We start from the raw sequence: 144,179 nt of genomic DNA, 5'->3' as shown, positions 1-144,179 counted from the left end.
TCTGGCTAGCATCCGTGAGGACACAGGTTCAATCCCTAGCCTTACTCAGCGGGGTTAAATGATCCAGCATTGCCATGAGCTGTGGTGTAGGTCACAGACATGGCTCAGATCCCGCATTGCTGCAGCTGCATTGCAGGCCAGCAGCTACAGTTTCAATTAGACCCCTAGCCTGGGAACCTCCATGTGCTGTGGGTGCAGCCCTAAAAATACAAAAAACAAACAAACAAACAAACAAAAAAAAATCAGTGTATTTTAGATAGTTCCCAGAGTAGTCGTATAGAGGATGAGTTTGCAGGCTACAAAGCCTGAAACAATGACTTATTATGAGTCTGTAATGATAATAAATGTTATTATTGCTTTAAGCCATTAAGCTCTGGGATAATTCACTGTGAAACAATAGGTAAGAAATATTGAATAATATTAACTAGCCAGATTATTGATGAGAAATAGTCTTTAACAGATCTGAGCTAATAGTGCAAAATAAATCATAGAAGTGAGAAACATCACCATTTTGTAGCCACCAAGAAAATAATGGTGACTTAAACTATGTAGTAAAAAGCTGATAGAAAACTACACAATGGTTGAACTGACTGAACCAGTGGGTCAATCATAATTTTTTTTTCATTTTTTTTATTACTCAAATGAATTTATCACATCTGTAGTTAGATAAAGATCATAACAATCTGATTTCACAGGATTTCCATCCCACAGCCCAGGCACATCCCCCCACCCCCCAAACAGTCTCCTCCAGAGACCATTAAGTTTTTCAATATCTGTGAGTCAGCATCTGTTCTGCAAAGAAGTTCAGTCTGTCCTTTTTTCAGATTCCACAGGTCAGTGAAAGCATTTGATGTTGGTGTCTCATTGTATGGCTGACTTCACTTAGCATGATAGTTTCTAGGTCCATCCATGTTGCAAAAGATGCTGGTATTTCGTTCTTTTTAATGGCTGAGTAATATTCCATTGTGTATATGTACCACCTCTTCTGGATCCACTCCTCTGTCGATGGACATTTAGGTTGTTTCCATGTCTTGGCTATTGCAAATAGTGCTGCAATGAACATCGGAGTACATGTGCCTTTTCGAGTCATGGTTTTCTCTGGATAGATGCCCAGGAACGGGATTGCTGGATCAAATGGTAGTTCTATGTTTAGTTTTCTGAGGAATCTATCTGTATACTGCTTTCCACAGTGGTTGCACCAATCTACAATCCCACCAACAGTGTACTAGAGTTCCTTTTCCTGCACACCCTCTCCAGCACTTATTGTTTGTAGACTTTTGGATGATGGCCATTCTGGCTGGTGTCAAGTGGTACCTCATAGTGGTTTTGATGTGCACCTCTCTAATAATGAATGACATTGAACGTCTTTCATGTGTTTCTTGGCCATCTGTATGTCTTCTTTGGAGAAACTGTCTGTTTAGATCTTCTGCCCATTTTGGATGGGGTTGTTTGTTTTTTTGGTATGGAGCTGCAGAAGGTGTTTATCAGTTTTGGAGATGAATCCCTTGTCAGTAGATTCATTTGCAAAGATTTTCGCCCATTCTGTGGGTTGTCTTTTTGTGCTGTTTAGGGTTTCCTTTGCTGTGCAGAAACTCTGAAGTTTGATTAGGTCCCCTTTGTTTATTTTTCTTTTATTGTCAATACTCTGATAGGTGGATCTGAGAAGATGTTGCTGTCGTTTCCGTCAGAGAATGTTTGGCCTATGTTTTCCTCTAGGAGTTTGATAGTGTCTGGTCTTATATCTAGGTCTTTAATCCATTTGGAGTTTATTTTTGTGTATGGTGTTAGGGAGTGTTCTCATTTCATTCTTTTCCATGTGGCTGTCCAGTTTTCTCAGCACCACTCATTGAACAAGCTGTCCTTTCTCCATTGTGTATTCTTGCCTCCTTTGTCATAGATGAGTTGGCTGTAGGTGTGTGGGTTTAATTCTGGGCTTTCTATCCTGTTTCACTGATCTATATTCCTGTCTCTGTGCCGGTACCATATGATTTTGACGACTGTAGCTTTGTCGTATAGTCTGAAGTCCGGGAGCCTGATTCCTCCAGCTCCATTTTTCTTTTCCAGGATGGCTTTGGCTCTTCTGGGTCTTTTGTGCTTCCAAACAAACTTTAAAATATTTTGTTCGAGTTCTGTGAAAAATGTCCTTGGTGATTTGATAGGGATTTCATTGACTCTGTAGATTGCCTTAGGTAGAATAGTCATTTTGATAATATTAACTCTTCCAGTCCACGAGCATGGTATATCTTTCCATCTATTTGTGTCATCTCTGATTTCTTTCATCAGTGTCTTATAGTTTTCAGAGTACAGGTCTTTTGTCTCTTTAGGTAGGTTTCCTCCTAGGTATTTTATTCTTTTGGATGAGATGGTAAACAGGATTGCTTCCCTAATTTCCTTTTCTGCTTTTTCATTGGTAGTATATAGAAATGCTGTAGATTTCTGTGGATGAGCTCTAACAGTTTTCTGGTAGAGTCTTTAGGATTCTCTAGGTATAGTATCATGTCATCTGCAAATAGCGATAGTTTTACTTCTTCCTTTCCAATCTGGATTCCTTTTATGCTTTTACTTCTCTGATTGCTGTGGCTAGGACTTCCAGAACTATGTTGAAGAGTAGTGGTGAGTGTGGACATCCTTGTCTTGTTCCTGATCTCAGTGGGAATTCTTCCAGCTTTTCACTATCGAGAATGATGTTCGCTGTGGGTTTGTCGTATATGGCCTTTATGATGTTGAAGTAGGTTCCCTCTCTGCCCACTTTCTGAAGGGTTTTTATCAGAAATGGCTGTTGGATTTTGTCAGAGGCTTTTTCTGTGTCTATTGAGAGGATCATATGGTTTTTATTCTTCAGTTTGTTAATGTGGTGTATCACGCTGATGGATTTATGGATATTGAAGAACGCTTGCATCCCTGGGATAAATCCCACTTGATCATGATGTACAACCCTTTTAATGGATTGTTGGATGCAGTTTGCTAGTATTTTGTTGAGGATTTTTGCATCGATGTTCATCAGTGAAATTGGCCTGCAGTTGTCTTTTTTTGTGGTATCTTTGTCTGGTTTTGGTACCAGGGTAATGATGGCCTCATAGAATGAGTTTGGGAGTATGCCTTCCTCTGCAATTTTTTGAAATAGTTTCCGAAGGAGAGGTGTTAGCTCTTCTCTAAATGTTTGATAGAATTCGCCTGTGAAGCCATCTGGTCTTGGACTTTTGTTTGTTGGAAGTTTTTTAATCCCAGTTTCAATTTCAGTTCTTGTGATGGGTCCATTCATCTTTTCTCTTTCATCTTGGTTTAGTCTTGGAAGATTGTACTTTTCTAAGAATTTGTCCATTTCTTCTAGGTTTTCCATTTTATTGGCATATAGTTGCATATAGTAGTTCTATAGGCAGAAAAGAACAAGAGAAGAAGGATAGGAAAAAGAGCAACAAAAAACAAATCCAAAGTAATTAATAAAAATTAATAAGAACAGTCATAACATAATTTAAGGCAGAACAAACATTATGTGCCTCTACTGTGATGAACCACACAGTCCCACCTAAAAGCAACTTGAACATGAATCTATAGGCTCTATCTACAAGTTTATGAGAAATGTAGGCAATAAGGAGAACAAGTTAAATGACATTATAAGGATAATAACAGCCAAATCCAGAATGGAAATTTCTACTGAACAAATGACATAAAAATAGCATGTGTGGAAAGAAATGCAGAGGGAGAATTTTTATCTTGGTCACAAGCTAAGACATACACTACCCAGGTGCATTTTTGGAACTTATTTGGATCCTGATAAACTGTCCAAATAAGATTTTTTATTTATTTATTTATTTTTTGGTGCCCACACTCATGGCATGTGGAAGCCCCCAGGCCAGAGGTTGAATCCGAGCCATTGCTGGACCCTTTAACCCACTGTGCTGGGCTGGGGATGGAACCTTTGCAACCCAAACCACCTCAGTCAGACCCTTAAGCACAGACGACTGCCAGTACTTTTGTTAGTATGTGAAGAGCAATTGCATTTCATCCTTTTACCCTCTGTGAGGGATCATCAAAGACTTTGGTGAGTGATCTTCCCAGCAAGGGATCCAAGGCCATTAGGAAATGTCAGCAGGTAGAGTGATGGCAGCCACCCTTCCTTGTCAGTATGTTGAGCCCTGACATGACCGCATTCTAGTGTACATTTGTTTTAGCACTTGGTTGTATATTTTTCAAAGGCCTGAGTCTTGAGCATATCATTTAATACCCAGTAAATTTGGGCAGTTGAAATATCATATCACACCTAAATCTCCCTAACTACTTCTTCACATGGAAATAAATTATAAAGGGAAGCAGAAGAGTCATGAGGAAGCCCTGCAACACAACAAGTGGTCTAAACAGAAAGAGATTCAGGTGTGTTTCTCTTAGTTTACCTTTTTTTTTTTTTTTCTTTTTAGGGCTGTCCCAGCAGCATATGGAAGTTCCCAGGCTAGGGGTTGAATCAGAGCTACAGCTTCTGCCTATGCCACAGCCACAACAACGCAGGATCCAAGCCGTATCTGCAACCTACACCACAGCTCATGGCAGTGCCAGATCCTTAACCCACTGAGCAAGGCTAGGGATCGAATCCACAACCTCATGGCTCCTAGTCAGATTCGTTTCCACTGCACCATGACGGGAACTCCCTCTCTTTGTCTTTAATAGCAGCAAAATACGTTGTATGTGCAGAAGTGGAGTCCTTCAGGCCATGTGACCATCTATCGCTAAGATGTGTTTATTCCATTATTCCTATGACTTTATTATCACACCACATAGATTTCATTGTAAGTACTGTATCTGTGATTTTCCCTATGCATTAAAAACTCACAAATCAGATTCCCGTCATGGCGAATCCGACTAGGAACCATGAGGTTGCGGATTTGGTCCCTGCCCTTGCTCAGTGGGTTAACGATCCTGCGTTGCCGTGAGCTGTGGTGTAGGTGGCAGACGCGGCTCGGATCCCGCGTTGCTGTGGCTCTGGCGTAGGCCGGTGGCTACAGCCCCAATTCGACCCCTAGCCTGGGAACCTCCATATGCCGCGGGAGCAGCCCAAGAAATAGCAAAAAGACAAAAAAAAACCTCACAAATCTGTAACCATAAATTTCTTACACATCCAGCTAAAGGTCAGTTTTCTCCAATAACTTTTTCTTTCTGCACTCATCTCTTAACAAGGATTCTAAAACTTTGCCCTCATTAACCTCAATATGTATAAAAGACTCTCTTATCCAAAGCAGCCAGAATCGATATGATAGGTAAACTGAACAGACTCTCTCTTATCCAAAGCAACCAGAATCGATAATGATAAGTAAACTGGACAAGTAAGATAAAAAGGGGTTATGTTTTTCCAAGTCCCTGTTTCTCAACTACACACTGAAGGTTAATAATTGCATTTATCTCATAGAATTAACAGAATGAAATGAGTTACTACATTCAAAATGGTGCCTGGCACTAAGTTCAGGCCCAAATAAACTTTGAAGATACTTTACACACACAGACACACACACACACACACACACACACGTTATACAAATACATTGTTATAAATAAATTGTCATAAAGCCCTTAGAAGCAATACTATGTATTCTGTTTTGTATCCACCCTGGTAACAAAGTAGAGCAGGGTACCATACTTATTCTGTGGTGAATAGTGAGTAATTTGTAAGCAAGTAAATGATGTTTAAGTGACATTGAAGCAAAGAATATTAAACCTTCTATCATCTCATTTCCAATTAATTTTTTTATATTTTTTGTCTTTTCTAGAGCCACACTTGCAGCATATGGAGGTTCCCAGGCTAGGGGTCTAATTGGAGCTGTAGCCACGAGGCTACGCCAGAGCCACAGCAACTCAGTATCTGAGCCGAGTCTGAGACCTACACCACAGTTCACGGCAATGCCAGATCCTTAACCCACTGAGCGAGGCCAGGGATCAAATCCGAAACCTCATGGTTCCTAGTCAGGTTAATTAACCACTGAGCCACGACGGGAACTCCCCAATTAATTTTTATGTCAATGTTCATCCTAAACTTTGGGAGGTCTTAGAATTACCTACTTATAAGAAAATTAAATTCTGTGTGTTGAATATATATTATAAGGAGAAAAATTAATCCATCAATGTTTCTAAGCTATAAAATCAACAATTAAAAACCAATTTATCTACAATTTAGAAATTTAAATCAGTTTCCTTCTAAATTCACAGATGTAAAATAATTAACTAGATTAGTAATAGACTCCAGTATTCAACTCTTGAATGCTAAGATGACAAGCTGTTACTCATACGCCTAAAAGAACTAACATTTTCTTTTGTATTATCATCTCTCCATGCTTAGAGTGGAGGAGGGAAGGACTTGTATCTGGGATTAGCAGATACAAACTGTTATATATACAATGGCTAAACAACAAGGTTCTACTGTATAGCATAGGGAACTATATGCAATATCTTGTGATAAACCATAATGGAAAATAATATGAAAAAGAATATTTATGTATAACTGAATTACTTTGCTGTACAGCAGAAATTAACACAAGTATACTTCAATTTTTTTAAAAAAATGACATATACAAATAGCTGGGAAAAATCAATTGGGGATAGCTAATATTTTTGTATTAGACTTGAGAAAAAAAAGTTCTATGTATAATATCAATGATTCCTCAGTATTTTTTTTAATATTCTTATCTATTATATAGCGGATGCTTTAGCCCTTTGTGTTCCACTTAATTCACAAATCAGTCTTATATTTAAGTTCATCAGGTTAAAAAGCAATGACACTAGGTACTTAAAAGCAGAAAAAAAGACCTTTTACCACCTGCTCTCACCCACACCTCAGTATAGCTAAAGGTAGATTTTTCACTCTCGTGGCATGCAGAAGTCCCTGGGCCAGGAATCAAACCCATGCCACAGCAGCAACCAGAGCTGCTTCAGTTACACCATGGAATCCTTAAACCGCAGCACCACAAAGGAACTCCTGAAAGTGGATTTTTGTATTTTCCCATTAAACTATATTCTCCTCTGAATGTCCCTCTTCTCATAAAGGACTGTATTCTTTTAGTCATTTAATCTTGAAACCCCAAGGATTTCCATGAGATTGAAAGACACAGAGTGGTAGTTGCAAATGACTCTCGCATTCCCAGCCATGTCATTTGCCTACTGCTCTATTCCTGCAGCCCTTCCTCCTAAAATGAGGATGAGAATGTACCTCCTGAGACGGCTGGAGTGAGTTCAAAGGTGTCAACTGCTTCGCCCTGTGCCTGGCACTGGGGAGCCCCAGTGGATGTTTGCTGTCTCCATACCAACTCTTACCAAAGGCCCCTTACGCCCATCCTCAGGGCCATTTCCCTGTCCAGGCCTCTTTGTATCCAACCCTTCCCCTAAAGCAGTCATGACTCATTCATTTACTTACTGATTTCTTCCCTGATGTTCAGGGAAACATTCCAGTGTGCCAGGGACAGCTTTTGCCCCTGGGTCTGTGGCAGAGAGTGAAGAGCCCTGCTCTCTGCTCCCATGGGCCTAATAATCCCATGCGTGGGCAGCACACTACTGCCCATGAGCCACATCTGGTCCACAGCCTATTTTTGTAAATAAAATCAGAACATAGCCCCATCTGTTCATTTGTGGGTTGTCCACAGCTGCTTTCCACAGAGAGCTGAGTTATCCTGACACAGCAAACAGTACAGTGCCAAAGCTTACCAACTGTTGTTATGGTGGCAAATATACATAAGAGACCACCAAGGGTAAATTTACATTCCCAAAGAGTCTATTGTTCCACATGGGATGTCATGTGCCTACCAAATTAATATTCTTTTTTTTTTTTTTTGCTTTTTGCTTTTTAGGGCCACACTTGTGGCATATGGAGATTTTCAAACCTGGGGTCCAGTTGGAGCTACATCTGTCAGCCACAGCAACTCAGGATCCTTAACCCACTGAGTGAGGCCAGGGATCGAACCTGCAACCTCGTGGTTCCTAGTCAGATTCATTTCTGCCGCACCACGACAGGAACTCTCAGATTAATATTTTTAACATATGTCTAATTCATGTCAATCCCCACATGTCTGTCACTTACAAGTTGAACTCTCAGCCCACTAATTCAAAGCTTTTGAACTGTCCCCTTTTCTATCCTAACCTTCTCCTCCACACCCCGCCCCTGCCCCATGCACTCATTCATGTCTCAAATCCCCTTCAGAAGTCTTCTTGAACTCACTGAAATTGCTTAGGTGTCCTTCCAAGGGGCTTCCATAGTATTTATTATTGGCACTTATTACACTGTATTAAATCATGTGATTACTAAACTGCTTCCCCCCCCAAAACAGCAAGTCCCTGAGGCCAACCCATGGGTTCTTATGTGTTTGTTGCTAAGCACAGCATCAGACGCTTAACATGTAAATATAAATAATTTTTTTTTTTTGGCTTTTTAGGGCCGCACCTGCAGCATATGGAAGTTCCAGGCTAGAGGTGGAACTAGAGCTGCAAAACTGCACCTCAGCCACAGAAGCTCTAGATCCGAGTCACATCTGCAAACTATACCACAGCTTGTGGCAATCCTAGAACCTTAACCCACTAAGTGAGGCCAGGGATCAAACCTGCATCCTCATGGATACTATTCCAGTTCTTAACCTACTGAGCTGCAACCAGAAATCCATAAATATTATTTAAACGAGTGAATATCTACCCCTGTTTGGTTTTTTTCTGCTTTTCCCACTATGTGGACACTCTGTCTCATACACATACCTCTCCAAAACTTATTCTTCCTCAGGAAGGGTAGTACGCACGTGGTAAAGGGAAGAAATATTAATGAATTAATTTGAAGGGTTAGAGAAAAAAAAAATTTTTTCTTTTTTTCCCATTATTTCAAAGAAGCATTAAGGATTTATGCCGTAACTTTATTTACAAACATATCCATTATGTTGAGTTCAAGAATTTGATCCTTTTTCAGAGATTGCACCTCTTAAAATGCTCCTCTTCACATCTGTCTCATGGATTATTTTTTAAGCAGTTGGTGTCTTACTATAAAGAAAGGTACAGCAAACCCAGATCCAAAGTTCAAAGTCATCATAGCTAGTAACTGCCACTTATTTTCCAATGAAAATGGCAAATTCTTCCCTGGACCCTCCTCATAGTGGTTCCTACGGACCGCAGAGGTTGTGAACCTCTGAATACTCTGTCCCAACATAGCACTGTTGCAAGCTCTGCGAAAGGTGCAGAGACTGAAGGCGAAAGAAACAGCAATGCAGACCGAGGCCTCCGTTCCTCACGACTTTCAAAAAAGATTATTTTCAAATAAGTTTATAGCATCTGTATTATATGTGATTTAAGATCTATGTAATAGTAAAATAAATATTTTACCATTGCCATGACCATCTATGAGGAAGCAAGACTAAATTGGTTCTTAGCTTTTTTTCAAGTAAATAAAAATGAACCACTAGATGGTGTAATCATCATTTTTAAAAGTAGCGAGATTTATAAAATTGGTTACAGTTTATTTTTGTATAATAGATCTTTACGTATTTTATGCTCTTTGTGATCTGCAAACAATAATCAAAGTCATTATGTAATTTTATGGAGTTCCCGTCGTGGCACACCGGAAATGAATCCTCACTAGGAACCGTGAGGTTTCGGGTTTGATCCCTGGCCTTGCTCAGTGGGTTAAGAATCTGGCATTGCTACGGCTGTGGTGTAGGCTGGCGGCTACAGCTCTGATTCAACCCCTCGCCTGGGAACCTCCATATGCCATGGGTGTGGCCCTAAAAAAAAAAATCATTATGTAATTTTATAGCAGGTTAATTCTGTATTCTGTTTTTCTCCATTTTGGAGACCCTTATACAACTTTTCAACCTTTTTTTTGCACAACCATTAATTTAGATGCAATAAGCCTATATATTTTCTTTCATCTTGACCCATCTAAACACCCTTTTTAATGAAATGGCAGTATCTCTCAGAGACACCTGTTTTTTTATGTGCCTTGTACCTCCACCAGTCAGTTCCAAATTGTTGGGAATTTTCATTTTTGATTCCTCTTAAGTCTAACACTGCATGGGTATACATATGGTGGTGATGTTAATTAAGTTCTAATCCCTCAAGCTCTTTCCCATGATGGTCTCAGGGTTCAGCAGCGTTTCTCTGTGCTCCTCACTTGGTCCCTCAGAGGATGCAGCCCAAGTACACCTGTCTCACCCGGGGCCAGGGCCCTCGCCTTACATACCTGTCCATCCTGTATGACCTCAAATGTTGCTCTGAGCATAGTATATACTAAATAAATGTGTGTGTGTGTGTGTGTGTGTGTGTGTGTGTGTGTGTGTGGAGAGAGTGAGAGAAAGAAAGAAATTTTGGTGAAATATAACTTGGATTACACTGCCAAATAATAAAGGAAAGTATAAGAATTTGAAATGAATATGCTCTTGATAGAATGTATGTGGGCAGACAGTAAAACCTTTTTATTTTAATAAAATTATATAATTATTATTGGGTCAAAAAAAAAGAAGCCTTAAAAATGTCCAATCTTTTCAATTATATACAAATCTATTATTTCAGGGGCTTCCTCTTAAACTGAAGATAGTAATGTAAATTGGTACAGTTATTACGGAGGGCAGGTTGGAATATGTATCCAAAGCCTAGAAGTCATGATAATATTTGAATTTTCTTGAGAAAGTGATCATGGATATGCAGAAAGATTCAGTTATGACAGTTTTATCACAGTATTATTTGTATAAAGTGAAAAATAAAAACATATATCAGCTTACAAGTGACTGTGAAAATAAAGTATGTCATTAATTCAATGAAATAATATTAAACTATCAATGAAGTTGAAGGAGTTAATGAATATAGAAACATCTTTCTAAATATCCCAAGTTTTATTTCCTTTTTTTTTTTTTGGAGCACCCCCTTCTGTGCACAATTCCAAGTGCTTTATTTTTTTTTATTACCAAGTTTTATTTCTTCTAAAAAATATTTATTGATAAGGAGTTCTGTTTGTGAAAGTGTGAGAGATTATATATACCAAATGATATTTCCAAATGAAAATATTCAAATCAGAACAAAATATAAAATGTATACTTTCAGGAGTTCCCTTGTGGCTCAGTGGGTTAAGGATGCAGCATTGTCACTGCTGTGGCTCTGATTACAGCTGTGGCATGGGTTTAGTCCCTGGCCAGTGAATTTCCACATGCCTCGGCCAAAATAAATAAATAAATAAAATGTATACCTTCAGAATATTGTTACCTGAAGTGGAAACTATATAAATGCAGCTCGGATCTGGTGTTGCTGTGGCTCTGGCATAGGCTGAACTTCTGTATGACGCAGGTGTGGCCATAAAACACAAACATAAAAAAACAAGGGGAGGTCCACTGAATTTTCTCTTTCAGCTTGATTAATAGACTGGAATTTGGAAATATACTCTCAACCACTAATTCAAAGGGTCCACTTCAAAATACTAACAACACTTCCCTCTTCAGTGCTATTGCCCTAACCCCAGCCAGGGCTTGTCACATGAATGGAAGGTCTCAGGAGGTGTGATCTGCTGCTGCTGCCTTTCCTGGTCCAGAGGTTTCTGATTCTGCACCCACCCCACATTCTAGAATGTTCTCCTTGACTCACATTGTTTACCTGATAGCTTAGTGTTCTCTGGGCCTGGCAGGGATTTAAAGCTAACCCTCTCCCGTGTGTCCTTATTGTAGGATTGCCAACTTTACTGGAAAAAAAAAAAGAACACCCGGATAAATTTGAATTCCAGATAAACAACAAATATTGTTTTAGTATATCTCAAATATTTCTTATCTCAAATTCAAATATTGAATGGAACATAGTTATATTAAAAAATTATTTATTGTTTATCTGGCATTTAAATTTAAGTAGGCCCCCCACTTTTTTTTTTTTTTTTTTGGCCATACTCATGCCTGAGGCATGTGGAAGTTCCGAGACACAGATCAACCTGTGCCACAGCAATGACATGAGCCACAGCAGTGACAACACAGAAGGCTTAACTCACTGAGCCACCAGGGAACTCCCAGGTGCCCTGCATTTTATAGGTCCACCAGAGACCCTGCTGGGCTCCTCCCAATATCAGTCTCTAATCCAAGACAAGGTCTCTCTTCAAACTGGGTATTGCCCTTGACGCCTCAGATTCTGCTCCAGCCATAAATTGACTGCCTCTTGCTGCTAAGGTCTCTCCAGATACCAGGATACCCTCTGGGCAAGATCCGTTTTGTATGTCCCCAAGCCAATCCCAACTCAGAGTGCCACACCCCCTCCTGGACTCACTACCATCAGAGTGCCTCACCCCTCCAACGGGTTTGCAGCTCCTTCTGCACCCCAGGGAGCCGGGCTTGTGTGTCTCCCAGTGTCAGGAACACATGGAAGCTGAACTTCTTTTCTCTAGGCTTAGGGTAGGAGGCAGCAACGAAGTTCACAGCCTTCCCCCCTCGGTGGTGGGGTGGGGTGGGGACAGGGTTTTCCAAAGCTGTTTTGTCCAAAGAAATAATTCTCATAAGATGTTCTTTCAATTTCCACCCACTGAACTTTTTAAAATCCTTGGCGTGGAGGCTACAAATGCTGTGTAAAGCTCTTTGCTTTGACAGCGTGAATCTTGGCAGTTTGGTTCACAATTCGTTTTCGTATCCGAGAGCTTTCCTCTCTCGGCATCTCAGTCACACGTACCAAGTTAACATCAGGGTGATATACAAGTGCATATCCATCTCTGCTCAGGTGCTCAAAGCATGCTGCCTTCTTTCTCATCCTACAGCTGTAACTGTCCTAGGGGCTGGAAAGGAGCCTTCTGCACAGAAACAGTTTCCACCTGTGACCCTGAGCATGACCCTCCGCCCCACTGCAGCAAAGGGGCAACTTGTGTCTCGTTGCCTCGTGGATATGCCTGCCACTGTCCTCTGGGAACTACTGGAGTCTACTGTGAACAAGGTAAGGCTCAACAAATTTGTCCGCAAACTATACAGAGTTCGTTTCTATTTGGGGAAGTAAAAGGAAATACATGTAATAACAAAAGAGTCCACTCCCCTCTCTCCTGGGTGTGTGTGGGTGTGGGTGTGGGTGTGGGTGTGTGTGTGTATTTTTTTTTGTTGTTTGTTTTTTTTGTCATTTCTAGGGCTGCTTCCCGTGGTATATGGAGACTCCCAGGCTAGGGGTCTAATTGGAGAATTGGAGCCGTAGCCACCGGCCTAAGCCAGAGCCACAGCAACATGGCATCCGGGCCGCGTCTGCAACCTACACCACAGTTCACAGCAACGCTGGATCCTCAACCCACTGAGCAAGGCCAGGGATCGAACCCGCAACCTCATGGTTCCTAGTCGGATTCGTTAACCACTGCGCCACGAGAACTCCTCTCCTGAGTATATTTGACATTATATTTCACAGATAGGATAGGACTAAAATTCAGTACTACAAAAGTACTGCTTTATTTTAGAATTGCTTTGATATACTAATTCTAATCCCAACTAGACATTGGGCCTAGATGGTCTAGGTGTTTTGTGCTGCATGCAATCCAAACAAGTGAGTTTTAGTTCATAACCCAGTTCAAGAACAAGTCTCAATCTTGCAGCTTCTCCCTCCATACCTTCCACTTGACAAAAACCTTCAAGAGGATCATAAGAGTTCTCGATGTGGCTCAGTGGGTTAAGAATCTGCCTGCAGGAATTCTGTTTGTGCCTCAGCAGTTAACAAATACAAATAGGATCCATGAAGATGCAGGTTTGATCCCTGGCCTTTCTCGGTGGGTTAAGGATCCAGCATTGCTGCAGCTCTGGTGCAGGTCACAACTGTAGCCCAGGTTTGATCCTTGGCCCAGGAACTTCCACATGCTATGGGTGTGGCCAAAAACAAACAAACAAACAAAAGAGTATCACAGAGCAGACACATCAGCTGCAGTGGAAAAGAAGAGAAATGTGGGTGGTGAGATGGTCCCAAGTCCAATGGAACAATAAAGAATTTGGTGATTTATTTAATTTTTTTTTTTCACACTCATGGCATGCAGAAATTCCTGGGCCAGGGATCAAACCTGGGCCACAGCAGTGACCTGAGCCACTGCAGTGACAACACTGGGTCCTTAATCCACTGTGCCAAAAGGGAACTCCAATAAGGAGTTTTCGATTTTCTAGGTCTCATCAGCTTACATTCTTCTGTGACTGGCACAGTTGTACTGCTGTGAGGCCAATGGGATGGCCTGGGTGAATGTGCCTAGCCCGGTGATGAGGCGCCAGCCCCATGATCCACACTGTCCTCCTCTGGCTTCTGTTTACAGTCCCCAGGCAGCTAGTGTATCCTCCCCCGCTTCAACATCAACAGGGAAGGCACTGGGTCACAGGGCTGGTAGGGACTCCCAGGAGGGAGTGGCAGGGAATTCAGGAAACTTGTGGTTAAGGAATCTGGGAAATCTGAGCCAGAAAAATACAGGGGTATTTTTCTCCTGGCTTTCTGAGACTGGATAATCTACTGTTTCTCCATCCCACCTCACCCTCCATCCAGAAGATAAAGCCCTAGGCTCTCCTCCCCTTGGTCAGCAACACAGGCTGTGGTAGAAGAAGTACAGGAGCCAATGACCAATTGTGTTACAGACATGGTGGCATAATTGGGGGTTTCACTGTGATATCACATTCAGACATGTTGAAGTTTAATCTTCCTTGGATCACTTTATCCAGTACTTAAATGCACATGTTTTTAATCCTGTGTTCTCTGAGATTCTGTCTGCGTTTAACTCTCCTCCCAAAGTCAAAAGCATTGATAAACGGAAGACATTGGAGGGTTAGAATACTAGCGATTTAGTGAAAGAAATGTTTAATTGGGTCATAAGGTATGGCTAGGAGATGATGAAATGGAGTTTTGTGCCTGGCTTATGAGAATCAGTCTCTTTCATAACAACTTTAGATCCAAATCGTGCTCTTGAAAAATGGCCCTTCTTGGTTCTTGAAATAGGCTATGTTCTTTCCTGGAGTAGGGATTTTACACATACTCTTTCCTCTACCTGAAATGCTCTCATCTTCCCCTTAACATCCAGCTAACATTTCTTTGTCCTCCAGATTTCAAATGAGACTGTACTTCTTTCCCTGCCCCCTCACAGAACTGACGGCAGTACCCATGCCTGTTTTTGTCTGCTGTTGAGGGGTCTCTAGCACTCTTGATATAGTGCAGAGCAAAAGTGTCTGCTATACATTTTACTTAACAATTTTAAAATAATAAAAACACAACAACAACAACAAAAAAAAGACAAAAAAAAAAGGAGTTCCCGTCGTGGCGCAGTGGTTAACGAATCCGACTAGGAACCATGAGGTTGTGGGTTCGGTCCCTGCCCTTGCTCAGTGGGTTAACGATCCGGCGTTGCCGTGAGCTGTGGTGTAGGTTGCAGACGTGGCCCGGATCCCAAGTTGCTGTGGCTCTGGCGTAGGCCGGTGGCTACAGCTCCGATTCGACCCCTAGCCTGGGAACCTCCATATGCCGCAGGAGCGACCCAAGAAATAGCAACAACAACAACAACAGAAAAGACAAAAAAAAAACTGTGATTGTTTTCAAGAAATGATTCTTGACTTTAGTGAATAGTGAAATACTCAACACTTTGTCAAGATGGTGCACTTCTATTACTCCCAAGGGAATAGCTATCGGACCCTGAAAGAAATAATAGGACAAGTTAACATAAGGGCTAGTGATTGTAACAAGAAGGCAAGCCAGATTATTGCAGCTTAAAAGCTCAAATGATGAAAGCCTCGGTGATTAACCTAAAGTTTGTTTGGGTGTGTATATGTATGTAAATATATATTAGTATCTATATAAATAGATTTTATAGAGAGATGGCAGAGATGGAGAGAGAGAGGCAGTAATGAAATTATTTCACAGAAAGAGAATCTAGAAAGTTCAATAAAATGGGCCAGCAAAAATGCATAAGCCTTATAGAATTCTGAACAAAAATTGGCCAAAGATATACCCTGTTATGCTATAAAATAAGAGCTTTTCACTTTTTCAAAAGTTGTAGAAAATTATATCATAAATGCAGTTTTTTGATGGAAAAAAGTATTATGTGGCAGGTGGGACTATAGAGTTTTAGATTCTCAGTGGAACCTTATTTTTCTATAGTAATTTTTATGGAAGCTTGATTTTAAGAACTATAAACTATATTTGTGGTAAAGTCAAAATAATGAAGAAAGTGTTTGGTCAGAGATGACAGAACTAAACTTTATATCTAAAAGGCCTTGTTTTCTTTATCTCCATTAACCCCTTGGCTTTGCCATTTTCCATCACAGTAACTACAGTACTAAAATTCAACTTAAAAAACAAAAACAGTACAGATAGCAACCAGGCCACTGAAACCAGGCAGCAGTATGCTCCTGGGTCTTGTCAATAGCTGCATTTTTCTTATTCCCAGAGAGCTTGTTCTCAATTGCAACATAACTGTAGCTGTCTGTGACATGCAGTCATAATTTCCACTCAGCTAGTCAAGTCATGGGCACCTATAATGATAAAAAAAGACCTGGGCTTCAGTTCACCTTTATTGTAGTTATAAACTGGTATATAAATTTCCAAGAAATCCAATACCAATATCCTTAAACTTACAAATCCCTAATTTACATGTCATCTTTTCCCATTCTGCCTCTTCTATTTCCCCATTCCAAGAAACTTAAAGGTCTAAGAAAGGAAATGAGTTTGACAGTATAAGAACCCAACTTAACAGCTCTCATATCTACCTAGTTTTAGAATCGTCTTTATTGTAAATAAGGCCCACCCCCAAGAACAATGACAAGAAACCAAAATGCAATTGATTGTCAAATTTGATGAGGTTGTCAGGGGCAGGGATGGTGAAAGAGTGCCTGCCTCAAAATACTGCTTCGAATCAGCATTCTTTGTTCTTTTCTCCTCCCTTGGCAAAATGCTTGGCAGTATGAATTATTCACTAATTCATTAAGATTGTTCACCAGTTCCAGATGAAGTGTTGGGAAGACTGCCTGAGCAAGACAGGCAAGTGCCCTGCCTCCATGGAAGGTATATTCTGGAAGAAGGAGGCCAGTCAATGAGGAAAAGCACAGGTTGAGTTAATGCCGCAAAAGAAGTCAACAGAGAAGATGCAAAGTCCCTAGAAGAATACATTTGAATTGGGACAATCAGGAAAGGCCTCTGTGAGTAATGACATCTGAGCTGTCACATAGTGAGACTCCCCCGCAGGTGACAGCAAGGGGGTGAGCCCTCGGGCAGAGGCTAAACCTGGAAATCAGAAGATGATGCTCCGTGTTTGAGGGAGAGAAATGCAACCAGTATTCCCAGAGGAGGACTTGGTCTTATAAGATGAATATGGAAAGGCAAGCAGAAGCCAGATCATGCAGAGCCTTGGAAAATATAATAAAGAATTTTAATTTCATGCTGAGAAAATAGGAAGCCTGTGAAGAAGATTATAAGCATGAATCCAATAACTTGAATTTCTGTCCCGATGCTACAAGTAACTAGCAATTCAGTTTCTGCTGCCTCATTTGTCTCTGAGCCTCAATTTCACTACATGTAAAATGGCAACATTAAGTAACTGTTTTCCATTCGCCCACACTTCCCCATCCTACCCTGCTCCCACCCCCACTCTAGCACCTTCCCCAGTGGACTTCAGGTGAGCTTGCCCAATAGAAGTTACCAGTGGGTAATGAGAAGACAGGAGGAGAGTAAGATAGGGTATTTATTCTCCTGGTTTCCTCACCACTAGGTCAAAACAAAATTTACTGTCACCCAAGGAACCAGCTTCTGCCAGGAAGCTGTTGACAAAAATTCAAATAACTATCAAGTTAAGAAGAAAAAGGGGCATCTTATTTGAACCAAGCTGAGGATTTTAAACCTGGGAAGCAAGTTCTCTGAAAGCTCTGAGAACTGTTCCTCCTGTTAGAAGTGGAAGGTACAGTCATAGATGTTTTCAGGACAAAGGATCATCCATTAAAATGACGTACTCATACTTTATATAAGGTTCACCAAGGACACACAGCCCAGGTAACCAAGTACAGAGCAGGCAGGGAGTTACCATGACTCCCTACAGAGCTGGAAAAGAACGCTGTCCTTTCAAGAAGTCACACAGCTGGCCTCAGAAGAAAGGAAAAAATTGACCTTGGCAGTAGGACAAGACCTCCTTTCTTTGAGGAGCTTTGGTTAACACTGCATGTTAGGGAGGGAGGAAGTCCAGACAAACACCGAGAAGTTTATGTTTAATTTTTTCTTGTCCTGCTGGAAAATCTAAATTTTATTCCATCAAAGCCCTCACTTTCTTCACCTTCAGGACTAGGTGTGGAAATTGCTCCCCATTGAGACTAAGTCTATTTCCTGTAGTTTCCATAAACCCTGCCCACACCTTTGTAAATACTTCTTTATTCCATTCTTTTCAAATTACCTGATAGGTGTGTGCTATTTACTGGCAGAACTCTCACTAATATAATGTGTGGTTTTGCCTACCTGAGAGAATTCGTATGATGTAAGGTATGCAAAACTCTTTATTAGGTCAAGTGCTATAAAATATCATGTGTTATTGTATCTCTTTGCTCTCAAAATTCAGAACTCAGACCAACATTCTTAATAAAATAAAATAAATCAATTATATTATGAATTAAATATACATGTTGGTATAAAGAATTCCAAGTTATAGAATCATAGGACATTACCAATCATCTTGAGGTCCAACAGTATCAATTTATAAATCTGGAAACAAATCCTCAGGGAAATTAAATGAGGTGTCAGAATCTCAGAATCAAGTCTCCTGTCTCTCAATTCAATCATTGGTAGGTCCTTACTAGTTACTTAACAAAAATAAGCAGAGTAGATTGTCAAATTCAAAGCCCCTCATAACAGCCATTCCTTAAGTAAAGGAACCTGTGTACAGGTAACATAGTTATCCATAACTCTCATACTCCAGGTGTCTAAGAAAGCCTAATAAGAAGTTCCCACTATGGCTCAGCAGAAATGAATCCAACTAGTAACCATCAGGTTGTGGGTTTGATCCCTGCCTCACTCAGTGGGTTAAGGATCTGGCATTGCCATGAGCTGTGGTGTAGGTCACAGACACAGCTCTGATCCCGTGTTGCTATGGCTGTGGTATAGGCCAGCAGCTGTAGCTCCAATTAGACCCCTAGCCTGAGAACCTCCATATGGCGTGGGTATGGCCCTAAAAAGCAAAAAAAAAAAAAACCAATAAAGGGGCAATATAATCATTAAAAAGCCTGAAAACAAAAATTGGTATTCAAATAACTCATGAAAGGTGAAGGTCAAAAAGAGCCTTAAAACTTACTTAATCCCAGCTCTTTTACCTTGAAAGGGGTAAAAGTCGAAATTATGAAAGAGCAGGCAGAGAATTTGTCTTCACACTGTCAATCCAGTGTGTTTCCATGACATGGTATTGCCTTTATCTCATACTCAATGTGTAAAAACTAACAGTCACATGAAATAAGTGAAAACTTGTGTGGTCTAGGATATGCAAAATTGGTTAATAAAATGTGCTTGTTCCAGTATTTCAAATAGCCTTAAGTATTTTAAAGGATTTGTCTACATCTCCAAAGAGGCTAGCTGGGAGAAATTTTCTATACCAGCATTATAATTGAAGTAGTAGGATCTGACTTCATCTTTCCCTTATTCTTAGATGTCTGGCTAATGGGGGTAAAGTTATCTTTCAAATCTCTTAAAATGTTCACCTGTAGCTGACAGAAAGAAAAATCCATTTAAAGACAAGAGGAGGAAAATTCCTGGTTGGCATCCTTTCTTTTCACTAAGGCCCCATCCCAAAATTCATGGGAATTCCAGCGAGGTATTGCCCCTCAGTAAGTAAAGTATCAACAAACCACTCCAGTGAATCCAATGGCTTTAAGTGTCACAGCCACCAAAAGTGATTCAAAATATCTGAGCCTAGCTCCACAAGTGTAGAAATTCACATTGGAATGAGCTCAGATGTGTGGTTTTTTTAAACATCCAAGGGCCCTAAACCAGCTTTAAAAATTAAACTGAAGGGTGTTCCCAACGTGGCTCAGTAGTTAATGAACCTGACTAGCATCCATGAGGACGTGGGTTTGATCCCCGGCCTTGCTCAGTGGGTTAAGGACAGCGTTGCCACGTACTGTGGTGTAGGTCAAAGATGCGGCTTGGACCTTGTGTTGCTGGCAGCTACAGCTCAGATTCAACCCCTAGCCTGGGAACTTCATATGCTGTGGGTGTGACCTAAAAAAAAAAAAAAAATTAAACTGAAGATGAAGGAGGGTTGTCAGCAAACAATAGCATCTGGGTTGGATATTTCTCAAGGATTATTGGTCTTAATTTAAAAAGAAATCATAATGGGTTAGATTGAGGTAGAGTATGTTTGCAATCCAGAATAGTCCTTGTTCTACTCCAGCAGAATACTGGCTTTACAAAATATTTTGTGAGACAGAGAATATGTCCAATTTCTTTTCTCATACTCTCTGACCTTAACCATGTGCTCTTTTTTTTCCTGTTAGAATTTATGATTTACAAATATACATTTAACCTCACATATGGGTAAATTACTTTTTTCTTGAAATAGTTTTATATTAACTAAATTCTAGCTGTCGTGTATTGTCATTTGGCCAAGTGAGATTCCATAATATGTGTGTTTTTAACTTTCAGCCTAGGAAATATTGAAAATGCTTCCATTTTTTCCTATGTTCTTTCCATCCATAGTGCAGTTTTCCTTCCACTCATTTCTCTCATTCTCAAAGGTAAAGAAACCACTCTCTTGCTGGCATTTGAGTGACATGGGCAGATGTTCAAGCTAAGCTACCCGGTCTCTTAACACCCTACTTTATAGTCCACGTGTCCCTAGTTTCATTGAAATTAATTCAAGCTAATGAAGAAGTTCAATTCTCCACGCCTTCCCAACATGAGAGATGCTTTCCTGCCAAGTCTTGGTTTTCCTAATAATAGAGGAACGTGTCCATAGCACTGAAGAGGGCAACTTCAGGGATCATTACTGTCTGCCTTTTCCAGATGCTCATTTTCAGGTGCATTTAACCATGCAAAATAGAGCAGATGATGTGCAAGCTTTCTTCATAGAAAAAAAAAATGAACTTGTCTTTATTTATGTCCCCACTTTCAATCCCATCGTAATAATTAATAGGGATGTGGTTACATGTGTAATAGATAATCTACCTCTGCAATTTTATAATACTTATAAGAAGTAAAAAAAAAAATAGGCACTAGCTATTATGATTCCCAGGAACACACATTTTAATTATTTTTTCTTCTTCTTGTGCTCTTCAATACAACCTGCTAAATAATTGAAACTCAGTAAGTGTGTTATATATAAAATTCTAAGGTTTATATGAACATTAAGCTTTTTGAGTATCTAAAGGAGTAGACTCTACTAGAGACCTAGTAGAAAGAAACAGACCCAATTGCCATTTCCTAACCTTGGATTTTGAGGAAGGAACTTAACTTTCTTGAAAGTCAGGCTTCTTATGTGAAAAGGCTGTATTTTATTTTATGTTATTTTATTTTTATATGGCTGCACTGGAGGCATGTGGAGATTCCTGGGCCAGGGATTAAATCCAAGCCACAGCTGAGACCTGCACTGGATCATTATAACCCCCTGTGCCAGGTGGAGGATTGAACCCACACCTCTGCAGTGGCCTGAGCTGTTGTAAGTTTGTGCCATATTGGGAACTCTGAAAAGAGTGTATTTTAAAATCTCTTAGGGGGGAGTTCCTGTCGTGGCTCAGTGGTTAGCGAATCTGATTAGGAATCATGAGGGTGCAGGTTCGATCCCTGGCCTTGCTCAGTGGGTTAAGGATCTGGCATTGCCATGAGCTGTGGTATAAGTCAAAGACGTGGCTAGGATCCTGCGTTGCTGTGGCTGTGGTGTAGGCCAGTGGCTATAGCTCCAATTAGATCCCTAGCCTGGGAACCTCCATTTGCCGTGGGTGAGGCCCTAGAAAAGACCAAAAAAAAATAAAATAAAATAAAATAAAATAAAATCTCTTAGGGGAAGTTTTGGCTGAAGTCTGGGGAGAGTCCATTCTCTTTGTCAAGTCCTAAATTAATAATTACTACTTTTTTTTGCTTTTTTAGTGCCACACCTGTGGCATATGGTAGTCCTCAAGTTAGAGGTCAAATTGGAGCTGTAGCCTCTAGCCTACACCACAGCTACAGCAAGGCGGGATCCGAGCCTTGTCTGCAACCCACACCACAGCACACAGCAACACCAGATCCTTAACCCACTGAGCGAGGCACAGGATCGAACTCAAACTTGCATCCTCATAGATACTAGTCAGGTTCATTACCACTGAGCCACAATGGGAATTCCAATAATTACTACTTTTTATAAGATAGTGAGTGAAAAAAACTGTTAGCGTTTAAAACTCTAACACTAGTTAGTATTAAAAATTCTAAGAGACATGATGATGTTTGTACAACTATATAAATAATAAAATTCATTGAGTTAAAAAAAACTCAAACAGATTGAGAGGTTTTCCTTCAAAAAAGTCCTTTTTATTTTTTTATTCAAAATAACATTAGGTAATTTTTTCTCTCTACGGCTAAGGTTTTCCCCTTGAAATGTTTTATGTATTGAGCCGCATCCACCATCTCAGGAATGCAGACCAAAAAAAAAAAAATTGTTTGTAATCAGTTTCCACAGACAAGATTTGGTTGCCTTTTCCCCTGAGGCAGGTCTGCCCACCTTCTTTGAATCTGAGATGACTGACAGTGATGAAATCCAACCACAAACTTTACTTTCTTTTTTTTTTAATTTTTATAATTATAATTGATTCACAATGTGGTGCCAATTTCTGCTGTACAGCAAAGGGACTCAGTTATACATACGTTACATTCTTTTTGATATTCTTTTCCAATACAGTCAATCCCAAGAGACTGGATAGAGTTCCCTGTGCTATAGAGCATGGCCTTGTTGTGTCACAAACTTTACTCTCTAATTTGAAGAACTGAGAGATTCTCTCTTTCATTACTTCATCCCTTCCTTTGCTAACATCTATATAATTTATCTTCAGAAAAAGAGAAAAGCAGACCTTCCTATACCATGCTCTTCTAGTGACCAAGGAATAGAAAAGGCAAATGGTCAAGAAAGCCCCCTGTGGTCTGAGCAGCAAGAATTGCCTAAGAGTCCAAGCCACTGCCATAAAGATTACAATGAGGGGTCAGTGACACCAGAGGCAGCACCCTACCTGGTGCATAATAAGCATGCCATAACATGAGCCCCTTGTACAGAGGAGGGAAAAGAATGTGAGGTCACACTTGTGCTAACTGCAGGCCATGTTCACATAGCTATCTCCATCATTTTCTTTTCTTTTCTTTGTGGCTGCACCCACAGCATGCAGAAGTTCTGGGGCTAGGGGTCAAACTCATGCCACAGCAGTGGCAATGCCGGATCCTTAACCTGATGAACCACCAGGGAACTGCTTGTCATTCTCCATCTATAAATATGGATTAGTTTTCAATCAGTTCTTAAACTAAAATATCTTAAACCTCTTATTTTAAAAATACAAGTTTTTATTATATAAAAGATGTAAAAAAATTCAAACTATTATTATCAGTGTAGAATAGACATAAACTTTTCAAAATGACCAAATATTTGTTTTTTAAAAAATAATACTCATGGGAACTAATTAAACTTAAAAGCTTTATACAGCAAAGGAAACCCATTTTGAAAAAATGAAAAGACAACCCACAGAATGGAAGAAAATCTTTGCAAAGTGACTGACATCAGATTGATATCCAAGACAAATAAACATCTCATATGGCTTTATAAAAAAGAAAAACCTAATCAAAAAATGATCAGAAGATCTAGAGTTCCTGCTGTGTGCAGCAACGAGGATCGGTGGCATGTTGGGAGTGCTGGGACACAGGTTCGATCCCTGGCCCAGCACAGTGGGTTAAGGATCCAGTGTTGCCATACCTGCAGCTTAGGTCATGACTATGGATCGGACCTGACCCCTAGCCCGAGAACTTCCATGTGCCACAGGGCAGCCAAAAATGAAAAAAAAAAAAAAAAAAAGTTCTTTTAAGCAGTGAGATCCTACTCTGTAACACAGGGAACTATATCTAATCACTGGTGACGTAACATGATGGAGGGTAATGTGAGAATAAGAATGCATATAGATGTATAACTGGGTCACTGTGCTAAACAGCAGAAGTTGACAGAACATTGTAAATCAACTACAATAAAATTTTTTTTAAGGATCAGAAGATCTAAACATATTTCTTCAAAGAAGACATACGGATGGCCAAAAAACACATGAAAATGTGCTCATCATCACTAATTATTAGAGAAATGCTAATCAAAACTGCAGTGAGATTATCACCTCACACCAGTCAGAATGGCCATCTTCAGAAAGTCCATAAATTGGGAGTTCCCTTGTGGCACAGTGGGTTAAGGATCTGGCAGTGGCTGTGGTTGCCGCTGTGGTGCAGGTTCAATCCCTGGCACAGACACTTCAACATGCTGTGGGTGCAGCCCAAAAGGAAAGTCTAAAAACAGTAAATGCTGGAGAAGGTGTGGAGAAAAGGGAACCCTCCCACACAGAGGATTGGATAAAGAAGATGTGGTACATACATACAATGGAATGTTACTTGGCCATAAAAAGAGTGAAATAATGCCATTTGCAGCAACATGGATAGACCTAGAAATTATCATACTAAATGAAATGTCAGACAAAGACAAATATCATGAAATCACTAAATGCGGAATCTAATAAAACGTGATACAAAAGAACATATTGACAAAACAAAAAATAGTACGACTTATTACCTATATAAGTTAGCAGACTATTAAGGTTTTTTTTAAAGAGTGTTTATTTTAGAAACAAGTCAGTGGGACTTATTCCATTAAAGTGATTAAAGAGGTGTGCTAAAATAAGCAGGGTAGGGAGATGACACAATTTTTAATGCTGAAGGGGACTCTTGTAGAATTTTAGGTTTTAAGAAAATTTGTGCTTTAAAAGCAGAGTTGTGGGTCAGCAAGATGGCAACTAGGAAGCTACAAGCTCTCCTTCCTCTATGGGGACACTAAGTTAACAACATATGCAGTTGTTAAATCTAGGGGATAGTTTTGGTGAATAGTAGATACACACAGTCTTAAAGTATCTCCCTGCAAACTGAATATGAGTTGCAAAGAAGGAGAAAAAAAGCCATAATTATACAATGAAATATCATACAATGGAAAAAAATCAGTCAGCACCTTGACCAAGGTGATCAAAATTCCTTTCACCATCAAGGGACAAATGGATACAAATGTGTGATGCCTGAGAAGAACACATCATTGTCTGTGAAGCCTCTCACCAAGAATGCATAACCTGACTCTGCTGAAGAGGAAATATCAGTCAAACCCAAAATGGTGAAAATTCTTCTCAAAAACAGAGGAAGGAAAAGATCTTTCAAAAGTGTCAGTGTTCTGAAAGATAATGAAGACTGTGGAAATGTTCCAGGTTGAATGACATTAAAGAAATGTGACAACTTGGAGTTCCCATTGTGGCTCATTGGTTAACGAACCTGACTAGCATCTATGAGGATGCAGGTTCCATCCCTGGCCTTGCTCAGTGGGTTAAGGATCCGGCATTGCTATGAGCTGTGGTGTAGGTGGCTGTGGTGTAGGTTGCAGACTCGGCTCAGATCCTGCGTTGCTGTGAGCTGTGGTGTAGGCTGGCAGCTACAGCTCTGATTCAATCCCAAGCCTTGGAAACTCCAAATGCTATGGGTGTGGCCCTAAAAAATCAAAAAAAAAAAAGTAGATTCTACCTCTGATCAATAGATTAGAACTACCACTCTAGAAAGACACTCTTAGAGATAAATTTTGTAAACGTAAATTTGTAAGCATAACTTTGCCTGAACATGAACAATTTTCATTAAAAACAAAATGACTACATGTATTAGATGAAACGTAAGACTATTTTTTTCTGCTGATCTTTGTAAACTCCTGTATCAATGATGTTAGGCTAGGTTATGCAGCAATAGCAAACAATCCCATCGTCTCAGTGACTTAACAAACAAAAGTTTATTTCTTGCTCATGGACTATGTCAGCAAGGTGGCTTTCTCAGATGAGTTACTCAAGGACTCAGGTGGACAGAAGCTCTTTCTTAACTGATAATGTTTTTACCATAATCACTGACTCTAAGAAAATGTAATATAGCTAATCATGCCCTGGTTCCGACAGAAGTGAAACACGTCACTTCTGCTCACATTTCATTGGCCAGAGCAAATCACAAGGTCACTTCTAACTTTAAAAGAGGCAGGAAATCAGAGTTCCTGCTGTGGCACGGTGGGTTAAGAATCTTGCTACAGTGGCTCGGGTCACTGTGGAAGTGTGGGTTTGATTCCTGGCCTGGCACAGTGGCCCACCACGGTTGCAGGGCCTGCAATCAAGGCTCAGATTCAATCCCTGACCCAGGAACTTCCATATGCTGTGGGTGCAGCCATAAAATTGAAAAAAAAAAAAAAAAGCCCCCCCCCCCTCCCGCACAAAGATGGAGTTCCTGTTGTGGCTCAGAGGAAATGAATCTGATTAGCATCTATGAGAACGCAGGTTTGATCCCTGGTCTCTATCAGTGGGTTAAGGATCCGGCATTGCCGAGAGCTGTGGTGTAGGTTGCAGACTCAGCTTGTATGTGGTGTCGTGGCTGTAGTGTAGCTCCGATTAGACCCCCAGCCTGGGTACCTCCATATGCCGAAGGTGTGGCCCTAAAAACCAAAAAAATTTTAAATAAAATAAAAGGTAGGAAACCTTAATCTTGTCATTTGCTGGAAAAGAGAGGAAAATTGAAATGTTAAATAAGCAGCCTTAATGATTACCATGCTACCGTATCCCAATAATAAAGACCAGAAGATTATCAGACAAGACTATCTTGCAAAGGAAATAAGTAAAAGATTAAATAAATAAATAAAAGCCAAGACTACATATCCTGAAATGTTTTATGATCTCTTCAGAGAAATCATCCTTTGAATTTCCCGAGTTTCAATTATGGAGTCCTTTACATAAGCCTTGGTGGATCATGGCCATAACAGAGAATCACTTAGAGATGATCTGGTGCTGAACCACACAGAGAAGAACCTAAAGAGACACTGGAAACAAAGTCAGTTGGAACAGAAGGACAGGCCCCCCGAGGGCCACATGCAGACACCAGGGTTAACAAGTGAATTATGTCTTGTATTAGATTTCCATTCCAATTTTGAGATTTCAGTAACATAAATTTTAAAAAGATCAAAGTGACCACATTCTGCAAACTTAAAGTTAACTGAAAGTACTCTTAGATGTAGCTTCCTCTTGGATTTGTACAAAAATCACAGAATTGGGATATCACTATCCCAACTCTGAATAAAGACAAAACATCTTCTCAGGAGAGAAATCTCCACAACTTTCCTTGCAAACATTTCCTTTCAGGGGATGGATGGTTAGATTTAGAACACAAGCAGAACGGCTGCGTGGTGTCCCTGGCTCTTGCCCCTGAAGCTGTATCACTCCACATTGCTCTTAGGCAAACTCCCAAGCAGGATACATCATCCACAAAACCTCCTGCTGTGTCCCACTGAGCCTATTTTCAGCCCTCAAATCATCCCTTCTGGTGGGCATGAAAGGATGTCAGTATGTGGGCACAAGGGAGGAGCTCAGACCCCAACAGGCAGGGCTGAGGTGCCCATGTAGGTCAGAGGGCCAGGGCAGCAGGACATCCCATTGGGTGGCTGGGAAGCAAGGGAAAAAGTGGGGTCATGGGAAGTGACAATAAACTACACTTTTCAAAGCGGTATGTGATTCCAATCCTCAGAACACAGAGGTAAAATCTACTAACCCTCTGTTTTACAAGTAAGGAAATGGAGGATGGGACAGTCAAGGAACTCGTTCTAAAGCCAGCAGAGCAGGCAGGGGCCCAAGGGTGGCCTGAGGCAAGGCAGAGCGAAACAGGAGGCATGGGGCAATGCACCAGGTGAAAGGCTCACACTTGAGCTGTGCCTTGAAGGAAGGCAGAACTTTAGCAAGGTAAAGAAAATCTTTATAAAGAAGAGCAAATCCACACAGGTACAGTGTTGGGACGAGATAATTTATATATGAGTCTGTTTGGCACACAGGTGGTTATGTGCATAAGAAGCTGACAGTTGAAAACTGGAAAAGTCAATTCAGTTAGGGTTCAAGTTTGGAAATAGAATTGGGTTAGGGATTTAACTTGGTAACTACTACCACTGCCTATCCTGCTGTTTCCATGCTCACACTTGGAGGAAAATTATTACATCAAACTGACCACTTTGTAAATCTGGGAAAATTTTACTAATTGGTTGGTTTTTTTTCTTTTGACCCTATCAGATACTTATCCAGTTATTTTTAGTGGCAGCATGCTTTCCAATCTTCCCTGTGCTATTGAAAGAAATTCTGATTCCTTGCTAATTCCCAGTTCCCAATACCATCTGTGTATCTGCTGCATTCCTGTGGGCACAGTGCTATACCTTCTGATCCATAAATATGTCTCTGTTTACATAGGGATTTTGTTTGTTTGTTTGTTTGCTTTTTGAACCACTCCTGAGGCATGTGAAGATTCTCAAACTAGGGGTCGAATCAGAGCTACAGCTGCCAGCCTACACCACAGCCACAGCAATGCCAGATCCAAGCTGTGTCTGTAATCTACACCACAGCTCATGGCAACTCCAGATCCTTAACTTGCTGAGCAAGGCCAGGGATCAAATCCACAACCTCATGGTTCCTAGTCAGGTTGTTTCCACTGCTCCACAGTGGGAACTCCTACATAAGTTTTTAATTTTACTCAGTTTTACTGTTTTTTCCCAAAAATCATACATAAATTTTGTAAGATTTATACATGTTTAATTACATCTTCTTGCTGATCTATGGAATGATAATTAACTTTTTCATATTGAGTTTTATAAAGTAATCTAGGATTTTTTTGGCTACACCTTTGGAAGTTCCCAGGCCAGGGATTGAACCCTCACCATAGCAGTAATCCTTGCCACAGCAGTGACAATCCTGTCTCCTTAACAACTAGGCCACCAGGGAACTCCAATATAATCTAGTTTTATCTTATTAGTTTTGAATTTTTTTTTTGTATTTTTGCCATTTCTAGGGCTGCTCCTGCAGCATATGGAGGTTCCCAGGCCAGGGGTCGAATTGGAGTTGTTGCCGCCGGCCTATGCCAGAGCCACAGCAACGCGGGATCTGAGCCTCATCTGCAACCTACACCACAGCTCATGGCAACGCCAGATCCTTAACCCACTGAGCAAGGCCAGGGATGCAACCCGAAACCTCATGGTTCCTTGTCGGATTCGTTAACCACTGAGCCACAACGGGAACTCCTAGTTTTGATATATTATCAGAAGACTTTTTTTCTATAAAAAGTGATAAATGTCGGCACACATCTTCATCTTAAAGAGAATGCTTTTAATACCTCAGTATTAACTATGATAACTCTTTGCTGTAAGTATTTAGGAAACAAAATTTTAGTCCAAATTTAAACTTTTCATCATTAATTGGATGTTGAATTTAATCAAATACTCCTGGATCAACCTAGATAAAGATTTTTCTCCTTAATATGGTCCATTACGGAGTTTCCATTGTGGTGCAGTGGTTAATGAATCTGACTAGGAACCATGAGATTGTGGGTTAGATCCCTGGCCTTGCTCAGTGGGTTAAGGATCCGGCGTTGCCATGAGCTGTGGTGTATGTAGGTTGCAGACGTGGCTCAGATCCCGTGTTGCTGTGGCTCTGGCATAGGCTGTCAGCTACAGCTCCGATTCGACCCCTAGCCTGGGAACCTCCATATGCCGCGGGATGGGCTCAAGAAATGGCAAAAAGACAAAAAAAAAAAAAAAAAAGGAAAGAGGAGTTCCCGTCGTGGCGCAGTGGTTAACGAATCCGACTAGGAACCATGAGGTTGAGGGTTCGGTCCCTGCCCTTGCTCAGTGGGTTAAGGATCCGGCGTTGCTGTGAGCTGTGGTGTAGGTTGCAGACGCGGCTCAGATCCCGCGTTGCTGTGGCTCTGGCGTAGGCCGGTGGCTACAGCTCCGATTCAACCCCTAGCCTGGGAACCTCCATATGCCGCGGGAGCGGCCCAAGAAATAGCAACAACAACAACAACAACAACAAAAGACAGAAAAAAAAAGAAAAGACAAAAAGTATATATATATGTAGTCCATTATGTTGGTTGATTTCCTAATGATAAATTAAATTTGCAACTCTGAGATAAACTCAAGTTGGTTATGACCTATTGTTTTTAAAAATTTTATTAGAATATAGTTGACTTACAAAGTTGGGTTAATTTTAGATGTACAGCAAAGTAAATCAGGTATACATACCCATTCCTTTTCAGATTCTTTTCACATATAGGCGATTACACAATAATGAGTAGACTTCCCTGTGCTTTAGGTCCTTGTTACCTATATATGTTATATATAATAGTGTCTATAATGACATATCTTTTTTACACATGGAGTCGGATTGTTTGATATTATTCTGTTTAGAATTTTAATACCTATGTGTACAAGAGAGATTGTTCCATAATTTTCTTTTCTCATACTGTCTTTCACAGGGTTTTATATCAAACTTAGGATATTGTCAAAATATGAATCATGGAGTATTATCTCCTTATATACATGTGTGTGTGTGTGTGTGTGTGTGTGTATGGAAGAGTTTGTGTAAGATGATAATTATTTTTCTTTAAATAATTGGTAGAATTTGCTAAGTTAATCGTATTGGCCTGGAGGAAAAATTTTGATGATTCAATTGCTTTAATTCTTATAAGCATTTCCATGGGTTTTTAAAAATTTCTTCTTAAATCAGTTTTTATAATCTATATTTAAGAATTCACCAATGTTTCTTAAATCTTCAAATTTATTGCTATAAAGTTGTCCATTAGAATCTTTGGTTATCTTTTTGATAACTGTAGCTTCTAGTTTATGATATAATTTATTTTTTCCTTGAACAGTTGAACCCTAAAGCTGGGTTTATCAGGTTTGGCAAAACCTTTCAAGGCAAAGTCTGCCTTTATCTTCATATTGATTTATCTAGCTATATTTCCCTTTTTTTGTTTGTTTTGTTTTTGTTTGTTTTGCCTCTGAGTGTTCTTTCTTTCCAGTTCATCAATTTATTTAAAAAGACGTTTTAAAATAATTTCTCCAACATTTCTAGTTATTTTCATGATGGGAATAGGGTTAACCATGTTATCATCTAGTCTACTACCATACCGTAGGAAACTGAATGAAGTCAGCTAATAGATTCTTTAAAATAAAGAAACCCTCTGACTGGTATGAACATAGAGCATTACAAACTAGAGAAGAGTTAGGAGTGCTGTGATAGGGAACTGCCAGTGGGAACAGTAGTCCCAGTGCTCAGCCTGTAACTCACCCACCCACTCTCACGCCCATTAGAACAGCAAGACCAAGGAAGAAATGTGGTCCTGTTTTCCTTTTAACACTGAACGTGATATAAAAAATGAGGATGTACAACCAGGTGGTAACTCAAAGATAGCTCAACAGATGAATTAAAGTGCACTTGAACCTAAGCAAAGATACAGAGTATGGATATAAGAAAACTATATATAATGAAAAAGAAGAAAGAAGCTACTGAAACATATTTGTAATCCAGGTATTTTCATATTTCCTGCTTTGGTGCATGCACTTTACCGCTTTCAAAACCTAAAATGAGAAAATGATGCTGTGTTGACAGAGGTTGCTGCCTCCTAACACTATAGGCTGTTCATGCCACTCCTCCCCCACCAGTGCTGCCTCAGACTGCAGCCAGCAGCTTCCACCGGCTCCAGATAGCCCTCCTATGGGAACCTCCCCATCGCCGCTAGATGGGGCTCAACGTGGGCTTTTCTGCAGAAGTGTGATCTCATCCTTTTTATTCTATGCTTGGTTTCAAAAGCATTCAATCCCTACTTCTTCAAACCACAATATCTTCCAGTATCTTTAGTAAAAGTGTCTCTTCTAGTCTTTTTAATTGCAGCCTACTCCACTTCCATGCTAAAGTTGGGTATATATAACTTGGGACACAAAAAGGCATAGAACTAGCAGACCAATTCAAATAGCAAATATCACTAAGCCCACAAAATCTGTCGTGCTCTTCCATCTGCCAACTTGGAGGTTCAGTTATCAGGTAAATTTCTTTGCCTCTTTCTTTGAGATAAGTAATCCAGGAAACTTCTCAGTCTCTTATTTTTCCTGTTGTCTAAGAGTTTCAGCTGAGGCCTCAAAACTGAAAACAATAGGTGTCATGTATACCCACAACTCTGAAAAGAGTTTATGGACAATAAAATGTCCCTAGGGAGTTTCTTGGTAGCCTAGCAGTTAAGGATTCGGTGTTGTCACTGCTATGGCTGGGTTCTATCCCTGGCCTGGGAACTCCTGCATGCTGTGGGTGTGGCCAAAAAAAAAATGTCATTATAAACCTATCAGAGAAACTAAAGGTTAAAAAAAAAAAAAAAAAACTAGTGGAAATACCAAATGTTAGTGAGAATGTGGAGAAAGGAGGTCTCTCGTGCATGAGGGTAAGAATGTAAAATGATAGACACTCTAGGAGATAGTTTTGCAATTTCATATAAACCTAAAATACTGCTTCTATTTCCACCTCACTAACCAGCTACTCTGTTTTCTTTTTCACCAGAATACACTGGCCTTGTGCCAGTCAATGCCTCAGTTGTTAAAAAGTGGTAAATATAAATATTAGTGATTTCTTTAGGGATCTTAATTACAATAAATAAGGACATAACAGCGATGGTCAAGAGTGAAACGTGTAATTTGGAAATCGCCTGAATTTTTAGCTACTATTTATTTCAGGAAACTCTGCCTTCTGAAACTGCCCCTCACAATGATCATCCCTGAGGCTGTTGGCCAGAACCTCAGTTCTTTATCAGTTATCCAAGGAGAGAGCTGTTTGGTGTATTCCTCTTAATTAACCTGCACTGATTAGTAAAATCTCCAAAAATGATTCATTGTCAGAACATCTTTATGTCACTGGAAAAACTTAGACTTTTCCTAAAATCTGCCTTGAAGTGAACAAGAGAGGAAATGTTTATGACTAATTTAGTGCTGAGAGATATTCCTTTTCTGAATCAGAGTTCTTCTGAGTGCTATTTATGGCTTCTACCTGTCTCCACAGGCAGGCCCACTCACATCTAAAAGGCATCAGAACTCCTAGTTCTCGACTTGAGCTATGAAAGTTTAATGTACAAAATCATCATAATTCAACAATAAAAGATATCACCAACTATGCATAGTTTCAAAACAGCACACTCATTTAAAAATAGATCTTGGAGTTCTCTTATGGTACAATGGGTTAAAGGTCCTGAGTTGCTCTTGCTGTGGCCCAGGTGACTGCTGGGGATGATGTGGGGGATTTAACAGGAAACCAAACAATGTGAAAGCTCAGAGCCATGGTTAAGAACCTGCATTTTATTCCAAGTAAAAACTCCAAAGAGTATAAACAGGGAGATGGATTCCTATTTTTATTTTTATTTTTTTAATAATTAATTTATTTATTTATTTTATCTTTTTGCCTTTTCTAGGGCTGCTCCTGCGGCACATGGAGGTTCCCAGGCTGGGGGTCTAATCGGAGCTGTAGCTGACAGCCTACGCCAGAGCCACAGCAACGAGGGATCCGAACCACATCTGTGACCCATACCACAGCTCACGGCAATGCCAGATCCTTAACCCACTGAGCAAGGCCAGGGATCGAACTCGTGACCTCATGGTTCCTAGTCAGATTCGTTAACCACTGCACCACGATGGGAACTCCTGGATTCCTATTTTTAAAAGATTCCTCTGGAGGCAGCTATGTGAAGTGAATTAAAGGGGTTAAGAGAAGTAAAAGATCAATTGGGAATGCATGGCAATTTCTTATAAAACTAAAATACTGCTTGTATTTCCATCTCACTAACCAGCTACTCTGTTTTCTTTTTCTGAAAGAAAAAGGTCTGATCAGGAGATGACAGTGACCTCAATCTGGATGGTGGCAATGGAAATGCAAAGTTGTAGACAGATATAAAGACATCATCCAGACAGAATCTACAAGATCTACTGATGCATTACCCTAGCAAAGGTAGACGAAATGTTGGAGAGGATTTGGTTAAGATGACCACCAGTTTTCCATATGGAGCCCTGAATGGATGATGAATCCATTTGCTAATCCTTGGAAGGCTGGCAGAAGAATATTTTTCAGCAGCACAACTTCAAACAGGTTAGGTCTGACATGACTGATACAGCCGAGATAAGTTACCCATGAGAAAGTGGCTATATGAGATTGAGTCCAGAGAGTTGGTTTAAACAGATAGAAATTTTCTAGGAGTTATGATATAGTTTTTGAGCCTGTGGAACTAACTAGTGAGAGATCACCAGCAGAAAGAAGAGGGAGTAAGCTAAGACAGCACTGAGGATCACAACCATCCTTCCAATTCCTATAGTGATCTCAGTCGTAGACTGGCAAATGTGGTCGTTAATAATTTTTTTAATTTTTTAAAAAGGAAAAAGCACTGGGGAACTATAAAATTTAGAAGACAGAGTCACATGCAGCCAGTGAGATGGAAAGGAAAACCAGAAGAAGTGGCCAAGAGGTCCTTCAGTGAAGGAACTGCTACGGAAATGATCCTATATCTATTCTGCAAGATTATTATGTCCACACAAATATATAGTCAATTGATCTGTGACAAAAGAGCAAAAGCAATGCAATGGAAAAAAAAAAGTCTTTCAAACAAATGGCTCTGAAGAAACTGAACATGCATGAACAACAACAACAAAAAAATCTAGGCACAGACATTATCCTCTTCTCAAAAATAAACTGAAAATGGATCATAGACCTAAACATAAAATGCAAAACTATAAAACTCCTAGAAGAGAGGGGAAAACCCCAATGACCTTGAGTTTGGTGATGACTTTGGATACAACACCATAGGCAGGATCCATGAGAGAAAGAATTAAGCTGGACCTCATTAAAGTTAAAAATTTCTGTTCTGCAAAAGATACTTTTAAATAAGGAGAAGACAAGCCACAGACTGGGAGAAAATATTTGCAAAAACATGCCTGAGAGAGGACTCTTATCCAAAATATCCAACTCACTGATAAGAAAATAAAAAACCCAAATTAAAAATGGGCGGAGTTCCCGTCATGGCTCAGTGGTTAACGAATCTGACTAGGAACCATGAGGTTGCGGATTTGATCCCTGACCTTGCTCAGTGGGTTAAAGATCCGGCATGGCCATGAGCTGTGGTGTAGGTTGCAGATGCAGCTCAGATCTTGCATTGCTTTGGCTCTGGTGTAGGCCAGGCCAGTGGCTACAGCTCCGATGAGACCCCTAGCCTGGGAACATCCACATGTTGCAAGTGCGGTCCTAGAAAAGACAGAAAAACAAACAAAAAATAATAATTAAAAAAAATTTAAAACGGGCAAAGGATCTGAACATACATCTCACCAAAGAAGATATATAGATGAGAAAAAAGCAAGTTAAAATTTTCAACATCATATGTCATTAAAGAACTTCAAATTAAAATAATGAGATACCACACCCATTAAAACAGCTAAAAGTGAAAACATTGACCACACCAAATGCTAGCAGAGGTATAGAGCAACAGGAATGCTCATCCACTGCTGGCAGAAATGCAAAATGGTACAGTTACTTTGGAAGACAGTGAGCAATTTTTACAAAACTAAACTTACTCTTACCAGCAATTCAGCAATAGCACTCCTTGCTATTTAACCAAAAGAGTTGAAAACTTACATCCACACAAAAAAACCTGTGCATGGATATTTACAGCAGCTTTATTCATAACTGTCAAAACTTGGAAGCAATCAGGTTGTCCTTCAGTCTGTGAATAGATAAATAAGCCATGGTTCATCCAAACAATGGTATATTATTCATTGCTAAAAAGAAATGAGCTATCAAGCAATGAAGACATGGAGGAATCTTAAATACCTATTACTAACTGAAAAAAAGCCAATCTGAAAAGGCTACATCCTGTGTGATTCCAACTCTATGGCATGATGGAAAAAGCAAAACTAGCAGGATAATAAAAATATCGGGGTCAGTAGGGGGAGGAGTTGGGGAGGCGTAAAAAGATGAAGAACAGAGGGGTTTTAGGACAGTAAAACTATTCTGTGTGATACTCTCATACTTTATACATTTGTCAAGATCCACAGAATGTATACCAAGAATTAACCCTAATGTAAACCATGGACTATTTTTAACCAAGTCTATTTTAAATAACACTGTGCAAGTATTTAAAAGAAGTAGCAGGCAAAACATGCTAACATCCAAGATTCATGAAGATAGATTATTGCATAGAAAAGTATATTATGGGAGTTCCCGTCGTGGCGCAGTGGTTGACGAATCTGACTGGGAACCATGAGGTTGCAGGTTCGATTCCTGGCCTTGCTCAGTGGGTTAAGGATCTGGCGTTGCCGTGAGCTGTGGTGTAGATCGCAGACTCGGCTCAGATCCCACATTTCTGTGGCTCTGGCGTAGGCCGGTGGCTACAGCTCCGGTTGGACCCCTAGCCTGGGAACCTCCACATGCTGCCGTAGTGGCCCAAGGAAAAAATGGCAAAAACAAACAAAAAGTATATTATGTATAGTTTGTATATAATATAGTTTCATTTATGTGAAATAAACAGATGCTAGTTATGTACACACATTAATTGTATATGGACTGAAAAACAAGGCTTGGCTATATAATATTCAATAAACTGGTAACAATGGTTCCTAAGAATTAAGAGAAAAGAACAATGAAATGTCATCTATTTACTTTACACTTTCCTATATTGTTTGAATGTCTTATAATAAATATGTACTAGTAATACTTACAAAAACAATTTCAAGAGGACACACACTTCTTAAGCTATCCCTGGATTTTTTTTTTTTTTTTTTTTGGCTGCACCAGCAGTATGTATACATTCCCAGGCCAGAGATTAAACCCAAACCATAGCAGTAACCAGAGCCACAACAGTGACAATGCTGTATCCTTAACCTGCTATGCTACCAGGGAACTCCACCATCCCTGTATTCTTAAACTTTAATTCAGTGTTTATGAAAAATATGGGTCAAGTGACACCTATGTCAGAAACACATGGGTGTTTATTAAAACCTACTTCCTAGTCCCCTTCAAGCTTTAAGTCAAATGATCCAGGAGTGAGGTACAGGACTTTGCTTTCTTAGCAAGCACACCAAGTGATTCTAACCTCTGTCATTCTGAATTGCAACAAGTCAAGATGAATGATATAGTTGCTTAAAAATCAGTGAATGCCATCTCCTCTGGGATAAGCACATTTTTTAGACGAAGTATTACTAGATACTTAGTTTAAAAATGAAAGACAATAGTTAGTACACTGACCCAGAAGGAGAAAAGGCAAAAGAACTAGTTCTACTAGAACTAGTGTGGAGTGATGAACCAGCACACACTCTAAGAAGTCCTGTCACATTATAAAATGAGAAAGAAGGAAGGAATATAAATTCTGTAGAGGTAAAAGTCGCCAAATGTTACAAACTTTCTTTCTTCCTTCAAAATTCCCACCTGGTCACTTATACATAGAAGCAACAGGTCATATCTGGGGAATTTATATAAATTCTATATATCTATAGAAATGATTCTATTCTAATTCATATCAAAATGAAGTTTATCAGAATTCCCATTGTGGCTAAGTTGTAACAAATCTGATTAGCATGCATGAAGATGTGGGTTTGATCCCGGGCCTCAATCAGTGGGTTAAGGATCTGGTGTTGCTTTGAGCTGTGGTATATAGGCCAGCAGCTACAGCTCCAATTCCTCTTAATCTTTTAAAAAGCATTTTTAGTGTAAGATATTCTCAGAATCTAAGCATCTCCTGTCTCTCTCTATAATACAAGCTAGAGCAGAGGATTTGTGTCACACAGTACCAGCCAAAGGGAGCAGAGAGGGTTTTCAATTGGCTACATTACAAAAAGCCTAGTTAGTGGGATTAGAACAGAGTTAACCAAGGTTCAATGTGTTCATCTGGGAACAACTCTTGGAAGAAAAAGGTAGGTTCTTAAATGACAAAACTATGTAGGTTTATTGTATTTATGAACAATATTGAGTTTTGTTTTGTTTTGTTAGCTTTGTCTATAAGTGATCCGTCTTTCAAAAGCCATGAACTATCCTGGATGTCTTTTGCTTCCTTTCGGATTCGGAAAAAGACACACATTCAGTTGCAGTTCCAGCCTCTTACTGCAGATGGCATCCTGTTCTATGTTGCACAACACTTAAAAGCACTATCAGGTAAGCTGGCGAAATCTTTGCAAAGGGGGAAGAAATCCTAATGAATTCCTAATAGTCTATGAAATGATGTGTCATGGAGTATTTTTTTATTTAAGTCACCCTGCCTATATAATGTGTAAACACTTGATCTTTTATGTTCTGTTGTCTCTGCAAATGTATGTTTATGAATTGACTCCTAAATATGAATGTTAGTGAAATAGCAAGAGCTTTGTTAGGATTAAAGTTAGCAAAATCCAAATATAGTATATGCTCAGCTTTATAACAATTCCATCAAAAAGGTTGAAGCTATGCATAATACTCAAAATGGACAAAATATGCATATAAAAGATAAAGGAAAGGAAGGCGTGACTGATATATTCCCAGTAAATCTCTCTACATTTGTAATTCAAAAAAATTTCCTTTAAGTTATTCAGTCATCTAGATGGTAAACCTAAGACCTGTATTCCAAAATATGTTTATAAAAATGTTTTTTTATTATAAAAGTTGCACAATAATCACAAAATAATATGGAATACAAATATTTTAGTATTCTCCAGTTTGGAAATTTGAGTTTTTATAGCTTACTCTTGATTTCCATCTTCATTTTATCTTTCTCCAGAACTTTGACAAAGATATTTTTTGCATATATAGTTACTTTTGCATATATAGTTACATTTCTACTGCAATGTATTTTTATTTTTATTTTGTATTTTTAAGGCCGTACCTGCAGCATATAGAGGTTCCCAGGCTAGGGGTCAAATCAGAGATGGAGCTGCTGGCCTACGCCACAGCCACAGCAGCTAGGGATCCGAGCTGAGTCTGCAACCTACACCACAACTGATGGCAATGCCAAATCCATGGCAAGGCCATGGATCTAACCTGTGTCCTCATGGATACTAGTGGGGTTCATTAACCACTGACCCACAACAGGAACTCCTGCAATATATTTTTAAAAGTTTACATTTGGATTTTTTTCATCTTGTTTCTCAGAAAATGAAATTTTGGTAATGATAAATAATTGAATCAGTGAACAAAACTGATGCTCTGATTTTCACAATCTAGCCTAAGTAGTTCTTTTAGAGGTGTCTTAATATGCTGGTAAATAATGAAACTCTCAGAATTATACAAAAGTGATTCCATCTCAATCCACTGTTTAAATACTCTCAAAATAATTTCAAGGAGAAAAGGTGATAATTTCAAAGAAAAAAGATAAATCTCTTTATAGAGCTTTGTTTTTCTGAAGATGTGATATTGTTTTAAATTCATGATTAATTTTGGAGTTCCTGTTGTGGCGCAGTGATTAACGAATCTGACTAGGAACCATGAGGTTGAGGGTTCGATCCCTGGCCTTGCTCCATGGGTTAAGTATCCGGCATTGCCATGAACTGTGGTGTAGGTTGCAGACACGGCTCGGATCCCATGTTGCTGTGGCTGTGGTGTAGGCCTGCAGCTGCAGCTCCAATTCGACCCCTAGCCTGGGAATCTCCATATGCCACGGAAGTGGCCCAAGAAATGGCAAAAAGACAAAATAAATAAATAAAAAATAAATAAAAAATAAATAAATAAAAATAAAAATAAATAAATAAAAAAAATAAATTCATGATTAATTTAAATCTCCCTGTGAAAATGCCAAATGGGACAATCATGCACAAATAGAAATTTTCTATTTATAAATCAAAAGACATTAAAAGACAATCAGTTTAAGTTACCTTGCTCATAAAAAACTCAAGGTTAACCTCTGTATCAGGAGAGAAAATCAAGAGATATCCAGGCCTGTGACTTGCCAAGAATGTTGTACTATTGTTTTATAGTTAGTACATGAGATACATAGTTATGTTTATGTATATATAAAAGTCCACATACATTAACACACATAGGAGAGCAGCACATTTTCTTACATGTGTTATTAAGTGGCTTTGTATTTCATGACAGTCAAGACCTTCCTTTTTTTTTTTTGCCATTAGACACTATTTACAAAGATGAAAATGGATTAGTTTCATGTGATTGGTGCTGCATTTGACACGAAAACCTCAAAATATTAAATCTATGTTTTACATTCTCAGATTAACATGAAGGTAGTTATCAGATGAAAGGCATAAACTTATTTATTAATAATCAGGTGAAATATGTTTTACTCATTTAAGGTTGTACAAGATATAGATGACTGCCCTGTACTTTGGCCTTCTCTAGGAGCTATATCGTACGTTAAACATTAACCAAGCCTTCTAGCTGATCCTCTGCTAAAAGGAGCTATTAGTTAAAAATGCCCACTTAATACACAATGTCAAAACCCATGAATCTAGATGTCAGCAGCAAATTAGGTTTTTACATGTAGAAAACCAAATTCTAAATTAACAGGTTTTCTATTTCTCTTTAGAGGTCAATAACTTGAATAATCTCATGTAAAACCTCTTGCAAAATTTAAAACAAAATGATAATGAAAATTACCCTACTTGATTTTAGATATCTGATTTTGGAAATTTGAAAGAGATAAACTTTGGCACTTGTTTATCTGTTTCTGCTAAATATTTAGTACCTTAAATAAGTTTTTGGAATCATATCAGTATTATGTTAAGCACAAATGAATCACAGATAGCCTGAATTCATCTTACAGTTTTAGTCCTCACAGATAAATGTGTGTTGAAAAGCATTGTCATCCACAATGTAAAGTTAAAGCATATATAAACAGTAAAAGATAAATAAGACAGGAGCACACAAGCAAAGCTGCATTAAACTAAGACTTTCTTGGCAGAAGCTATTCCTCTTGCTCTTTCTCCTGATTGGCAACTTGACCAGTGATAATACAGTTCACAGCTTCAGCTTTCCTAATCATTTTTGATATTTTTATTCCAGTGTAGCTCTTTACCATAAGATTATTTACTATAGGACACCCTACAACACAAGTTGCCAGTGAAACTTCTTCCATGGTCCTGTGAAAGAGGTTTGTGTCCACTTGCAGGTTAAGGTATATTGAGTGCTATACATTTTTTTAAAAAATTGATATCAATTATGCTTCATTGTTCTAGGTTCTTGTGGTATAAAATTTTAATTTTCAATCTGTATTTAATTTTTTCATATATAAATTAAAAGCTTGTATTATAATACAGCTTCTCTACTTATTTAGGCTTAAAGTGGTGTCCATGTTAGAAAACATATGAATAAACTGAATTTCTTCCTTTTGTTGGGGAACTTTTTAAAATTTACTTATCATTACAGGAAAAAGATGTTTTAGTTTTTGCTTTTAGCCTAGAACTTGTCGAGAAATACTGAGTTATCTCGCCCCAAAAGTATACAAAAGCATTTCTTAATTCAGCAATTATGTGTTGAGCCTCTCCTGTGCCAGACAGTGTGCTAGGTACTGGAGATAAACTGTTGGCCAAATCAGCACAAAGCCTATTCTCATGAAGCTTGTAAGTTAGTAGAGGAGGCAGCTATGAATCAAATAATCAAGGACATGATGATAGAGAAGATTATATTCAATATAATTTCTTTGTAAGGAAGGAGTTCCCGTCGTGGCGCAGTGGAAATGAATCCAACTAGGAACCATGAGGTTGCAGGTTTGATCCCTGGCCTTGCTCAGTGGGTTAAAGATCCAGCGTTGTCCTGAGCTGCAGTGTAGGTTGCCGATGCTGCTCGGATCTGGTGTTGCTGTGACTCTGGCACAGGTCAGCAGCTATAGCTCTGATTAGACCCCTAGCCTGGGAACCTCCACATGCCACAGGTGCGGCCCTGAAAAGACCAAAAAAAAAAAAAATTCTTTGTAAGGAAAATGATTAAAAGCAAGAGAACCATACAATGCATGGGCTCATACACTTTGGATGGAAATGAGAGCTCTGCAACCTTAGAACTGCTGGGGTTCCCAAACCATCCAAGAACAGTCTGGTGTGGACCGTGAAGGGGAGTAGAAGGAAAGGACTGGAGGTGCAGGAGGAAGAGGCAGTGTGAACTGTGGGAGGAGGAGAGAAGAATAGCATCTGCCAAATCTCACAACAAGAAAAGGAAAACATTTCATTGGTTGTGAAATGTAGGTGAAAGGGAAAATACCTTCGTGAGGAAGATTTCTGCATGGTTTGTTATGTAAAAAACTTTGCTACCCTTTTTGAAGTAATTTCACCTTAAAGGGCTACATTCTTTTCCTAGGCATGTGGAGTTGCATTTGCTTTTCCTCTGAATGCCTCATTGCAACTTCATACATGCCTTGGATCCCATTTGTTCAGATTTGTTCATACATGACTATTTAATTATAAAGTGAGATAAATTTTGTGAAGGAGAAACCTATTGCTATTAAAGCACTGAGAGAATCAAGGAAGACTTCTCTGAGGAAGTGGCATTTGATCTGAGATCTGAAAGATAGGTAGGAGTTACCTAGACAAGGTGGAGTGGGACAGGAGAATATTCCAAGAAAACATGAACAAGGGTTTTGTAAGAAAATGATAAATTCTAACAAGGTCAGAGTTGCTGGAGAAGGGGAGAATACACTCCAGATAAGGCAGCTGGAGAGAGGGGATTGGGAACTGACAGTCTTTACATAGCTTTGTAGGTTCTTATCCCATCAGTGAATGGCACTAAAGGATAGCATAATGATCAGACTTTGGTTTGAAAAGATCACTTGAGCTCCAGTGCAGAACAGGAAATGAACTGAAAAGAGCAGGGAGGCTCTCAGCAGTAAGCTCAAGCTAGAGTTCCCTGGCAGCCTAAGGAGTTCCATGGCTAAGGATTCTGCATTGTCACTGCTGTGGTTTGGGTTCCATCCCTGGCCCAGGGGAAAAAAAAAGAAAGAAAGAAAGAAAAGCAAGCTCAAGCTAGAGAGGATGATAAATTTAACTAAGGTGACAAGAGAAAAGTGAGCAGAACAAAGATGTTTAATGAACCAAAATGCTAGTAAATCTGTTTGACTAGAGACCTAAATATTTTATTTGAGCAATTGAATAGATGGAGTGACTTACCAGAAAGTTTTGAACGACTGCAGGAGGCCAGGTGTATGGAAGTAAGTTCACAAACTGATAAACTTTGGAGCTTGAGATGGCTTTAAAATAACCAAGCAGAGTGCTCAACTAAATTTCTGTACTTTTTTTAAAAATGATTTTTATTGTTTCCATTACAGCTGGTTTACAGTGTTCTGTCAATTTTCTACTGTACAGAATTTCTGTAGATAAAACTTGATGCCAAGTGCATGGCTGAAAATCTAAGTGAGATTTCACAGCACCACCACCAACTGCTCTTACTTACTTAATTCCCTCTGCCACTCACCAATTTCTTTCAAAAAAGACATCAGTGGCTTGGAGTAGAACATCAACTTAATTTTTATACCCTAAACTTAAATCATTAAGGAAAAGCCTCACTTTAACTTGATATCACAATCTATTCCTCTAGTGTGAAATATTTACTACTACTAGGGAAAACATATGTGGCCAATTCCAGAACAAAAAATACAGGGTTTGTGTATGCATATATACAGATATGTTTTGATCTGTAAATGGAAACAAAATTCTCTAATGTAACTGTGATGAAGACTTGTAATATCCACCCCCCTCCCCAAAGGGCAAGAGTTTTAATCAGGTATCATTTACTGCTACTAATCAAACTGTTTTCCACCCCCCATAGGTGATTTTTTATGTATCTCTTTAGTAAATGGTTCTGTTCAACTTCGCTACAACCTTGGTGAAAGGACTATCATTCTAGAAACTCCCCAAAAAGTAACTACTAATGGAAGTACTTGGCATGTGATTAAAGCAGGAAGAGATGGTGCAGAAGGTTACCTGGAGCTGGATGGAAGAAATGTAACAGAAAAAGCAAACTCTAAATTGAGTTCCCTGGACACAAGTACTGACTTTTACATTGGAGGAGTGTCATCCTTAAGTCTGGTAAATCCTATGTCAACAGCAAATGAACCTGTAGGTTTTCAAGGTTGTATCCGAGAAGTTATTATAAATAATCAGGAATTACAGTTAACTGAATTAGGAGCAAAAGGTGGTTCAAACGTAGGTGACTGTGATGGGACAGCTTGTGGGTACAGTGTGTGCAAAAACAGGGGCAAATGTATAGCAAATGGCAGAACTTTTTCTTGCAGATGTTTGCCACAATGGGCTGGAGATACGTGTGACCAGTCTGTGTACTGTTTGAATAATCTTTGTCTCCACCAATCCCTATGTATACCCAACCAAGCATTTTCTTACAACTGTCTGTGTGCTTTGGGTTGGGTGGGAAGGTATTGTAAAAACAGAACTTCATTTTCAACTGCAAAATTTAGGGGTAACTCTTATATTAAATACATTGATCCAGGATACAGAATGAGAAATCTTCGGTTCACTAATGTATCCTTACATTTCAGTTCTACTGAAACTGAAGGCTTAATTACATGGATAGGAAAAGCTCAAATGAAGAAAATGATTTTCTGGCAATTGGTCTCTATAATCAGACCTTGAAAATAGCAGTGAACTTAGGAGAAAGCATGTATGTTCCTATGATATATAGCCCTGGTACATTCTGTTGTAATCAATGGCACCATTTAATTGTAATTCAAAATCAGACTCTTATTAAGGCCTACCTAAATGACAGTCTAATTCTTTCTGAGGATATTGACCCCCACAAAAAATTTGTTGCATTAAACTATGATGGTATTTGTTACCTCGGGGGATTTGAATATGGTCGAAAGGTAAACACTGTTTACTCAAGAGATTTTAAAGAGGTTTGTTGGCAAAATTAAAGATGTGTTTTTTCAGGATTCAAAAATTGAGTTAATTAAATCAGAAGGATACAATGTTTATAATGGTGATGAACCAGATTAGGTTAAACAATTTTTTTATATAAAATAAAACTAGCAATTTTATATATAAAATATTTATATAAATGTAGTTGAGAGACAGAATTAAGATGGCAGGAATAGAAAGGACTGGAGCTCAACTTCTCTCCTAAAAAACAACAAAATTCACAACTAAAGGCTGAGCAATCTTCACCCAAATGAACCGGAAACCTTAAAAGATATCCTACTCCAGAAGACAGAGGAGGCCACATCAAGAAGTAGGAGGGGCGATTACTTGATATAAACAACCCCATACCTCCTGGGTGGGAAGCTCCACAGACTGGAAACTAACTGGTTCACAGAGACTCACCTATAGGAGTGAGAGTTCTGAGCCCCACATCAAACTCTCATGTGTGGGGATCTGACCCTGGGAGAAAGAGCCCCTGGAGCATCTGGCATGGAAGGCCAGTGGGGCTTGTGCGCAAGAGCTCCACGGGACTGGGGGAAACGGAGACCCCATTCTTAAAAGGCGCACACAGACTGACGTGCACTGAGTCCCAGGGCAAAGCAAAGTCTCCATAAATCTGGGTCAAACCTGACCACAGTTCTTGGAGGACATCCTGGGAAAACAGGGGTGAATGTGGCTTGTTGTGAGGGAAGGACACTGGAAGCAAAGCTCTTGGCAATATTCAGCAGCATGCCTTTCTCTGGAGGTGGCCATTTTGGGAAAATCTGGCCCCCACCCATCAGTCAGCACTGAGAAGCCCCAAGGCAAACAACAATCCAGGTGGGATCACAGCCCTGCCCCTCAGTAAACAGGCTTCCTAAAGACCCCTCAGGCACACAAACTGCCTCTAATCCCATCCAGAGACTAAGCCCCACCCACCAGAGGGATTAGAATCAGCTCCACCTACCAGTGGGCCGGCATCAGCGCCTCCCATCAGGAAGCCTACAGCAAGCCCCCACACTGACTTCAGCCACAAGGGGGGCAGCCACCAAAAGTAAGAGAGGCTACAACTCTATTATCTGTAAAAAGGTCACCACACCAAAAACCTATAAAAATGAAAAGACAAAGAACTATAACTCAGATGAGGGAGAAAGAAAAAAAAACCCAGAAAATCAGCTAAGCGATGAGATTTTCAGCCTCCAGGAAAAAGACTTTAAGACTGTTGATGCTAAAGATAATGCAAGACATTGGAAATAAACTGGAGGCAAAGATGAATAACTTACAGGAAACACTGAGCAAAGACATACAAGATATAAAACTTAAATAAGAAGAGATGCAAAATACAATAACTAAAATAAAAAATTCACCAGAAGCAGCTAACAGCAGAATACTGGAGGCAGAAGAACGAACAAGGGAGGTGGAGGACAGATTAGTAGAAATTATGGATGCAGAACAGAAAAGAGAAAAAAGATTCAAAACAATTGAAGAGAGTCTCAGGGAACTCTGGGACAACGTTAAAGGCACCAACATCCGTATTATAGGGGTGCCATTAGGAGAAGAGAGAAAGAAGGGGACAGAAAAAATATTCCAAGAGATAATAGCCAAAACTTCCCTAACATGGCAAAGGAACCACTCACACAAATCCAAGAAGCACAACGACTACCATATAAAATAAACCCAAGGAGGAATACACCAAGACACATATTAATCAAACTGACCAAAATTAAAGACGAAATCTTTAAAGCAGCTAGGGAAGAGAAATAATAACATACAAGGGAACCCCAACAAGGTTATCCACAGATTTTTCAGCAGAAACTCTGCAGGCCAGAAGGGAGTGGCATGATATACTTAACGTGATGAAAGGAAAAAACCTCCAACCAAGATTACTTTACCCAGCAAGGCTCTCATTCAGATTTGAAGGAGAAATCAAAACCATCACAGATAAGCAAAAGCTAAGAATTCAGCAACACTAAACCAGCCTTACAACAAATACTAAAGGAACTTCTCTAGGCAGAAAAGACAAGACAGCAACAGGAAACAAAAATGCCACAAATGACAAGGCTCACCAAGAAAGGTATATATACAGTAAAGATACGAAATCATCCATGCACAATTATACCACCAAAATCAGAAATCCTGAGAAGAGGTGGGTACAAATGCAGGACACTGGAGATGAACTTGCAATTAAGAGAACAACAAGTTAAATATCAAAACTTCAAAATAACTGTAACCAAAATCTAAATTGATACACAAAAAAGAAAAATCAACTCAAATACAACACTAAAGATAGCCCTCAACCAGAAGAGAAGAGAACAAAAGAAAAAGGAAAGAAAAAAGAGCAACAAAAACAAATCCAAAGCCATTAATAGGAGTTCATGTCGTGGCTCAGTGGTTAACGAATCCGACTGGGAACCATAAGGTTGTGGGTTCGATCCCTGCCCTTGCTCAGTGGGTTAAGGATCCGGCTCAGTGGGTTAAGTTTGCCCTGAGCTGTGGTTGTAGGTTGCAGACTCAGCTCAGATCCCACATTGCTGTGCCTGTGGTATATGCCATTGGTGATGCCTCCAATTAGACCCCTAGCCTGGGAACCTCCATATGCCATAGGAGTGGCCCTAGAAATGGCAAAAAGACAAAAAATAATTAATAAAATGGCAATAAGAAACATACATATCAATAATTACCTTAAATGTTAATGGACTAAACGCCCCAACCAAAAGACAAAGACTGGCTGAATGGATACAAAAACAAAACTCATATATATGCTGTCTTCAAGAGACCCACTTCACTTCTAGGGACACAGACAAATTGAAAGTGAGAGGATGGAAGAAAATATTCCATGCAAACAGGGATTAAAAGAAAGCTGGAGTAGCAATATTCATATCAGACAAAATAGACTTTAAAATGAAGAATATTTTAAGGGACAAAGAAGGTCATTACATAATGATCAAAGGATCAATCCGAGAATAAAATTTAACAATTTTAAATATCTATGCACCCAACACAGGTTCACCACAATATATAAGGCAACTGCTAACAACCTTAAAAGGAGAAATCGACAATAATACAATCATAGTGGGGGACTTTAACACCCCACTTACAGCCATGGACAGATCAACCAGACAGAAAATCAATAAGGAAACACAGGCCCTGAATGAAGCATTAAACCAGATGGACTTAATATTTATAGGACATTCCTTCCAAAAGCAAGAGAATACACATTCTTCTCAAGTGCACATGGAACGTCCTCTAAGATTGTCACATCCTGGGCTACAAATCATACCTCGGTAACTTTAAGAAAATTGAAATCATATCAAGCATCTTTTCCAACCACAATGCTATACGACCGGAAATCAACAAGAAAAAATCTGCAAAAAAACACGAACACACGGAGACTAAACAACATGCTACTAAACAACCAATGGATCACTGAAGAAATCAAAGAGGAAATTAAAAAATACCTACAAGCAAATGACAACGAAGATATGACACTCCAAAACCTATGGATGCAGCAAAAGCCTTTCTAACAGCAAAGTTTATAGCAATAGAAGCCCACCTCAGGAAACAAGAAAAAGCACAAATAAACAAGCTAACATTACATCTAAAGCAGCTCAAGAGAGAAGAACAAACAAGACCTAAAGTTAGCAGAAGGAACAAATCATAAAGATCAGAGACGAAATCAATGAACTAGAAACAAAGAAAACCATAGAAAAGATCAATGAAACGAAAAGCTGGTTCTTCAAAAAGATCAACATCACTGATAAACCCTTAGCCAGACTTATCAAGCAAAAAAGAGGACTCAAATCAATAAAAGTAGAAATGAAAAAGGAGACGTAACAACGGACACCACAGAAATACAAAGGGTCATAAGAGACTACTATATACAACTCTATGCCAATAAAATGGAAAACCTAGAAGAAATGGAAAAATTCTTAGAAAAGTACAATCTTCCAAGACTAAACCAAGATGGAAGAGAAAAGATGAATGGACCCATCACAAGAACTGAAATTGAAACTGGGATTAAAAACTTCCAACAAACAAAAGTCCAAGACCAGATGGCTTCACAGGTGAATTCTATCAAATATTTAGAGAAGAGCTAACACCTCTCCTTCGGAAACTATTTCAAAAAATTGCAGAGGAAGGGATACTCCCAAACTCATTCTATGAGGCCACCATCACCCTGGTACCAAAACCAGACAAAGATACCACAAAAAAAGACAACTGCAGGCCCAATTTCACTGACGAACATCGATGCAAAAATCCTCAACAAAATACTAGCAAACCGCATCCAACAATCCATTAAAAGGATTGTACATCACAAGCAAGTTCTTCAATATCCACAAATTCATCAGTGTGACACACCACATTAAAAAACTGAAGAATAAAAACCCTGTGATCCTCTCAATAGACACAGAAAAAGCTTTTGACAAGATCCAACACCCATTTCTGATAAAAACCCTCCAGAAAATGGGCATAACGGGAACCTACCTCAGCATGATAAAGGCCATATATGACAAACCCACAGTGAACATCATTCTCAACAGCGAAAAGCTGGAAGAATTCCCGCTGAGATCAGGAACAAGACAAGGATGTCTGTTCTTGCCACTACTCTTCAACATAGTTCTGGAAGTCCTAGACACAGCAATCAGAGAAGTAAAAGAACAAAAGCAATCCAGATTGGAAAGGAAGAAGTGAAACTATCGCTATTTGCAGATGACATGATACTATACCTAGAGAATCCTAAAGACTCTACCAGAAAACTGTTAGAGCTCACCCACGAATTTGGCAAAGTCGCAGGATACAAATTAATACACAGAAATCGACAGCATTTCTATACACTAACCATGAAAGAGCAGAAAAAGAAATTAGGGAAGCAATTTCCATTTACCATCTCATCCAAAAGAATAAAATACCTAGGAGTAAACCTACCTAAAGAGACAAAAGACCTGTACTCTGAAAACTACAAGCCACTGATGAAAGAAATCAGAGATGACACAAATAGATGGAAAGATATACCATGCTCATGGACTGGAAGAGTTAATATTATCAAAATGACTATACTACCTAAGGCAATCTACAGAGTCAATGCAATCCCTATCAGATTACCAAGGACATTTTTCACAGAACTCGAACAAAATATTTTAAAGTTTGTTTGGAAGCACAAAAGACCCAGAAGAGCCAAAGCCATCCTGGAAAAGAAAAATGGAGCTGGAGGAATCAGGCTCCCGGACTTCAGACTATACGACAAAGCTACAGTCATCAAAACTGTATGGTACTGGCACAGAGACAGGAATATAGATCAGTGAAACAGGATAGAAAGCCCAGAATTAAACCCACGCACCTACAGCCAACTCATCTATGACAAAGGAGGCAAGAATACACAATGGAGAAAGGACAGCTTGTTCAATGAGTGGTGCTGAGAAAACTGGACAGCCACATGGAAAGAATGAAATGAGAACCCTCCCTAACACCATACACAAAAATAAACTCCAAATGGATTAAAGACCTAGATATAAGACCAGACACTATCAAACTCCTAGAGGAAAACATAGGCCAAACATTCTCTGACGGAAACGACAGCAACATCTTCTCAGATCCACCTATCAGAGTATTGACAATAAAAAGAAAAATAAACAAAGGGGACCTAATCAAACTTCAGAGTTTCTGCACAGCAAAGGAAACCCTAAACAGCACAAAAAGACAAGCCACAGAATGGGCGAAAATCTTTGCAAATGAATCTACTGACAAGGGATTCATCTCCAAAACTGATAAACACCTTCTGCAGCTCCATACCAAAAAAACAAACAACCCCATCCAAAAATGGGCAGAAGATCTAAACAGACAGTTCTCCAAAGAAGACATACAGATGGCCAAGAAACACATGAAAAGACGTTCAACATCACTCATTCTTAGAGAAATGCACATCAAAACCACTCTGAGGTACCACCTGACACCAGCCAGAATGGCCATCATCCAAAAGTCTACAAACAATAAGTGCTGGAGAGGGTGTGCAGGAAAAGGAACCCTAGTACACTGTTGGTGGGATTGTAGATTGGTGCAACCACTGTGGAAAAGAGTATGGAGATTCCTCAGAAAACGAAACATAGAACTACCATTTGATCCAGCAATCCCATTCCTGGGCATCTATCCAGAGAAAACCACAATTCGCAAAGACGCAGGTACTCCAGTGTTCATTGTAGCACTATTTGCAATAGCCAAGACATGGAAACAACCTAAATGTCCATCAATAGAGGAGTGGATCCAGAAGAGGCGGTACATATACACAATGGAATATTACTGTCATTAAAAGGAATGAAATACCACAATTTTTAGCAACATCCTAAAAATTATCATGCTAAGTGAAGTCAGCCATACAATGAGACACCAACATCAAATGCTTTCGCTGACATGTAGAATCTGACAAAGGATAGACTGAACTTCTTTGCAGAACAGATGCTGACTCACAGACATTGAAGAACTTATGGTTTCCAAAGGAGACTGTTTGAGGGGTGGGGGGATGTGCTTGTTTATGGGATGGAAATCCTATGAATGATCATTATACAACTACAGATGTGATAAATTCATTTGAGTAAAAAAAAAATGTAGCTGATAATTATCTCTTTGGCACACTGTTTACTAGAAATCAACTGTTTTTTATCACCTAAAAGAGTCTAAATGCTAACACACCTTTTTAAAATCATATTATAAAATATAGCAGAAGAAAAGATTTTGGTCGTTTTTCCTACTCCATTTTGAGTCCTGAGTTTTTACTCCATTAATTCATTTAGTGTTTTATCCATCTGTGAACTACTCTTAAATAAAATTTTAAAATCCATGGAATTAAAAAAAAGGATATAAGGAACTTCTTAGCAGAACAGATACTAGCTCACACACTTTGAAAAACTTAGGGTTTCCAGAGACAGGTTGGGGGCAGGGAGGGATGGGCTGAGGGTTTGGGATGGAAATGCTGTAAAACTGGGTTGTGATGATCTTTGTACAACTATAAATACATTTGTTTTTGCTATCGTAGTGATGATGGTGTTGAAGATTTCCTGTGATATGCTTTTCTGGCACAAAATAAAAATAACTGACAAAGAAAGACATTTCAGATAATTTTACTATAAATGTCACGATAATTCTGAAACAAAATGTTGAATGTAAACATGAGAACATTTCTTTTTTAGCCACCATAACATATGGAAGTTTCCAGACCAGGGGTGGATTCTGAGATGCAGCTGCAACCTATGCCACAGCTGTGGTCTGTACCATAGCAGGAACTCCAATAATTTTTTTTTTTTAAGTAAATTTAGGGAGTTCCCTTGATGCAGTGGGTTAAGAAATCAGCATTGTCACTGCTGTGGCTTGGGCCACAGCTGTGGAGCAGGTTTGATCTCTGGACCTGGAATTTCCTCGTGCCACCCACACAGCCAAACAAAAACTCCAAAACAATAAAGTAAATTGAAATACCCAAGCCAGAGGATAGCAATATTTACCTATAAAACAGTGAACTCATTTTTTAAAGACACTTCCAGCTATTAATTTAATATTTATGTTTCAGCTCACCAACTCATTACCCTCCTGCTCTATATATGAATTACAAAAACACTTTATGAAACAGGAATAAAAAAATCATGGTGTTTGTACTTTATAAAAGCAGTAATCAATTTTGTGATTTGCTTTGGGAGACAAAAGTCAAGTGTTGATTATTTTTACTGCCCTTTGTGTTAAGCGTTAACCCGACCCTTGTTTTGAAAAGATCTAAGGAGATGGACCTGTATGTCCAAATGTTAAAATTAAACTATTTCAGGAGTTCCCTGGTGGCTCAGCAGGTTACACGGCTGTGACAAGGGTCTGATCCTTGGCCCAGGAACTTCCACATTCCACAAGTGCAGCCAAAAAAATAAAATCTAAAAAACAAAACGAAAAAAATCCCAACTATTCACTTTAATAAGATCTGGTTCATTAGCTCTCACAATGCACTTATTTACACACAGCTTCTACTAAAAACAGAGCACAGCTGAATGTAAATTTACCAGTTTAACAAGTAGTTTTACGTTATCATGTATACATTAACACTGCAAAGTGGCTTGAACTCCATTTCCTGCTCTATTGTTGGCATTGCTTTTCTTTCAAACTTTTACTATGGCCTTAGGTGTTTTATAACTCCAAAAGATTTTAAACTAAAATTTGGCTTACCCACGATTTAACTGCAATTAGCAAGTCAAGAGCTATGGTAAAGAGAACCATGGGCCTCCAAGTTTCCTGGAGTGCAATCCCTAGAGCCTGTCAATATGCTAGGTTTCACAGCAAAGGGGAATTAAAGTCACAGATGGAATTTAGGTTGCTACTCAGTGGACCTTAAATTAAATTACCCTGGATTGCCTGGCTGGGTGCCACGTGGTCACAGTGGTCTTTGAAAGTGGAAGAGGAAATCTGAAGGGAGGGTTGAAGATGGCAGAAAGACTCAGCCCCACATTGCCGACTTTGAAGATGCAGGAAGGGACCATGAGGCAAGCAAGGTGGGCAGCCTCCAGAAGATGGAAAGGCAAGGAAATGGGTTCTCCCTAGAGCTTCCAGAAAAGGACCACATGCTATGTGAAAGTGTCTGTCTCTCTCCCAGTCTCCATTCTCAGAGCACAATTGCCACACATTTGGGCTTTGGAGAAAAGTAGAGATGAGCTAGGATTCCAGCTCTGACAACAGCTGTCAAACCTTTTCTCAGAACCAGTTTCCTCAGCTCTAAGATAAGTCTTCACCTTCCAGGCCAACTGAGGTTTACTAAAAAGTGCTCCACACACATATGCACACACACAAAGGGCTCAGCAGCAGGTCTGACATGCAGAGGGCTCATGGAGGCTTTCCTACTGCACAAGATGATGGGGTGGACTTCACAGGTACTGACACACCCTGGTACATTTTACTCAACAGAAATGTGTGTAAACTGTCTTAAGATGGTTTTAAATTTTTTAAAGCATCAAACTATTTTTAAAGAGCACACTCTCCTTAAAACAGGAGAAACTCAAAGGTGAACTTCATATAACTCCACTAGTTTGTGTAAGGATGGTTGGGAGGTGAGACTTAAGGACCAAAAGAATGGCTTTGCAGTTGCTACTACTCATTCAACTTTTCTCACTTTCCCTTTTTTTCTTCACAAGTTAAAACCTCAAAATACCCAATATGCCCATACCTACTCTCCACATTCATTCAGTCCCAGGGGTTAAGAGACCTGATTCTAACATCAGCAGCCCTGGAATCCCAGATGGCCATCACTAACAGATGAGGATCTTTCATGATTCTATGAGATAAGAAAGAACTTTAAAGTAAATTTCACAACCATATGCTTAAGAAACTACTGGCCAAGAGGTAATAGAAAACTGACTTAGAGGCTTTCGTCAGTTGGTTAACCCATTCTTGTATTTTACAAAAGACATCTGGTGTCTGATCAACTCCATGACCAGACAGATCAGTGAAAGCAGATTTACTGACATACACACAGTTGACCCTCTGAATCTGTGGGTTCTACATCCTTGAATTCGGATCGGTGGAAAAAATTACAGAAAATTCCAAAAAGCAAAACATGAATTTGCTGTACATGGGCAACTACTTACATAGTATTCGCACCATACTTACCACTACTTACATACCATTTACATTGTATCAGGCTTATAAAATTGTAAGTAATCTAGAGATGACAAAGAATACGAGAGGATTTGTGTGGGTTATATGTGAATACTACATAAGGGACTTGAGCATTTATGTAAGGGACTTGAGCATTTATATAAGGGACTTTGGTATGGGTGGGAGGTCCTGGAACGAGTCCCCTGGATACCAAGGGACGACTGCTATCTGAAAAGCTAATTTTTATTTTGGTTTGGGAGATATTTTTTTGGTAAAACCTTGAAAACAATTTCTTCATAATGGTGCAAAAGCTGACTGACCTTGAGTTTGTTTGGCTGCAGACTGCTTTGTTTTCTAACATGTTAACTTCCAAAAGAAAAGTAGAGCAAATTTAAACAAAATTTATTTGAAAACAAATCCTCTGTTTCAGAACTTATATGATGATAAACTTCAGAGGATAAGGATGACAAAAAAAGGGTTTCAAGTTTGCTGCAAATTAGGCAAAATGTTTGGTTTTGAATTTCTGCTCGTTTTCTCTCCAGTAAAAACTGCAAGGCTGGGAAGTTCCTGTTGTGGCTCAGCGGTAATGAGTCCGATTAATATCAATGAGGACTTGGGTTATTCCTGGCCTCTTTCAGTGGGTTAAGGGTCGGGCATTGCTGTGAGCTGTGGTATAGGTCGGCAGCTACAGCTTCAATTCCACCCCTAGCCTGGGAAGTTCCATACGATGCAGGTTTAGCTCTTAAAAAAAAAACTGCAAGGTTGATTCAGTTATAAAATCTATTTTTAACTCTAACCTGTAGACTTTTTAGGAAAACAAACTTTTCTTAATTTCACTAAGTCATTAATATTTTCCTTCATTAACAGCTAAGTAAAAATACTGGCTTTGTTCTCTTTTGGTTTCAAGTACTAATATCACTTGGTAACTACTGCTATAAATTATAGCAATCAATAGAGTATGTAGATTAGGGAGTATATAAATTTAGGTTTGTATTAACAACCACCTCGGAGACCCCCTCGTGCCACAGCGGAAATGAATCCGACTAGGAACGATGAGGTTGCAGGTTCGATCCCTGGCCTCTCTCAGTGGGTGAAGGATCTGGCACTGCTGTGAGCTGTGGTGTAGGGTAAAGACGTGGCTGGGATCCCGAGTTGCTGTGGCTCTGGCATAGCCCAGCAGCAACAGCTCCGATCAGACCTCTAGCCTGAGAATCTCCATATGCTGTGGGTGCCCTAAAAAGACAAAAAGACGAAAAAATAAAACAAAACTCCCTAAACAAACAAACAAAAACACAACAGCCTCCCTTTGCTTTCAAGCAAAACTAGCATAGGACACTGTAGTTTATACCCCTGCCCCCAAACAAATTAGGATTAATTATACATTTTACAAAAGATTCACAACACATTTCTCTTGAATAAAAGTTCTGTGGTCTAACAACGATTCATCAGTTGTTAGAAAATTTTGAAAATGTACCAGTTTTGAAAAATGTATCTATAAAGTGGGTTATAGCTGCACAGTTTTTCAGTGGTAGTTCTAAATCCCAGCCTCTTCAGAATACAGGAGTTATCATAATAGCCTATAATCTAAGAAATCAGTTTTTTCCGTATCTTCCTCAGCCTACATGTTCTTCGCTGAGTAAGAGAAGAACAATGTCTAAAGGTAATTCAAGCTTCAAAGACATTTTTACTACTGAATTTCAAACCACACACACAAAATAGGTGAGAAATTCTTTTATCATATTTAGAATCAAAATATCCCTTAAAATATTTACATTTTACAGTAAAAAGGATAGCAAAACACAAGATCATGTACAAGCTTAAGTATTCAAGTTTCTGAAGAGCCAAAAATGAACAGGAAAATAATGGACTACCACAAAGCTGTAGTAACGGTAATAAACGCCTTCAATGAGTGCAGATTAAAGCAAATGTACTCCTTGGGCTTCTGATTCTTGGTCAAAAACTGCTCAGCTAAATGATTAATATAATCCGATTACAAAGATGCTTGGCTTTTTTGTTGTTCCTCTACAGTTTCTTTAAAAACAGTGCAATTTAAAACAAACTTACAGAGTACACATTACTCTCAAATTAGTCATTATATAAAGGACATTCACTAGAGGCGGTAAATATATTCCATAGTTAACCATACTTACCAATTAAGGAATAAAACTAAAATTTCTAAGCCTTTATTGCATATTAATAAAACGAATCTTTGAATATACAGCGATGTAAAACTTGTAAAAATATTCAAATCCTATAACTAGGGGAGTTGGTATGGAGCGGGGAGGACGAGCACTGGCACAGAGCATCTGCACCAACACACAGAATTTATGGTTCTGCAAACCACCAATGTTAAAGATGGAAGAGATGGCACGGTCCTAACAGGCAATCATGAGGTTTTAAAGACACAGCATTTGCCAGTTACTTGAGCGTGCCCCTGCAGCAGCTGGCCGGCCCTACCTTTTGCTCTTGGCTCTGTCAGCGTGGTCCCTGTCTTTGTGGTGCCTGTCTCTGTCCTTCTCTCCTTCTCTATGCTTACTTTTCTCCCGCTCTTTGTCCCTCTCCTGGTCTTCACTCTTAGGTTTGTCCGGCTTCCTGTCTACACTCCTGCTATCTCTGCTGGCCCTTCCATCTGCTCCTCGATCCCCATGTGAGAGCCGGGCCCTCTCCTTACCTTTGTGCCCCTCGTCCCTGCTTTTCCTGTCTCTTTCCTTGTCCTGGGCTCTGTCCCTGCGCCTATGCCTTTCAGACTCTGGCTCCCATTCCTTCTCATGGCGCTCTCTTTTCAGGTGGTGTGAATCACTATAAAACCTCTGACGATCCCCTTTACCCCTGTTAAAGGGTCTATCCAGTTGTGGTTGGTCTTGCCTACCCCAAGGGTCACTATGGCGCCTTTCTGGCCTCCGAATGTCTTTAACCTGGTAAAAATTTTGGGGGCCTATATACCTTGATGCTTGTGAAAGGGGACCCATCATACGTTGCTGCTGGCCTGCCAGATGAACAACAGGTGGCCAGGGGACCATGGGATTTTGAGCAAAGCCAAAGCCTGGAGGGGGAAGCAACGGGGGTGGCAAATGTGGTGGAAATCCAAACATGCTTTGCGGGGGGAAATTAGGAGGTCCTGGAAATGGAAATCCAGGGGGGCTAGACTTGAGATGCTGGAGGTTGGGCTGCTGTGGCCTGATGGGTGAAAAGTTTGCACTTGTTCTGGGGCTGGTGCTTCTGGAAGTGAAGCTGATGCTTTTAGAAGGAAATTCGGATTGACATGTGTTTCCAACCTCAAAATGAGATGCTGCTGCTGATCCTCTTCGAAATGGGTGCACAGTTTCAATATTCTGCATTACAGTATCCTCTTGTAAGGGTTTTGCCTGCTCCGTTTGAGAAGTGTGTATGTTTTCTACTGATGGTGAGTTTTGTACAACCCCTGAATCATCACTCTGCTGAACACACGAGTTTTTCTCTACAGAAGGCAACTTCTCCTCGACACTGCTTTGTTCTGTTAAGTGCTCCTGATGCGGCGGGCCAGGCACAGGGTGTTTCTCTCCATTCTGGCAGCTCTCTCCATCCGTGCTCTCTGTGGGAGGTGCCTGCTGACTTCGTCCTGCTGCCTGCCTGGGATCCCTTTTCAGGTTGATAAACTGGGGGGACCTGGTCGTATGAGCAACAAGGCTTTCACTGCAACTCGCACTGCCATCTATGTTTCCTTTTCCTACAACAGACCTGCAGGGGGAACTAGTATTTGAAGTCCGATTATCTTGCAAATTAGTCTCTTGATCTTGTGGCAGCTGTCTTTTTAATGCTTTCTCTTTACTCTCCACAGTCTCCTCTTGTTTTGACTGAATTGATAAATTCGTTAAGAACGCTTCTGTGGAAACATCTGGAGGTTTACCTCTGAGACTAAGACCTGTCAAAGGTCCAGGAGAAACGGAAGAGGCCCCCATTCCTGGTGCTTCTTCTCCTCCTTCTACTGAATCACCTGTTGACTCTGAAAGATTCTCTCCTTTAACCTTCACTTCCTTGGCTTCATCATCAGCTGCTTCCGCTGTATCTATTTTCTCTATTTTGGGGTTGGCTTGCTCATTTAGAAACGGAATTTCTTTAAGAGTGTTTTGTTCTAGCCCTGACTGAGCCTGTTCATATACTTGACCAGTGGTGCCCAAAAGGCTCTGAAGTATGTCATCCACAGGAAGAGGTTTATTTGCCAATTCCAGAGTAGAAGGTTGATTTTCCCAGCCAATCAAGACCCCAGGGAGGAATCTTAAAGGTTTTGGTGGCTCCTGTTTGGTGACTTCCACTAAAGGCTCAATTACTGCTGGCAGGTCTTCCTGAAGAGCCTGCTGAGGCTTATTTCTCTGCTTGTGTAATACAGTTGTAAAAGAATTAAAAAAGTCATTTTCTTCTTCTGGCGCTTCCTCTGTGGAAACTTCTATCTTACTTTTCTTATCAGGTGGCAATGTTGCCGGTACACTTTCTGGAGTCTCAGCTGTGTGACTAGTACTAGCAGTGGCACTATGCTGCCGCTTCAGTTTTTGACGAATAATTAAGCCCAACAAGAGATTAGGTCTATGCAGTTCAAGCCCTGTGTAAAATCAAAAACATCAATTATCAGTCATTTTCAATCATTGCAATAAAGAGTACATGTTTGCTTCTAGCTTATTATATAGCCTCTTAAACAGTTGCCTGTCCCCATTAGGGCAGATCTGAAAAGCTGAGTCCCAAGAAGGAGACCAGGCCCCAACCTCTCAATTCATTTCATTCATAATTCGACTGTTAAATGTATACCTACCAGGTCCATCAAAGGGCACGAGAGGGTGTGGGATTTTGTCCGTGGCGCCCAGAGGGATTAGGTACATATCTTTAACCTGCTTCATGTTGTTAGCGGCCACTCCATAGCGCTTTCTGCTACTGAAGTACGCAAACAGCAAAGTATAGGAAATTTGATCTTCTTCAGTCACAGGTGTGAAGCGAACCACACAAATTTCCTATCCAAGAAAATAACAAAGGGTTTTTAAAATAATAACCTAGCACGGGTTTAAAAACCATTTTTCAATTAGTAATACTCTACTGAATTTTATGTTACCACATAATACGGTTTACCAACTTTAATGCAGATAGGAATACTAAAAGGAAACAACTCTTAGGAAAAGATCTTTGATGATTCACTAGTGGGTTTGTTTTATCTGAAAGTGTCCCATAAGAAACTGAGTCTCCAAGGTAATTAATTTGCTCCAGGTGACAAACTTGTTAGTGGCAGAGAAGATATTTAAAGCCAAGTCTCTTGATATCTATACTATATATCCTTACTTCCAATGTTACAACTTCTATAGAGAGCTGCCTGTATTCCCAGCACAGTGCGAATTAATAGCAGCTATCACCAGCCCCCTACCATGTACACAGACACATCCAAGACCACCAATAATCCAATTTACAGGGTCTAAATTTAGGAATAAAGGAGGCTGGCTGAAAAGACCTCAAATATACATAGACAGTAAATCCTGTAAAATCATCTGGCTTACTCGGGAACTCATCTGCTTGCCTCTGGGTACTTGGCTTTGATTCCGATAGAAAAGATAGTTCCAAGTTGGTATTAATTTGGTAGTGTGAAAAACAGATGCTCTTTCATGAAGGTATACAATCAAAATGGGCAGAGTAAGATCTGCTGCAAAGCCTAAACTGATGCAAGACCCTAGAGAAAACAGGTGAATGAGCTGAATTATGGCTCTTTTAAGAGGTCTGTCATCCAGAGGTCCTCCTTTGAAGGTAACAACTATCTCAGTGTCTCAGTTCAAGATGGAGCACATCATACACTATTAGGCAGTAATACATGGGCAAATTGAGAGTGAATCCCAAAATGTCCAAGAGTAATACTTCCCAATACTTCCCTATGACTTCTTCTGTCATGAGAAGTGAAAACAAGTGGAGAGACTTTTCTATAGTGAGTCAGTTTTATTTGTATTCCAACAGTGTCAATTTAAATTCTAAAACCTATAGTGTAAAAAAATACTATTTTTAGCTGAAGATCATCCATTTGGGATTACTGCTAATCTTTCACTAGAGACTTCTGATCTTAAGAAATAAAAAAAAATGTTAACTTATTTTTATTTATTATTAAAATTTCCTCTAATGATGTTCTGTGAGTTAAAGAAATGGTAGAAGATATACAGAGAGAAAATAAAAAGAGAAATATTCTTGCTACAGAGGCTACTAACTAATTATCTCCCAGGATCTATACTCCTCCTTCCCTCCAATTAAAAGAGAAGCCCTTAACTTTTAATTGGGTACACAGTCATTCAATAGAGATCACTACCTTGAACCTATCTAATGTAACAGGAAGACAACCATATTCTTTGGCCAGTATATTTAAAGGCCTCCTTGTCCCAACACCTTATAGCCTATGCCCCAACTAAAGCAAATGACTATAATCAAAGCACAACAAAATCCTGGAATGAATCAATCTCAATACGTGCTCTAAAACATTTCTTCCAAAACAATGAAAGAAATCACTCAGAGAGCATACCAAAAGGAAAAAGACAAAAAGCAAAAAAACCCACAAAAGAAATGCTGGGCTTAGAACCTTAGCAAATGGCTGCAGTTCAGCTTTGTCAGGCCTATTATGTAGATCTAGAACCTGTGCTTGCGCCCTCCCCAGGGGACCCTGCGTAAGAACTCTCAGCACTTTACCTCTCAATTATTTTGTCATGCTTGTATAGAGAAAAAAGTTCTCCTCACCTTAGTTCCTGAAGCTTTAATTTTTTCCACATAATCCCAAACTGTCTGAGGTGATATCCTACCACCTACTTGAATACTATCTGGTAGATCCTGTGGTAAAAAAGGAAGGTGATCAATGTATATATACTGATTATCCTTATTATAATATCTATCTTATACCTCATATGAATTTAGCTCTAAGACTAGTTTGAAAAAGTAATAAAAATAAAACAAGTAAGTAAGATAATAAAATGCACCAGAGAACATAAGAAAGTAAAGAGATAGCAAGCAGGCTTTACCTCAAATGTCAACTCCAAACGATGGAGGTGGATGCCCAAAATATAGTTAAGAAAGAATCTGAGGAGTTCCTGTCTTGGCGCAGCAGAAATGAATCTGACTAAGAACCATGAGGTTGCAGGTTCAATCCCTGGCCTCGCTCAGTGGATTAAGGATCTGGCGTTGCTGTGGCTCTGGCATAGGTCAGCAGCAACAGCTCCAATTAGACCCCTAGCCTGGGAACCTCCATATGTCTCTGGTGCAGCCCTAAAAAAAAAAAGAAAGAATGAATCTGAGATCACGTCAGCTCTTACCAGGAAAGACAGGCACAAGAAAAGGAAGCAGTGCCAGTATACCACTCCGACAATCCAGGAGTACAAGAGATTGGAGAATATTAGGGGACACTGTATTTCCCCTTCCACCTCCTCCTCCTTTTTTGGGTGGTAGTGAGCTCGGGTATGCCTTAATCACGCACAGCTGGATTTCAGAAGTTATCAAGTTTAATTAATAAGTATATTTTTGCACGAAGAATAACACTCTAATAATGCAAGGTTCATTTTTAAGGTGAAATTCTGAAAGCAGACACCTATATATAAAATCAATTAAGAGTTGTACAATTAAAAATATCTGAGGAGTTCCAGTCACGGTGCAGTGGAAACGAATCCGACTAGGAACCATGAGGTTGCGGGTTCGATCCCTGGCCTCGATCAGTGGGTTCAGGATCCGGCGTTGCTGTGAGCTGTGGTGTATGTCACAGACATGGCTCGGATCCTGTGTTGCTGTGGCTGTGGCGTAGGCCAGCAGCAACAGCTCCAATTAGACCCCTAGCCTGGGAACCTCCATATGCCGCGTGTGGCCCTAAAAAGACAAAAAAAAAAAAAACAAAAAAAACCCCCCGAAACTTTAGTCAGCATATTTCTAGTTTTTATGAAGACAAAAATCATAAAAGTATAATTAACTGATATAAATTCAATTAAGTATATTTAAATAACTGCTTTAAATATTTTATGAGAGATTTTAGTCCAAATCTAACTAAAAATAAGTAAAAGCAGAGATGGAGTTCTAGAAAGCAACCACATAGAAACTGGCTCAGAAAAGAGTAAGAGTTTTGTTTAAAATCAAAAGGGTCCTATAGTTCAGAACTTAATTCTTCAATGAAAAGCGTTATCTTCACCGTGTACTGATCAAAAACTAAATTTCTAAACAGATTTGTTCAAAAAGAAAAGCATCAAATCATGGACTTGGAGAAGAGACTTGTGGCTGCCTGATGGGAGGGGGAGGGAGTGGAAGGGATCGGGAGCTTGGGCTTATCAGACACAACTTAGAATAGATTTACAAGGAGATCCTGCTGAGTAGCACCGAGAACTTTGTCTAGATACTCATGTTGCAACAGAAGAAAGGCTGGGGTAAAAATGTAATTGTAATGTATACATGTAAGGATAACCTGACCCCCTTGCTGTACAGTGGGAAAATAAAAAAAATAAAAATAATAAAAAAAAAAGCATCATGAGCCCACTGAATTTTTTTTTATAAAAATCAATGTTTCTAAAATATTACTTGCCAAGCAAACTATAAGTAAAAGTAATAAGTTGTTGATTAATAAAAAACACGACTCCTAGACAAGCTGATTTATATTAGATAAGCAACATTACAGTGAGTTAAACTAATTTCATCCTAATACAAAGAAAGCTAAAGTTTATGTTAAGTCTTAAAAAGAACAGGCATAGATATGATTTACATTTTACAAAACACTGAAAACCATTTTTTAAAAAACCTTTGCCTTCATGGTCAGCAGACTAGGAATGAATGGAAAAACTTAATGTTAGACATGAACATGATAGCAAAGTATAGTCTCAGCAAAAATATAGTACACATACACTGATTTATTTTCCTCCTGCATAAATCTGTAGATCTGTAGTCACAAAGTTGGGGAATGAGGTGCAGTAGGGAAATTAGAAGACTTGTTAACAATGAAAAATCTTCCTGACAGGCTAACATTGAAGGTCATAAATATGTTGATCATTTATAATAAGTCTGTATTTAAAGAAGAACTTAGATATCCATGCAGACTCATTAATTTTAATTCTCTGACAAAGTGAAGTACATTTTGTAAAGAGTATATATAGGACATGTAGGTTTAAAACTGTCAGAACACAGTTTTCTACAGTTTTAAAACTCCACTCATGAACTCATAATTCCAATAATTGCTTTAAGGATTACTGTCAATAAATGTTTTTATTATGTTATTTCCTTGCCTGTTGCCTTCATAAACACATATGTCAACCCAGGCACAGAAGAGCAGAAAAGTTCACAGTACCTCTGTCAAGTACTCGGGGGAACCAGACACTGGGTAAGCTTTGGTAACAAATTTTGCTACAGATGGCATGTTGATAAAACCCTTCCAGATGAAGTTCAATCGAGCCAAGAAGGTAGACTCAACTTCAACAGTTCCAGGCATCTCTGGACTAAAAAAATGACATGAAGAAGTTTTCAGCCTAAAGATAATGTTCATGAATAAATACATTTTATACTTAGTCATCGATTATTTCTATTATAGCATGTCAGAAAGACCAAAATATGTAAAAGCTATGATTAAAAGAGTGTATCTTTTGACTTTATAAAATACACTCATATTTTACATGTCATGTTTTACGAAGTCATTCTTCTTGGCTAGCTTATTTAGGCTAAGATCGAGAGAAATGCAGGCTATTTTTCTTTAATGACTTATCTCTTGCCTCTTGGGAGTAATGTAATTAAAGAGAGTTTTAAAGTCAAACCTGAACACATACACATCTCTAAATTAACTTTTAGAGTCTTTTTAAAAAAATCTCAATTAGTTTAGGTTATAGGAAAGTGCAGTTACTTTCTGGAAAGAAAGGTTTCTTTCTATTTTTGGGGTGGTGGCGGCGAGGGGGAGAGCTCTCACAGCAGGTAGAAGTTCCTGGGCCAGGGATCAAACCTGCACTACAAGCAGCAAACCAAGCCATTGCAATGACAACATCAGATCCTTAACATACAGCACCACAAGACAACTACAGAAAGGTTCCTTTCTTATGAAATGTGTCACTTTTCTGTTTTTGAAGACCTCCAAGTATAATCTGGCAAAGGTCTATAAAGATTATTATAGAAATTAGGAGTTCCCGTAGTGGTTCAGTGGTTAGCGAACCTGATTAGCATCCATGAGGACACAGGTTTGTTCCCTGGCCTTGCTCAGTGGGTTAAGGATCTGGTATTGCCATGAGCTGTGGTATAGGTCGAAGTTGCGACTCAGATCCCAAATTGCTGTGGCTCAGGCGTAGGCCGGTGGCTACAGCTCCGATTCGACCCCAAGCCTGGGAACCTCCATATGCCACCAGAGCAGCCCTAAAAGACAAAAAAAAAAATTATTACAGAAATTATAACTAAGAGACAATTACCGTGGAGCAGGAGAAAATGTTGACTTCGGAGACTCTTGTTTCTCCTCTTCAAAAAATTCGGAAGCCAAAATATTTGAGGTTGATGACAACGCATCTGCTATACTTTCTGCTTCATTGTCTGAATGTTTACGAGACACTCCAACAACAACTTTCACTTTTTTTGGAGAAAGGTCATCTACAGGTGGTGCCATTCGACCTAAAGCCAGAGACACCAAAATGCCATTTCTGTAAACTGAAATTTCTATTAATTTCATCCACTTTCACTTCTAAAGTTATTCAGTTTCCCTGACTGAATTGTTGCATAACTAGACACTTCCTGGGGTAACTATCACCATTTCTCATACTGAGTTATAGAACACCTCCCTTTATGATGGGAAAAATTAGAAAAAGAGAATGTTAAATAACTCAGAGAAGCTTTGAAAAGGAACCATTATGACTAGAACCTAAAATAGGTTTCCTGCTTCCCTAGTGAACTTTTTCTAAACTAAACTACACCAAATTCCAACAGTCTTGAAAGGTACCCTGAAGAACTAACTTATTTCCACCTCTAATACTATCACCTTAATTATAATTCCCCTGCTAAAAATCCTTTAGTCACTATCCACTGCTCTTAGATAAAAATATATATATATATATATATCTTTAATATGGCCTACCAAGGTAGGTTTTCAGCATTTTTTTCTTTTTTTGGCAGGAACCCATACCACAACAACAACTGGGGCCATTACAGTGACAACACTGTTGTCCTTAACCCGTTGAGCCACAAGAGAACTCTAGCTTTCAGCCTTTTTGGTCATAATCTATAAAGTAATATTTTGTATCATGATCCATTACTTAACATACACACACACACTCTACATACCCACAAACATGTATGTATGCATGTGTGAGTTTTTTAATACATAAATAATTGGATCTAAAGTCTCTCAAAATCATACTTATCAATCCAATCCACCATATTTTCTATTCTCTGTTTTCGTTTGTCTCTAAAATGCTAGTAACTACTTACTAAATCGATATCACTACTACTACTAAGTCACAATCTGACTCACCACCAACACTGGGAAAACAAAAGCCTATTTAAATTACAAGTATTCCTCTTTTCAAATGAAAGCAATATTTTAAGGACAAATATTTCCAATTACCTATGCAAATTTTGCAGTTAAGATCAAAAAGATGTTGTCTGTGTTGACTAGTGGTATCTTTAGACATGGAATCAATCTCTTCTCTTGGTTTTTCAGACCCTTCTGTCTTCTCCATTGATCTATTAGCTGTAGGTTCCTAACAAAAGTGAGAGTAAAAATTAGTTTTAGCAGAAAAAATTTAGAGAATTATTTAAATAAATTTATATTTCATATTGATATTTTTCCAAAATGAAACTGCTCCATTCCTATTTCTTTTAAAAATGCTAGATATTAATTATGAGTTAAAATAGAGCAAAATGCAAACATTCCTCATGCTTCAAGACCTCTAACAAATTTCATAATATTTTCTCATTGATATTTGAAAAATAAGAAAAGCTACACCACCTCTCAAACTACAGTTTGCATGAGAAGCACCTATAGATTTTGAGTCCAACTAAGAAATTTGCTAAGTCACAGAGACCCTAGGAATCCACATCTTAACAAGTGTTTAACTGGTGCCTGTGATGCAGATGGTTTGCACACTACAAACAGAAACAATACTTTAAACACTCAAAAAACCATTAAACCTGTTATAGACTACTTTAATAAATACATCATTTAAAAAATTCTTTGTACTTTAAGAGCCTTAGGCAAATACTCTTTTCTGAATCTTCATGTTTTCAGCACTTATAAAACATGCTATTTTTATTATCATAACTTACCTGAATCTCCATGCCTGCTTCCTGTTCTTTCATTGGAGCATCACTCTCAATTTCTATCTCACCTTTATGAGTTATTTTTGTGATTGGTCGTCTTTCCACTTCTCTCTGCTCTTTCTCAATCATCTCTATGGTCTAACAGGAAATATTTTAAAGAAAGAAATACTTCACAATTAAAATCACATATGATTTTTAATCTTTAGGTGGTTTCTTAAACAACAAACCTTTACTGAGTACTTACAAATGTCAGAGAATGTTTTAAGTGCTGGGGTTTCAAAGATTAGAGTTCATATCTCAGCCTGGAGAAGTTTATGTGTATAGTAACTGGAGGCAGCTGAAGTACAATGTAATTTGCAAGGTGATGAAACATGATATTTATATTTAAAGTCTGCTTTCGGATCCAGTATTTTAGCAGCTGCCACAGAGAAATGAGAACCAACTTCCTCTTAGATTCCTAACTTGACATTCTAACATCCCCTACAACAGCAGAAGTTTACTCCCCTATTAGCAGTCTACTGACTGAGCATATTTTGTGACACTGATAAGTCACAGTGGAATAAGCTCTGCAATAAAGCATAATAAATGAGCAAGAGCAGAAAGAAATAGTACAAGGTAGCTGAGAGTGGAATGGGTTAAGTAAGGTCAAGATGGGTCCAGCCATTTATCTTGCCATGGGTAGGTGCACAGCTTTCCTTACAGAGAGAAATCACAAGCTGGTCTCTCATGCAGATGATACACTAGCAGCCAGTTTTAAAGCAGAAGAGAGGCATGTGCATATTTGGGATATAGATGGAAAAAGAGATGTGATACTATTTCCAAAATGAAAAAAGAGGAGAAATTACACAGGGTGAAAGTGAAGAAATATGTGCATGAGTGTAATATATCAAATTCAGGCCTCTTGCACTTCAAACTGGATTTGGTAGAAGATCAACATGGAGGCTTAACGTTTAATACACAAGAAAGTTTTATGGAGAAAAGAATCAGATAAATCATGTAGAATTACTATGAACTTAAACGAAAACAAGCATTGGTGACTTTCCGAACTATGTAGCTTTAAAAATGCATTAAGTACACATTTTACATAGGTTATATAACATACCAGGTAGGTCTGGGATAGCACTTCTTAACTAAACACAAAGTATTTCTGTGAATATGAATATTCACACTTGAAACTTCAGGGTCACTTTTACCAATAAATTTGTTATATGAAAAAAAAACCCTTATCTTTCAAAGCTTTTGGCATTTGAAACTGAATAATAAGGGATTACAAACCTATAAAATTCTCATTCTGACCTTATCTGGCTTCCCAAATTACCAATATTCATAATACTTTCAAATTGTGTTTTTGATACAGGTATATATGACTAATGAAAAGATACATCTATTTTCCCATCCTTCTGATTAGCAAAACATATGGTTATGTAAGCTGATAATTGGAGGAAATAAGCACAAGAGAGCAGAAAAAAATGAAAGAATTTAAGAACAGGCTACTAGAAGATCAGTAACAAGAACCACAGAACAAAATGTCTGCTCTGTGCACTCTGTGTTGAATCACCTCTGTATATATACTTTTTCACTATGGCTGAAAAACATAGGTTTTGATATAGACAAACATATATTCACAGATAATCTTACATGTCTGTTTTCTCTTCGTCTCCAAGCAGCTAACTCTTTAGAAGCTAGTTCTTCTGGACTCATTCTTATAAGATGATCAGGGGTTACTTCTCCTCTCAATACTTTTTTAAACAATATCTGGAATTATTTAAAAATGGAAAGCAAAGGAGAGAAAAATATTTTTAAATGAAAAAAGGGCTGCTGTACAGAAACTTGTAATAAATAAACATGCAATTTTGAAGAATGATTTACAAACGTTTAATGATTTACATATTACCTACTGCAAAGAGTAAATGACAGCCTTGTTTTCTAGGAACTTACCATCTAAGGCTACAGAATACACATTGTATATAAAAATCAACACATAATGGAGAAGCATGTATGACGAAGTCATTACAACCCTTATCCAAAAGCTGTATTACATCTTCCCAGGGACACTGTCATAACAGCCATTCTCATGGCTGCATAAAAGACACTGTACCAAAGAACTTTACTGAATGTTGTATTTTTCACATTTTTAAGATTTCACATGTTTAAATCCTAATAGGCTTGAAGTGGACTCTGGAGCAAAGAACCAACTTCAAGGAAAAAACCTAAAGGAAATAAATATTTAAAGAAAACTTCCAGATTACATAATTCAAGAAGTATCTGATCCCCTGGACCATAATGGCAGATTGTACAATGTAGATTTTTCTTAAGTAGCTGTTGGCATGCTTCAAGAAAATACCTCTCATCAACAGTACAGAAAGTCTCATTATACTAATTGACAAATTGATATCATTTATGTGAAAACCTTATAAAACTTAAGCAAATATGCAAGGAGTTTGCATCTACACCCATAGCTTTTAGATCTCCTCTAAGTCCCAAACACGAAATCCAAGGAAAAGATTAAAGTCAATTAAAGTTTACTCTACTCCCGAAAGATATTTAGAACTAAAGTCTTATTTAAATTAATAAAAATATTTGAAATATATCTTTTTTCATCATAATATAAATTATTTTCTTAAGCAGTGTAGCCCTATTTTCAGATGTAAATCAGAAGTATTCAATATATACAGTGTTATGACTTCTGGCTTAACACAGTTTTTGAAGTATATATATGAATGACTTTTATGAACTAGATTAAATAAAGAAGGGGCATAAAGGAAAGAAAATTCACATAACTCAGGTTAAGAAAGATTTAGTATATTATATTTTAATAGACAGTGTATAACACTAGTCACTACTGTTCAGCAGCAAAAGATTTTCTTAAAATTACATGGTCTCACTTCAAAAAATAAATTATAGATCTATTGTATTACAACTGTAAATCCTTCTGTATTCAAGAAAGGTGGAAGCATTAATATCCAGACATGAACAAAACATACTTACATTGTTTTTAGGATCTTTTAGATTGAACATCAAACTTCTGTATTTGTTCTTATACTTAGCATCTGTGTCCCGGAAAAAAGAGAAAAGCTCTTTTTCAATTTTTGTGGCAACTTTTGCTGCCTTTTCCTCTGGTACCTTCAAATTTGAGTCTGTAAGTCTTAAAATTAGAATAATTTGATTATTTTTCAAATACAATAAGCATATATTGTTCAATCTTGTATAGTAACAATGCATGTTACCTTTTCATAAGAATGTCTTTGAGAGAATGTCTGACGCTCTGTCGGATCTGGTCTGCAGAAGGCTTGGGGGCAGGAGCGGCTGGGGGATGCACACTAGGAGTCCCCTTTTCCGTTTTCTTCTTTTTTATCTCCTGCTTCTCATGAGCACCTAATTTAAAGAAATACTGAAACTCATTAAGTTGTTTTTAAAAGATATCTTCCTTTTTGTGCACAATATAAGTTTATAACAAAGTTGACTGATTAAAAACCACTACTTGGAAATAAGATTAGAATTCATATTCCACACTAAAATATTCCTGACACTGAAATTCTAATCTATGTATGATGACAGATGTCAACTAAACTTATAGTGGTGGATCTTTCTGTGATATGAATATTAAATCATTATATTGTACAACGAATATGTTTATATGTTTATTATATTTCAATGAGAAAAACAAGTTCTAATTTAAATGAATCTTAATTAGAAATTAAGTGACTACTTTGCTGTATAGCAGAAATAGGCACAACATTGTAAATCAACTATTATTAAAAAGAAGAAATCAAGTGACTAAAACACGGCTCTAAAGCTATAAAATATATATACCCTTTTCCCATTTTAGATTATGGTTTTTAGAGCTAGTTACTTTATACACACACACACTTTCTATATACATTAACACATACACACATATATAGCTGTAAAAAACTATTTAGAAAAACTGATCTGAATTTATTAGGTGAACAGATAATGTAATGACCACAATGAATTCTATAAAACTGACAAATCTCTGGTTTTAAAACAATTGTGTTAATTTGAATGTTAAGCTTTTCAAATGATTTTTCATCCCATCATTACTAATTTATGCACATCCTGAGAATCTTAACGTCAAAAGTCCCCACTACTCCTCTGACCTCCTATCACTAGAGTTTGTTTTTTGGTTTTGTCTTGTTTTGTTTTGGCCTTGCCCAAGGCATGGTGGAAGCTGGCCAGGGATCGAACCCACACAACAGTGACCTGCACAGAACAGTGACAATACTTGATCTTTAACCTACTAAGTTACCAGGAAACTCCCCCAACAATTCTTAAATCTATCATTTTTACCATTCATGTTCTCACTTTCCCACATACCCAACTTTCAGCAGATAACCAACACTTACCATTCCCTTGCAGCCTTAAAGTCTTTATTCTCTCTCCTCTAAACATGTGCATTGGCAAAAACCACCACCACGGTGAAAGCTAACTTTTATCCCTCACTCAGCCTACAAACACCTGAAGGTAACTTAAGAAAGTAAGCACCAGTGCTGACACAGCTCACTTTAAATTTATAAACACAAATCTCAAGTAGATAGCTCAACTGGCTGCCCTAATCCTATTATACTTCCTAGTCAATTTGATCTCCCAATCTCCAAAACATCTATTTTATGCTGTTTCTCCTTTCTTTTCAAACCAATACCTCCTTCCCCAACTTCAACCTCATTTGATTTTCCAACTTCAACTTGACTGAGGAAGCAAAAATAATGTCAGCTATTTTCTTATCACCAAATCTAACCTACCTCACCTACCAGACACATGTTCCCTATTGTTACAACACACAAGATCTCGTTTCCTACCACGAAGCTTTCCTACCCTCCAATTTCTTCATGGATTGTAAACCAATTCATCAACTTTCCTCCCCCAATCTCTTTCGCATCTCTGCAAATAGCACCAACACTGATCTACTCACTCGCTAAGACTCTTCTTTCCTTCACCTATCTATCTAACCTGTCACCAAGTTCTGCCAAGGCTACCAAGTCTATCTGAATCTGGCCACTTCACCGTATCTTCCTGGTACCTCTGTTCTAAGCTACCATTATTTCTTTCCTGGGATACTTCTATAGACTAACTGGTCTACTCTGCTCCCATCTGTCCAATCTCCACAGAAAACCAGAATGAGTCATAATTTCCTTGTACAAATTCCTCTAAAGATTTCCCATTGTATTCAGAATAAACTAAAAAAATAAACTCGTGTCATGGCCTCAAAGTTCCTACATAATTTCTCTAAACTCATTTTCTGCCACCATTCTATCCCTCGTATACTACATTCTAATCATTCCACTGTGACTCTCTTCACAAAGGCAGAAACTGTTTCTACCCCAAAGTCTCCAGATTGGCTGTGCTCTATGTGTTCCCTCCTTCCAAACAACTGTGCATCCTTCACACCCTACCTTGTAACCCCTCCATTCTCTCTGAAACAAGAGTGCACCACTCTCCTTGACCCTGACTCTCTATCCCATCACTCAACTTTTTCTATAGTGTCGAAATTCTCTAAAAAGCATACCATTTCATTTGCCTATTTACTGTCATTTTCCATTGGTATTTAAGTACCACGAAGTCAGGGGTCTTGTCTTACTACTTCATTAGTACTTCCCCAGAATTTAAAGAAATATCTTTTTATTTCAAGTCAAGTCAATCACCTAAACTATTTTTCTTGCCATTACAATGTAAAAAAAAAATTTAATTTCCCTAAATATACTGATCATGTATGAAATAAATATAAATATATTAGTATATTAAAAAATTCCTATTATTCTTACTACCTGGTTTTGAAGCTTTTTCTCCTGTGCAAATAACAGTTGTAGACTCTTTTGGTATTTTTTCACCTTTTTCTTCTGAGGATCTCCGAGGTAAAACTGGTTGTCCCATTTTTCGAAGAGGAGCTAGCTGCCATTTTTTAATTTCACTGTCCCTGCAGTCTGATGAGCTTTTGCCTTCACCAGATTCCTGGAAAAAATAGTATTTAATTCATTAGAATGAAAACCTTTAAACAATCTTTAAATACAAAGCAAGCTTCAACAGTGTGTGTATGTTAATTAGTATTACAACCTAACATATTCCATTTTTAGCCCAATAACTATTTTTTGAAGATATATAAAACTCTCAATTTTTGCAAAAAGGACATTTACTCTTCTCCAAAATCCATTTGTTCAGCACCTATTTTTCTGCAGAACACACAACAGCCTGTAAAGGAGAACTAAAAAAACATTGATATTATGTTCCCGATAGCAGTATTAGAAAGAAGATTAGATATAAGATAATGAGAGTTCTCTTAATTGGCTGTGGATATGAAAAAAGGGGGGAGGGAGAAATTGTGGAGAATTAAATTACCTATATTTTTTACTTCCTAAAACAAATGAGGTCACATTTACCTATAATAAAAGTACCAAATTCTTAGTTTACCTTCTGGCAATTATAATTAATACAAGGTAGAACAAACCATCAGGATACCTACTACTCTTGTCCTAATTATAACCCACAAAAAACTACAAATGAAACCACTATTAGTGAGAAGAATCCTGTGTATAAAAATATAGGTTTTAAAAAGAATACATAAAAAAATGATTTTTTTTTTCTAGACCAAGAATCCTCTAATTTTTCATTTACTTGCTTACCTTTTACCTCTTCAACTAGACTTACTTGAGAGCAGGAACATTTTTCAATCAATGCTATTGGTACAAGTCTGGTACCATGTTTGCCACACAATAGGAACTCAATAAATGATTCAACAAACTCTACAATAGGAAGTGATATTTAAAAAGCAGATTTCATAAACTAAAAAAATCAGACTAGTCCAAACAGTATTCACCAGTTCAACATCAAAAAGAAAAGTAAGCAGGGAGTTCCTTTTGTGGCTCAGTGGAAATGAATCCAACTAGTAATATCCATGAGGACATGGGTTCAATCCCTAGCCCCACTCAGTGGGTTAAAGGATCTGGCATTGCTGTGGCATAGGCCCCTAGCCTGGAAACTTCCATATGCTGCGGGTACAGCCTGAAAAGAATCCCCCCCCCCAAAAAAAACTTAACAAAACTTTTCCAAAGGCTTTCTATAAACTTTTCAATGAAGCTCTCAATTCTATATTATCAACTACTGTGATGCTAATCAAACAGCAGAAAAAAATGTCACAAAGACATAACCTGATTCACTAAAGTCTTGGCAGACAGAAAACGTTGGATAATGCCACAAGGATTTGGCAAACTGCAATTTAATCATGTTCATCATATAAGGAGTGTCTAAAAGAACAGGTAAAGAATAGAGAAGATTTGGGGAAGAATATGTTCTTCAATATGAATGGCTGGACTAAAAGATTTCCGGGTTCCTTCCAACTTTATAACTCGTGTTTGTTGTGTTTTGGATTATCATACTTGACTATCCACAGACATTTGTTGCCAATGTTTCCTCCCTAGCACTACCTACAAGAATAACAAAATAATGTTAGAAAAATCATAGGAAATAAAAAGGTAGGCAATAAAAGTAAAATTTTAATCAGGTAAAAGTGCTTTATACATTTCTCCTATAGCTGACTAAACATTTTAAAATTTCTATTTAGAAAATACTACAAGAACATAGTTAAAAACAAGATTAGGGAAAACTGACAACTTTTTAAGAGTCTACATCTTAAGAAAAAAATTATGAGATAAGGATTCCAAGCAAAAACTGGGACAAAAAAAAAAATCAAAAGAACTAAGATTACTTTCCTTACAGAGAACTGTTCCACTTGAAAATAATAATGCCAATATGGTTTAAGGATTCATAGATATTTATGGACTGAAAAACTTTAAAAACTTATCAGCAAGCACAATTTACACTTAACACCAGATCACACACACATTCTACCACAGAAAATCCAAGCACCAAACTAGAGATTAGAGATATGCACAGACTCTAAGAACTGGATCTGCACATTTTGAAGATGTCACTACCTGGTTTCACCAAGACTGACATAATATTTTAAATAAAAATTCATTTTTATGGAAAAATGAATATGAAAATGTATACTACAGTGAGATCTAGAGAGAAATTTCAAATTCTCAGTCCACACAAAGTTCTTAAATAAAAAGAATGCATTAATGAGTAGCTCACCCGTTTTAAAATTTTGACCTTGTGCTTCACTGTATCATCTACACATTTGGTTTTGTCATTTGTTGTAGTGTGCTTTGATAACCCAAGCTTTTCATATTCCATGGCTTATCTTCACTATGGACTTCAACTTTAGCCTGGTTTCCCCAAAATATCTGGATCTACAATTTCAGACTTTTTGTCTTCTTCTGCACAACATTTCACACACACATATTCTTTGTCTTCCTCTCCCATTTGCTGTGCTTGAGAAAGACTTAACCCAACACAATCACCATGAAACCAGTCATCACATCTCCCACAGCCACCATAAACCTGGAAAGGGAGAAAAAAAAAACAAAAACAAAAACAAAACAAAACAAAAAATTGATTTGATACATTTTCTTAAAACCAATGCTAAGTGAGCCTAAATTGAAATTTTATTTTTCTGATATTTTGCCAGTTTTCTATCTTTATCCACTCTATCAAATCAGCATGGAAAAAAGTTTCCAAAGAAAATAATATTCTATGAAAATGAAACTTTTAAGTCAAATATTTCCCCTCTAGCATGAGTGAGAAAATGCTAAGGTGGTAGTGGGGGTTGTAATGATGAAGGGCAACTGACATTTGTCAGCACATTGAATAGCATAGAATAACAAAGCACAGAATAACAGCATTTCTTCACTGAGAAGGGTAATAAGTCCTATAATAACCTGATCATAGACAATCCATCTAAAGTTACCACATGGATCTGAAATCATACCTAAAATTAAGGTCATTTATCCAATGACTGATTTTAAATTACAAAAAGAAAAAATCAGATGAAACAAAAATGCAAATCAAAACTAACAATGAAGATTCACAAATAGTTCCTTTTTAGGCACCTTAACTATATAACTATTTTTTGAGCTCAGAATAGTCTGGTTCATAGAGTCACAATGATTTAGCTAAAGAATCTTTTTATGTACTTTGAGTGTGTGCTTCCTAACTATTTGAACTTGTGCTTTAGATATAAACCTTGTCTTCCTAAATAACAATGCTACATTAACATGAAGATATTACTCCTCAGGGTAATTTTTTTAAATTTCAAAACAATCTCCTTACTAACATTTCCCCTTTACTGCTTTTTATCTAATAATTCCACTAAACAATGGGGGGGGGGGCAAGGACATATTCATGAGTCTAAAGTTGGTCTAACTTAAAATATCTGGAATTATTTTTAAATAAAATAGTACAAAGATATATGAACAGCAACTTGAGGGAGAAATTATCTTTTTCACATACTTTTCAACCAATTCTTAGGAAAATGACAAAGCTCACTTAAGCATGTTTAACATTTTCCTTCTTTGGGTTAGTAAATTCATTGTATGTTTAAAAGATTTAAGTATACTCTTTAATAATCTAAAGACTTTGTGCTGTTTTTGATAACAGTAGCACCACCAACAGTGACAAAACTCCTTTTAAAAACCTGTTGTCCAACAGAAAGATGTTAACAAAGGTAATATGCTGGGTGGTATGGCCAGCTCTCTCTAAATATACCAGTGGTCCTATCAAGGTACAGACTCTAAAAATCAAAAACACTGAGCTTCAAACCTTACAGGGTATCTTGAAAAAGTCATGCCCTAATAACAGAAAACTCTACTCTTCCTCATGTGCTGTTCCGTTATAGACCTACAACTGCTGTGCACCAAGAAAAAACCTTTTTCATGTCTGCAATTCCATCATTCTTTACCCTAACTGATGATGCTTGTGCTAGCTTTTTCAGGTTAAATCATGATTTCTTCAGTGGTTCATTCAAAAAAAAAAAAAAAAATTCATTGAAAATGTGGTATTTGTTTGCAAGATAGAAATGGTTTCTCTAGGTTTGAGAGATCTTAGATGGGTCGGTCCATGCATGTTCCAATGATACAGATCTTACAGCCAACAGAAAATAGATACTTAAAATTCTATCTTCACGTTCCAAAGTTTTAAGAACTGCTATTTCTTGAAAGCAACTACCTAATCTAATACTTCTGAAATACTGAAAGAAAGCCAATGTGATTCCCTGTATTTTCACTATGAGAATAGTTTAAATAGGACACTATTTAAAAACCTGTATTACAACCATGGCTATGCTTTGCCCCAAATCCAAATCTAACAAATTATAAGAGAAATTTCAAATCTTTATTTAGCCAGGGAACATTCACTTTATGATGTGCAATGTATTAATTATATCACCATGTCCCAAGTTTATTTTGGAAATGTCTTCTCAAATTTAAGAAGTTCTAAAGAGGAAATCTCCAAACTCTACTGTCATCTACACGTACCTTAACAGTTTATAGTTTATGTAAAAAATAATGCAGCTAAATGAGAAATAAAAACAAAAAATGGCATTGATAAAAATAACTTCCACATGTCCTAAGGGAAAATGTAATTGATTCACTTGAAAGTGAAACTAAGTATCCAAAAATGGAAGTATTAGCAGTATAATTAACTTTATTAACCATATTAATCATATTTTTAAAAGAACTATCACAGAGAGAGAAAATATCTTTTTTATATCATTCCTCATGCTTAAAAAAGATGAGGGAGTATGGATCAGACAACTAACAGAATTGAGTAATTATCCCATTTTCTGCTTTGTCCTTGAAAATTCTGATTTCTAATATTCAAAATCACTTAAGGAAAAGATTTTCACCTAGATGTTAAACATTTCACTAAAAATTAATTTGTGGGGTTTAGCCATGGATTAGTTGGATCAAATTAGCATGAAATCAGTTCAGATTCTGAACACAGAAAAGTTCAGAAATACTTATATTGTGTTCTTGTGTTATATGTTCATATACAAAATTTAAAATCCTACTACAAGGTAATTTAAGCCTAATTTAAAATATAATCTGAATTCTAATCTCTTTGGCATAAGCCAAAATATGTTCTTAGAAAACTTTCAAGTTTCTTCAAAGCCACAAAGGCAACATTGAGAACCCCTACTCTTAGCAAAAGTCATGTCACAAACTCATTAACAGTGGAGCTATTGCAAAATGAGCCTTCAAGTTCTGTTAAGTGGTTCCTTTAAACACAATCTATGTAATACTATGAATGTATATGTACTCACTCTTTTCTAGGATAAAATGATTCTGTTCCACATAAACATTAAATCATTGTTTTTGTCACTAACAATCAAATCTTCAGACAAAAATATTTATCACACTCTAAACTCCTGAGGAAAACCAGAATCACTTACTCTAAGAGAAAATTTCTTTCTCAGAAAGTTTTCTTGTTCTGAGTATAAAGCTATGACTCCATACTAAGGAGATTTTTTGTTTTTAAATTTCATCCATTAACTAATCTTAATCTTCTACAACTGAGCAAGAAAGTACAATACAATTGAAGATACAAATGTCATCTGGAAGAGGCAGGGAACTGCCCTGGCTTATACTTAAAAGTTCAAAGATAACTTTTTAAAAAGTATCAAATAGTCCAGTTTTTAAAATAATGAATATATATTCAGCCTTTGCTCTAAGGCTGAATCAGGAAAATAAATGAAAGCCAAAACAAACAGCATGAATGTAAATTGTGAGGCAGTCAATACTTAATGTCTTTAGGATAAGAAGAGAAGTTGCCAGTAGTCAAACTACGTTTGGGCAAACTGTGAACAAACCTGCATTTAAAAATATTAATTTCTTTGTAAATCAACTATACTGCAATAAAACTAAAAATGGAAAAAAAAAATCTCCAATTGGAAGCACATAAAGGAAGGTAACTTCGCATGTAAAATGCCAGTTATAGTCTTTACAGAAATAAATTTGTCACAAGAGCTAAAAAAACCCACCACGTTAACAAACTGCTTTTTGGGAGTTCCCGTCGTGGCGCAGCAGAAACAAATCCAACTAGGAACCATGAGATTGTGGGTTCGATCCCTGGCCTTGCCTCAGTGGGTTAAGGATCTGGCGTTGCCATGAGCTGTGGTGTAGGTCACAGACGTGGCTTGGATCTGATGTTGCTGTGGCTGTGGCATTGGCCAGCAGCTGTAGCTCCAATTCGACCCCTAGCTTGGGAACCTCCATATGCTGCAGGAGAGGCCCTAAAAAGACAAAAGACAAAAACAAAACAAAACAAAATTGCTTTCAATGTAGCTAGTGCATGAGATAAAAGGAAGAAAAAAATTTCCACATATGTCCTTCATAATACATTCATATCCTTATACGTGGATTAAACTAGGAAAATAACATGCTGCAATGACAGGTGCATTTTTTGAGTAACCTCAATGTCTAAGCAGAATGCATCAAAAGAAGTCATGAAGGCTAGTTATTCTGTAAAGAAAAAAACAATCAATTACTTAGGCTTCTTTATTCACAAAGTTGAAATAATTTAAATGTTGCTTCCAAAATTGACAGTTTCCAGTATTATTTGTATTAATCATGTCAATTACATAGGGTAAACTCAAAATCCCTATACATCTAATATTCTAGTCATTTTCCAGACTGGGGCAAAGAAACTCTGAGTTTTATAAAATAGATCCAAAAGGAAGCATTAGGTAAAAAACAATGGACTTAACACTTCATCCTCATTCTAGGAAAATAACTGATGTTGATAAAGTGGCAGTCCTCATTTAAAAGCCTGAGCAAACTCCTTGGGGATAGAGCCACCAAAAAGTTTATCTCCAGAAAAATCTACATTATAACATACTTAATATGGCTTCCAACTCTAGGCCAAAGTTTCATTTTAGAAATTCATTTAGTTTAAGGCTCCTGTTTCATTACTCTGACCACAGGTCTGTGTGATGATTTTTAGAAGATTCTGGCAAAGAAAAAAAGGCTAGCCTAAAAGAGCATTTACAAGGATGATCTAGCCCTTAAATTAAATCTCTTTGGCCTGAAATTAGCAGGCCTACTTCAAAATATGTGAATAAGGTGTTTTAAACAAAAAGGCATAAAGAGTACAAAAGTGAGGGCAAATGTAGCGCTATATTCAAACAAGTCACAGTTTTTAAAAACTGCAATATGCTGTTATAAAGTAATCACTGACACTAAAAATAGGTCATGGGCTGAATCACAAATGAAGAAACCCCTTGACATAAAAGTTACTTTTTACAGAATAGCCCCAAAACTCCCAACTGCCCACCCTCCACTCCAAAATAATATATCACTGTACTAAACTGACCCTCCCTAAAGAGCTTCATTTCATGTAATCTAATTGTGCTGGGCAGTCACTCTAACATTTACTTTCATGAGTAAAGGTAATGTTACAATGTGCAAGTAACAATGTTCTTTTATTGTATCAATGTTGATAGAAGTTCCAACAGCAATCTGAATACTTGAACAGGATAATCTTGCAGCTGAAAACTCCACTTCATCTCTTCTCATTTTCTTAAAAAGCTAGCAAATAAAAAATACACGGTGGGGGTGGGGAGCCAGAAGGATATCAGTGTCATAAAACTATAAAACACTGAATCCTAAGGAAAGAATGTTGAGGGCAATGCTATAAAATCACTTCCTAAAAAGATCAGAATTCACAAGAAATCCAAATCACTAAAACATGCAAAAAGGAAATACATGTTTCACTCTTTCCCATGTTACATACAAAATTCACTTGGGTAATTTAACAGTTACTTTAGCTACCAAATTTCATTCTAAGGTTAAGTTTGATAATTCTGAAGTAGTGGTATCATGTCATAGTTATTTAAACATATATATTATATATAGAATTCTATCATGACCTTTACACTTTATTACTAATTCTTCTCAAGCCAAACAAAATAATATATAACTTACAGACCCAAAGCAGTACAACAATTTTCTGATTTTAAAAATTCTTTTTTTTAGATGCAGTGGCTAAATTACACTAACTGGTTACAATGACAAAACATTTCCATGTATACCAGCTGTTGGTCAGACTATGTGTTTTAAGGTGTTGTAGGATGATATATTTGTAAATTCAGTGGCTCCATCTTTCTATCATATATCCAGGACTGATGAGGGGTTGTTTCTGCAAAAGTCTTCACAGGTTAAATAATCTCTTTCTATTAAAAAGTTCTCACCACCAATCCCACCCTAAAAAAAGCAATTTCTCTTCAACGTATAGATCACACATACGCAAACACACACACCTGTTGCCATGTGGTTTTTTGCAAAACCCACACTGCTTGCTGGGAGTCCACATATATTTGCTTTCAAATGAAGAGCTATGATCTGAGCCTTCCCTTTTTATAGTAGCTATATTGTCTGGAATGAACAACGGTGGCTCATCCAAAGAAAAACTTTTGCTGCTTCTTCTCTGGCGAGGTTGCAGGTTCTTCTCAGGTTTTTTAAATTTCAATTTATCCTCTTCCTTAAAATGTTCTACACCACCTGTATGTTCAGGCTCTTCCTTCACATGACTATTGGTTTTCACTGCTGGAGCCAGCTGCTGGGGCTTATGGCACTGTTTCTGGCTGGAATGCAATAAATGTCCAGTTTGTGCAGAATGATGAGGTTCTTTAGAGCAACTAGGGTGACCATGAGGCTTATCACTTAAAGAATGAGTTAAGGGTTTGGGAATCTGTACTAAATTTTGATCCTGTGATGTCTTTTTGAATACAGAATGAGCTTGATTTTTCACAGATTTAACCCCAGAATTGCAACTCTGAATATTTGAGGCCTTATCAACTTGTTTTTTTTCTCACTTTGACTGGCCTATGAAAATTTTGCTTAGATTCTGATTCATCAGCATTTCGCTTCACACTTTTGACATTAACTTTAGTCTTGTTAGGCATTAATTCATGCTTTGCTGTAACAGTTTTTTTCTGAGCATCTGAGGCGACAGTTTGCTTAGAATGAACTGAAGGTTTTGTATGTTTAGATTTTATGCTTTTTGACTCTAAGCAAGAATTACTACTTGATAGGCTGTCTCTGTCATTCTGAAGGTTTGCTGTTTCATGAGACTCCATTTTAATACTTTCAACAATGTTCAACTGTTTTGAACTTTGGTCAGGTGTATCATAAATAGCATTATCTACAGTATTACCTTCTGGTTCCAAAGCACTGGTATTAACCACCTCTAAGTTTGATTTATTAAATCTGGTGCCTTCCAACTGCTTATCATTAGACTCTGTGTCCTTACAATAAGCCAGTGCTTCTATTTCATTTCTCTGAAGGGGGTTCTCAGCTTTATCAGCAACTTCCATGGTATTTTTCAATTCCAAACTACATTCATTTGCCTCATCCACAGAACGAGACAAACCTACAAGGTTCTCTTCTATCTTACTTGGGTTTGTATAAGCAGCATCACCAGAAAAAGCAGCAGAAGATGCAGGCTCCTCAATAACATGGTCATCTTCATGGGATACTCTTACTATCTTTGATTCTTGTTCAACTTCTCCTTTTGCCTTCAATTCTTCAACAATAGTCTCCTCCATTTTACCTGAAATGGAATCATTCCGTTCATGTTCTCCCTTATCTGGCAACTTAAAGAATGGATTACTAACAGTCTTGGTTTGACACTCCATCTGAGCTTCATTTTTCTTTTCTTCAATGCTAACACAAGTCTCTGAAAGGAGTGGACAGTTTAAATCATGAGAAGGCATATTTGCTTCTCCTTGATTATTACATTTCTGCTCAGAATCTATTCCAGCTTCATCCTGCATCTCAAGACAAGACGACACTGCTGCTTCCATCTGCCCAGCATGTCGGCTGCTCCTCCTGCTCTCTTTATGGTGCTCGAGTTTTGGGGATGCACCAACTTCTTCTTTGACCTGACACCTTTCTGGTTGTTTCACCCCTGCTTTAGGGGCTGACACAGTCTTCCCAGATGCTTTTTTTGTGCTATTTAAAGGTGCTTGCATTGGAACGCTTGGCAATAGTGCTTTGTCGCAAACTTCTTACTTGTTCTATTACAAGGGAAAAAAATAAATAAAAATAGCTTAGCTATTTTGCCATGTGTTTTTATTTCAATGCAATTTAGAATATCACTTCTTTATTCTGAGCTATAAAATTTATATTCCCATTTCAATGAAAATATAAAATTTATTCATGATGACAAGCATATTTTATATGTATAAGTATATAAATATATGTGTGTGTTAAATTTTATGTTGATCAAAGTCCTATCAATTCTGGTGCAGAAAAAAAACCGCTATAAAATTTAGACTGATATTATACTTTACAATAAGGCAGAAATATTTTCATCAAGTTTCTTTTCTATAAAAGTAAGCTGGGAGTGAAATCAATAAAGTGAGATTCCTTTATATTAATGCCCATTTTAAAGGAAGACTGTCATACAGTTTTAAACACTAAACACCTTTACATATATAAAATGAAAAAAAATCAGATCTGAAAAAAATCTGAACTAAACCACCTATCACAGACAGGATCTGGGTGAGTTTCAAAGCACAGCCTCAAAAGAACTGATGCTTTTATGAATGTGCTTCCTCATGTCTCCGTTTTAGCATTCAAGCTATTCCTCAGAGAAGAAATGAAGTATAAACTAGAGGACTATACAAAGATCATCAAAAAGGGAAACTATAATTTAAAAAATTTAAAACAAGAAAATGGATCATATGTGAAAATGAGGAAATAATTTAAGAAAGCACCCCCACTTTTAACAATACTCCTAACAAAGAATCCACTTTCCTCCTTCCCCTATCTGGATATATCCTCCAAGGAAAGGAAGAGGACAAAGTGGAAAGAAATTGAAAATAAAAGTGAGCTAAATAATTCACTAAGCAGAAAACTCAAAAACTAAACTACAAAATAAGCTATATCCAAGCCTATATATAGCCATTATCTCTGAATCAACTCTGCATGAAAACTGAACACCAATTAAAAAAAAAGAAAAGCTCCTTTCTTTTCAATGCAAAACCGTACTATGCACCAATATTTAGAACATTTTCCTAATTTGTCATACATCACTGAACTGTGAAAGTCTTAAAGAAGGTATCACACATCCTCCTCATTTGTCTCTAACAGTCCTAGAGATGCTTGTAGTTGTGACACTCAAAAGTGTCCCAGTTTGGACAATAAATTAATGATCATCCTAATAGCCTTTCTAATTCCCCCAGAACCTGGCAAAATATTTAGTCATCAGGTAAGTAGCTAACAACTTTAAAAAATTACTCATGCTCAGATGTATAACATTTTTAAATAACTAAAATATTATTAAATTAATATTTACAATAATAAAATAATAATTTAAAATGTTAATGTTTTGTTATCGATACTTTGAAGATTTTTAAGGCTTTGAAGATGGTTTACAATACTTATAGCTCTGCTACACTCATCAGTCCTGAAATAAAGGAAGAACTTTTAAACCCATTACCTAAGTGACTGACAAATAAACAGCATATTCAACTGTGAAGGTATTCAAAGAAAAAATTGTTTTCCAACAGTAAGTGATTAATTAAGCGAAGACTAAAGTAACTTTTCTAAACAGAAGGCTTAGTTTGAAGCCTGGCTGTATAAGCCAAACTTTATCATTATTTGTCTATAATATTCATTCTATCTTTTCATTTCTCAAAGTTATAAATGTATACCAAATACATGATTTATTCGATTGAGGAAAAGATGAAGTAAATACATGAATCTCAGTTAATTCACTTCTCAAAATCCCACATTAAAGCTGCATAAAAACTTATGAATCTAAAAGGAAAGGAAGAACAAGAGAAGTGATGATTTCAAGCCAAACAAGAGATAATCAAGAAGTAACTGATGTTGGAGATGCAAAAAAAAGGCAAATACTAATTTGGCAGTGCTGGCAGAACCAATACCATTAACACCTCACAAGGCTTAGGAATGGGTGACCCCAGATGATTCTAAGGTAGGGATGAAGGCAGGCAGTTAAAATGAGGATGAGTTGAAAGCTATGCCAGGAACAGTCAGAATTTGAGCTCCCTCTCCCCTAGGCCATCTACTGCACAACTGCGCTTCTTAGGTCCTAATCCAGGTCTGGAGGCTTATTCTCTGAAGGGTGTAAAAAGAGTTTCTAGACTAAGGTACATTAGGCATAGGTTAAGAGTGGCCGTGAAGTACACTGAAACTTTGAGGTTATGTGCATTTGTATAAACTGAAAGCTTCAAAGCCCCCACTGCCTTCCCTCAGGGGCTCCCATAACATGCTAGCAATCTAAGGAGTCTAAAATCTAACATAAGAGATTTCTCCACAAATAGCATACCGAATCACCAAAAAGTGATGCTCACAGCTGACAAAACAATAAACATTAAGGAAGCAATCAAGGATCAGACTTTTTAGGAAAGTCTCTTAACATGAAAGATGGTGGTGGGGGGGGAGGACCAAAAAACCCCACAAAAACAAAAACCTTTAAAACACTATAAGTACCTTATAAAAGACAACATAAGATATTGCGTGCATGAAACAAAACCAGAATGCTAAAAAAAGAACTATTTCCAAAACAAAAAAGAACATTCAGAAGCTAGAAATAAAAATTTGATATAAGAGTTGAAGGATAAATATGAGAAAATTTCAGCAACTAAGAGGAAAAAGACAAAGAGGTGGAAAGTAGCTAAGATAAAGAAAACTAAATAGAAGTCCCTTATGGCTCAGTCCTTTAAGGATCCGGCATTGTCACTGCTATGGCTCAGGTCAAAGATGTGGCACAGGTTCAATCCCCGGCCTGGGAACCTCTGTATACTTCAAGGCCAGCCAAAAAAAAAGAAAAAAGAAAATGGAAGAACCAGTCCCTGATATCTCATTCTTGAATAATAGGGGTTCCAGGAAGCAAGAGCCAAAAAATAAAGAGGAAAATAATCTACAAAATAAATTCAAGAGGTTTTTCTCTGAACTGAATAATAGTTTTTAAAAAGACCTGCCAAGTACCCAGCTCCATACATAAAATACACCTACACCAAGGTACATTATCAGAAATATCAAAGCATTAGAGCTGAAGAGGAAGATTCCACAGTTTCCAAAAGGAAACAGGTAACATACCAAAAAATATATAAAAAACTTTTTTTTTTAAATTTGCAATGAGGTCCTACTATATACAGCACATTGAACTATATCCAATCCCTTGGGATAGACCATGATGGAAAATAATATAAGAAAGGGAATATATATATTTATATTATATATATATATATATATATATATATATCTATATATACATGACTGGCTCACTTTGTTGTACAGCAGAAATTGGCATAACACTGTAAATCAACTATAATTTTAAAAAAATTCAAAGCAAAAGAACTTTAAGGAATCAAAACAAACTTAACACAGGATAGAAGAAAAAGGAAGCAACACTTTCAAAGTTCTGAAGAGAAATGATTTCCAAGCTTCAATTCTATGTTCAATCAGACAACAATTCCAAGGGAGAACAGATTCAAGACATCTGCAAACATAGGAGATTCAAAAAATATATATCCATATTCCTTTTTCTCAACTATTAAAATAGGTATGTCACTAAAACGAAGGAGCTAAACCAATAAAAGTGGCGGGGGCGGGGGGGGAATAGGAACTACAATACAAAACAGAATCCTCAGAAGAATGGTTAAGGGAGATCCTGGAGCAATAGCCATGCATCAGGTTTATGCAGGGCTAACACACCAGTGTGCATAAGGCAGCAGACCAGAAGGCTCCAAGAGATATAATTCCTCAATAAAACAAAAATGACAGAATACCTGATACGCACAAGTATCTTTAGGAAACATTCAGGTAACTAGCGGAGTAGTTGGGATGTAAGTGCCTATATGTGCACTGAAAATTGTGTGTTCAAATATATAAAACTATAAGCAAATCAACAACGAAATCAATTATTAAATCAGAAAAACAAAAAGTTGTATAGGAAAAGTTAACTATAATTTACTGAAAGGATCTTCACTAATAGTTTATTAAGTGAGTCACAATAAGTAGTTACTACCAATTTTATAAAATTATATGTTTCAAAGATGAGAGAATACACTTTTGTGTGTGATGGGGGAACAAGAGAAAAGTGAAATGCTAAATTCACCATTCAGAATGGGAAATCAATAAATATCTATATTAGAATAATCAAGAATTAGCAATATGCACATGTTACTCAGAGACATGGAAGTAAACACCAAAAAACTAATAAAACCAGATGAAAGCATTAACAGTATTTTCCTCTAGGGAAGGGGAAATAAGTGATAGAATGGCAAGCATTGGAACTCACAGAACCTAGTCAACTCTTTAAAACATGTGAATGTGGGAGTTCCCATCATGGCGCAGTGGTTAATGAATCCAACTAGGAACCATGAGGTTGGGGGTTTGATCCCTGGCCTTGCTCAGTGGGTTAAGGATCAGCATTGCTGTGAGCTGTGGTGTAGGTTGCAGATGCAGCTCAGATCTTGCATTGCTTTGGCTCTGGTGTAGGCCAGGATGGTGGCTACAGCTCCGATGAGACCCCTAGCCTGGGAACCTCCATATGCCGTAGGAGCCGCCCAAGAAATCAAAGAAAAACAAACAAACAAACAAAAACATGTGAATGTGTAATTTCAATAAAAATTTTTTAAAATTATACCAAAAAATTGATGTAATCTCAAAAGTGATTATCAAAATGCTCAGATTAGCAAACACCAAGAAAATACAATTACTGCTTGGCAAGTTTACAACCTATCACAACTGTCCCTACACTTGATTTTCTAGCTAGTCCTCTTTGGAAGGATTACCTTGTGCCATTAAACGAGGTGATTTTCTTGGTGATCTCACTGAATTTTCTTCTACTTTGTCCCTCAAATTCCTGTTAGGTAAAATCAGTTCTTCTTCATCAATGGTATCATTGCCACTTTCTTTAACAACTCCTTCATCCATAATATCGTCAAGACCAACAACTAGAAAAGAACAAAAACAAAAACAAAAATTAATTTTCAAAAATATTCATGATGCTAAGTATTTAAAGGCAGTACAGAAAACATTGTGAGACAACAATACCAAGTAGTCCTGAAAATCTTGGTCTATTCCTAAAATGTGACAATACTACCACCAAGCTCCCAATTCAGTTTTATAAATTCTACCCTAAGAGGTAACTAGTCAAAGAGAAGACTAGTTGACATTCTCCTTGATCCGATCTCCACTACCACTCACTCTCACCTGTCATTAACTGTATCTTTGTGAACATTATGAATAACCAGAAGTACTCAATTACCTTAATTTTGGTTATACAGTACCCCCTCCCAAAAAGAGTATAATAACCTGAAAACCTTGTGATTCTAGGTTCATGCTAGAACTACACTAAGATTCCAGCTCTAACCGTAATCTACTCCTTAAAGACTTTATGCTACATGTGAGAATAAGTAACACAGATACACTTTTTGAGTTGTGGCAAACACACACACTCACACGCACACACAGAGAAATAAAAACCCAACGTTAACTTCTCTTTTCCCTAATGGTAGGGAAAAATCATAAGTGTTTTAATATAACTATATAATTAAATTACCTTCCCCTAATCAAGAGAGATAGTCATTCATTTAATGGCAGGGGAGAGGGCACGGAAAAGGACTGGGGGACATTGAAGAAACTCTGAACACTATATTTACATTATCAATGGGCTTATTTCTGCATATAACAAATGTCACTGACATACAGCAATTCAAAATGTACAGTTGTATGAAATCTCATAAAGAGATTTTTTGATCAAATGGGTTGGATTCAAGTCTCTGCTAAAACAAATACAACGTGACCAAGTCCCTTCAACTCTCTATCAGTTTCCTTATCTCTAAAATGAGAATAACAATACCTGTCCTACCTACCTCACAGAGCTGTTGTGAGGATCAAGTAAGATGATGTATGAGAACTCACTTTGTAAACTTTAGAGCACTACACAAATGTTAGTTATTATCTTCATCCTAGGGGTTAGAAGGAACCTCAAGAAGTTATCTAGTCCTCATCTTTGTATCCAAGTAGAACTTCAAGAGTTCAACAAGAAAGTGGTCTATCCTAAAATTTAAAGAGAACAAAATTTTTTATAAATATACTTTCAAATGGTATAATCTTTTTGAAGAGCAATTTTTCAACAAACAGAATCATGAGACTGCTTATATACTTTGACCAGTAAATTATAAAGTATATTAGAATAAATTATGAAAAAAGACTGCTGGCTAGAAAACATAGTGTGATCCTTGTTAGTAACAAACGCACAAATGAAATGTTGTGTACGTACACTTTGCCAAATAGAAAAAAAAAAGATTTAGCAGTAAAGAGATGAAAATTATAATAATTATTCTATAGGAGAATATAATTTTTTCCTGTTATATGCATATATTACTCTTAAAAATAGAGTCAATACTTTTTAGTCTCTATGCTTTATGCAGTAAAAGCTTAGAGAATATATTTTACAAAAACTCATCAGGATTCATTTAAGATACAATTGGGGGAAACAAGGGGGAGTTCAGTTAGAGGGCTACTTCATCACGATGGAGTACTTATGCTGCCACACATTCACACACATTCTCAAAGAATTTTAAACATCAGATGAATGGTTCCACCATGTTTATTTTAAAAAGCAAAAGTTATGCATTATATGCATTACAAACATGCAGAGATAGAAGTGAAAGGGGGAAGGACTACAGTGTTATCAGGGACGTCTCTAGTGAAAAGGTGGATAAGGAATTTAAGGGCTTGTCATCACTGTTAAACTGTCTCTGTGTTTCCCACATTTTCTACAATAAACATGCATTTTGTATTGTTTGTAATCAGGAAAGAAAGATATGATTCAGAAGAGGAAAACAGTCCAGGAGAAAATCAATTAAAGCCTGATTAACAGTGTTGGTCGGCAGGGAGTGCAAAGGTGTGTTATGAATTTTAGGGCAATATTGTAAAGCAGAATCAAAAGGATTTGGCAAGCCCAAATCCAAAGGTCAATTATTAAGTTTTACTTTATTCTATTTCCTGGCAACAGCTGACAGAACTGACCCCTTTCTCCTTCTTGAACCCCATCCCCTCACTAAGCTTCTGAACACCACATCCTCCTCCCTCACTAGTACTTCTCAATATTCATAGAGTGCCTCCTCCCACAGAGGCCCTCCCACCTCTCTCCTCCTGTTACTCTCACTCCTCCCTGAATGATCTCACCCTCAGCCAATCCATCTATACTTGCATGACTCCCAGAGTTATCTTCTCCAGCTGCAAACTCACATCTGACCTCTGCAGGGTAATTTGATATGTGCACCAGGCTATCCAACAGGTATCTCAAAAGTAACACACAGAAAATAAACACCAATTCCACCTGATTCTACCCATTCCCTCACCCCTCAGTAAAACTGTCCTTCCAAAGATAGTTCAAGTAATGGAACCTCCATTCACCCAGCTGCTCAAGCCTAAAACTCTAGAACTATCCTACCCCTAGCTCCTCTCTCGTGTCCCTCTTCCAAGTGATCAGCTCATCCCACCAGTTTTACCAAACACATCACCAATCTCATTCTCATTTATCACCTTCACAGCTACTCCTCATTCTACCCCAAATCACCCTCAGCTCCCATCAAGCCTACACTGTAGCTGTCCTAGTGTCCTGGGTTCTCTACACACCTCCCACACACATACACAGTTTATTCTCCACAAGTCATAACCCTATTTTAAATCCCTCTAAAATGTAAAGTCACATCATCTTAACATTCTTCTTTCAAACCCTCCAAACCCTTGCAACACACTTAAGATTTATGTCCAAAATCCCAGCCAGGGCCTCCAGGGTCTTAAGAAAAGCTTCCTCCACCAACTTCTCAGACTCAGCCACCCTGACTCACTGTGCTCCAAGCACGCTAGTCCTGATAGAACACTGGTAAGCTAAAGGATATCTGAAGGTAGTTTCACTTGATACATTCTCTGCCTGGAGAGCTCTCCTCCCAGAAAGCCACATGGCTCACTCTGTTGCCCACTTTATTCAGGTCTCACCCAAAACCCACCTTCTCACAGAAACCTTTCTTAAGGATCTTATCCAAAACAGCACTTCCTCCCACCACTGCCTACTGAACCTTAGCATACTTTATCCTTGAAAACATGTTTTATTACCCAAAGAAGTATTTAAATATTAATTAACTATCTCCTCCATTAGAATGTAATCTCTACAATTCAGGAACTTTGTCTCTTATCCACTGCGAAACTTCAGAACCTAGAATCATAACCTAGTATATATTAGGTACTCCAGAAATACTTGCTAAGAATTAGGAGGAAGAAAGGACTAGGAAAATTTAAACTTTAATGACCTAGAAAAAGAGAAGTTAGAACAAATCTGAAAGTAAGGTAATGACTTAATTTTTTGAATATGTTAATGACATGAAGAAAAAGAGCAGGCAAAAGAAGCATCAAGGTAATACAACATCACAAAAGGATAAGGAGAATTTCACATCAGAAATGTTAACTGCTGCAGAGAGAACAAAGGAGGAGGAAAATCCACTAAGCAGACACAGGGAAGCAGAGGACAAGGTGACAAGAAGTTAAAAGTGAGTAAGAATGATAATAGCATAATAAAAATTTTTAAGAAATTTAATGGTGGAGTTCCCATCGTGGCTCAGTGGTTAACAAACCCGACCGACTAGGATCCATGAGGACATGGGTTCAATCCCTGGACTTGTTCAATGGACTATGGATCTGGCACTGCCGTGAGCTGTGGTTGCAGACTTGGCTCAGATCCCACATTGCTGTGGTTGGGGCGTAGGCTGGCAGCTACAGCTCTAATTTGACCCCTAGCCTGGGAACCTCCATATGCCGTGGGTGTGGCCCTAAAAAGAAAAAAGAACAACAACAAAAAAGAAACTTAATGGTAAAAGATTAAAAAGGGGGACAAGCAACTGAATGAAGTTAAAGGGACAAAAGATGGTTGTCCTCTATAAGTGACAGAAGGGCACAAGGTGAGGAAGAGGGGAAGGAGGTGAGGTAGGGAGAGTCATCTTTACAAAGAAAGAGATGAGGGAAGAAGGGTGAGAGAATCCACTAAGGAGAGAAGTGGAGAGCTGGAAGGGGAGGAGGGGGAAAAGCAAGAGATCCAGGGACCTTTGAACTGCTGGAAATAACTTCACAAACTGACTGATGCCTTGAGGTCCCATCATCTTAAAACCTCTTAAATCAAAAGCCTACAATTAGAATACTTAAGACTGCATTTGAGATGTTCCTCAGCAGCGAGATTTCTAAGAATGCGATCTTTTTTGGTACTCCTCCTGTTCCTGGCAAAATTTCCTTCAACTGCAACAGTTTATCTTTACATTATCCCAAGCTGTACCTTGTCTCCAACATCTCCAGGGATCTCACACAGAGGTGCCCCCATCACCCCCCAAACAACCAAAGCACCTACTTTATCTCTCTATGGCTCAAATTCTTCTATAAAATGGAGATCATGCTAGTGGCCAGAGGGGGCACTGTGATGATTACACTGGTGAGTACAAGGGCTGCAAACTGGCACTTAGCAGACCCTGTATTAACTGATGACTTTTGTTTCAGAGTCTTCCTCATCATGTAGTCCATCATCAATAATCATGTATTCTTTTCCCTTTCATTTTTCCTTCAATTCCCTCAGAACAAAGGAACCATTTTAAAAAGTAACTGAGGCGTTCCACTATGCTGCAACAGGACGGGTGGCATCTTGGAAGCACTGGGAGGCAGGTTCAATCCCTGGCCAGGCACAGTGGGATAAGGATCTGCCCTGGCTGCATCTACGGATCTGATCCCTGGCCCTGGAACTCCATATGCTAGAGGGCGGCCAAAAAAAAAAAAAAAAAAACCACCTGAAATTTCTTTCTTCTAATCCATTTATCTGATTAAAATAATTCAGAGTACTGAATGGCAAAATTCTCCCAATTAGGTATTTGTGCTTTAAAGAGTATTCCTACAGCTTCTAAGAAAATTAATAGAGGAAGAATCTGTGTACTTTACAAAACACTGCCTTTTCACAGGGACCTCCCACTGCCACAGGCAAACTAAAACTCAGTTTTTGATATATGATTTTTATTTTTATTTTTTGCTTTTTAGGGACACATGCGAGGCATATGGAAGTTACCAGGCTAGGGGTCTAATCAGAGCTACGGCTGCCAGCATATGCCACAGCCACAGCAATGTGGGATTCAAGCTGCATCTGCAACCTACACCACAGCTCATGGCAACAGTGGATCCTTAACCCACTGAGCGAGGCCAGGGATTGAACCCACAACCTCACAGCTCCTAGTCGGATTTGTTTCCGCTGTGCCACAATGGGAACGCCACATATACAATTTTTAAAAAGTGGCCAGCCTTATTCAATACAACTACTAAAAAGGGAACTTCAGATTGTCAAAAAAAAAAAAAAAAAGCAACGGCCTGACTTTTTTAAGAGGCAAGTGGATAGCCATGCAATACGGCAAAAAAACAATATGCCTTTTTTCTTCCCCATATTTCAGAATCAGGTATCATTCTCATTTTGAAATTCTGGCATAATCATACTCAAAATTTCCTTGAGCCTGAAATTAGATCACATTAAAATTCCTCCTATCCCCACCCACAAATGGCTCTAATTAAATCTGCTGAGTCAAGCCTATGTGAAGTCCTCCTAACACTAATACTACTTTATTCCAGACTACTTAATTCAAATCTTGAAAAGAGGAGGTAAATTGAGATAAAAAAGGGAACAAAACCAAACTATTTGACGTTAAATGTGTTGAATTTCTCAAAAACTGGGATTAATTTAAATCGCTTTACACCGTACAAAAGGGAGAACCATTGTACAGTAGGGAATTCTCATCAGACACGCCTTAATTCACGCTGGCAGTGCAAAGGCCAAACTCAGCTACTTCCAGGACACTCACTTATTTCCCTCTTTTATCAAAGTTGGCCCTAAACATCACACTTAAGGAAAAAAGAACATGATCTCTTTGCAGTGCCACCATAGTAAAAGTTGGGTACCTGTTTTATAGGCCTGTGATTTGAAGAAATTATAGGGATACATCCTCTTGACAAAGCCCCCACTACCTGCCCATCTAACACTGCAGAGGACAACCACCCCCCTTTTCCTTTATGGATGATTTATACATTCCTTCCAAAAAGAGGCCATGGCATGATACACACCATCAAGTTGTGTGTTACATAAAACTGGCTATTTGTCAGGTCAACTTATCATTTTAAATATCAGTATGTTACTAATTTGAAAAATAAAAATAATGCTACTATCTTCTTTTCCTATTGTCTTCTTTACAATAAACTTTAAAACAGAGGTTTACTGAGTCAAAGAGGGCAAATTTATATATTTTACCAATTTTTAATCTCATCATACAGCTTTCCAATTTACAGCGCAAAAAAAGCTTCATATTTAGTCTCAGTAAAACGCACTAGCACTGAGTTTCAGATTTTTAAAAGAAACACAGTTACTTAAAAGGCTTGATATAAATACTGCCTTCCTCTATTTCTTTAGCTTTGCCTATTGTCCTAGTCAGGTCTTATTCCACTATTAAATTATCCATCCTTTCTGCTGTAATTAAACATACTCTAAAGTTTTATATTTAAACGTGCACAAATATTTCAACTTCTACCAAACTCAACTTCATACTTTGGGCAAAACTATTATTTCACAGAAAGGGGGTTTTCTATCAAACAAGTTTAAAAGACAGACATTGGGTTAAAGGAAGTTAAAATAATTTCTTGGAATTTCTGCTGTGACTCAGCAGGTTAAGGACTTGTAGCCACTGTGAGGGTGCAGGCTCGATCCCTGACCTCAATGAGGTAAGGATCTAGTGTTGCCACAAGCTGCAGTATAGGCCTGCAGCTACCCCTCCAATCTGACACCTGGTCTGGCATCTTCCACTAGCCACAGGTGTGGCTATAAAAAGGGGAAAAAGTTTCTTCCCTGCAGATCTTCAGAGCCTTCATTATGCTAAGTAAAGGGCGGCATTGCATGAGGGAAAGGATGGCACACAGTGAAACTGTTTCCCAAGCTTTATGTTCTCACATGTGCACACCAAAATGCTAATAAGGATTATTTCAGATAGGATGTTCCCCCTTCTTATTCATGCTTTCTAATCCATCTCACATCAAAAATATTTTGTTAAGGAGTTCTGTTGTGGCTCAGCAGAATCGAATCTGACTAGTATCCGTGAGGACGCAGGTTCGATCCCTGTTTTTGATCAATGGGTTAAGGATTTGGTGCTGCCATAAGCCATGGTGTAGGCTGCAAACAGGCTCAGATTCAACATTGCTGTGGCTGTGGAACAGGCCTTGCAACCATGAGGTTGCGGGTTCAATCCCTAGCCTTGCTCTTATCTGACCCCTAGCCTGGGAACCTCCATTTGCTGTAGGTACGGCCCTAAAAAGAATATAGTTAAAAAGAGTTTTCCAAAAAATGTGGAATACATGTGTGAATGCCTAGAAAAAGAAGCTGGAAAGATTTTACATGCAGAGGGAAATAGTATTATTGGTGCCAATTTTTAAGGCTTTGCTTTTTAATCAAAGTTATACATATAATTCTTAAGAGCTGTGTCTAGTTCTATTAAGCTAAAAACATTAACACTCAGCACCCATTTCCCCACTCCCTCACTGAACTGCAATTATTTCACTGGGAAAATATAGATATTATAAGCCTTCACTGAAAGGTTGCTGTGAAAACTGAATAAGCTATTGTCATTTCTAGCACAGTGCTTGCTTGATATGCAAACAATAAGACCTTAAATAATGGTATGTCCTGGCAGATTTTAACTTTCTGTAGCCCTAACTGTCCTTCATTTGACCCCTTCCCAACTGTCCAGAATAATTTCTCTTATTGCCAAGATGATTCTATCAAGCTATTATAAAAGTGAAATGGTAATCAGTCCCTAAATTTTTAACATTTTTAATTCCATCCTAAAATAGCATAATTTATGTACCTTTAAAAAGTAATTCCTTCAAAAATACTTATTGACTACCTACTATGTGTCACAGGCTGGCCTAGATTATTCTAAATATCAGTGATAATATACCTCTTGGGGGTGGGGGGGCAACATTCACACAGACTAAAATATACTTAAGTTATGCAGCAACCAAATGAATATACTAATTTCAATTCCAATTCAAAAATTAAAAAAAGGAGTTCCCATCGTGGCTCAGTGGTTAACGAATCCGACTAGGAACCATGAGGTTGCGGGTTCAATCCCTAGCCTTGCTCAGTAGGTTACAGATCCAGCGTTGCCATGAGTCGTGGTGTAGGTCGCAGATGCGGCTCGGATCCCATGTTGCTGTGGCTCTGGTATAGGCCGGTGGCTACAGCTCTGATTGGACCCCTAGTCTGGGAACCTCCATATGCCGTGGGTACGGCCCTAGAAAAGACAAAAAAAAAAATTAAAAAAAAATATTGTGAGAACTGGGTAAATAACTGAAAGCTGGCTGCATATTTGTAAATATTAAGATCTTCAGTTATTTTAGGCAGGATAATATGAATGTGCTTTTTAATAAAGAATTCTTACATTTTAGAGATAGATGCATGCTAAAATATTTACAGATGAAATTATATGATTATTTGATTTCTGGGCTATGCTTCAAAATAACCTTGGAGAGGAGATACGGAGTGGGGTATAAATGGAAAAAGACCAACTATTAACTGTTTAAGTAAGAGGGAGATGGGGATTCAGTTCGATATTTTCCACAAAATAAAAAACATTTTAAAAACTATTCCCATGAAGCTCCATTTTGACAACAGTGAGACAAATAAGATGTATAGCATATTAGGTGATAAGTCACCTGAATAAAATTAAAGAGTAACAGGGAGTATGAAGAAGGGAACAAACAGTGGCTTGTAATTTTAAAACAAATGGCCAGGGAAAGCCAGGGACACAGGCACTGGCAGTTTACCGCCCAGAAGCCAGAAGCCCTCTGTGCAGCTAGGAGACTGGGGATGACATCTAAGGTGACTTCTCAGCTAAGGCCTGAACAAGGCAAGAGAGCAGCTTTCTAGTAAGAAGGCATATCAAGTAACCTGGACTCTGAGGCAGGTGCATGCCAAGGGTGCTGGAAGAATAGAACAAGGCAAGTGCTCGTGGCCAGTTTAAGGAAAAAGGAGAGAACACATAAAACAGAGAGATATGGGGCAAGCTAAGGTCAGTCTTGTGGGCCATGAGAAATGCAAAGTTACCAGAGCACTGTGGACAAGGGTGACCTGATCTAATTAACTTTTTAAAAGAATACTCTGGGCTCTCTTTTGAAAATAGACTGGAGACTTGCTTTCCCAAAGGCAAACACATGGTAAGCCACTTACAGGCTAATGCAATAATCCAGACAGAAAACCATAAGGGCAGTGAAGAAAATGATACTAGATATATTATGAAAATAAAGCCAACAGGATTGCTAAGCAACTGAATACAGAACATCAATGAAGAGGGTATGTAAAGAATAACCTCAAAGTTTTATGCTAAGCAACTCAAAAGAAGTTGCATTTATAGAGATGAGGGAGACTGTGGGCATAAGTGGTACAAATGGAGTTGGGAGGTGGAGAAGCAGGTACCAAGAGTTCAGTTTTAAACATTAAGTTCAGAATGCCTAAGAGACATCCAAAGATAATCACAGGAGTCTGGAGAGTGTGAGAGAGAGAGAGAGAGAGTGTGTGTGTGTGTGTGTGTGTATACATATTATGTTTGGCAGTTGAATTATAAAAGAGTTTAAGTCATCAAATTGGAAAACATCACCATAAAAGTGAGTAGAAAATAGAGAATATGCCTAAAATTTGAACCCTAAGATATTCCAATGCTTAGAGGTCAGGAAAACGAAGAAGATTATCAGAAGAAACTGTGAGGAAGACAGGAAGGTTAGAACAACCAGGAGTGGTGATGCAGTGTCACTGCCTGCTCCCCAGTACAGCTAGTGAAAACAAAATGAGGATTTGGAAGAGAGATACTGTACTGTGGACATAAAACATCAGAATTCTTTTCAGGAATTTGCTGTAAACAGAACAAAAAGAACAGGAAACACAAATATACTGATGAACAAATATGAAAGATGATGTATGGTTAATATTGAAATTCAATTTTAAGAATTTTAACAGAAACTCTTTCAGACCTCTCAATTCTATCAAGCACAGAGAAAATTTCAAGTGGCAATCCCATCATGTTAACTACAAACCACATCCATGGAAAACAGAATAGTAACCTAATCAGAAAACATGAAAATCTAATTTCATAAATATCTATGTACCCAAATATAGGCTATAAGGGCCAAAATGTACCAAAGTTGTTTTTTTTTAAACTACCAGGCTATATTATGAAATTAAGAAAAACATCAAAACACACATAACAAATTTCCAGTTGAATTAGCTCTGCCCATATTTCTAAAAAATAAACACAGAGAAGAAGCATTTGGCCACCCACTGAATTCTAGAAAACTACAGTGACTAGGTAAACACTGTTACTATAAACTTGAGTGTTTAGGGGGTACTGGGGATTATACTGAGTTGCTTAAGGATCTGCTTCTTTGTTGTCTAAATTTTATTCTTATTTCTTAGGATTGTTTTCTCTTCTGGTGGAATAGCCTATGAGGAAATCACTGTCTCACAGTTCAATTACATATTCTACCAATTATAAACGCACTTGGATGAAAAACTAAGTATGACTGTAATCCTATAAATACAACCCAAAGTGACTCTACAGTTGACCTTTGAAAAACATGGGTTTGAATGGTAGAGGTCCACTTATATGAGGATTTTTTCCTAAATACTACAGTAGCACATGATCTATGGTTGGTTGAATTTGTGGACGTAAAACCGCAGATATGGAGGAACTGCGGACAGGAAGGAATCTCTGATTTTTTGACTACACTGAGGGCTGGCATCTCAAGTTTTTGACTACACTGAGGGCTGGCATCTCTAACTCTACATTGCTTAAGGGTCAACTGTAGAATTATTTATTAACATTGGATTACTTTAATCTAACAAAAGGATCAACTAATCACCACTTAAATTACTGTATAATTTTCATTTGCTATTTCTCTACTGGGGATGTACTTCCCTTATCCAGGAACCCAAAATCTTCAAAAGGCTGGCCACTACATGCCTCTAAGGATGGCATGTCACCTGCACAGACTTGGCCTGACCAGCCCACGTCAAATACATGGCCTCAGTCACCAAACAACCACCAGACATTTTCTATCACCTTACACTCTACTAGGAAGCTCCACGAGGAAAACCTTGTCCAGCTGTATCCTCCAGCACTTTAAACAGTCTGGCACATGATGGGTATGCAATAAATGTTCATTATATGAACAAACAGAACTAACCACTTTTTGCCAAAGAAAATCATTATACCTCACAATTGTGGAATCATGCTGTAAGGTGCTGATGTCTGGAATGCTATTTAATGAGAATTTTAGCATAAAACAGGAATTGGTTGGGGAAAAAAAAATTACTAACCCTCTTTACAATATGGATCTTACCATTATTTACTAAGTTTCACATTACAATGAATCATATCCCAACTAGGCACTCTGTTCATTCATACTTTGTTGCTTTCACTCAAATATGAGAAAACCAGAGACAAATGAAGCCAAGCAAAAAGTTCTTGGAGGATTACATATTTTTCAGTAGGTAAGACTTTTAACATGCCTAATCTGTAATAACTGAGGAAAACTTTTTTTTGTTTGTTTTTCAGGGCCGCACCTGTGGCACATGGAAATTCCCAGGCTGGGGTCAAATTGGAGCTACAGCCACAGCCATACAGGATCTGAGGCACGTCTGCAACCTACACCACAGCTTACAGCAATACCGGATCCTTGACCCACTCAGCAAGGCCAGGGATCAAACCCACATCCTCGGGTTCATTTCCACTGCACCACAACAAGAACTCCCAAGAGAAAACGTTTAATGGTAGTATATACAACATTAAATAGAATATAAACTCCACAAAGGCAGGAATTTGTCATTGCTTTCTACCTGTAATTCCTCTAACAGCAGGTGGAACATACAGTAAGTGTTCAGTCCTAAACACAGAATGAATGAACAAATGCATGGATATTACCAAAAGTTCAAGATTGCTAAATTTTACCTCAAAAGATTAGAACCTCTTTGTTAAATAAATTAGATTCCAGTCAGGAAGTTACCCTTAGCAAGCAAAAGAAACAGAGTAACAAACCTCTACTCCCTCACAGTAGTGTTGACTGACCCCTTGCAGAGACCTCAGAGTAAGAACACTAACAGTTTTTTAAAAGCCGATTAGAAGGAAGTATCCCAACAGGGAATAACCAAACAACAACAGAAAAGCTATGGTTCAGAAAGAAACAATTAGTAACATATCAGAACTAAAAATCCTTTTTAAAATACAAACTGATAAAAGAATCTATCTAAAAGGAACTTGGATCAAGTACATTAGAGATTAAAGACATAATTTTAGCTGCGTCAAAAAAGAATAAAACACTTAGGATTAAATTTAACAAAAGAGGTGAATGTTTTGTACAAGGAAAACATTAAGACATCAATGAAAGAAACTGAAGACACAAATAAATAGAAAGATATTCCATGCTTATGGATTGGAAGAATCAAATTTTTTTTTTTTTTTTTTTTAAGGGCTGCACCAGCAGCATATGGAGGTTCCCAAGCTAGGGGCTGAATGGGAGCTGCAGCTGCCGGCCTACGCCACAGCCAAGCCACATCTGAGTATATTAGATATTTTAACAACAAGGGAGTTCCTGTTGTGGCTCAGAGGTTACAAACCTGACTAGTATCCATGAAGTCATGGATTCAATTCCTGGCTTCCTCAGTGGGTTAAAGATCCAGCTTTGCCATGAGCTGTGGTGTAGGTCACAGACATGTCTCAGATCTGGCATTGTTGTGGCCGCGACGCAGGGCAGCAGCTGCAGCTCCCATTCAACCACTATCCTTCCACACTATCAGGAGGATTATAACTGACACAGCTGCTATGGATAACAGTTTGAAAGTTCCTCAAAATACTAAAAACAGAACTACCATACAATGCAGCTATTTCACTCCTGGGTATACATCCAAAGAAGATAAAAAATAAGCTACTGAAGAGGTATCTACACTCCCACGTTCACTGCAGCATCAGTTACAAAAGCCAAGTTATGGAAACAACCTAATCCATCAAAGGTTAAGTGGATGTGGTATATATACACAACTGAATACAGCCCTAAGAAATCCTGCCATTTGGGATTACATGGATGGACCCTGAGGGCATTATGGTAAGTAAAATAAGCCAGAGAGAAAGACAAAAACTGCCTGGTATCACTTATATGTGGAATCTAAAAAAAGTCAACAGAGTAAAAAGGCGGTTGCCAGGGACTTCTGGAAAAAAAAGAGAGGTTGAAGTTGGTAAGAGGGTACAAACTGTCAGTGACAAAATGAATAAGGTCTAAGGATCTAATGGTGACTATAGTTGATATAACTGAAATGAGCAAAAAAGAATAGTATCAACTCTGCAATAAATTTAAAACATAAGAAAAAGAGCTTAGAAGACAACAATTCTAATAAACATACTGGGTAAACTTTAATATACCTATATGAGTCTTTATGAGTAAAAAATGAATTAATATTTTATGTATTTAGCCTTAAGCAACTACATATAGTAAAATTATCTCATTCCATTCCATAACGTAGGTTTAGAAGCCCGTGAATATTTTGTTATTTTCAGTAATCTCTCTGGGTTCCCATGAGCAGTAATGGACTGGGTAATCATTCATCAAGTTCATTTTAGTTAAGATTCTAAGTCTAGGGAGTTCCCGTCGTGGCGCAGTGGTTAGCAAATCCAACTAGGAACCATGGGGTTTTGGGTTCGATCCCTGGCCTTGCTCAGTGGGTTGAGGATCCGGCGTTGCCGCGAGCTGTGGTGTAGGTTGCAGACGCAGCTCGGATCCCACGTTGCTGTGGCTCTGGCGTAGGCCGGTGGCTACAGCTCCGATTCGACCCCTAGCCTTGTAATTTAGGAGTTCCCGTCGTGGCGCAGTGGTTAACGAATCCGATCTAGGAACCATGAGGTTGCGGGTTCGGTCCCTGCCCTTGCTCAGTGGGTTAACGATCCGGCGTTGCCGTGAGCTGTGGTGTAGGTCGCAGACGTGGCTCAGATCCTGCGTTACTGTGGCTCCGGTGTAGGCTGGTAGCTACAGCTCCGACTGGACCCCTAGCCTGGGAACCTCCATATGCCGCGGGAGCAGCCCAAGAAACGGCAAAAAGACAAAAAAAAAAAAAAAAAAGGATTCTAAGTCTAGAGCCCTTCCTAAGGAAAATCAAGTAAATAACAGCCTTCAGAGAAAAACTAATAAAGTTTATTTCTGCAATGTGTTACACATACATAAACCTTTATTCATAAAGCATGTACTCACATTTTTATTTCACATATTTTAGTAATCTCAGTTTCCTGGCCTTTCAAGTAGATGGACAAAACAGACCAGAAGATACACTAAGAGCTCCAAAAACATCACTGTTTTTAATAAAGAAGATATAAATAATTTAAAAATTTTTTTCAAGTGTTGTCTCGGGTCCAATTAATGCAGGGACCCAAAGCCCTACCTACTAAAATAGTACCTAAGGATACCACCACTAATGAATGATATAATTATAATTTCCTAAGATAATTCAATCAACAATTAAATCATGTTCACTATATTGTCTTTAAAAAGGAAGAGCCTCTAATATATTTTAGGATGGTTAAAATAAAAAAAATGGTTTTAAAACTGTTTCTTGCAAAACTTGTTTACATGAAATATTTACCTAAAACATCACATGAGTATTTCTATATTAAAGACAACTTTGTTTTCCATTGCTCAAAGTCATTTGTTTGGCAATTTTCTTGTGACCAGCATGTTATCAAACATGATTTAAAAAGCATTTCTATCAATGTTAAACCTTAAACCTAAGAAAAATTTTTCAACCAAACTTCATCATCGAATCAGGTACTAAACTGACATCAGATTTACTTTTTGCGAAGTTGCAAATTTGATGATGGACAGGTATTAGATTTTAGGAAACTATATTTTAGGTGTGCTTATGACATTGTTATGTCGAAGTTCTTTTTTTGGAGATGTATGATGAAAGTGGTAGAAGGGCCAGATGAACTGACAAACTGATAAATGGGTGCAGCAAATACAGCAAAACATTAATAGCTGCATTTTGGTGATGGGTAAATGTGTATATACTCTATCATTCTTTGCTTCAGTATTTCTTTTTTTGATTAGTCATTTTTATTGTTAATGTGATGATATTTAACATAAAACTGTATTCACATCATAAAAAGTTGCACCTAGTATTTGGGACAGATATGTAATGTTATCTATAACACTATTATATGTATAATGTTGTCCAGTATGTGTATAAACTATATCATTGGTACCCCTTATATATAAAATATGAAACTTGTATCTTTATATACTGAATGTATTTTAAATATTTATTCCCCTCTTGTTTCAATATGTTTTAATTTTTCAAAATACAGTTAATCTTTTAGGGAAAAAAGCTCAAGATAAAAGTACACCCTTAATTGGGTATCTAAACAACATACATTTGACTTTACAGTCCATTTGTTCCCAAACAGATTTAAAGTGGGCTTAAAAAAGATATACAATATAAGGTAATATTTTAAAAGAAAAAAAATAGGGAAAAGTAAGCAAAAGAAGAATATGGTTAAAAAACTAAGACGAAGTAAAAGATAATGTTGGTATCTAGAATGAAATATTTACATTTTACCAGGAGTTCCCCGATTTTAATGAAGCTTAAAGTCAAAGTTTATCAAGCATTTAGCTAAACACTTCGGGAGGGGGATATGAAAAAATAGTCATTATATATTTAAGCACGGCCTCTAAATAAAATACTTTACCACTGTCAAACACCCTTATAGCAGCTTTTATTAGACATTAAGTATATACTAAGTCAGTGGTCTCCTAAGGATGTGAATACCTACAGGGGTGCATACACAATCTGTGACCAGGAAGAAATAATACCATGTATGTTAACCGTTACCTAAAAACTAAGAAGAAATTAAGCTTTATCAATATAATCAAACCGACACTAGGATCCTTGCCAATTCATGTTCACAATCATCTAAAGAGAAAGATCCTGAGAGAAGAATGAGATTTCATTAAATGAAGGAGTTGACACCTTTAATGGTAGATGTTTGCATTCAACATTTTGCAGTGTCTCAGGATGTCATCAATATAGTTCTTTTTATATTAGAAAAAAAAACTATAAACAGGACACTGCTTACAGTAATTTTAATGAAGTGGAAAATGACTATTAAATCTTTACACCATGTAGAGATCCTCCATTAACTTACAACAAAGAATTGTTTTACCTAAGGATGGGTTACACATCTTTCTTTCACACAAGATGAAACAAATGTTTTATGAGACAAGTGCTGGCCTTTCATATTATAAAGCACACATAAATGATAATCCATATTAAAAAAAAAAAAACATCCTTAATCTCCCCGGTCTACACCAAGGTGACATTTAGTAATGAGTAAGAAAATAATTGATTTTCTAAAGAAACTTGGACTAAGCAAATTGCTATTTAAAAATGTTTTCCATTATTATATATTTTGTGACTAAAAATGAAATGTGGCACCTATGAAAACCCCTAACTGGACACTTTAATAAACTCAACATCTCCCAAGGCAACAGAAACGAAAGCAAATATAAACCATTGGGACCTCATCAAACTGACAAGCTTTTGCATAGCAAAGGAAACCATAAAAAAAAAAAAAAGACAACTTACAAAATGAGAGAAAATAGTTTCAAACAAGGCAACAGGCAAGGGCTTAATCGCTAAAATATACAAACAACTTATACAACTCAACAGCAAAAAAGCCAATGACCCAATTGAAAAATGGGCAAAAGACCCGAAGAGATATTTCTCCAGAGAAGATATACAGATGGCCAACAAGCACATGAAAAAATGCTCAACATCATTGATTATTAGAGAAATGCAAATCAAAACTACTATGAGGGACCTACTACCCCACACCAGTCAGAATGGCCATAATTAAGAAGTTCACAAATAACAAATGCTGGAGGGGGTGTGGAGAAAAGAGAATCCTCCCAAACTGTCAGTGGGAATGTAAACTTGTACAACCATTATGGAAAACAGTACGGAGGTATCTTAGAAAACTATACATAGAACTACCATACGACCCAGCAATCCCACTCTTGGGTATATATCCGGACAAAACTTTCCTTGAAAAAGACATAAGCACCTGCATTGCGGGGAGCCAAGAAAATGCAGGGACTCAAAACAAGGACCTTGCCTGATGGCCAAAAAAAAAAAAACCTAAAGGCAGGTTCCTAACCAAGGAAGGGAGCTCACCCGAATGGCACAAGCCGAAGGTGGGCTTCTGGTCAGGAAAAAAGCTCACCTGAATGGTGCATGCCAAAGGTGGGCCTCTGGTCAGGATAAAAGCCAGCCTGCATGGTACAAGACGAGGGCAGGCCTCAGGTTACACAGCTCTCACTTTGATGTTGATGGGGAAGAATTGGGGCTTTCCTGGGAAAACAATTTCCATGTTTGTGCTGGAGAACGTGGATTGTTTCTCAGATGACCTTTCCTGTTGTTTTATTTGTTATTGTTTTCCTCAGTCTTTCCTGATTATTTACTTATTATTCTTATTTCCCATTCTTATTTTCCTGTGGTGATTTGTGATTTAACAAAATTACAACAATAATATAATAAGAATTTCATCCTGAAGGACTCTCCCCTATTTAAATCCAACTTAGTTAAAACATAGTGTTTATCTATTAACTAGTTATATAGTAAACTTTAGAGTTAGGATTTTAATGAGGTTCATAGAAGTTAGCCATATCTTATCCAAAAAACATAGCTCTGAGTTTTGTCTTTGATTTTAAAAGCTTTTTAGTGATAGCTAGTTTAATTAAGTTGGTTTATATTTACTTACACTATCTCCCTGCCATAACGCTTTGAGGATAAACACCAGTCTACAAAGTTTGTGAATGCCAAATTTTTGTGTTTTATGGCCTCTTCAAAGTACTAAGATAGAGATTTTAAACAGGATGCATAGCTGCTATACCATGTAATAGTTAACCAATATACTTTTAACACTGTAACATAATCTATAGTGAAAAACTGTCTATATAATCAACCACTGTTGCCAATGAAGTTTGAGCAGTCCAGTGCCCTGAAAGAAGGGACAAAGAGGCTATCTCCGATGCAAAAGCCAACGTCCGTCCCTCTTCTTCGGGAAAGTGTACACTCCCTGGCCGCCGGAGCTGGCCTCCGACAACACCGCATGTTCATTGCAGCACTATTCACTAAGACATGGAAACAACACAAAGGTCCATCAACAGATGAATGGATTAGGAAGATGTGGTATATATTCACAATGGAATGCTACTCAGCCATAAAAAAGAACAAATAATGCCATTTGCAGCAACGTGGATGGAACTAGAGACTCTCACACTAAGTGAAGAAAGTCAGAAAGAGAAAGACAAATACATGATATCACTTATATTTGGAATCTAATATATGGCACAAACGAACCCTTCCCCAGAAAAGAAAATCATGGACATAGAGGGCAGACTTGCGGTTGCCAGGGGGAAGGGGGAGGGAGTGGGATGGATTGGGAATTTGGGGTTAACAGATGCAAACTATTGCCTTTGGAATGGATAAGCAATGAGATCCTGCTGTATTTCACTAGGAACTATGTCTAGTCACTTATGATGGAACAGATGGACGATAATGTGAGAAAAAGAATATATATGTGTGACTGAGTCACTTTGCTGTACAGTAGAAAATTGACAGAACACTGTAAACCAGCTATAATGGAGAAAATAAAAATCATTGTAAAAAAACAAAAATAAAAAAACTCAACAAAGAATCAGATGTAAAAAAGATTGTATCAGAATGACAAGATGAAATTTTCAAAAATAAAATAATTAAATATATTCAATCACACTCCAAAAAATTTCTTGTACAACTGATCATTTCAATTAATAATTTTAAGTGTATATCATTTGTTGTCCATAGCACTTTTAAAATATCTATTGTATGTTAGACAATGAACATTAATATAATAGCAAAGTAGGATAAGTATATAAATACAAGTATGAATTTACTCAAAAATGTCTTATAAACATGTACGTTCAAAAAATCTGGACACCCATTCCCATAATGAAATGAAGTCTCAGATACACAAGTAGCAATTCAGACACCCACCCCCTCTTCAGGATGAAACAATATAAAAATTGAGTCTCCCTCTAAAATTTTTGATATGAACATATGACCACAGTCTATGAACAAAAACCTGAATTTTACAAACTGAGACCCAAGTTCCATTAGTTAGGAGGGAAAAACAGACGGCCTAGAAAAGTCTGACAAATGAAGCAAACTTAGCTCAGAAAAGAAGCTGAGTATTCAAACCCAGGCTGACAGGTTAACCAAGAAAAAGGTCCTGATCTCGGCCTCCCTACAGAATGAACTGAAAAAGTTGTGCTTGAGCCAGGTGGCTTGCAGTTGCCCAATATCCATTCAGTCATCCTTGCTCATTCACTAGAATTCCTGTTATTTCTCATGGTCATCCAAATTGAGGTACACTTTTACTCTACCTTACTGCTAGATATGACTACTATCTCAGTAATGACCACTAGAATTAAAGGAGAAATGACACAGGCAACTCTCAAGATATGATCACAAAGGAAAATGGCACACTTTCTCCTTCCCTTTTCTCTTTTCCTGGCCAGAATCCAACTTGATAGCTGGAAGAGCCATCTCAACGTTGCTATAAGGTAAATGTGGAGACAGGGATCGTACTTGGAAGAGCAAGGTATGGGGAACTTAAGTCCCTGACACTGTGTAGCCCTATACCAGTTACTTTCTTCTGAACTATTACATGACAAAATTAATTTCTTTTTCCAGGCTTCAGAAGATGTATTTATTTTTACCAAACAAGTTGGGGTGCCAAACTCTATGCCAGTATGCCAGGAGGAGAGATCAGCACGCAGTGCAGAAGCCTTATTAGGGAGTGTTCTTGGGATGGACATCTGTGGAAGGAAAGGAAAGAGGAAGCAAGATTGGCGTGAAGGAAATTTTTGGGTGGGGTGCAGTGGCAACAAAGGCCTTGGCTAAGCCCATGGGAAGCTCAAAGTTGGGGTGGACCTTCAGAGTTTTTCTGAGTTGTGGTGATGGTACTGGGCTTTTTTACCCCCATGTCAACCTGTCATTGACGCAGGCTGCCCCAGGAAGAGGGTATGATTCTGGGTGAGGCAACTCTACCACCAAGGCAATTCTGAAGGGAGTTCTCAGCTGGTGGCCTTTCTTCCTTTATATGTGGAGTTTTCTGTCACTCCCAGCTGAACCTAATCCTAGGCTGAACCTAATTCTAGGCCAAAAGCTTTTCATCGAGATGACCTAGTAAGTCACAACCCATGAGAACCAAATTCATGACAGCAACAGACTAGGAAAAGAACACAGAGCCTTGACTAGATAAAGCATTTCAAGGATCAGCTAGGAGGCTGAGGATGCTGAGGTCTATGATTTGGGAAAATCTAGGGAACCAGACTTTCCTGATTCTCTAACAACAGAAATACGCCAGTGCCAAGGAATTATGAAATTCAACTCCTCTGGCTGGCATATCTAGGATAGGGAGAACAGCCAGGGGTGAGGCCCTAAAACGAACTAATTTCTTTCTTCTGCCACTACAAGTCCCAAACAGTCTCATGCAGATCTCATAAGAATTCCTTTTTGGTCAGTATCCTCAAAAGACAGCAAAGTAAGAGCTTAGAGACCTTATTATTCACTTTTTCTCCCAATTTGGGGGGTGGGGGGACGGTAAGAATAAAAAATTTGGGGTTAACTAGACAAGGAATAGGAGATCAAAAACAAGATAAAAAGAGCAAGGATACTTAGGAGTTCCTGCCTTGGGAGAGTAGGTTAAGAATCCATCTGCAGTGGTTCAGGTCGCTGTAGAGGTGGAGGTTCGATCCCCAGCTCTGCACAGTGGGTTTTAAAGGATCTTGAGTTGCGACAACTGTGGCTCAGATTCAGTCCCTGGCCTAGGGAACTTCCATAGGCAAGGTGTGGCAATAAAATTATTTTTAAAAATTAGAAAAAAAAAATGAAGGAAGGAAGGAACCTTGGTTTTCTTTATACCGAAATTATTTTAAATTACAAAGTAGAATAATTCCCTACTTCAGAGATTTAAAAGCTGTCCATAAACCATTCATGTTGATTAGTTAACTAAATATCAACTCTTGCACATCTAGTGTATAACAATATTCTATAAGAAATAAGTATATTCAATCAGTTGTTACATTAAACTGTCAGATAAAGAACCCTAGTCTTTCAAATTGCAAAATCATAGACTATTAGCCTTTCTGCCCAAAGAATACTAGCCATTACCCACACACAAGGTTTTTACTCCACTTTGTTAAAATGTACAAAACTTGAATAATGGCAAAATTGCCTACATTACAAAACACTTTTTTTTTTTTCTTTTCATGGTTGCACCTGTGGCATAGGGACGTTCCCAGGCCAGGGGTCGAACAGGAGCTGCAGCTGTGGCCTACACCACAGCCACAGCAACACCAGATCCCTAACCCACTGTGAGAGGTCAGGGATCAAACTTGCATCCTCACAGAGACAACTTCAGGTCCTTAACCTGGTAAGCAACAATAGGAACTCCCATAGAGTTCTTAAGGTTTTTGTGAGGAGTTAATGAAATAATACTGGCAAAGCACTTTTATACAATACCTGGTACATTAACATCCACACATAATAGCCATTTTGTCAACTTCCTTTATATATAATCCTTCATGAGAGAAAATACCTGTGGGCCCATATAAACTGCCTCTGCCTACAAACTCCCTATGAAACCACCTTCCCAAAAATCCTGAAATTAAAACTAGTTTCACGATGATATATATATAAACTAATTTTAATAGTTCAAAGAATATTCGTGTTCTGAGGGTCAACCTGGTTACATCACAGTACTTATTTAGTGAAGTACCAGCCTACATATCACTGTGAAGGTATTTTTACATGAGATTAACATTTAAACCAGCAGGCTTTGAGTAAAGCAGATTATTCTCCACAATGTGGATGGGCTGCCTCAAATTAGCTGAGGCCTTAAGAGAAAAGATGGCACTTCCCGCAAGCAAGAGGGAATTCTGCGTCCAAATTGTCTTCAGACTCAAGCTGCAACATCAATTAATCCCTGGGTCTCCAGTCTATCCTGCAGATTTCCTGCAGTTTATCCAGCTGGACTCTACAATCGCATAAATCAATTTCTTTTCTTTTCCTTTTGTCTCTTTTTTTTTTTTTTTGTCTTTTTAGGGTTGCACCTGCAGCATATGAAGGTTCCCACATTAGGGGTTGAATAGGAGCTGTAGCCGCCGGCCCACACCACAGCCACAGCAATGAGGGATCCAAGCTGCATCTTCGACCTACACCACAGCTCACAGCAGCACTGGATCCTTAACCCACTGAGCAGGGCCAGGGATTGAACCTGTGTCCTCATGGATACTGCTCAGATTCGTTTCCACTGAGCCACAACAGGAACTCCCAACGAATTTATTAAAATAAACCAATCTCAATCAATTATCTATCACACACCGTGTGTGTGTGTGTGTGTGTACACATATCCTATTTTCTCTGAAAAATCTGCTCAATATGTTTGCAAACTCTGAGAAGTTTGTTAATAGCTTTATTACTAACAAAACTAGCAATTAGATTAGTATTATTAATAGGTTAAGACATCCTGTACAGAAGGAAACAAATGCAAACCGACCATGGAAGAAATAAACAGGGTAAAATTCAATGGTGACAAAGGCAAGATAGCAATGCACAGGATTCCAAAATTCACAAGAAAGAATTCCTAGGTATCAGAAATTTTATATTCATTTTAACTTAATTAAACAGTATGACAGAAGACACTGATAGTGAGCTGGGCTAGAAATAAGGAATTAACTTAGGGACTAAATACTGAGAGGTCAACTTCATCCCTCCCCCAACTTCAATACCCAATAAGGCCTACAGCCAAGCACTGAACTCCAAGCAAGACAATCTTTTATTAGCCCTAAACTGAAAGTGAACGAACAAGCAGGAGGAAGCAAGACCAATACCTCCTAATGATAAGCTGCTTCTCACCCTAGCACTTTAAGGTTCCCCAAAACAACTGCAGGGTTGTTAAAGCCCACTTATTCGATAGCAAAACTTGACATACATTTCCTATTTCCTCCCATTTTAAACAAAAAACAACCCAAAATAATCAGACATTTGGGGGAAAGCTTGCAACACTATAGGCAACATAAAAATAAACAGAAAATTAAATTCAGGAGTTCCAGTTGCGGCTCAGTGGTTAACAAACCCGACTAGTAACCATGAGGCTGCAGGTTTGATCCCTGGCCTCACTCAGTGAGTTAAGGATCCAGCTTTGCCGTGAGCTGTGGTGTAGGTTGCAGACAAGGCTCAGATCTGGTGTGGCTATGGCTGTGGTGTAAGCTGGCAGCTGTAGCTCCAATTCAACCCCTGGCCTGGGAACTTCCATACGCAGCGGGTGCGGCCCTGAAAAGACAAAAGACAAAAAGAAAATTGAATTCAGACTATAAAAGAGAATCTTACTATATACTTATGATAACAAAATACTATTTTTAAATGATATGAATAAAGAGAACAGAAGAGTTCTTAGAAACAGTGATTGGCAAATTAAATATTCAAAGAGATGGAAAAATAGCAATGAATCTCCCAAAAAGACATAAAGCAATATAATGTAAAAATGCAAAAAGTAGATAAGAAATATGGGCAATTAATCTAGAAGGGTCAATACCTACTAGGATTTTGCAGAGAGAAAACAAGAAAATTTCCCAGAACTAAAGGGATCACTCTCCAAATTGAAAACGGCCACCAAGTGCCAGCAAAAATAAATCAAAAACTAACCACCAAAAGATAAGAAGATCCTAAAGCAGGGCTGCAGGAAAGTCTACTTAACAAAGCAACAAGCTTCAAACAAAAACCAGGCAACCAACCCATCAGCAACACCGCAAACTAGAAAGCTAAGAAACAATGTCTCAAAATTTTAAGAAAAGGTGATATTCAATTTTGTTTCTATATAACGGCAAAAAAGAGGACAAAGATAAAGAAGGTGAAATAGAGAAAAACAGCTCCACTCACAGTCTAGGGCAGTGAAGCTCAGGGATGAAAGATGTGCAACATGCCTGGAAAATGCTAACCCAGAGAGGAGGAGGACAACAGAGGGGTGGGGGGGGTAGGATCTCCAGGGAAAAAAGCAGTCAGTAAAACCAAAAGTATGCCCAAGACCATGGAAAAGGAATCCTGTTATGACAGCACAGAAATGCAAGTTAAAAAATAATAACAGAGTGAATTTTAAATAATAGGAAGGAATTGAAAGGAAGAAACTCAAAGACATTAGGAATATAGTGATGAAGACATGATTAATTTCATTTCACATTTTAAATTTAAAAGAAAACTAGCTGTGAAGACTGTGGAGACAGCCTGGAAGACTGCATGCAGAGGACTGCTTTTCTTGGTGGCTTCATATAATGCGGATGGACAGTGCAATACTACCAAATAGCAAGTATTACCAAATTAGTATTACCAAATATTCTAAGACATTAATTTCTTTTGAATAACAACTGCTATTATCAGCATCAGGATCACAGTAGATTGAGTGGTTTGCCAAAATATAAATAACTCTCTATGAAACTTAAAAAAAAAAGAAAGAAAACTAAATAATCAATGAAAAGTAAAATTAAACTATATTCTGCTTTATACTAGGTCAAGATAAGGAGAGCAAAAGTCAACTGAATTAAGTTAGGTAAAACACAGAGAGGACACAAAATACACAAGCTGAAATGATAAACTGGAAAACTCTGGCCTTGGGCAAAAATTCCCTATCTCTGCATTTTCTGAATTTAGAAAATGATACTTTAGTGCTTGTGTTAAATGGCTTGTTTTATCTCAGTTTAGTTGTTATTTCGGTAGTTAAGGATGACTTGTGATAATGAAATGAAAAATACCTGTTTGAGAAGAACTACTTAAAATCTATATAAAATTTCTAAATTGAACAGAGAGAGCATCAGAAACATGAAGGAAAGAAACAGTGAATTAAAAGCAATGATAGTTGCTTACATAAACATAAGCACTAACTATGCTTTTTAAGCTGTATTTCAAATAATTTAAAGCAAAGAAACACAAATAAGACTTAGGATTAAAGTAAACATAATCTAATTCCTAGTAACGAAGAAATAACAGGCACTTTATGTTGGAACAATGACAAAGGAAGGAATCTGGGAGGATACTGACCCTAAGAGGTCACCTACAGGAACAAATATATGACACCTAAATCCCCAATGAAATACCCTGGTCAAGGAAGTCAAATTCAACAAAAGTGTAAAAAAAAATCCAGTGAAAGTGTTCCCCAGGGAACCCATTATTCTATGATTGGCAAAGAAAGATAAAATTAACTTTTTTTTTTTTTTTTTAAGTTCTATAGGGCTGCACCTAAGGCTTATAGAAGTTGCCAGGCTAGGGGTCGAATCAGAGCTGCAACTGCTGGCTTACACCAAAGCCACAGCAATGCAGGACCCAAGCCATGTCTGCTACCTACACCACAGCTCACTAGATCCTGGGGCCAGGGATCAAACGCGTATCCCAGTCATGGATACTAATCAGGTTCACAACCCACTGAGCCACAGTAAGGACTCCCAAAATAACATTTCTTGATGACACTGATAATGCCAATTTTTCAAATGCCATTTCAATGACTTTTAATACATTCCTCACATGGTACATATATACCCGATATAGTGTCTTGAACCTATTACTTGGGAATAGAGAACCCCAAACTCTTCCTTTTAGCCAATCGAACCCTGCTTCCCTTTAGACTGCCACCTATTGGATCTAGCTCTTTCCTATTATCCATAAAAACATCAAATCTCTTGCTAACATGACAAACTTCCAAGGATCCATAGCAGCTAGTATGTCCTATTCTTTCTACTCTGCAGCATTTTGTCTTTTCCACTAGTTTTTCAAGGGGTCTGCCCTCTTTTCTGTTTGCTCTTTTCTATATATATATGCTACTTTCACCAAAACCACTCTAACTCAAAATATACAACAATACTGATCACCAGCCCTGCAAAAATGAAGTTTGTTTTTTTTTTTCTTAGAAGCTATGCATGTTCCTACAAGGTCAATCAGTAAACTCTTCTCTAACCCTCACTTAAGAGTATACACTTTGAGGAGTTCCCGTCATGGCTCAGCAGTAACAAACCTGACTAGTCTTCATGAGGATGCAGGTTCAATCCCTGGCTCAGTGGGTTAAGGATCTGGCATTGCTGGGAGCTGTGTTGTAGGTCAGAGACAGGGCCCGGATCTGGCATTGCTGTGGCTGTGATGAAGGCAGGCAGCTGCAGCTCTGATTTGACTCCTAGCCTGGGAACTTCCATAAGCCACAGGTGCGGTCCTAAAAAGCAAAAAAAAAAAAAAAAAATTTGTCTTAACCCATATATTTTCATCGCATTTGCACGACTACTTTACATGTACTATTTTGTATTTTCTTGTTCCAATGCAACTCTCAAAAGTAAGATCAATGGAACCAGAGGTTTACTAAAGCACAGAAGTTCCCCTCCAAAAAAAAACAAAAACCAAAAAACACTACTACCTAGAATAATAAAAATAGTGCAAAGATCCCAGTGCAAATATGTAACGAATGTATAATAATGGATCTACAGGTATAATAAATTTGCACAGAGTTTGCAATTCCCACAAATAAAGTACAAATAAGGAAAACAATAATTAATATCTGACAACAGAATTTTAATGGACCAAGGGTCCACTGTGTTTAGTTCAATGTACCAACTGGAAATGTGGCCAAGAGAAAAGTACGAAGCCATAAAAACTTGTAAATATCTTGTAAACAAACCTCAGTCCTGCAAAAGAACACCAATCATCTTCTCAGTAAAGGACCATATAATTTTTTCAACACTACACAGATGAATTCTGACTCTATAGAGCTCTGGGTTAAAAATCTGCGTGCTAAAAAAAAAGACCAAATCACACTACTGCTGAGAAGCTTTTAAAACAAACCAGTCTTAACATGTATTAATAATACTTTTCTCAGAAGAAAAGCAGCACAAGCTAAAATTTTTACCAAACAATGCTACTCAGTATCATATATCCACAGCATTCTGAAATAACTATCACATATGCATGCTAGCAGGGATTTTTTTTTTACAATTGAAAAAACACTTAAGTACATAATATGAATCAACTCGGTGAAAATGTAAGATACTGAATTCAATGACTTTTTGATGTGTTTAATCTCCGAAAACCACACTACAGGAGGAATTTTTTTTAAATTTTAATTTAGTGAATGATGATTTTTATAAGTCATGATACAGTCTGGAAAGGACATCTTGGTTTCACTAAACGATACAGTAGCTACAAGTGCTACTTGAATGAAAGGTTGCTCTGAATATCCATATTATCTACAGTGTGCCAATCTTTCTGGTCTTAAGGAAATAAATCAAATTATAGTCACTCAACATTTCTCTTCAATATATCATGTGAAGAAATGGCTTGCAAATACAAGGTCTGTTTCACTCTTATGAATCATAGCTGTTTATGATTTGCAAAGTAAGAGAAAATTAATATTTCTTTATGACACTGATAATGTCAGTTTTTCAAATACCCTTTCAATGATTTTTAATACATTTCTCACGTGGTATATGTAACAAAATAGTGTCTTGAACCTATTACTTGGGAAAATAGTTTTTATTTTAAGGATAACAGAATTTTTTTAAGAATAAAAATAATTGTTCTGATCATTAAGATCAAATATTTCCCAAATACTTAATGAGTTCCCTCAACTTATTACAATAGAAAAAGTATCACTGGGAAAATCTCAAAACCATATGCAAACACTGCAGTTACAGAAGGAAATACTTTACAGAGTCAAAAACACTAAATAAAGGATCAGAAATCCACTAGTTATCTCTCAAAATGAAACAGTTAGCATCCATGTTTCTTCCCTATTTTTAAAATTGTTAAAGCTATACTATGATTTTTGGAGATAGAAGAAATAAAATGCAAGACATTCAACTATGTTAACAAAAAAATGATCTTTAACAACTACAGCACACCAACCAAGGTCAGTACAGCAGAGAAAAAGACAGTAGTTTCTTCTTTGCTACTTTTCACACTGTTAAAAATCAAGGTTACAAAATACCATTAATCTATAGCTTTCAATGGCCTGAGGAATACTGATAGGGTAATTTCCTTGCTGAGCTTCAGTCAATACAAAAAAATCTATAGAGCCAGGTATCAACATCTGGGTAAGAACTATGTCATTTTTATTTTCTAGCAAAAAGTTGAAGCAGTTGTGAAGAGTGGAAAGTCATAGAAGTTGTCCATATAGGGTTTTCACTAGTTTAGAGTAACATTTCTTCTGTGCAGCTCTCTTAAATCTAAAATTACTTCGAAACAAGATTTTTAAAAAATTTTAATGTTTTCCACTTTGCTATCATTTTAGAAAATACACAGGCCTTTTACTGAACTAAATATCCCAATGGGCAAAAGGAACTTTGAAACAATCAGCATAAATCCCCTACCTGATGGCACAAGGAAATCTAAAACAATCCTACAAAGAGGTTTATAATTTTAAGTTTCCCACACATATTTTATTCCCTTACATATCTTAAGAATATATATATATCACATATATTAATATAAACAGCTCTCATTCAGAATCAAGATAAATAATTGTAGCAAATTTAAAATAGGAAAATTCAGAAAATATTTCTACTTGTAGGTTCTCAAAAAAATTAGTTTACAAGACAATGAAATCATAAACAAGTATTAATCATACTATAAAAATTTTTAATTACTTCAATACCGATGTTCCAAGTCTATTAGCAAAAGAAATGTTCAACCAAAAAGACTTTTGGTATGTAAAAAATCATTTTCATATCAACAGAAATTAAAAAAAAATAAAAAGACAGCAAGTAACATTACCAGTATTACTAAGAGGCTGGTATTTTATAAGAAATTCTACAAGGATGATACATTTGCCAGTTCCAGACCCAATACAACATCCTTGAGAGTAACTGTATTTCCAGTAACAAAGCACATCAGTATTCGACAAATGTTCTTCCTGAATTTAGACTAAACAGTGAAATTCTGTGCCTATAACCAAACAGTGTCAAAAGTGCTTGACATTAATTAAGATATACTGTACTGACAAAGGAATAAATCATACAAAATAAAATTTTTAAAGCTTTAAAACATTTAGGAATACAACAACAAAAACATGTAAACCTATGCAATAACACAACACAATGTATAAATTCAGAAATATACCATTATTAGCAAGCAATTCAAAAGACTTCAGTATTAAGGAATTGTTAAAATAAGATTCCTAGAAGCCAAAGTGTTGAGGTCTTCAGGCAGAGTAAGATGACAAATTTATGGATGAATAGCAGGCCACCTAATCCAAACTTTAAGTATCATTATATCAAAATGTTAGGTAGAAAATATTAAAAGGAAATGAAAAATCCTGAAAAAACGTAGTACAGAAGACATCTAGAGTCACTGAAAACAGAACAATATCATATAAACCTAAACTACTCCAGGGAACAGAGAGGGAAAGCCTAACTTCTTGTGAAGCTGATTTTCCTTTGTCTAATTTTAGCCTACAGAATAGATAATTGCCCCAGTCTGTTGTAATAATTTCTTTGCTTAATAAAAGAAAACCTACATATTTTTCCACATATTAAAATATCTCTGAATAATCTTATTAAGAATCTAATCAGACAGAAAGTTATTATCCTCTGAAAGTTAATCGCAGTTACTCCAACTATAGATCCTAGAGTAGTGCTATCCAATGGAAATATGCAAGCCACATACATAATTTTAAATTTCCAACTGGTCACTTTAAAAAAGGTAAAAACAAGTGAAATTAATTTTAATGAAATATTTTAACCAAAATTATACAAAACATCACACCTCAACATGTAGTCTACATTTCAAAAATTTGATAAAACATTTTACATTATTTTTTCATAGTAAGCATATTTAAAATCAAATGTGCCTTTTACAGAATATCTTGATTAAGGCCAGACTCATTTCATGTGATTAACAATTATATGTGGCTAGGAGTTTGCTACTATGGACAGCACAGGTCTGGAGTTCTTTCTCTGGTTTTGAGATACAAGCACAAAATACTAAAAGATCTGAAATGGGAGCACACAATATATTAAATTTGAAGGGCTGTGAGGGGTGCTGCGAAAGGTCAATTCAGCCATTCCCCCTAACTCCAACAGCCCTAGGATGTTATCATGTCCCAACTGGTAAGGCTAGGGAGAGTCCCAATTTATAGCTGTTGTCATAATGTAATTAATAACAGCACCCCTTGTAATTCTCAAAAAAGCATCTCACCTTGGATGATAAATCATACGGTCGCCCTATCTATAGCCATAATATCCTCGAAGATAATTCCTATATTTCTTGGAAGAAAATTTAGATTTTAAATTCTAATTCTGATACCTAGAAAGGAGCTCTAAATTCAGAGTCCTAAATTCACTACCCTCATCAAAAAAAAAAAAAAAAAAACTGCTGAAAATTCTTTTTATTTTAAATTGCAGACTAAAAAAAAAAAGAAAAAAAAAAGTAAGAATTACCTGTTGAACAAGGCATCTGGAAATTGGGATCATTGCTATCCAAAACAGGCAAACAGAACTGGTTACTTGCAGATCCTAGCATAGGATCCTTATCGCTGAGCATGTTCTTCAGCGAGTCCTCTAAGACATTTTGACTTGTACTAAAATCCTCACAGACTTCATTCTCCAGGTTGGATCCTAGAAATAGGGCATCATCTAAGTGTTCAGTAGGAATTAAATGATTAAATGTATCAACTATATCCATGAAGACTTCTGTGTGTCTTTCAGCCCTATAGAAAGACAAAAAAATACCATAAGAAATAAAGCTATCAATTGAAAATCACCTAAAACCAAATTATTTTAATAGTTTTGAGTCTACGAACACACTTAGGTATTTCTGCATTGTTTTTAAAAAAAAAAAATCCTCATTTTTTGAATATACATTTGGACATGTAGAACAAATTTTTGCTAAATAATGTTTCTTCATCATGCATGTAGAATTTTATTTTACCAGAGATCCTGATAAATATTTAATTCATTGTTTTTAGGGGGAAAAAAACTATGTATATGTAGTCTATTAACTTGATACATTTGAAAGAATTACATGACTTAAACCATAAAAACCTTGTTTTTAACCATAATCTTTTCATAAATTAAGACTCAGACACTGTTTTTACAGTAAGTCTATATAAAAGAGCTAAAATCAAATCATTTATTGTCCCATATCCATTAAAATTATAAAATAGCCTTGTTTTATTTACAATGCATTTAAATTAAAGAAAGATAATATAGAGACAAAAAGGGTTTTTGTAGGGGTAAGGGGAAAAAATGAAAAGAAACTATTAACTAAACCCAACAAATCAAAACTCAAAAAACTACACACATTCAGGCACAGACTTGCATATACATACATTTTGCAGAAAACCCCTTTTAGGATAAAATGAGATATATAACAAGCAAACAAGAAAACTTCCTCACTCTCACAAAAGATAATTATCTTCTAAATACAGGATTTCAGAATCTCTTCTCAAATTCTGGAACTTATTCATATTTAAATATTAACAAGCACTGAAAAAAAATGTTAACTATTTGACTGACTGGCTGATTATCTTACACGCATTCTCTAATAATAACACTATCAGAAAACTGCAGCTTACAATGCTGATGAAAAGTCAGAAAATGTTTTAATTCCCTGACGCTACTTGATCTCAGTACCTAAGAAAGGCTCGATTATCATATGTCATCAATACTCGCACAGATGTTTTTACGTTCCAAATAAATTTTAATATAATAAATAAATTTCTGGTAAATAAAAATAATTTACAGAAATGTTACTAAATGTTTACAAAATTAAGTACCTGGAACTACCAACAAAGTTTTTTATCTGAATATGCTAGAATCCAAAGTATACCACAAACCAAAACAACCTCCACTTCAGAACTGCACCTCAAATGAAACAAAAAAAAGTCAATTCCAGCTATAGAAACAAATGGTTAACGTTTCTTACAAAAATGATATGCTGAATCTGTGACAATGCACCCAACTCAGTCTCATAGCCAATACACATCTGGTAAATTCCACAACTTCACCTAAGGTCAGTCTTTCTGTTGCACCAACTTCTGGCTGTGTACTTTCAAGTGCTGGGGACACTCAAAGCATTCAGAAGGTATAGTTACACAGCTCGAAATCACAAAGCTATACAGAAGACCAGACCATTCTAAATAGTCACCTAAATGAGCAATATTTTTTTTCAATGATACTATTAGTAAAACAACTCAAACTCTTTTACTAAAAAGTGCCTTCAGAGCCTACGGAAAATTTTTAAAATCTCAATAGTAGACAACATTTAGTTTTTAAAGATCAGTTTAAAAAAAAAAAAAAGTGGGAGTTCCCGTTGTGGCGCAGTGGTTAACGAATCCGACTAGGAACCATGAGGTTGCGGGTTCGGTCCCTGCCCTTGCTCAGTGGGTTAACGATCCGGCGTTGCCATGAGCTGTGGTGTAGGTTGCAGACTTGGCTTGGATCCCGCTTTGCTGTGGCTCTGGCATAGGCCAGTGGCTACAGCTCCGATTCGACCCCTAGCCTGGGAACCTCCATATGCCGCGGGTGCAGCCCAAAGAAATAGCAAAATGACAAAAAAAAAAAAAAGTAAGGCATACTGTAAATAAGATGGGTGAACCTAACTTTCCAGTATGGTTTTTTTTGGGGGGGGGGGGGAGTAGCATGACTTATATGAGGTGTGTTTCCCTGGATTTAAATAAGCAGATTAGGACAAAAGTGTTGGTGGTCAAATGTCAATAAAGACTGTGTTACAAAGTTACATTTCTTTAATAATACCTTTAATTTATTCAACAAAAGTTCACTGAGCAGCTATCATGGTGCAAGACACCTTTAATGTTCCAATGAAAATGGGAATTTTCCTAGACAAAATAGTGTATAAAGCATCCCAAACTTATGGGTCCAAAGAAGGCAATTTCTACACAAGACTAGTGTTATAAATTGGTAAGACATAATTTTCACAAGTGATTCCAACAAGCTCTGGGGCCAATTCCAAGGGAAGAATAACAAAAATCACAGCATCCAGCCGTCTCACAAGATTATCTTAAAAGTAACACTGAATGGAGGTATAGAGCAGTAATTTATTTTTAAAAATCAGTTTTAGACATCAAATGCTCAGTATCAAAAATAAAATAAAAAAATCTCCATGCCAAATTGTAAAACAAATGTTAGTCAACTGTACAACATTAACTTAACATGAACACACTAATCTACTAAATGCAATGTGATGTCCTGATTTGAGTCATGGAAAAAAAGGATAGTGGAAAAACTGGTGAAATCATAATTAAGTCTGGGGTTTAGCTAATATTTCTGATGAAGGTACTATCATTAGGTCAGAATAGTATAGTATAGGAACCCTATACTATTTTTGCAACTTTTCTATAAATCTAAAACTACTCCAAAAAAAGTCTTTTTTAAAAATGAACACTAACTGGAGTTCCCATCTTGGCTCATCGGAAACTAATCCAACTAGGAACCATGAGGTTGCAGGTTCAATTCCTGGCCTCTCTCAGTGGGTTAACAATCCAGCATTGCCGTGAGCTGTGGTGTAGGTTGAAGATGTGGCTTGGATCCTGCGTTGCTGTGGCTGTGGTGTAGGCAAGCAGCTAAAGCTCCGTTTCGACCCCTAGCCTGGGAACCTCCATATGCCACAGGTGTGGCCCTGAAAAGCCAAAAAAAAAAAAAAAAACCACTAACCTAAAATACAATGCCTTGGAACACCTAGCCATGTAGATAGGCAAAGATAATCAGATCCAATTAAGGAAAAATTTAAGAGTTGATTCAGTATCTGTTAAACAAACTGGTTGATTTAAACAAATTCTGGTTTCTTACACTGAAATTTTACTTAAATGCTTCCCTATATTTGGCATTATAAATTTAATAATTAAAACATGACAAACCTACCTAGGATGTGGCTAATGATATATATTTATGATTAAATTGATACTATTAACTTGGGAATACATATATGCTAAAATCACAGAAATTATTTATAGGTTCACAGTCACACCTCAAGTTTGCTGACAATAAGAGGTATCCAGCTAAGTCAGACAACTGGATAATTTGCTTAATTCAAAAGTACTCATTTATTCACATATTTATCAAGTATCTACTATGAAGCACTATTATAAGGATACCAATGAAACAATCCCTGGTCTCAAATTCAAGGGACTCATAATCCAAAACAAAGTATAGACAAACAAATACGACAACACATAAACATCACAGCAAAAAACAGAAGAGTCATACTTAAGGGCTCAGCAGGTGATAGGTGAGCTGCATCCTAAAGGTCCATAGGCTATTCCAGGCAAAGGAACAGCAGGTGCCAATTATGAACAGCAGCACTTGGTCCTAATGGACCATTTAGAAAGACTCAGAATTCAATAGAAGGATTGGTACTAACATCCCAAATAAAATATAATGAGTTCAAAAACATTTCCCATTTGTTTCATCTGTAACTCAAGAGAATTATACTGAAGCCAAATTTAGTCTACACTGATGAAAACAGCATATATTGTTTTCTAAGCGTTCTTCTCAGAAACACCTTCAAAGTAAAACTATGTATTTTTTATACCATAAAAAAAGCACACAATAAGTCACTAAAGTTATCAAAGCTATGTGGGGGACGGGGGGAGAGGATATTGGAGGTGGGGGCAGAAATATTATCAGGAGATTAAAAAATCTGTGAAGAATGTTAAACACAGTAATAGTGATGGGAGGAGGGCATTCTAAGTATGATAGTAAATGAAGGCCTTGCTAATAAAAGTGAAGTGTGAGACAAAACCTGAAATTAAAGAGTGATCCACACATAAATGACAAACAGCCTCCAGGCAAAGACCTAAATGCAAAGGCCCTGGGAATGGAACTGTTTGGTGCCTTCCAACCCCTATACCATAGTTTAAATTAAGCTGTCAATTTGTCAGACATGCTTACTATTAACAAGTTTCTAACAAGCATTGGCAGTGGTAGGAAAAAAAGAAGAACAACTAAAATCATGATAAAATATAAAACTTCATGCCAGGCAGTAGTCAACAGGCTTTATGTCAGTAGTTCTCAATCAGAGGGGATTAAGCCCTTCCAGATGACATTTGACCGTGTATGGAGACAATTTTGGTCAAAAAAACTGGAAGGCACTCTACTGGCATCTAGTAAATACACTACAATGATGGCGTTCCCATTGCAGCTCAGCGAGTTAAGGACCCAATGCTCTTGGTCTCTCCCAGGATTCAGGTTCTACCCCTGGCCTCACTCAGTGGGTTAAGCATCTGGTGTTGCCACAAGCTACTGTGCAGTTCACAGAGGTGGCTCGGATCCAGTGTTGCTGTGGCACAAACCAATAGCTGCAGCTCCGATTTCAACCCCTTGCCTTGGAACTTCCACATGCCTCAGGTGCAGCCATAAAAAGGGAAAATAATCAATTAACTTAATATATATATTACAATGCACCAGGGAAAGCCCCACCACAAAGAATTATCCAGACAAAAAAAAAAAAAAAAAACAGTGCTGAGGTTAAGAAATCCTGCTCTATATTTATTAATTTAACCCTCACAATGCTGTTTTAATCCTGATTATACAAAAAAATAAAAAATTAAATGAAATTGGGGCAAGAGTGATTAAATTACTTGCTATATTAAGAGGTAGAGCTGAAATCTGAACCCAGAAAAATTCATTCAAGAGTCGACGCCTTACCACTACCCTGTGTTATCTCGTCATACAGTAAGTTCATTGACAGTTTATTATGTGACAGGCACCCTACTAAAATGTATAATGCCATTAAACTTCACAGTCACACAATTAGGCAGCTATTATTATTATTATTATTCTCAATTTACAAGAGAAGTTAAAGCTTAGCTAAGTTACATTCAATATTACTGAGTAAATAAGTGACAAAGCTGGGACTCAATCCACTCTGACACAAAGGTCAGTTCTTCCCCACCATGATACAGCAACATTAAAGATGAATGATAGGTTATCCTCCCAGGACAAGGTCAAGGAAAGTCACTAAATGGTTAGGACATGTGATGTGATACAATTCCACAAAGTACAATTCTACAAGGCGATGCAACCTCATCACCCATTTCAAATTCTGGTCCAGTTTCATTGGGCAGAGTCTACTGGCAAGACTTCACAAGAAAAATCAAGGATCATAACTTTGTTTCTGAATTTAACGGGAAAAAATATATGTAAAAATCCAAGATGACTGCCATACTAAGACCAAAGCAGACCTAAAAGCCTCAAAAAAGAACTATTAAGTGTAAAGTTGAAACTGGCAAAGCAGAATTACACTTAGCCATTAGTAAGAAAGAGCTGCCTTCAAAGTTTACAACTATATCCTACTATCATTATCAGAAGCATTAGCAGTTTGGATTAACCACAAACAGTACAAGTAGCTCATTAAAACTATGGCCTAGGTAATAACAGTCCAAGCTAACATGCACTTAGCATATACTATGTACGTGCCAGGCTCTATGCCATCTGTACTGCATGCATATCTCATTAGTTCCTCACAACCATTCCATGAGGTAGGTACAATTATTACCTCTATTTTGGAGATGAGCAAACTGAGACCCAGACCATTACATAATTGATCCAAAGTCACCTCAAAGATATTACAGGGTTGGTTCTAAAGCACCACAATACAGTAAATATCACATACAGTAGAAAGCAAATCACATCAATTTTTGGTTTCCCAGTGCATATAAGAGCTATGCTCCCACTATACTAGTCTACTAAGTGTGCAATAGCATTATGTCTTAAGAAACAATGTATAAACCTTAATTAGAAATACTTTATGGGATGGAAATGTTCAAAATTGGGTTGTGACGATGGTTGTACAACTATAAATATAATTCACTGAATTTTTTAAAAAGAAAAAAAGGAGTTCCCGTCGTGGCTCAGTGGTCAACAAATCCGACTAGGAACCATGAGGTTCGGGTTCAATCCCTGGCCTCACTCAGTGGGTTAAGGATCTGGTGTTGCCGTGAGCTGTGGTGTAGGTCACAGACAGGGCTTGGATCCCGAGTTGCTGTGGCTCCGGTGTAGGCTGGTGGCTACAGCTCCGATTGGACCCCTAGCCTGGGAACCTCCATATGCCATGGGTGCAGCCCCAGAAAAGTCAAAAAGACATAAGAAGAAGAAGAAAAAGAAAAAAAACAAAAAAACTTTATTACTTTAAAAAAAAAAAAGCCAAGCAAACAAAAAACACTAACCACCATCTGAGGCTGTAAGCTTTTTGCTGAAGGTCTTGCCCTGATGTTGATGGCTGCTGACTGATTAGGGTGATGGCTACAGAAGGTTATAAGGTGGCTGTAGCAATTTCTTAAAATAAGATAGCAATGAAGTTTGGTGCACCAAGTGACTCTACCTTTTGTGAACGGTTTCTCTGTAGCATACAGTGCTGTTTGATAGCATTTTACCCACAGTAGAACTTCTTCCAAAATTGGAGTCAGTCTTCTCAAATCCTGCAGTCTCTTTATCAATTAAGTTTATGTACTATTCTACTCTAGAACCTCTGTTTCAACAATCTCCATAGCATCTTCACCAGGAGTAGATTCTATCTCAAGAATCCCACTTTCTTCGATCATGAGACAGCAGCCATTCAGTCACATCTTAAGGCTCTACTTCTAATTCTAGTTCTCTCACTATTTCTACCACATTTGCAGTTACTTTCTCCACTGAAGTTTTGGACCCTTTAAAGTTACCCTTGAGGACTGGAATCAGCTTCTTCCAAACTTCTGTTAATTTTGATATTTTGACCTCTTCCCATGAATCACAAACATTCAGAGAAAAGACAGCAGAGTAGAAGGACTTGAGCATACCTCCCCTCAAGAAAACACCAAAATCACAACTAACTGATGAATAATCATTGACTAAAAAGACTGGAAACTACCAAAAAAGATATCCTACACCCAAAGACAAAGAAGCCAGGAGACAAGTGGAAGGGCACTTTCAAAATATAAGCAAATTCCACACCCACCAGGTGGGCAACCCACAAACCAATGTTCTTCATGGCTAGGGTGGTGAATCCTTTCCACAAGGTTTTCAATTGACTATGCCCATATCCATCACAGGAATCACTATCTATGACAGCTATAGCTTTACAAAATGTATTTCTTAAATAGTAAGACTTTAAAGTCTAAGTGACTCCTCCATCTGTGGGCTGCAGAATGGGTTTTGTGCTAGCAGGCATGAGAACAACATTATTCTCACTGTACACCTCCAACAGAGTTCTTGGGTTACCAGGTGCATTCTCAATGAGTAGTAATATTTTGAAAAAATTCTTTTTTCTGAGCAGTAGGTCTCAAGAATGGGCTTAAAATATTCTGTAAATCATGTTGTAAACAGATGCGTTGTCATACAAGCATTGTTGTTCCATTTACAGAGCACAGGAAGGGCAGATTTAGCATAGGGCCCTAGAATTTTCAGAATGGTGAATGAGCAGTGGCTTCCAACTTAAAAGTCATCAGCTGCAGTGGCCCCTAACAAGAGTATCAACCTTTTTTGTTGTTTTTTTTTTGGCCACCCCACAGCATATGCAGTTCCTGGGCCAGGTATCAGAGAGACCCAAGCTGCAGTTGCAACCAATGTCACAAATGCAGCAATGCCGGATCCTTAACCCACTGTGCCAGGCCAGGGATGGAACCTGCACCCCAGCGTTCCAAGATACTGCCTATCCAGTTGCACCACAGTAGGAACTCCTCAGCCTGTGCTCTGAAGCTTTGAATCCAGGTACTGCCTTCCTCTCTAGCTGTGAGTCCTAAATGGTATCTTCTTCCAAAAGAAAGCTGCTTCTATAGCCTTTCAACTACGCTGAAAATCTGTTCTTTAGTGTAGCCACCTTCATGAATTATCTTAGCTAGGTCCTCTGAATAACTTGCTATAGTTTGTACATCAGCATTTGCTGCTTCACCTTGCACTTTTATCTTATAAAGATGACTTCTTCCTTTCAACCACATGAACCAAATTCTGTTAGCTTCAAACTTTCCTTCTGTATCTTCTGACCTTTCTCAGCCTTCATAAAATTGAAGAGACCTGGCCTGGATTAGGCCTTAGCCTGGATTAGGCTTTAGCTTAAAAGAATGCTGTGGCTGGTTTAACCTTACGCCCAGACTACTGAAACTTTCTCCATATCAGCAATAAGGCTTTTTCACTTTCTTCATTCATGTGTTCACTGGAGTAGCACTTTTAATTTCCCTCAAGAACTTTTCTTTTGCATCCCAACTTGGCTAACTATCTGGCACAAAAGACCTAGCTTTTGGCCTATCTCAGCTTTTGACACACCTTCCTCACTAAGCTTAATCATTTCTAGCTTCTGATTTAAAGTGAGAGACATATGACTCTTTCCTTCACTTGGACACTTAATTGGAAGGTTATTAGTTAGTGTAATTTCAATACTGTTGCATCTCAGTGAATAGAGAGGCCCAAGGAGAAGGAGAGAGATGGGAAATGGCTGGTCAGTGGAGCAGTCAGGACACACACAACATTTAGAATTAAGTTCACCTTCTTATAGGGGTGTGATTTGTGGTGCCCCAAAATAATAGCAGTAGTAACATCAAGATCGCTGATCACAGATCACCATAACAAATACAATAATAATGGATAAGTTTGAAATAGTGTGAGAATTACCAAAATGTGACAGAGAATACTTGCAAGTAAGCATATACTATTTAAAAATTGGCACCAACAGACTTGCTCCATGCACAGTTGCCACAAACCTTCAATTTGTAAAAAACGCAATACTATCATGAAAGCACAATAAAACGAGGTATGCCTATACAGCCAAAATGAACTCCAGGTAGTGAGATTCCTGAGCCTGCACTTTTAAACTTACTATACCTTATGCAGTCTACAGGCACAACAATCTCTATGTTAATATACCATTAATGAACTCTTTAAAATAATGGAAACCAAATGACATACCCACTTCCAAAATAAATAGGAAATATGCATTTAGCCACTCCCTACACATAAAAATAAAATGGCTAACCTCAGTGTATATACAAAAACATCATTTTGGAAGTGATCAACTACAAATTTCACTATTTATTTTCAGTCTACAATTTTAGAATGTTTTCATGTGGCCCGCTCACACAAATTATGAATGTACAACCTACTTATTATGACATTCAAAATTTTACCTAATAAAGTTAGACTGTGTCAAAAGATAAAACTTCTAGATATGATTTTGGAGTTTTTGCTTAGCTATTTCTCTTCAAACTTTCTCCATTATAAAAATGATCATAAAGGAGTTCCCGTTGTGGCGCAGTGGTTAACGAATCCGACTAGGAACCATGAGGTTGAGGGTTCCATCCCTGGCCTTGCTCAGTGGGTTAAGGATCCAGCGTTGCCATGAGCTATAGTGTAGGTTGCAGACGCAGCTCGGATCCTAAGTTGCAGTGGCTCTGGCGTAGGCTGGCAGCTTCAGCTCCAATTTGATCCCTACCGTGGGAACCTCCATATGCCTCGGGATCAGCCAAAGAAATGGCAAAAAGACAAAAAAAAAATCATAAAAATTTAAGTTCTTGACCATTAAAAAATGACCTACATTAAATACACAATGTATGGCAATAACTGTCCAGCCTATACACTTAGAAATTCCTCATACAATGTGTTTTGTAACTCTTGACATATCTTTCTCTTTTAACTCTAATACAATGATTTAACATCTCATTTCCGAATCTGGTTTCTCAGCCTAGACTATGTTCCTTGAGAGTACAAACAACCTGAGTCTCAAACATGAATTAAATCAATACTCTCAATTACCTTGCCTGTGTAATCAATGGGCAACAAAGAATTTTTTTACTGCTCTCAAAAATGCAACAGTAGGAGTTCCCATTGTGGCTCAGCAGGGAACAAAACCGACTAGTATCCATGAGGATGCAGGTTCGGGTTCCATTCCTGGCCCTACTCAGTGGGCTAAGGATCTGGTGTTTCTGAGCTGTGATGTAGGTCGCAGATGTGGCTCATATCTGGCCTTGCTACAGCTGTGGTGAAGGCCGGCAGCTACAGCTCTGACTCAGCTGCAGGTCCTATTCCACCATTGGCCTGGGAACTCCCACATGCTGCAGGTGCAGCCCTTTAAGAAAAAAAAAAGGGCAAAAAAATGCAACAGTATCATAAATGTGTAACAATTTGCCAGTCACTTTCCTAGTTAAAAATAAGATGTCTATGCTTCTGAAAAGACACTTCAGGATTCTCAGAGGGTGCTGAGAATGAAGAAATGAAAGAACCTGAGCCCAAGAAGTACTATTCCAGAAAAGGAATCCAGACACCATGTGTCCAAAAGAACTAATGAAATGTGGATGAATGAAAATATTTAGAGATCAGCACTCCAAGAACCTTGCACTCTCTGCCACTGTGTAGTGAAGTAACTATCAGCAATCCACCAGCCTGAGAGGCTAATCAATAAACCTCACTCCCTCATTACAAAAAAAGAAAAGATCTTACCTGAGGACAAAAATTATTAAGTGTAAAAAGGATCTCATAAGAAATCTGTGTCAAGAAAACCAAACATTTAAGAAAGCCAAATGTATCAAAAAGGAAACCACCACATTATCATGTCAAGGAAGATAACCAATAACTATATTTTAGTACCCCAAAACCAAAACTGTGTACACAATTTATATTCACCAAGTTTTCTAAGTATAATCCATACTATGTAAAAATCTACTCAAGACAACTTTGCAGTAATCCAATTGTCATTTGCTGCGTTCAAATGTTATCAATAAAAGTTTTATTAATACGCTATTTATTATTATACGTATTTATTAATATGTATAGTCAATACAATTCAATTTTAATATTATGGTTTTCAGTGATTAATAAAAACAACTTCATTTCAATTTTTCTATCCTGAAAGTTGCTTTGAACCAAAGCTATTTTTCACCTACATTTACACAAACCATTTCTTGTACATTTGACTTATCTGAATATCCAACAGATGAGTATATCATAGGATCAGCTAGACAGTCTGACGTCTATCCCAACCAACAGTATGGAATGCATAACTAATTCTGGGTGATTGTTAAGGAAATTCACTATTCTCCCACAGGATGTAAAAGCAGTATAATAATTTACATTTTCATGCTCTTGAATAAATGGGCCTAGGAAGAATGCATGCATGGAAAAGGGGAAAAACTGGTCCCATTACTAACTCATGTGTTATCCTTCTCACAAATCTCTGGTACAGCTATCAAATAAAACTTAAAATCTAAGGCTGTAATTCTGTATACTTAAAAAGTGGCTCACTTCAGTTGAGTAGATGTCTTTCTGCTGCTAAGGAAGGACTGTGTGCAGCTTAATCAGAGCAATCATGAAGTATATACTTTAGTGATGATGAAGATGCTGATGGAAGGAAAACTCATCATTGTAAAATATGGCCAGTAAAGAGAGGAATTGGGGAGAAAAAATAATAAATTAAGCAAAGGTCTAAGTGGTAATGATGGTTAAAAAATCACTATTTGAAACAATCTTCACAACAAAACACCTTTTATGTGCTCTGGAGTAAAGATACAAATTCAAAAACAGAAGAATGCTGTACATATTTCCTGGTTATTTAACTCATGTCTCTTTCCTACCAGAAAAACGAACATATCTACAAACATTTTCACAATCCCAAACACTTTATTCAAGAATCAAAAAAAAAAAAAAATGGCAAGTAATGAATGAGAAATGGAGGCATAGTTTGGGGAGATCTCAACCAGTTTAGGAAAGAGAAGACAAGTTCGAACCCGAAATAGTAACTAAATGGAACAAAGTACTCCCTAAGTAGTTTACTGTATCTTTTCTCCCCTCAACTTAAAATAAAATGGTAAAGTTCTTACTTGCAATGGTTCACTTACCGATGTTTTATTTTAAATTACGTATCTCTACCCGTAATGAAGATCAGGACTAGGAAGATACTAAAGCATTGTTGCCACTACATGAATGACTAGCCATGATCATATTCTGCAAATGACCCCTGAATAACACCAGTAATCACACAAATTACTTCGAATCATAGTCTTTGGGAAACAGCACTTCAAAACCCAAAGATGGAAAACAGTCATCGGACTCGGCAACACATTGCTAGGGGCGAGAAGGGGCACTGGACAGTGCCGAGTACTAACATTCTCTCCCTTTCTCCTCCTCCCCGCCCCCCCCCGTCAGGTGATCAGTTATTTAGCACCATAAACACCCACGTATCGACAAGTGGTTCATTAAATCACACGTATTATTGGAAGGCCAGATTCCAGGCATCTCATTTCAAACTATGCAAAGGGAGTCGACAGTTTGGGTCCCGAGCACAAAAGCGCGCGGTCGCAGAAGGTGGATGGAGCGCCAACTCCTGGTCCTCACCAGCCGGAACCCGGTCTGGCTTTGCTGCCAAGGCCAGCGCCGGCTGCCCGGACCCAGGCCCTGAGCTCGATGCCGAAGGGCCAGGTCGGGGCCTGCGGCCTGGGCCTCCACAGACGCGCCCGCCGTACCTCCAGGCCTGCGCGCCCCGCGCGGCGGCAGGACTCACCCGGAGGCCCCAGGCGCTGGAGCCAGCGGGGAGGCCGCGACCCGGACCCTCTGCCGGGCGGCCCCGCCGCCGCAAGCCCAAACCGCCCTGTACGGCAGAGACGGCGCGGGCGGGGCCGAGGGCGTCACGCAAGAGGCCGGAGAAGCGCCTTCCCGCTGCGCGGCAGAAAGGCGCGGAGTGCGGCCGCGGGAGGCCTGCTGGCCACGGGGTGCGGGGTGCGGGGCGTGGGGCAGGGGCTGGGGGAAGGGTGGGCCGCCCGGCCGCCGCCGCACCCGCAACTCACCAGCTCCGCCGACGAGCGCTACCACTGGCAGCGAGAGGAAGATGGTGGCCGCGCCGCCGAGGAGGAGGGGGCCGGCCGCGCCGAGAGGGGGTACGCGCAGGACGCAGGCGTCGCTGCCACAACCTCTTCTTCCTCACGGTCCGGACGGCCGTGCGGGCCACACCGTCCTAGCTTCCGCGCCGCCTACTTATCCTCGTTGCAGCCGCCGCCGCCCAGAGCCCGAAGGCCGCTCGCCTCGTGGGGACCGTGCGGCGGCGCGAGACCCCGCAGCCATCAGCGTGCGGCTGCGGCGGCGCGGGGGGCTGGAGCGGGGTCGCGTCACGTGACCACACTGTTTACCGTTCCGGGGCCGCGCCGCGCCGCGCCACGCCTGCGCGCTGTGGGCCTCCCGGGCTTCTGAGGGCGCGGCACCGCCTGCGGGCCGGGGATGAGACTGAAACCAGTCGCTTTTTCAGGACTGTAGTAACCACTAAGGCTGTCTACTTCATGTGGTGTAGATGGGCGAATCTGCCTCGGGTACCTTTTATGAATTGGGTGTGTGTTCCAGAATGGCGGGCTAGGGTGGAGCAGATCGAGCCCCTTGCCCAGGAATCCCTGCTTACTTTGCACAACAGCCCCTTCGTGTACCACCTCGCCCTCATCTTGACCCTGTTAGCTAGTTGGTCTGCTTTCAGGACTCAAATTGCCTCCTCCCAGAAATATTCCTGATCTAAGCAGTTCGCAAAGTGTGGCCACAGGATCCCCAGAGGGGTCCCCACGACCTTTCAGAGGATCTCCAATTCTTTTGCAATCACATATGTGTAAGGCCAAATTTTCTTCATCTCCTTCAAACAAAATAACGTGGAGCAATGGATTAAATACAGAAGCAGATGTGAGAATCCAGCATCTTCTATTAAGCCAGACATTGAAAATATTTGCAAAAATTTAAAACGATGCCACTCTTTCATTAAATTTTGTTGGAAAACATATTTTTCACAATAAGTATCTTTGATAACAATGAATTTTTTTAATGTTTTCTGTTGTTCTTAGGTTTAATTTCTGAGACAGTAAATATCAATAGATATAACTAATCCATATAAACAAAATGTAAGTCCCTCAGTAATTTTTAAGAGTGTATAGGGGTTCTAAAACCAAAAAGTTCGAAAACCGATGGTTTAGTTTATGTGTTTCCGCAGCAGCTTGGACTGACCCCTATCTCAGCCCTTAATAAACACCCTGAGGTAATTGCTAGTCATCTCTCTGACCTAGATGACCCCTAAGGACAGTCTCTTAGCTACAGCTACCACAATAGTACCCACTAAAGAAAGATAGCCAGCCAGCACCTACAGTGCTCTTCTAAAACCTTTACTTGTTTATTTAAGCCACAACCCAACCTCAAACTACACTGTAAGATTTAGTGTGGAGAAGAATAGGTCACAGGCAAGTGATGAAGATCTGTCCATTCTTTACTCCCCCCAGTCTTCTGGTATTTCAAGCCCTCCCAAACAAAACCTTCCATGAAGGAGGTTTAGATTGTCCTAACTGTAGAATCCTAGAAATCAGTCCTGTGTTGGATGTTGGAATCAATCCCTCAACAAATTTTTTACAATCTCTCTCTTTTTTTTTTTTTTTTTTGGTCTTTTGTCTTTATAGGCATATGGAGGTTCCCAGGCTAGGGGTTGAATTGGAGTGGCAGCTGCTGGCCTACACCACAGCCACAGCAACACCAGACCCAAACTGAGTGTTCAACCTACACCATAGCTCACCGCAACGCCAGTTCTTCAACTAACTGAGCGAGGCCAGGGATCGAACCTGTGTCCTCATGGATGCTACTTTTTTCTTTTGAAGAGAGATTTTTTTTCCAACTCTTTTTTTTTTCCCCACTCTTTTTTTTTTTTGCCTTTTCTAGAGCCGCTCCCATGGCATATGGATGTTCCCAGGCTAGGGGTCTAATCAGAGCTGTAGCTGTAGGCCTACACCAGGGCCACAGCAACTTGGGATCTGGGCTGCATCTGCGAAGTACACCACAGCTCACAGCAACGCCGGATCCTTAACCCACTGAGCAAGGCCAGGGATCGAACCCGCAACCTCATGGTTCCTAGTCGGATTCGTTAACCACCGAGCCACAACAGAAACTCCCTCCAACTCTTTTTTTTAATGCCCGCACCTAAGGCATATGGAAGTTCCCAAGCCAGGAATCAAATCTGAGTCACCAAAGGGACAACTCTGGATCTTTAACCTATTGTACCACAGTGGAAATTCCAAGAGATCTTTCTTTTCTTTTCTTTTTTCTGAGAAAGGAAAATAGAAGTGAATAGTCAAGGTTTTTTTTCACTTGCAATGTCTGGGATGAAGTGTAAAATAACTCTAACTTTATCTCTTTTTCTGGATCTCAGAACACTCATATAGTGCTGGTGAGAATGTAAAATGGTGCAGCTGCTTTGGAAAACAGCCTGTAGTTTTCCAAATTATTAAATATAGAACTACTATATGACCCAGTAATTCCAATTCCTAGGTATATACCCAAGACACATGAAAACAGGAGTTCCTTCTCTGGCATAATGGGTTAAGAATCCAACTGCAGCAGCTCAGATTGCTGCGGAGGCACAGGTTCAATCCCCTGCCTGGTGCAGTAGGTTAAAATATCCACTGTTGCCGCAGCTGTGGCTCAGATTCAATCTTAGGAATTTCTGTATACCACTGGTGTGGCCATTAAAAAAGAGAGAGAGAGAGATGGAAACAAGTGTCCATGCAAAACTTTGTACATGAATGTTCATAACAGCATTATTCATAATATCAAAAGGCGGAAAAAAGGTAAATGTATATCAGTGGATGAATAGATAAACAAAATGTGACATATCCATACAATGGAATATGATATGGCAATAAAAAATAGAAATGTACCCATATGTACTACAACATGGATGAATCTTGAAAACATTACCCTATGTGAAAGAAGCCTGTCACAAAACACAAAATATGTTTTATGAAAAGTCAGAATTGGCAAATTTATAGAGACAGAAAGTAGATTAGCGGTTGCATAGGACCAGGGGAGGGGGGTCAGTCGGAAGGGATGATAGAAGGGTCATGGTTAAAGGTACAGAGTTTTACTCCAAAGTGAAGAAAATGTTCTAAAATTGTCATAATGGTTACACCTATCTGTGCATCTCCTAAAAACAACAGAATTATACACTTTAAGTGGGTGAATTGTATGGATGTAAATTTTATCTCAGTAAAACCGTTACTTTTTTAAAAAGGAAACTTGAATAAATGGAAACATATACTATGTTACAGGTAGGATAAAAACAATATAATGAAGATGTCAATTCTCCCCAAAACAATCCATAACAGTATTACCATTCCTTTTTAAATTTGGCAAGAAAATTTTGAAGTTAATCTACAAAAATGGAAAAGCTAATATAACTATCAAAGTTTTTCTTTAAAATAATAATGTGTAAAAATGGAAAGTGAGCCATTCAATCTGTGCATAAGAATATTAAAATGTAAGAGCATGTGGTACATATGTACAATGGAATACCACTCGGCCATAAAAAATAACTAAATAATGCCATTTGCAGTAATATGAAGGCAACTAAAGAGTCTCATACTAAGTGAAGTAAGTCAGAAAGAGAAAGAAAATACCATATGATATGATACCACATAGATGTGGAATCTAAAATATGCCACAAATGACCCTATCTACAAAACCGAAACAGACTCAGACATAGAGAGCAGACTTGTGGTTGCCAAGAGGGAGGAGGAGGGAGTGGGAAGGACTGGGAGTTTGTGGTTAGTAGATGCAAAGTATTACATTTAGAATGGATGAACGATGATGTCCTACTGTATAGCACAGGGAACTATATCCAATCTTCTGGGGCAGACTATGATGGAGAAGACTATAAAAAAAGAATGTAGACGTTCCCATCGTGGCTCAGCGGAAACAAATCCAACTAGGAACCAGGAAGTTGTGGGTTCGATCTCCGGCCTTGCTCAGTGGGTTGAAGATCCAGTGTTGCTGTGAGCTGTGGTGTAGGTTGCAGATGCAGCTTGGATCTAGCATTGCTGTGGCTCTGGCATAGGCCGGCGGCTACAGCTCTGATTGGACCCCTGGCCTGAAAATCTCCATATGCCTCGGGTGTGGCTTTCAAAAGACAAAAAAAAAAAAAAAGAATGTATATAAATATACATATATATATGTATATGGCTGAGTCACTCTGCTGTACAGCACAAATTAGCACAACATGTAAATCAACTATACTTTAAGTTTAATAAACCCTAGGTGTTCCCATTGTGGTTCAGCAGTAATGAACCTGAGTAGTATCCATGAGGACGTGGGTTTGAATTCTTGGCCTTGTTCAATGGGTTAAGCCTCTGGCATTGCCGAGAGCTATGGTGCAATTCGAACATGCAACTTAGATCTGACGTTGCTGCGGCTGTGGTGTAGGCCAGCAGCTGCAGCTCCAATTCAACCCCCAGCCTGGGAACCTCCATACGCCATGGGTGAGGCCTTAAAAATAAATACGTACACCTTCTGCAGCTCCATACCAAAAAAACAAACAACCCCATCCAAAAATGGGCAGAAGATCTAAACAGACAGTTCTCCAAAGACATATAGATGGCCAAAAAAACACATGAAAAGATGTTCAACATCACTCATTCTTAGAGAAATGCACATCAAAACCACTATGAGGTAACACCTGACACCGGCCAGAATGGCCATCATCCAAAAGTCTACAAACAGTAAGTGCTGGAAAAGGTGTGCAGGAAAAGGAACCCTAGCACACTGTTGGTGGAATTGTAGATTGGTGCAACCACTGTGGAAAACAGCATGGAGATTCCTCAGAAAACTAAACATAGAACTACCATTTGATCCAGCAACCCCACTCCTGACCATCTATCCAGAGAAAACCATGACTCGCAAAGACACATGTACTCCGATGTTCATTGCAGCACTATTTACAATAGCCAAGACATGGAAACAACCTAAATGTCCACTGAAAGAGGAGTGGATCAAGAAGAGGTGGTACATATACACAATGGAATATTATTCAGCCATCAAAAGGAACGAAATACCAGCATTTTTAGCAACATGGATGGACCTAGAAACTATCATGCTAAGTGAAGTCAGCCATACAATGAGACACCAACATCAAATGCTTTCACTGACCTGTGGAATCTGAAAAAAGGACAGACTGAACAGATGCTGACTCACAGACACTGAAAAACTTTTGGACTCCAGAGAAGACAGTTTTGGGGGGTGAGGGGATGTGCCTGGGTTATGGGATGGAAATCCTGTGAAATTGGATTGTGATGATCATTATACAACTACAGATGTGATTAAAAAATAAATAAATAGGAGTTCCCATCGTGGCGCAGTGGTTAACTAATCCGACTAGGAACCATGAGGTTTCGGGTTCGGTCCCTGCCCTTGCTCAACGGGTTAAGGATCCGGCGTTGCCGTGAGCTGTGGTGTAGGTTGCAGACGTGGCTCGGATCCCGCGTTGCTGTGGCTCTGGCATAGGCCGGTGGCTCCAGCTCCGATTCGACCCCTAGCCTGGGAACCTCCATATGCCTCAGGAGCGGCCCAAAGAAATAGCAAAAAGACAAATAAAAATAAAAATAAAAAATAAAAAATAAATAAAATCAAAAAAATAAAAAATAAATACATACATAAATAAATACCTAAAAAAGAATATATAAATTTATCATAATAAAAATAGCATGAGACTGTCTTGGGGAATAGAGAAATGGTCAATTAACAGAATAAGAAAGATAGGAATGGGAACTGGAGATTTGCAACTTAATGTTTACAGTTTCTGTTTTTATGATTAAAAAGTTTGGGAAATAATGCAACGTTGTGGATGTGATTAATGCCTCTGAATTGTACACCCCCAAAATGGTTAAAATGGTCATTTTTGTATTATCTATTTATTGCAAGTTTTAAAAAATTAATAATATACCAAAACTCATTAAATAGGATATTTTAAATGAGTTAATTTTGTAGTGTGTGAATTTATATCTCAATAAAACTGTTAAAAAGGAAGTGTATGAACAGAAAAATAAATGTAAAAACTTTGTCTAGCATTGCTGTAACTATAGCATGTATCGAAACTATGGCTCAGATCTGATTCCCGGCCTGGGAACTCCATGTGCCTCCGCACATCCAAACAAACAAATAAATAAATATTTAATAATTTTGTCAGAAAATGATCAACTACATATTAGGTATCATCTAGTGGAAAGGTAAAATCTAAAAAAAAAAAATCACCACTGGAGTCCCCTTTTGGCACAGCAGGTTAAGAATCCAGCATCATCACTGCTGTGTCTTGGGTTGCTGCTGTGGCAAGGATTCGATTCCTGGCCCTGACATGAACTTCCACATGCTATGGGCATGGCCAGAAAAAAAAAGTCACCACTCATGATGATGCAGAAATGGATAAACTGTCACCTACTGAGGGCAGAATGCAAACATATAGTTTTGTAGAGAGAAATTTGGCAATGTATATCAAAAGCCTATAATAAGAACACTTTTTGTTGAAGAATTTCCATGTTTAGGACTGTGACTAAGGATTTATGTATAAGAATGCTTATAGGGAGTTTCTGTTGTGGTGCAGTGGAAACGAATCCGACTAGAATCCATGAGGATGCGGGTTTGATCCCTGGCCTTGCTCAGTGGGTTAAGGATCCCACATTGCTGTGGCTGTGGTATAGGCTGACACCTATAGCTCCAATTTGACCCCTAGCCTGGGAACTTCCATATGCTGAAGTTCCATAGGATCAGCCCTAAAAAAGAATGCTTATAACATAAAGTTGGAAATGATCTACAAGCCCAATAACCATGTTAGCATATACCCTACACAGACCATTGTTCTGTATAACACATGTATCTGGACACACATGCACACACACACCCTCTCTGTATTTTTAAACTTTTAATCCTCTGACTCTGGAATACAACTTTTGGAAATTTATCCTAAGATAATAAATGGTTGAGTATGCAAAAGTTTATATAAAAAGAGGGATTTACCAGAGTTCCTGTCATGGTGCTGCAGAAACAAATCCAACTAGGAACCATGAGGTTGTAGGTTCGATCTCTGGCCTCACTCAGTGGGTTAAGGATTCAGCATTGCTGTGAGCTGCAGCATAGGTCACAGACGTGGCTTGGATCTGGCATTGCTGTAGCTGTGGCATAGGTCAGTGGCAACAGCTCCGATTAGACCCCTAGCCTGGGAACATCCATGTTCCACGGGTGTGGCCCTCAAAAGACAAAAATAAATAAATAAATAAATAAATAAATAAAATAAAATAAAATAAAGAGGGATTTACCATACATATTGTCTTGAGTTTGCTTTTTAAAAATCAATGATGTACAGTAAAATTCCATATTAATCATGTGACTCTACAACGTTTTAAAAGTTGTGTAACATTCTATCCCATGGATGTGTATAAGACTGTATTTAACCAACCTCCCAATTTTCTGGATATTTAGAACATTTCCTCTTAAGTAATGACTGAGTTATTGGAATGACCAAATGAACAAGTTGGTGCCAAATTCAGTCTGTTCATCCTTTTGGATATTTTTAGAATTTGCTCCTCCTCTGGACTTAATTATTGAAGTAACTTCCCATCTAGTTTCCTTCCCTTCAATGTATTTACCACATGCCAAGATATAATCTTTGTCAAAGGCCAAGGCTAATTTAATAATGGTACTCCTCTGCTTAGAACCTATCAAACTTCCACACTGACTCAAATATAATCCTATGTCCAATTTCTGAGCATGATTATTCATAGTCTGATCTCAACTCACCAGTGTCTTTCTTGCTTTCTATGGTCCAGCCACAAAAGTCCTCATATCTGTGCTGTGATCTCAGCCTTCTTTTCCTTTGCACGTGCTCCTTCTGCTGGAAAATCCTGTCTGGCAAACTCTTACTCAGATATCTCCTTTGAAAATTTCTCCTCATAAAGCAGAATACTTCACTCCCTGCTTTTCATGTTGCACATAGTTCTATTATAGAACCTATTAGGCTGCTGTATTTCCCATTAGAACTTGAACTCTTAGAAGACCAGGATGTCCTGTATTTTTTTCTTTTTTTTTTTTTTTGTCTTTTTAGGGCCACACCCACGGCATATGGAAGTTCCCAGGCTAGGGGTCAAATGGAAGCTGCAGCCGCTGGCCTACACCACAGCCATAGTAGCACGGGATTCGGGCCACGTCTATGACCTAACATGAGAGCTCACAGCAAAGCCAGATCCTTAACGCACTGAGCAGGACCAGGGATCGAACCCCCATCCTCATGGATACTAGTTGGATTCATTTCATTTTCACAACTGGAACTCCTCCTTACTCCTAACAGTAAGCACATTGCCTGGCTTATTTGGTTAATATGGCTTCATACAACACTGTTTTTTCCATGTTTTTTTTTTTTATTGAGGCATAGTTGAAATTCATTATTGTATGTTTCAGCTATACAATATAGTGATTCACAATTTTTAAAGGTAATGTTCCATTTATAGTTATTATAAAATATGTATTATATTCTCTGTGTTGTACTATACATCCTTGTAGCTTATTTATTTTATACAGGGTAGTTTATGCCTCTTAATTCCTTACCCCTGTCTTGCCCTTCCCTCCTTCCCTCAGCACTCATTTTTTATAATGTTACTTGGTTCTGAACTATTTCTCTTCTACATATATTTTTTCTGTATCTGTATTTTTGTATTTATTTTCATATATATATTTATATATCTTCTATATCTCTATTTTTGTATTCATGCATATCCTGAGTGCTATTGGACACTCTAAGTTACCAAAGAGTAACTCTGGGCAGACTGAAGTGTAAACCTTGAACCAATGAGCCTTTGCACAAGTCACACCCAACATCCTCTTAGGCACTCTGAGTTCTGTTGCTCTTCTCATAATTATGTTCTACAAAGGGTATGCTTGGCTTTGTTGGAAGTCTCTTTCTGTATTTTAGGTTATCAAGAACAATTTTTGATTCATAGTGTCTGACAAAAGATATGCAATTCATAGTGATGGTTTTGTCATATAAGAAACAGAGGAAAAGTATGAAGCCTGGTATTAAAAGACAAGCTGATTTGTAGCTAGAGGTCCCTCCATGCAAATAGAAGAAGCTTCAGTGATAATGATCCCTAAGTAGATTTGGAAGCAGAGACAGCATGTTTAGCAGCTTGTTTGGAGAAGTTTTGTTGTTAAGGGAAGAATAGAAATGGAGTAATGGCTGGAGGGAACAGAGGTCTGCTCAAAGGACAGTGGTATGTGTGCGTGTTTAGTTAATTTGTTTGTTCGAGCACTAACAATAAACCTTTGGCCTTACATAGTTATAAGGATGCTCTCGCCATTTAATCAGGAGGGAAGAATGGGTAAAGCTGCAGTTAAAGCTGTTGTTTTGTTGTTGAGGGGCTTCTTTCCTGGTGACTGAGAGTAAGCAAAGGAGGTATCTTGGCATATTGGAGGAGAAAGAAGCAGTGATATTAATGTATCTAAGAGTAGAAAAGCAAGCTTACCAAGAGAAAGGGAGGAGATATTCTGGGGAGTGTTGGGTGCCTATTTAAGGATGGTGCTGATAAAATGAAGCCGGTCAGCCTGGCTGCAAGATTTTATCCAGCAACAGCCTCCTGCTCAGGCACAGGCATTAAGAATCTGAGTAATTGAACTTAGAGTTGAAATTTTGCCAGACAATGTATAGAAAAAGAGAGGAGAAATGAATGAAAGATATTTTTTTAGGAAGAAATAACAGTGGTGGATCTTGGACTATAAACTGACATGGGAAATAAAGACAAGACAGGAAGGAAATGAGAAAATGGTGGGGTCCAATAGGTTGACATCTGAAGGAGGTAGGAAAATTACTAGCGAGAATAAAACAAGAGTGGTGACGGCTAGGCTGGTGACTAGACTATAGGATTATTGAAATCAAGACAATTAGAAGGGTGGGGTAGGGAAGGATTGGGAGTTTCAGGTTAGCAGATGCAAACTATTACACATAGGATCGATAAACAAAAAGTCCTACTGTATAGCACAGGGAACTACATTCAATATCCTGTGATAAATCATAACATAAAGAATATGGAAAAGATTGTATATACATGTATAACAGAATCACTGCTGTACAGCAGAAATTAACACAACATTGTAATTCAACTCTACTTCAATAAGATTTTATAAAAAAGACATCTTAAAAAAAGAGTATTGGAAGTATTGTAAGCTCAGGTAATCAGAAGTTCTCATATATATAACTTTGGAGTGCATAGTTAAGGTAAACTGGAGGTTTGTGTCAAGGATCTGAGGGTTCATTGTATTAAATATGAAATTTGCATGAAAAACCAGCATCTCTGAGCATGAGGTTGGGAACAGGAGCGCAGAAGAACGCTGACCGGGAGCTAAAGTCATCAGAGGTGGGTGGGGAGCACAAGGGAGAGGTGGATGATGACGATGAGAAAACCGATAGAGTGGTACACTTGAGAAGCAAGAATCTCAAAGGAGCGGTTTTTAAAATTTTTCTCCCAAAGGGAGAGAGCTACATTGTCTAGAATTAGCTGCCATGGAGAAACAGAAAACCTAGCCCAGTGTAAGAGGGGTGCGAATAATATGTAGCTTCCACTTGAGAGAGTTGCAGAGTAAATAAGATCCTCAGGGAACAACCAGAGTTCAGTGAAGTCAAGGAGGTGAAGGCCATCTGCTGAAAGACGGTTAAGTGTAGCTTTTGCCTCTTTATGACACAGGTGCAGCCCTAAAAAGAAAAAACAAACAAACAAACAAAAAACCTCCATGAATCTGTTGTGGAATGTGGGGAAAAAATTTAGCATCTGGTAAAATGCTTTAAGTATTTAATAAAAAAAAAAAAAAAAAGGAAAGAAAGAAAAGAAAGAAAGGAAATCTCTAGAGTTCCCTGGTGTCAGGTAAGGATCCAGTGTTGTCACTGCTGTGGTGTGGGTGTGATTCCTGGCCCTGGAAATTCTGCGTGCTGAGGGTGTGGCCAAGAATAAACAAATAAATCTCTTATCTTTTGGTCATCACCACTCCACTGCCACTTGTAAGCAACCAGTAATCACTTTCACTAATCTGCTACTTGTCTCTACAGATTTGCCTATTCTAGATGTTTCGAATAAATGAAATCACAAAACAATCAAATTTTTTGGTTTCAATTCAAGCTTCACTTCCTATGGAATACAGTCCCTAACCCTCTACACCACAGTCCCCCCACTGTATCCTCTTGGGCATCCCTCAACTTCTTCTTAACTGTGGAAGCATGTGTAAATTAATCGTTTAATGTTTAATGGCTTCAAAATAGCAAAAAGTAGATGCTGCTCAAACCTTTATCTCTAGCATCTGGTACAGTGTTTGGCTCATAGTAAAAATTCAATAAATATTCCTTGGCCTGATGATTAAATCTGCCAAGAATATTGCATGAGGATTTCATTCTCAATGAAAGGATGTTTTTTTAACTGAAGTACAGTTAATTTACCATGTTTTATTAGTTTCAGGTGTACAGCATAGTGATTTCATTTTTTATATATTATACCACATTTAATGTCATTATAAAATAAGGCCTAAATTCCCTGTGTATCTTATTTATTTTAGACATAGTAGTTTGTACCTCTTAATCCTCATCCCCTATCTTGCCCCTTCCCACTTACCTCTAGCCATTGGTAGCCACTGGTTTATTTTCTATACCTGTGTGTTCCTATCTTGTTATAGTAATCTGTTTTATTTTTTAGATTCCTCATGTAAGTGATAACATACAGTGTTTTTCTGATTCACTTCACTAAGCATAATTAATTCCAGATCCATCCATGTTTTGAGAATGGCAAAATTTCATTTTTCAGTATGGCTGATTAGTATTCCATTGTTTATATATAATACATCTTTTTTTTAATTTATTTATTTTAAAACATTTTTTTTCTTATTTATTTATTTATTTTTGTCTTTTGTCTTTTTTGTTGTTGTTGTTGCTATTTCTTGGGCCGCTCCCGTGGCATATGGAGATTCCCAGGCTAGGGGTTGAATCGGAGCTGTAGCCACCGGCCTATGCCAGAGCCACAGCAACGCGGGATCCGATCCGAGCCTCGTCTGCAACCTACACCACAGCTCACGGCAACACCAGATCATTAACCCACTGAGCAAGGGCAGGGATCGAACCCGCAACCTCATGGTTCCTAGTCGGATTCGTTAACCACTGCGCCACGACGGGAACTCCCTAATACATCTTCTTTATCCTGTGTTGATGGACACAGATTGCTTCCATATCTTGGCTATTATAAATAATGCTGCCATGAACATTGGGATGCAAATATCTTTTCAAAATAGTGCTTTTGTTTTCTTTGGATATGTACCCAAGGGTGGAATTGCTGGATCATATGGTAGTTCTATTTTTAATTTTTTGAGGAAGTTTCATACTGTTTTCCATAGTAGCTGCACCAATTTATGTTCCCTCCAACAGTACACAAGGGCTCCCTTTCTCTACATCCTCACCAACACTTGTTATTTGTTGTCTTTTTGATAACAGCCATTGTGACAGATGTGAGGTGATATCATATTGTGGCTTTGTTTTGCATTTCCCTGATGATTAGTGATTGAACATCTTTTTATGTGTTTATTGGCCACCCGCATCTCCT

At 38.1% G+C, this 144,179-nt stretch overlaps 3 protein-coding genes across 3 annotated transcripts in view; 1 reads left to right on the top strand and 2 right to left on the bottom strand.

Moving 5' to 3' along the window:
• The window catches only part of EYS (eyes shut homolog), a 1,324,234-nt gene extending 1,279,302 nt beyond the window's left edge, over window positions 1-44,932 (top strand). Inside the window, 5 exon segments of the mRNA XM_047769134.1 lie at window positions 12,725-12,897; window positions 38,004-38,165; window positions 43,749-44,510; window positions 44,513-44,811; window positions 44,813-44,932. Of these exon segments, the coding sequence (XP_047625090.1) occupies window positions 12,725-12,897; window positions 38,004-38,165; window positions 43,749-44,510; window positions 44,513-44,811; window positions 44,813-44,932 (1,516 nt within the window).
• LOC125121016 (cytochrome c oxidase subunit 7C, mitochondrial-like) lies at window positions 8,900-9,160 on the bottom strand. Its single transcript, XM_047769344.1, has one exon. It carries the CDS (start codon window positions 9,158-9,160, stop codon window positions 8,969-8,971), a length of 192 nt encoding a protein of 63 aa, XP_047625300.1. The 3' UTR covers window positions 8,900-8,968.
• An 11,232-nt stretch (window positions 44,933-56,164) lies between the features above and the next one.
• On the bottom strand, window positions 56,165-131,867 carry PHF3 (PHD finger protein 3). Its single transcript, XM_047759986.1, is given in 20 exon segments — window positions 56,165-59,024; window positions 59,232-59,427; window positions 61,175-61,264; window positions 63,747-63,894; window positions 64,846-65,041; window positions 65,991-66,126; window positions 66,692-66,823; window positions 68,324-68,440; window positions 69,674-69,830; window positions 69,913-70,060; window positions 72,472-72,655; window positions 74,795-74,898; window positions 74,901-74,937; window positions 74,939-75,103; window positions 80,852-81,403; window positions 81,405-82,562; window positions 82,564-82,613; window positions 87,366-87,527; window positions 118,246-118,514; window positions 131,568-131,867. Coding segments are annotated over 19 exon segments (6,099 nt in total). The 5' UTR covers window positions 118,490-118,514; window positions 131,568-131,867; the 3' UTR covers window positions 56,165-56,901.
• Window positions 131,868-144,179: the final 12,312 nt, after the last annotated feature.

The sequence above is a fragment of the Phacochoerus africanus genome, chromosome 2 (assembly GCF_016906955.1).
Source record: "Phacochoerus africanus isolate WHEZ1 chromosome 2, ROS_Pafr_v1, whole genome shotgun sequence".
NCBI lineage: Eukaryota > Metazoa > Chordata > Mammalia > Artiodactyla > Suidae > Phacochoerus > Phacochoerus africanus.
This window is presented reverse-complemented; position numbering and strand designations above follow the sequence as displayed.

Excerpts from the sequence above, each read along its gene's own strand:
- LOC125121016 (XM_047769344.1), bottom strand. The coding sequence starts at position 9,160 with ATGTTGGGACAGAGTATTCAGAGGTTCACAACCTCTGCGGTCCGTAGG.